At 39.2% G+C, this 144,179-nt stretch overlaps 3 protein-coding genes across 9 annotated transcripts; 1 reads left to right on the top strand and 2 right to left on the bottom strand.

The window, feature by feature from the left end:
* Positions 1 to 17,210: 17,210 nt before the first annotated feature.
* Positions 17,211 to 71,829, bottom strand: SH3YL1 (SH3 and SYLF domain containing 1). 3 transcript variants are annotated; one of them, XM_080387827.1, is made up of 10 exons: positions 71,695 to 71,829; positions 59,625 to 59,735; positions 58,509 to 58,622; positions 57,958 to 58,022; positions 55,160 to 55,272; positions 52,472 to 52,600; positions 50,545 to 50,689; positions 49,780 to 49,852; positions 49,003 to 49,059; positions 17,211 to 22,470 (listed from the first exon to the last, which is right to left on the bottom strand). In XM_080387827.1, coding segments are annotated over exons 1-10 (1,008 nt in total). In that variant the 5' UTR covers positions 71,696 to 71,829; the 3' UTR covers positions 17,211 to 22,270. The 3 variants fall into 3 exon arrangements, with proteins under 3 accessions (XP_080243953.1, XP_080243951.1, XP_080243952.1); XM_080387825.1 differs by having other exon boundaries at positions 50,527 to 50,689; XM_080387826.1 differs by lacking the exon at positions 71,695 to 71,829 and adding an exon at positions 71,214 to 71,317 and having other exon boundaries at positions 50,527 to 50,689.
* ACP1 (acid phosphatase 1) lies at positions 71,215 to 98,610 on the top strand. Of its 4 annotated transcripts, none has more exons than XM_080387831.1 (6): positions 71,215 to 71,603; positions 82,477 to 82,550; positions 82,662 to 82,775; positions 87,390 to 87,451; positions 89,708 to 89,813; positions 90,711 to 98,610. In XM_080387831.1, exons 1-6 carry the CDS (start codon positions 71,252 to 71,254, stop codon positions 90,786 to 90,788), a joined length of 786 nt encoding a protein of 261 aa, XP_080243957.1. In that variant the 5' UTR covers positions 71,215 to 71,251; the 3' UTR covers positions 90,789 to 98,610. The 4 variants fall into 4 exon arrangements, with proteins under 4 accessions (XP_080243957.1, XP_080243958.1, XP_080243960.1 ...); XM_080387832.1 differs by lacking the exon at positions 82,662 to 82,775 and adding an exon at positions 82,831 to 82,944; XM_080387834.1 differs by lacking the exons at positions 71,215 to 71,603; positions 82,662 to 82,775 and adding exons at positions 71,958 to 72,088; positions 82,831 to 82,944.
* On the bottom strand, positions 94,161 to 109,541 carry ALKAL2 (ALK and LTK ligand 2). 2 transcript variants are annotated; one of them, XM_080387841.1, is made up of 5 exons: positions 108,209 to 108,475; positions 105,711 to 105,764; positions 105,519 to 105,599; positions 103,102 to 103,168; positions 94,161 to 95,140 (listed from the first exon to the last, which is right to left on the bottom strand). In XM_080387841.1, the coding sequence occupies exons 1-4, from the start codon at positions 108,465 to 108,467 to the stop codon at positions 103,104 to 103,106; spliced, it is 459 nt and encodes a 152-aa protein (XP_080243967.1). In that variant the 5' UTR covers positions 108,468 to 108,475; the 3' UTR covers positions 94,161 to 95,140; positions 103,102 to 103,103. The 2 variants fall into 2 exon arrangements, with proteins under 2 accessions (XP_080243967.1, XP_080243966.1); XM_080387840.1 differs by lacking the exon at positions 94,161 to 95,140 and adding an exon at positions 109,424 to 109,541 and having other exon boundaries at positions 103,103 to 105,599; positions 108,209 to 108,533.
* Positions 109,542 to 144,179: the final 34,638 nt, after the last annotated feature.

Below are 144,179 nucleotides of genomic sequence, written 5' to 3' on the forward strand. Positions count from 1 at the left end.
CAAGGGGAAGATTTGGTAGAAAATGGGAAGGGCTGACTTATGGTTATGAACATTACTGTATAGAAGATGGCAGACAGTCTTAAATAGTTCACCACAGTTCAGCCAGAGGAATCAGATGATCCCAGAACACTGAGAGAACTGGCACACAGAGCTGGAAGTCTGGTAGAAACTGTTATAAATATACCCATCACACTGGCTGTGGTAGCTTTTGACTAGAGAATAATAAACTCACTAGCTATATTTAATGAAAGAAAAACATAAACCAGGCATCCACAGATCCATTTGTCAGTATTTGTAATTTCAGAACAATTTTGAAGAAAAACATAAGTAAAGATGTGGAAGAACTGCAACAATACTTACCAAATAAGGGTTATGCAAGGCTTATCTGGCAGCTTTTGTGATAAGCTATTCCTGGGTAAGGGTGATGAACCAGAGCCAAACTATCCAGACCTGTCTAAAACACTTGCTATAGCCTTTGATCATGTCCTACGTGAGAAATGAAATGAAATGAAGAAGATGAGGAAAACGGAAAGTGATCCTCAGGATGGAGATACTTAACAGGGAACAAGGGAGGTGTTTCTTCAAGCACATATATCCGGAGCTGAAAAGGGCGCTTTTTTGACAGAGATCGGTCATGAGATGGGGCTCATTTAATATTTTATTGATGGCCTTCCCACGCAAGTTCTTACAGACTTTGCTAAAAAGCAGAGCACTGAGAAGCATTACAAGCTCACAGGGGGGTCAAGATCTGGACAGTCTTGAGACCTGAATTTATAGAAATAGGGTGAGAGTTAACAGCACAGAGTAGAAGTTAGAGCACCGGGGGATTATGAATTAGCTTCAGAAGTAATGTCTTCTACAGATTAAGCAGTGGAAGGCCCCCAGTGTTCTGATGACAAAGTGTAAACTGACTTTAAAAAGTCCAAAGGCGTGTTTTCTTTCTTGCCCAAACTCTTCTCAAAAATGTGGTTTTGCTGAATGAGACTGCATTTCACGATGCATTTACCTGCTATCCTAATTTCCTTCTTCAGCAGTGGGTTGTTCTGTTTCTCAGCTTCTGAGTGTTTGCAAGCTATTCTCATGGCAATCACTGGGAAGGAAAATGAAACCCACAAAGAAATAAGAGGAAGAGCTTTTGTGTTTCAAGACAGCAGCAAAAATTAGTAACCTGCTCACTGAATTTTCCTTTGCCTTTTGGCAGGATTATGCAAAAGGAAGAAGAGAGGGATTTTTTTAAGAGGTAAGGCAGATGTTTGCTAGAAAAGGTATCTCCTACACGGGGTTTCAGACAGCTCAACAGGATTGTGCATTTTCTCTGATGCACCAAAAGAAAACCTCCACAGGTATCAGTAACAGAGTTACTGAAGGATGAGGGCGCCAGCGATCACTGCTGCATGCATTTGGCTTGCAGCTGGGCTTCAGCAGCAGCCTGTGCAGGGTGAGAGTGAGGAGGGGGGATGCTCTGGCCGCATTGTCCAGCTCTTGTGTAACACAGTTCCTGGACCTCACTTGTGGGAAAACTACTTTTTGGGGGTACCCACAGGCAGTCAGGAGGATTACACTAATCAGTGCAGGTGCAGGGGACAAGGTCTGAGTAGTTTATTGAAGAACAGGCTGGGGAAGAACCAAGGGGGTGTGTTTTCTTCTGGTGGAGATTTTTTAAGGGCAGCCTGCCAAGCATTTCAGCAGCTAATTATATCAGGAGTTTATTTTTTCAAGTGTTTATAAGTGATCCAAAAAGAGGGAGGTTTGATTCTTCCATTTGACATGTGCCAAATATAATTGGAATGATCACACACTGGTCAATCTGTGAACAAATTGGATTTGCAATTTTGGCAATCACCCGGCTTTTGAAAGGCCCTCTGGAAATCAGGATGGTTTGTTTCATACAACGCTGACAGTTTGTGCACAAAAAAAGAACAGAAAAATAAGCACTTTCCTGATAGGCAAATAAGACCTAGGATGAAATCTTACTCTTTTGAAGTTGATGGCAAAATTCCCATTGGCCATGATTTCACCTCAAACTTTTCAGCAGTGAACCTACTAGTTCCTAGTAGATCTGCTGAAAAAACACTATGAAAAGCGATCAGATAAAGTTATCTTTTCTTCTTGCAAACATTCCCAACTGTAAACACTGTGTATGATCAAGCTGACGTTATCCTACCTGTAAAAAACCCATCATTTATAGAAATTAGGAAGTGAGGGAAGTCATTATTTTCTTTAGGTCAATAATATAATGGCAGGGGAATTTCTAAAGATGCTTAAAACAAAGGCTGAGGACTTTTCCACTCCTATCTTCAATATCCTTTTCTTGTCCATCTGGTTCCTTGACCTTATCAGCCTGTTATTCTGAAAGACTGGCTCAAGGTCAGTTGCTTCTAGTAATTTGTTTGTATTTCTTATGTACTCTTCTAAATTGTTTTCATCTTTCCTGTTTTCAAAGTCTGTGGGACTTACTTTTTAAAAGCCTAGAAGGAGAAATGGAAAATAAGTAAGAATTTCTTGCTTTGAATTTTGCCATTTCATCTTTTCTCCCAATTTATCTCTTTTTTTTCTAATTATTAAATGTTAGAACTTTCCCAATATTTTAATTAGAGATGAAAAAACTAAAAGAGAACCTTTTTAAATTTAAATTTAAAACTGCTTCATTTAGGCCCTAATTCAGTAAAGAAACTTAATTCCCTGTTAAATTTAAGCATTTCCTGAAGTTCAGTGTGACTTAAGCATGTTAAATGTATTTCTCAAGAGAAACGGAATATATCTATATATATCTTTCACCTACACAGCATGAGACCGTGTATTTGAGATTGCCACTATCACTGTCCAGTAACCTTCACTTCAGGTTCTCCTACTACCAGCTCAGCTATTTTGACTCCTGTGGGAGCAAGATACATTTCTTTCGTTGTTTCTCGCTGTGTTGGGTGTTAGTTGTTAGAACTTGTAAACCTTTCTTATTGATACATATTCGTGTTTGAGACAAAGAGCAAAACCTCAACAATTACTTAGCCTTCCTAAAAAATATCATTTATACATGGTATGTTCAAAACCAAAGAAAAATTACAAGAGTTTGTTCACAGAAATAAAAGGATTCCAAACCAAAATGCACTGTTGTAGATGCTGTGTATGCGGATGCAAAATTCCTTTCTAAATCAGACTTTCAGTTTCAGTGATCGTAAGCTTTGGTCAATGTAACAATGGATAAAATAATGCTTTCCAAACTCTTTATTAACTCAACTGACTACCAAGAAGCTCTATCTATCAAAATCCAAGTTAGCTATTGCTCTGCTGGCTGCCACTGATGACAAAGTTTAGACTGCCTGAGAGCAAGACTCCCACTGAAACGAACTAAGTCATCAGAATTCTGCATTTTTGAAAGGCAGCCAAAATATACTTAAAATTTGCTTCTTTCATGAAGACTTTATCCATTCTATATACTATTTCCTTGGTAAATTTTATCCCATAATGTGAAGTACAAATACTCAATTAATGACCAGGTAAATGTAAAATTTTAAAAGCATATTAAAGTCTATGGAGCTCATACTAATGTTAGCATTTTAACATGACATAGATTTGCAAAAAGGACTATCAGGTCATGTAAATTAAAGCACTGTGTCAATTTTTTGTAGTTACAGAATCACCTGAAATGTCAAGCTATTCCTTGTGTTTCTCTTTCAAAAAAAAAAAAAATCTGGGTAGCTAGGTGTGGCCCATGTAATCACATTAGTGTATCTATGAAGAAAAGTAACAGTAACTGTGGTTTTCCCCCTCTCCCGTGCTAAATTTTGTATTGAGCTTAAAAGCATATTTTTCTTTGATTCTGCAAGGAACTGAGTTGATGTACCAAAAAGGGGGGTGGGGGTGGGAGTGGCAAATTCCAGGACAGTGAATGTGAAGGAATAATTTTTGTACTTAGTTTTGATGGGTTTTGGAAATCACACGCATTAGGGACAGATGCGCTAAGGCCAAAAGGAGAACTGCTTCATTGAGATTTGCACAGTCCATTGCTTACAGATCTGCTCACAGCTGAACGCTTTCTACTTACTGCTCATGCCATTGCCGCGGCAGGCTCAGCCTGACCAGCGCTTGGGGCGGCTATTAATAATCCGCAGGAGGGAAAGTTTTGCTAATAAAAATTACAAACAGCTTTGCTTGCAACATGATGTTTCTTGAGAGGGCTTCCAAGTTTTAGCTGTATTTCTGGCTTCACAGAACACAGATTTTTGTGTAATCCTTGGGTGGGGGCCTTGCTAATATTTGTGTTGTGCCAATTTTATGCTTTTGGCTTCATGGGAAGACGACAAGTAGAAATAAAAAGATATTTAATATCATTGGGAACTCGATAGAACAACAGGCATCTCTTCCATTTATCCTTAGTTTACAGGAGCAAATGGACTGTTCAGTTCCGCCTTCCTCCTCAGGCCTTAAAGAGGACTCTCAAAATAAAAGGGGGCTGACACACCAAACACAAAACATTTGGATTAATTAATTGGTGGTGGAAGTCTTCTGATACAATTCTTTTTCACTCTTTCTATTCTACAGCTTCTTCCCAAGTTCATGACTTCCCTTCTTATCTTGCCCAGCCTCTCATTTTCTCGCCAATTCCAGTGTTGACTGGCAGTCCTCTTTACACGGCAGCTCCTCTTTACTGAAGCAGACCGATAAGACCATGTTAGCTGGTTACTAGTTATTTATCCTCTCTGTTTATCCCCTCTGTTTATCTGGAATTACAAGATCTTCTTCCAGGAGTGACATATCCCTTGCTCCTTTCCCTTTGCTCCACATGACTTGGGCTTTGACTCTTCCTGCTCATTGTACATGAAGAAACTGATACCTGGGCAGTAGTGTCTTGTATGTCGCACAAACGCTTAGCAAGAAGCCTTGATCCGCTTCTCATGTTTTCCAAATTATAGTAATTTGATTTAGAACATTTAAAGGATTAGGAAAAATACCCCAGAAGATAAGAAAATGGTAAACATGGGTACTCTTGAGCTAATATAGAGCCCACCATTGTTCTTGCTGACATTGATCACAGAATCATAGAATCATGCAATGGACAGGGTTGGAAAGCACCTCTGAAGATCACCTAGTCCAACTCACCCTGCAGGTTCAACTACAGCAGGTTGCACAGGGTCACATCCAGGCACATTGTGAATGCCTCCAGAGAAGGAGACTCCACAGCCTCTCTGGGCAGCCTGTTCCAGGGCTCTGGCACCCTCAAAGGAAAGAAGTTCTTCCTCACATTCAGATGGAACTCCCTGTGTTGCAGTTTGTGCCCGTTGACCCTTGTCCTGTCACTGGGCACCACTGAAAAGAGCCCAGCCCCATCCTCTTGACACCTACTCTTAAGATATTTGTAGACATTTGTTATCTCCCCTCTTAGTCTTCTCTCCAGGCTAAACAGGCCCAGCTCTCTCAGCCTCCCCTCACAAGGGAGATGCTCCAGTACCATAATCATGTTCATAGCCCTCTGCTGGGTCCTCTCCAGTAGTTTCCAGTCTCTCTTGAACTGGGGAGCCCAGAACTGGACACAGCACCCCAGATGCAGCTTCACCAGGGCAGAGCAGAGGGGCAGGATCACCTCCCTCCATCTCCTGGCCACACTCCTCCTGATGCACCCCAGGGTCCTATTGATAGCATCTTTTAATCTGTGATCTGCCTGGGGCTATGTCCACTGTAATTCTATGGATGTTGACACACTAGCTAACAGCTCTATAAATTAAATGCCCTTTACCTCAGACTCTTCAAATATGTTCAGTGAGGCAGCTCATTTCTTAAAAGAATATCCTTAGGCATTCAATATAAAACTCTCTGAAGTTAATTCCTAATGATTTCAAAAGCAATTGGATCAAACCTTTTTAGCATATAAGCTATTTTGAACTAGTTTCCTGTGGGTTTGGTTTGGGTTGGGTTTTGGTTTTGTTTTTTGGGTTTTTTTGGTTGGTTGGTTGGGGTTTTTTTGCATTTCAGCATTTACTAAAGGACTTGGACCACAATGGGAAAGCAGTAAAAATGACCCTTTTCTTTCTTACATTCTTTTTAATTGCAGTGAGAACCTCCTATTGTGTATTCATCATTCATGCAATACTTCTACTTTTCACAGCTGTTTCAAGTCAGATAAGATATATATCCGTATACTCCCACCAGCAAACAGCCAGCACCCAAACTTGCCAAACTAGAAGGTGCGTTTTCTTGGCCTGGTCTCCTGTTGGCTTTGGACCTAGTGAGCACAAACTACGGCCACTTTTAGTGTCTCTGAGACAGACCCACTTGCTGTCTGTTTGCTTTAGGGTAAGCCAGGCAGGTGTTCAGGTGACAGTGCCTTTCTAAACAAAAAGGACATGTATGCAACAGAACCTTGCACAGACTTCCACCCTGCTGCGAAAGAGAGCTGCTGCCTTCACCACTCTTCCCCCACCGTGTTCCCACAGTACAGATGCTTATTTTAAACTTCTTTTTTTCCTTTTCCCACATTCTCAGTTCTTTTTGATAACATACATATAATTGTGAAAATATAAAGGGGCCAAAGGTTTGCTTTTGGAGCAATAGATGCCCAGGACAACCAGGGTTTACCCAAGATTGCAAGTCTTCTCTGGGATACAGCTTCAACTATTTTCTGGGTGCATAGCAACATTACAACTAATTTGCTTTCACTTTCTTTAACACCATGGAGACCACAGGGAGTTCAGCATATTACTGTGCTGTCTGCTATAAGTGACTAGTCCAAAACGACTGCACACAAGCAGTAAGTTGAACAGTGCTGCAAAGGTTTCAACATGGAGAATCTAACAGAAGTGGCTTAGAAATATACTTCCATCTTTCAAATGTACCTGTGTTCCATTCCTGCTGTATATTAGTCCTGGAAGTGTTTTAAACACAGGATATTCTTCACATTGCACATGGAAAAGAGAAGTGGGAAAGGCTGGCTCAACCAAGAGATTGCATCAAGCAAGTGGCAGATGAGTGAGCTGGATGGACACACACAACCAGCTTTGTCTCTGCCTGCTGCTTTGCCATTTTCCTGGCCTGGCAGTCGGGTCCTTGATCACCTCTGTTTCCAAAAAAAGTGTGACCAAAACTTTATCTTCTAGTTTAAAGAGATGACACTTTATCTTATGCCACTGTCTCTGATGTGAAAGCTGTCTATAACACCTAAATTCAGGAGTATAAAAGACAAAGTTATCAGACTTTGAGAACAAACTTACATACATTTGCCCAGAGAAGACATCATTTTAACAGGGGTTACTTACGTGTCTACGTTGACCTTAGGATATCACTTTATTCTTACTCAAAGGGAAAATTTTTCTGTGCCAGTTCACTCCTTGGCCTCCTTGCTGAGTGTGCTAACCTGGAAGTTTGTTTCATCTATGAGTACAAAATATACTTTTTTAATGATAGGAAGCAATATTATTTGGTTTGGTCCTGTTTTGGATTCATGGGGTAACATCGGTGAAGGAATCATACCCAGGCACTCAAATTAAAATCAGGCCTATATCGTATCTGCACCCCCCGAGTTATATTTGGCAGTGTACAAGTATTTTGAAAGTCATGGGAAGTGAGCAGACCTTGAAAAAATACGGATACTCCAAATGTTGATATCATTGCTGTAAACTGTTTCATGGCTTTGGTATTTGGAGTACTCTACACTGTTTAATTTGGGCTATTAACATTCCAAATGAAAGTAGCAAAAACTCTACCAGAAGTTTATCTTTCTTTGGCTAATCTTAACATGCACCCAAGTCTCTGTCTAGCTTTCCAAGAACCACATGGTATGGTTATATTTCAGAAGCACATTATCTATGCTGCCTGCCTTAGCTGTTTCGCTGATACTGCCTCAGTGCCCCCCCTGGAAGCACTCACCTCTCTCCAGTGACTATGTAGGGAGTCTGCTCTTCTAGTTTTTCTTCCCTGAAACTAAACAAAATTAGATCTTACAGTAGACTAAATCAAAGAATGCCTATAAGTCCACCAGTGTCAAGTTAGAGTTTTGATCCTTTAAATCTTATTCAGGCAAGTAAATCAGCAGTGCTGCTTGTGGAGTGGAAGAGAAGCAAAGCTATGTTATTAATGGTCACAGACCAGGGCTTCAGAACATCTACGGCTTTTGCTCCACTCAGCCTTAAAATTCCCATGCTCAGATCCCTCCCTCCATTGCTGTATTTCAGCCAATTTCTAAGTAATATTCCCAGCATAATATAATCCTGAACTTCAAAGCAGACTCGTAGTTTTTTACAGATATAGTAAAAGCATAGTTATGAAAATAAACATTAGCTAATAATGTAATGATGGAAGGAGCAAGACGCAATATAATCCAATCAAAGAGGTTCAGTCCAGCATTATTCCATCAAATACTACATATAGATATGCACACATGAAGAGGCACTCATAAAATCTGCTGCACAGGATCTACCTTTAGCTTACCCAGACCCTCCACTTTATTACCTACTGATGCAGTAAAGCCTATTGGAATTAACTTAATAAGCGCAATGAACAGATACCAAAGAACAGGATTTGTAAGAATCTTCTTTCTCTGCAGCCACAGTTTCAGCTGGCTTCAAGTGTATTTTCCTTTAACATTCGAATCTGACACATCAATAGGGGAAAGTCTGCATTTGCTTTACTACAGACAATTACTAGACTGTTGTACTGTTAGTGCAAGAAAAATAAGGCCAGGTGAAGAAAAAAGGAAGGAAAGGGTTATAATTATACACTGCATATTTAAGGTTTTCTCTCTCTGATGAACACATTCTATTGCAGAGATTCCAATCTCCTTTTCTTTCAGTAGTTTCTTTGCTCTGAAAGGCCATGAAATGCATAAACACAAATGTAAGGCAATATGTAGGAAAACTACTGAAACACTGTAGGATGACATAACTACTGGGAAAGTAGAAGAAAAGTCTCAGGGGGCTGGAACACCTGAAACACACTTGAAGAAAATTTTATTTTTTCCTGATTTTTATTGAAATTATCCTTCAACACCCCCCACCCCCCCCCCCTGTTTGGGATGAAAAAAATAAATCTAAACATTTTCTATTTCAAACAGTTTAAAAATTGGACAGTTCTTGTGAAAGGGAGTATTTCATAGATAATTCCATTCTACTGAAAGAATTAATTTTGTCAACACCCTCCCCCCCAGCTGTGATTCAAAGAATTAGAGAGACCACATACTAGGAGGAACACATTGCCCTTTCAGCACCAGAAACTGGGACAATGGCCTCCACACACTTCTCGATCCTGATGCAAGGATAGTCCCTTGCTGCCATCATTTCAGTTATGCAGGTCTGTACATGGCACGTGGATAGCTGTACGTGCTTAGGTGCTTAGGTAAAATGTAATGTAGGGAAATAAAATTCTTAGGAAAGCTGTGGTGCTTAGGTAAAATGTAATGTAGGGAAAGAAAATTCTGTGGATAGTTAGTGTAAGCGCTTATAGGATGATGGATTTGTAATTGTATAGTCTTTATTCTGAAGGAACTAAAATTTGTGAGCTGGAAAAAATAGATTTGAATAAACATTAACTAATGTATCCACCTTTCCCACATAAATAGAGGAAACTCATACTAACATACTTGTTTCATGAAGCATAGATACCATTGCCATCCTTATGTGTGCAATGCTTCACTTATGGTTATCTTGTTCCACTACCAAGTCCTGTAAGAGATTCTGCATAATCTTTTTATTTAAGTTTGGCATTGTTTGAGTGGTGCTTGGGCAAGTTTCATCCTGTTTCAATAAAGGCTAGTTGTTTTCTACCTCCTGAAGCACGTATAGGAAGAAGATACTTCCAGCTTCCTTGCATTCAAGAGTATCTGCTGACCTCCTCTGCTGCACTAAAGACCTATTTAAAATATATTGTCACTTGGATTAAAGGTAATTCTGACACAAAAGAAAATTATGCAATATCCCCATACTATTTTAGGTTTATCGAATTCATTGATCTTACTAGGAGCTGGCCATCAAATTCCTTTCAGCAGTAGAAAGCAGTGGGATGCCCACAGTGTTACTCTACACAGTAGGCAAATGCAAAGGTTTGTAGTGAGGAAAAGATAAAGCCAAGTATAGACAGTTTAAGAGAGTTAAGTGCATTTGGTAGATTTAAAAGGGCAGATGCTGTTTCAGAATGCCAGACATGTTATCCAGCTGTTTTTACAAGACAGGAATGCAACAGTCGAAAGGATGATACAAAATCCTCTGGGGAAAGCAAGGTGAAGTGAATGCTTGCCGGCTGCTTGGGAGCAAGCGGGAAGCACACTGAAAGAGCAGGGGGAAGGAAAAACCGCGGCCAGGCAGCCTGCCAGGCACAGAGGCAACACTACACAGACTCTGCAGAACATACAAGCACAGAACAGAGATATAGTTGAGAGGCGAATAATGATTTCTTGACTTTTTAACCCTTTCCTGCATGTATTTCTGAATAATAAGAGACTGAAGAAAGCCAATTCCGCATCACTGTTGACAGCTTTCTTAGATGAAGAGATTATTCTTGTGGTGTCAAATACAGTTGAGTTTATCTTGTTGTGCTGTCTGGAAGCAAAGAAGTGCAACCATGAAATTCAGTTTAAGATTAAAAGAACTGGGATGATATTGCTGGCTACAAAAGGATGACAGTGCAGACCCATTGTGGAGCCCTGACAATTTTCAAAAGCTTTCCACCATTTTCATTTATCACATTAAAAGGTTCATTGTTTCCTTAGACTTTCAGGTTTCAGGTCATGCTCCAGAAGAAGAATTCCCTTTTCCTTCCTTATTCCAAAAATTACTAAGGGACGTTATATATATTCAGAAGCCAAGGCACCAGGAGAGACTAACCACATTGTTAATACTTTCGGTTGATTCTACTCACCTTTCACTGCACCATGTAAGCAAATATAAATACAGGTTGCAAAGGATGGACTCTATGATGGAAGGCAGACCCTATAGGCAGTTCCTCAGCCTCAAAGAAAACAGCTGCATAGGAAGAAGATATCTTTGTGGTTCAGTAAAACATCAAGTTCTCAAATTTTTGAGCAGTGCACAGAACAACTACAGAAAGGACATATAGACCTCTGACAACCCATTTCCAGGAGGAAAGGTCTTGAGAAGAACCTGAAAATTTTATTTTCTTCCAGGAAATCAGTTGGAAATGTCTTCAACAATTTTTGAAATAAACTTTGATGTGTTCCACTGCCCCAAATCACATTTCCACTGAAGCCAATGGCAATATTCCTGCAGATTTCAGTGGCTATAAAATCAAGACGTGGCTGTTGATACAGAAAATAGTGCCTCATAATTCATTTCATGCTTAGAGATGTCAGAACAGATTTGTTAAGATGTTTTAATTCCTCAGCTGTCATTGAACTAAGTAGAGGCAGGCACTATAGTAATATTCTTCTATAATATTTGAATCAGAGGACTTAAAGCTATTGCATAAATCCATACAATCAACTAATACTTCAGATCACTTAAACTGATCATGTTCATATTTTTAATTCAAGCAGTAGCCTCAAATGTACAAAGATTTTTTTTCATCTTAAGTTATTATGTTTGCTATCAATTGGTATCTGGTTTCTTGGTTTAGCTTTTGCTACCTGCAGAAAACTCTGAAAAGGAAACACAGCAAATCTGTGGAAATTATGCGTTTATTTAGACATGTCAGAATTTTAAGGCTTATTACTCTGCTAACTCCATTACCCTTTACTTATCTCCTAGTCTACATTGTTCAGACACCTATTCTGGTTTTCACAGCAGCTTGTAAGACACTTTCACTAGAACTGAGAAAGGAACTCTCCATCTATCATGGAGGTGTACGGCTTGCTTTAAAAACAACAGCCCAGGCTTTTCTAGGGCAGAATGACTTTTTATCTGTGTGACAGAAATCCCAGCTGACAGCCCTGTTTATGCTACAGAAAATAATGACTGCTGACAGTCTCAAGGACCACCCGGTGCGTTATTTACATTTGAAACATTTGAAATCAGCTCTGTTTAGATAATGTTTCAGTTTTGCATCTGGCTTGCCTGCACATGTTGCTTGTATGCTGTTTTAAAGTTAGTACATCTCATTTGAACGGTAATCAATAATGTCCAAGTTTCATACTGTCAGCCAGGATCTTTTAACGTGAAACTGCTGAGTTTCATGTTAAACACTTTATTCATTTGGATTTTGGAGCCCAGCTGTTAACAGAAGACTGTCCATGTTTAAGAAAACTGGCATTTTAAAAATGTGGTGATTAATGTTTAGGCTTTTTATTCTGACATCACCAGCAGGAGAAGTACATTAATATAATTATTTAATATTATAACATGTAAAAGATAGATATTCCAGGCTACCTGAGGTTCTTAGGCTTGGTATGTACACTGTTTTTAGATATAATCAACAATTAATGTTGTTACATTAAGAGCCCTAGATTAAGATGTATGATTTGAACAGTTTTAAAAAATAACAGCCTTTCATAAGATCTGTGTTTTCTTCAGTTCAGGAAGTTCTCTTTTCAGCTCACTATTTTTCATCTCTGTTTTGCCGAGAATATTTCTAAACTGATCAAAAGAAGAATAACTCGAAGGGTGTTCTGTTAATCTAAAACAATTCTCTGAATATGAAGTTGAATAGATATATATTTTTGTCCAGCATTTGTCTTAGTACCAAAAAAGGCAATGATGAAATAAGCAGATAGCTTGAGTGTGTCAAAAATAGCAGCTAAGATTAATGTCCCTTATTAATTCCTACTACCGAAGTAAACATGAACTTATATTGCTGCTAACTGTATCTTTCCCTTGCTTAGATTTTCCATTCTTCATTCACAGTGTCAGTGATCCATAGTTTCAGTTCATGTTCCAGTTTGGAAACTTTTGTTAATAGGATCTGAAATTGTGTCTTCTTGCTTAATTTAGTAGGTCATAGAGAAATAATCATACTTATTTCTGAAATGCAAGAATAAAGAATTTATATACAAAGAGCATCCTGAAGGATTGCCAACAAAATGACATCAGGATGACAGTTTCAAGGAACAAGCTTATCTTCTCTACTACAGACTCTAGCAAGTACCCTGGAAGGCATCTCATGCAAGCTACCTTTCTTGACTGCTTTGGAAAATGCAGACATCTAGCTTGGGAGGATTCCTAAACTTACCTGAACAGGTACATGAAAGTAGATGGCACAAATCTAGGTATATTTTAAAAACTAAAAAAGCTCTTTGGATGATGTGTCGTTGATGCTGAATATCCTTCCCCTCCACTTTTGGTTGTTTTTTAGCATTTATCAGCAGCGTGGTAATGGGTGCTACTCTACAGAAGGGGACTTCTGTGTATCACAAGAAAGAGCCTTGCTACAAAAGGAAAGTTCTTGACATCATGAAATACCCTAACTTAAGCTAAGGTGATGTTCCAAACCTTGATAAAGCAAAACAAGGAAATAGCTAGAGGATTTTACCTTTTCTATAGCAAATTGTTCTTTATGCTATCCAAAGAGCAATTGTGATCTGGGATCTTCAGAAAGACAGGCTGTTTCCTTTGGCTGCCATGTGCATGACCAGACTCCAAGGCATCTACAGGAAAAGATGCTGGCAACCCACACAGGAATCTGCAAAGAAGGTCAGGGCTGCTTCAGAGCTTCACTTGTAATTGGCTTAAAACACATGAGATGTATGCGGTGGCTGTTTAAATACAGAAGTAACTGACCAGAAGAACACACAGATGGTAATATAGGAAAAAAAATACTTAGCATGGACTGATGCAAAGTCAGTATCCTTTCTGCTAGGAATGTGAGCTACTGGAAAACTACACTAAGAGTATGTATTGCTTGAGTGTGATGCCCATGAAGAAAATACTGACTGAATTGTTTTCAGAGGCATATAAATACATCCATAATCTCTGTCTTAACACTGTAATGTAAGCTCAGCCTGGCTCCTAGTCAAGTCAGCAGAGTAACGCAGTTTTTAAGTAAATGTAGCACCATTTAACATTTAAAGTCTACCTCAAGCTACCAAAAGAATCCCACTGATGTAAAATCAGCTGGAACAGGCCCAAGCATTTTCAGCATTGCCAGAAGGGAACAAGGGGTTAGTCTGAAAAGCATGAAATCAGATATGCAAAAGAAGTGATCCAAAACACATCAAATACAATCTTCGGCTGTGAAATCTTAAAGCAGCTTGTCCTGGCTCATGTTTGTAAGAATCTGATGGCTGACAAGAAACCAATTACAATAAAAGACTGCTGTTTTGAGTTTCTGGCTTAACTGTGGCCTTAACTTTGACATCAAATATGACAGAAGAAAACCGGGAACATTAAAATACAAGACACGTTAAAGAGAATAGCAGGTTGAGAGCAAGTAATAGCCTGAGGCAGGTTTTAAAAGGTAATGGGCGGATCTAGTTTCCAGAAAAAAAGACCACCACATAATGTATAATTGAAATTAAACCCGTTATTTTAACAGACATCACCTCTGCTTAAAAAAATGTTCATTTTGTCCCAAATTTCTGCAGTTGATAAAATATTACAGAACAGCACCTATTTAAGTGGCTTGATGCTGTAGTAATCAAAACGGTCTCACAAGCAGCTGGGACTGCTGATCAGCAACAACACTTTTGCATCCAGTTGCTTTATTCATTTCCCTCAACAGCATTCTCTAAATTTACTGCTAGGCATAACTCACATTTAATTGTGTGAGTATAAAATGATTTAAAACCCTTGGAGAAAAAGGATTTGACTAGCATTTGCATTTGGAAAATAAAATTAATATGTCTGAAAGCATAAAAGGCACTGCAAATACGGTGAAAACAGAGGTTCAGAAACCCAGAATTCTAATGAAGTTTGTTGTGACACCATGTATCTGATCTGACAGAATAACAACTTTCATTTACAGGAGTGACATGAGAATTTAGGCTGCAAAGCCAGTTACCTAGTCTCTTCTCTTTTTTTGCACATAAATCCCCCTGCCTCCCCCCCGGCCCCAACTCACTCTTTGGAACAGTAGTTAGCATTACTCAGATGTTTAAAGGCAGGCCACAGGAAGGTTAGGTTTAATTGCTCTGGATGCTGTCAAATACAGTCCTCGAGCATTGCGTTTACCAAGTCAGATACTTAAAGGCTGTGCATAGCACAGGAATAGTGCAAGACTTGAGAGGGATACACAGGTGGAAAAGAAGAAGAGCAGAGTGGAAATTATTTGCTTCAAAAATTCTTGAGCAATAAAATCACTTTGACTATGATTATTGCTTTTGTGAATGGAATCAGTTGTATTCAGGTAGCTTATAGAAACACTTCACATACTTAAAATGACCTTCAGGCTCATTATTACCACTACAGACAGTGTTCCCAGGTTCAACAAGCAAGCAGCTCCTAGACAGCTACGTTTAGCTCCTCTAGCCACTGCCCAGCCTGTTTCTCTGCCTCTCATATAGATTTTTATATAAAACAAATTCTCAAGCTGAAGGCTAGGAATACACATGCTAGGAGTATTTGCCTTTTCCATGTTAAATGGATTTGAAGTTTTCCAGGTAAAAGGTTTGAAAAATGTTGAAGAGAACTCCAAAGCTGGTACTACCTATAAGCTTTATAAAGGCAGATGCAAAGACTCATCTGAACGATGTAGATGGTAGAATTCCTCTGTAGTCTACAGTTACCGGATTTTTTATTTCTACTGTTAAAAAAACAGATGTAGGTAAAGAATTACAGGATGGATTGCAGATATAGAAGAACACATGGATATCAATCTAGTGTTAAGAGTTAGCATGCATTACTTCATACGCTCCTGACATTTAAGGAACTATTTGCACTTAATTTTAGATGAAGTTAACTAAAAACTTTTCCAAAGAATGAAGCTTGCTATTTCTTTTTATTTATTTTTCTTACATTAGTTATGGCATGGGAAAGACCCAAAAGGTTTTCTTTGCAGTATTTCTAATTCAATTAAGAGCAAGAACCAATTAAAAACTTACAAATGGTTTCCCATGAACTTTTAGACTGAAGTGTTGGATATATTTAGATTCTCAATACAACATAATACAACCATCTGATTTCAAAATATTCTGGCCAAATTTTTAGAAATAGATGCCTATAGGTAGGATGCTGTGTTTATATTTAGGTAACACAGAAGAAAGGTCTGCATTTCAAAAGGTCTATGCATCTAAATACCCACAATAAATCAACATAAATAGTTGCAGGTCAGCTTGCTTTAGATCAAACGATTCTTTTAAAGATCTACTGCAAAGGCTATGTAAACGACTTTTTGTCTTCCTTATGATCCTATAGGCATAAACTACGCACAGAATTAGTAGAAATACATGCAATGTGGATTTGAGAATGTAAAGTTTGACACAATTTGTAAAAATCTGGTTTCAAAATTTGTGCAAGCAATGATTAAAGCTACTCTAGAAATTTATTGAGCTTTTCAAGGGGAAACTCAGTCATTTTTCAAGGAGATGCCAGTACTCAATCCTAAGGAATTTCTGCCTGCCATCCTACTCCCACTTTATTAAGGCAAATAGAACAAAACATCACTGAGGAAGACATTCAGTCAGACTGTGCTGGTCTTTATCCAAACATGGATCCAAAATAACCACTACCGCGTGCGTGCGTGCACACACCATAAGAGCGAAACATAACAGTTAATCAGGAAATATCAGCCTGAAACATTTTGGTGGAAGGTTCAATAAATGGGAATGTTTGGCCTGATAGAAGGGACAGTGGGATTACATGTTTACTTGTTGCTGAAAAGCTGGAGATACTAGCCACTATGGAAATTTACATCTACACCTACCAGAAATATTTTTTTGGTCAGCAATGGCCTGCAAGGAAAAAAAAAGAATGAAGGAAAATGTCAGATCAAAAGTTTTGCAGTTATATTTATTAAAACAGTTATTCCTAAAATTATGAGATTAAGTTAAACTACTAGTAAATTAAAAGATTTTTTGCAAACCAGATATTACAAAGAACAGAATCCGAACACACTCTAATTGTGGTTTTGGTCATGTACTTAAAAATATTGCAAACATACATAAATGGAAAAAATTATGTAAGCTGTCAAAGAGATGCTAGGAATAAACTGAATAAGGTTTACAAAACTTTTAAATTTCTGAAAGCATAGATACCGTTTTAAATAGTTAATTAAAGTGGAGACATTAATTAAAATGGATGTGGAAGAAAGATTTGCTAATTACAGTTGCACACTGTCTCTGTCTTAACAACTAGCTGATAAAACAGCTGTAAGAAAGCAAAAACCTTCCCCACCCCCCCCCCCACCCCCCCCCGGCATTTGGTATCTTTGGCTGGAATCAGGTTAAAATGAGTACTTTGGTTTTAAGTTTATCTTAATGGTTTAAAGATAAACTTTAAAATGTACCATTATCAAAAGCTGAACACTTTTCTTATTTATATAACTTGTTGACAGATGATTGCCTAAATATTCTGAATATTCAAAATTGTGGAGCGTGGAACTGTCATATAGTATCGTTCCACCATTAAAAACATTGTGTAAAACTTGCTGTATTGAATAATTATGGTTTTTTTTTTCCTGCATTTTTTTAAATGGATCCTCCTTGCAAAACTAAAAGATCCTGTAGTCAACTAATGTAAATTTTGATAAATACCACTATAAAACAGGTAGCGAGCCTTTTGAAGAAACTAAACTGTCACGTGACTTTTAACCACATAAAACACAGGAGGAAAGAGAGTCTCGATCCAAAAGCTGATGAGGAGATTCCTGTGGAATTCCACTAGGATCTTCCTGTGAGTTGAACTCCTGCTGGATAGATTTGGTAGATCATCTTGTTACCACCAATATATATTCTCCAGTAAGCTTTTATTGTGGAAAAACAGAATTAACTAGATGACAGTGGATTGGGCAGTGACCAGCCTCATGAGGAAAAGCTTGCATGCACTGAACAAACTGAGGCCACTGGAGAAGCTACATCACCTTAACATGCCTAAGGCTCCCGAATTACCTGCCTACAGGTGATGGACAGAGCTTAGGAACTAATTCAAAATCAGGTTTGAAAATAAGGGTAGAGGAAAATACAGCTTAGAGAGACTATGGAAACTGTTAAACGAGGAACAAGACTAACTTCTTCCCTTTATCTTTCTCCAGTTTTAAGCAATGAAAGCTATCATAAATGGATATAGATAGTAAGGCTTTAACCATCTTGGCATTACCTTGAAAAAACTTTAGTCCTCTAAACTGTTATGAGGAGTATCTTTGAGTCAACTAGAAACTAAGCAAGACCCAAACTCACACTGAGGGTGAGAAAAAAGTAAGATTTAGTTCTTTTTGTCTTTCAACTCTGACATTTATGCAAGCATCTCAGTTTCTGAAAGGGTGAATAGACACTGACAGCATGGAAGATGCATTCAAATGCTTGCAACTAATAAATCTTTTGATATTTTATAAAAGGCCAGAGACGTGGGGTTTTCTTGAAAGAAAACTCTCTTGCAAACCTGCCATCAGTATGTGTACATGTTAGTGAATGCACACCAGCTCAACAGGTCAGAAGGAACATTCTTTATAGGGCACCTTGCAATATTGATCTGCCACTCCAGTGACCCATCACGAATCATATCCTGAGAAAAATGCTTGGGCATACAACAGAAAAAACTATTTCTGGGCACCATGAAATTCAAAATTTGAAGCCTATAATACAGTAAGACATATTTCCTCCAAAACATAATTCTACCTTGACTATTCAGGATGGTGAAACATTTAATGTGAAGATGAATTATGATTATGTTACCTGATGATGTTGAACACAGAGCACACAGTCCTAACTATTACCCTTCGGGAATTACTTCACTCAAAACAGAGCTTATGAAGACTTCCAGGAAATTGGGCTGCCATATATAAAATATAGTAATGAAATAAATACAGAAAGTACCTGTGTTATATATATCAAAATCACCGTTGTCTGATTAACTATGCTTCAGCAATAAAAAATAGTTCTTTTATATGCTGAAGATAACTGCTTGTAAGAGCAAGATGATGAACAGAACCTGCTCAACACCGCAGCAGAAGTCCTTTGCCCATAATCTGTACCTTTTACTAAGTACCCCCTTGAGGGAACCCTATGGCTCTATACCTCATTTTTCTCTCTTGCAGTATAGATACCCAGTGATTTGGCCCTACAGACATCTATTCTTGCAACCCCACACTAAAACCTGGATGCCAGGCACATCATAACTGGTCTACAAACACATTTAATACTTTCTGCTAAAGGCACCATCTTCAATATCTTCGCTTTCTTCTGGATCTGGGTCAGGCACCCTGTAGCAAAGGAACATGTACATGGACTTTCACGAAAACCTCCCTTACCAGAACATAAGCATCTCTTGGGTGGGCTCTGTGTATCTCTAGGTTTTTTTGCTTGTAGACACACTGCAGAGAACTTGCTGTATAACTGCCTGTTGCTTACAGACCTCTTCGTTTACAGATTTGTGCAGACTGCCTTACACTGTAAGGCAGTAATAAGTTTGGAATTAGCCTAAGCCCACTGACATGAGTTGATTCAGCCTGCATCAAAGGGATGTAGAATCAGGCAGCAGAGTTCTGCAGGGCTTCAGGAAGGTTTGTTTTTGACAGCCAATGGCTTTTCTTGCACTAGGCTAATCCACTGAATATTTTCATGAAGAAAGAAATGTTCCAGGTACGAGATATACTTCCCATTTAATATTTCTCCCTCAAAATGCAGCTTGGATTTAGTAATTAATCAGCGCTATCCTGCAGAGTCTAAAGACTATCATGAACATTTAGATTAGACAACTCTCATTTTGCCCCAAACTTAACTAAGACAATCCAAGAAATTTACATAAACACTAAAAAGATTTTACTGTACAAGTTCATAAATACTGACGTTTTCATGGAAGAAGACACTTGAGATGAGTTAAGAAGCTTTAACAACCGTACATAAAGCCAAGTACACCAGCAGAAAAAGCAGCGAGCATTCTGAGAATGACTAATGAAGTACTACAGCACAATTCTGCCAGTGGACGCTTCAGCTTGCACTGCGTAACTGCTGTGGTTTAACCCCAGCTGGCAACTAAGTACCACGCAGCTGCTCACTTACTCCTCACCCCACCAGTGGGATGGGGAGGAGAATCAGGGGAAAAAGGTAAAACTCTTGAGTTAAGAAAAATATAATAATTGAAATAAAATAATAATAATAGCAATAACAACAACAACAACAGTAATGGAAAGGAGGGAGAGGGAGAGAAGAATAAAATCCAAAAGAGAAAAAAAACCCAACAAGTGATGCACAATACAAATGCTCACCACCTGCTGACTAATGCCCAGCCAGCCCCCGAGCAGTGGCTGACAGGTCTCAGTCAACATCCCCCACCTTCCCCCAGTTTATATACGGAACATGATGCTATGGTATGGAATATCCCTTTGGCTAGTTCAGATCAGCTGTCCTGGCTGTGTCCCCTCTCGATTTCCCGTGCCCCTCAGGCCCTCCCACTGGCAAGGTCTCAGAAACTGCTAAGTCCTTGGCTTAGTATAAACATTACCCAGTAACAACTAAAACCAGCCATGTGCTACCAACGTTATTCTTGTACCAAATCCGAAACACAGCACTGTACCAGCTTCTAAGAAGAAAATTAACTCTATCCCAGCTGAAACCAGGACAGTAACTAAAGTGCAGCAGCAGGGTGTAATAAATGCAGGAGTGACTCTTTGTGAATATGTGGCATATCTAGCTTCTGGGTGTATTATTATTAATCCTGTTCACTGAGTCTTGATATTGGATGATTAAGTGTTTTCTTGCTTAATAAGTTATAGCTGCAGTTTATGAAAGATAGGTAAATGCAGGTTTTGCTTTCTCATTTCAAACTGGCAGATGCTACAACAGTCCATAGGCATATATTAACACTTCCACTGCAGCTACATAAGGTTATACAAGTCTTTCCAACTTGCGGGAAAATACCTTCTAAAAAAAGGTAACTCCGCTATACTAGGCTTAACCTTGCCATTCAGATGTGATAACTTAAACAGCATCTGGCAGACTAGTAGATCATAACAGCAGATGAACTGCAACTTGGTTGCTGGAAAGATCATCCATACTGATTTTCCATCTGATACTCAAGGCACTGTTGTAAGAAACAAGGACTTAACAACATACATTTTCAAGTGTGGAAAAGCTGAAACTGAAGAAGCATAATTATCACCTTGGCATTAACTCCATGTTAAGAGGCAAATTCAGCACATCCAGCAACGAGAAGGAAGCTAAACTGGTTCTCAAGAATGCCAAGTGTCATTCTCACCTCTGCTCTGATTTTTCACATCAACTTTCATAGCATAAGCATATGTATCATAAGCATCTGTAAAATTAAGTTGATTTACAAAACACTCAAAAATTAAGTTGAAATCTGAGAATTCTAGTACTATACATTATTACTACATATATCCCACAAGTATCTTCCCTATCTTACCATTAATAATTTACTCTAAATTTACTCTACATTGCTCTTTTCTTAAAGAGTAAACATTAAAAAAATCTTACATGGGAAGAAGCATGAAGATTTGTGCAAGCTCACTTGTGAACCAGGCAGAGATTTCTCTATATTGCTTTCCATCTATGGAACAAGTTCCTACAGGAGCATCATAAGCCTACATATTTTCTGGGAGGGACTATTCATGCATTTTATTAAATATTAAATATTAAACTTCCACAAATGCCCTCAAAGATGAGGGCAATATAAGACAAGCTATCAGAGAAGCTGAACTGCTTAACTATTAAACAGTTGTTTATGAAAAGGTCTTTGTACACCTAAACAAGGACAAACATCGGGGACCAGACCTAAAGTAGTTACTAAGAAAAACTGCAATGCCTAAAGTGATTTTTAAAACCAAGTATAAAAGTAATTTCTTCTGCCATACCTGCAAAAAAAATCTATATTTAGTAAAAGTAAAGAACTCCAACTCAGAGATGGTTTGAAGCAATTCTGAGAGCATTTATTATAGAAAGAGACCATAATTTATAATTTAATAGAAAACAGTATTTTTTCAGTACATCTAGTTTTAAATTGTTTGTAATCTGTCCCTCATGTAAAAAATAAACCCATATAAGCAAGACAGAAGTGAAACTAGATACAAATTGGAGTACTTTTTATATGGGAACTTGCTCAGAAATAAAACCTCACCATAAACTATCACCTACTGTTTATTTAAGAAATAAGTTTAAGGGAAACTTAAAGTCATTTAATGCATTTTAATTTTGTGTTACAATAGTCTTGATCAAGAATCTCATCTTAAAATCTGAAAAGTTAAAATATATTTTTCAATGTAAATATATTACTGCTTCAACATCTATACAAATTTAGTTGTTACTTATGGCAACGTAATTGGCTGGAAAGATGCCAGTTTGTCCTCCTATTCTTCCTTCCCACCAATCAAACTGGCAATCTGTTTTGCTTGTGACTGTGATTTTGTCTCCAGCTTTGAAAGTCAAGTCACCTGGCTGTTGTCCTTCAAATGAATAAAGTGCTGTGACTTCTACTGGATTACTCCAAGAGTTACCTGAAGTGAAAGAAATTAAAGAAAAGGGAAGTTATTAAACTGCATATACAGTAAATCCTTAAATACAATATTCTTAAATGACAGCAGAAAACAGTAACAAAGACACCAAAATAATATATCTGAGCATATAAAATGCTGATGAAAAAAACCTTCCATTTCCACTATATTCTTAAGAAAGTGAAATATGAATTCTAGCCTATCAGCAGAGCCTATGTAATAAAATAGTAGTGTATACAAAACCAAAGATCAGCATTTTTTTCTGGATGCATCACATGGTCACAGACAGTGGGAACAAAAGCAGTGTGTTGAGGAAAGCGCAAGTGCTCCCTAAAAGACTGCTTAACAGAACCACTTTAGGGTTTTAGTTTTGGTATGTGTTCTCTGTGACAGTTTCTTTATAGAAACTGCAAAACTTAAAGCAGGGGTTGAATTTTTTTATCAATACTCAGGATATAGGATGGTAAAATACATAATATCCACAGCACTTCAGTTTCCATAGGGTTTGCAGCATGCAGGATTTTGCTGTTTCTTGCGTTTTAAACAAAGCACACAAAACATGCTAGTGGAAAGAACTGATTATGCTTTGATGTAGTGGAAGTGACTTGGCTTGTGCAGTTTATTTCAGACCACATAGACAAATGGCTTTTATTCTTTTTCTGCCAGTCTCTTACATAACTCTTTCAGTCCTTAGCTGAGGTTGGAATCATGCCGTGAATCTTCTGATCTAGTTTCAAAACCATCTGAAGTCTGAGGTACCATTATCCAGTCTCCATTCCTGTTGACACTTTCTTAGCCAATGTTTATTACTACTGAACTTTTAATCCAAGTGAGTATTTTCAATTTGCTAACAACTATGTTTGCTCTCAGTTTCTTTAACTGAACTATGCGAGGTAGTTGCATTTGTTTAATGTTGATTTACAAAACAAATCTATTGCATGAATGAATCTAAAAGCGAGAAATGGAAGGTGCAATGGAAGACTGCTTAAAAGGAAATAATGAAGATGCTTACACAGTCAGGTGGAGAAATTTCAGCATGTATGGCTCATATGGACATGATGGCTGCACAAATGTTCAAGCATGTAAGATTAAAGGCTTTTAGCATTAGCTGTGCCTGCTTGCTGCCAAAACTGTGTTGCAAAAGGGGAAACCCAAGCTCTTGTTAGTCTACATGTTGCAAGTACGGAGCTAGAAAGGATGGTGAGACAAGCATTGATAGAACCCGCAGACTTTTCTTCTAGTTGCTTTTATCACTTTAAAAGAAAGAGGAAATGATCCTTGTCCCTCAAGCCTCTCAAATACAAATTGTAGCCAAAACAGGACAGACAGAGAATAATGGACTACAAAAGTATGCATAAACAGCACAGATTTTTTCCCCAGCATCTGTCAATATATATGTTCATTCCATAGGCCTCTTCGTTCCCTTCATGATCTGCATTTGTAGCAATCATCAAAGATTAATACAAAATTATTTGGCCACGTGCTGGGAGCGTGCTGGTTGCAAAGTCAAATGCTGTCTTCCTTGATCACACAGTTTCTATCTACTGATATCTATATTCATGATCTAAAGTCACACACCACTATTTCTTTGATGTGAAAAAAAAAACCCAGACAAGAATACCCATGTTTATCAGGTCTTATCTCCACCAGTTACTCCTACCAAAAAAAGGTAGCAATACAGCTTTTCAAAATATCTTTTTTACTTTGACACCTGACAGAGTATTCAGCAATTACATGATCTTCCCCCAAGAGTTCAAGCATTTGATGCAGTTTGGGTGATACAATGAGTGCCTATGGAAAGTGTGGGTTGAAGCTAGATATTTTGATTGAGGAAATCATAGCAAAAACCACAAAAGTAAAAGATGCTTTGACTTTTTACTCCTAGTATTAATTGAAGAACAGTAAGAAAACACCGTGGCTCAGGACTCTTTCCGTGCTGAGGCGTGAAAACATGACTCAGCTGCATATAAAAAGGACGAGGGAGTGTGTTTTATTCCTGTACCACATTCAGGCAGCATGTATGGTTAAAAGTGCATTTTTTAAGTTACGATGAATGCTACAAATTCTTATACCTTGAGTTCTTAACTATATGTGTTTCCATCACCTAAATGTTCAAATGGATAATCAACCAAGGAGAATTAGTTACCATATATATATATATTACTGCCCAAACTATGTTAATATACTTGAAAAATTAGATAATTGACAGCACAAAAGAAGAGACTGGAAGTGCTAAAAGTGACGGTGAGAGCTTCTTTTCATTACATTCATGTCACCGTCACTTTAATATGCTGGACTCATAGTAATGGCAGCAAGTAATAGTTACCTCCTCCATGGCTGAACATGGATTAAGAGTAAGACTTAATTCCTCTTACACACACTCACTGGGTCAGTAAAAGTAGGAAAAAAAATGAAGGGAAACTAGATACAAATTAAAGCAGGAAAAGATGGAACAAAAGAAGTGCACAAGAGATAATAAAGTGTAGGAGTGCATTTGATGCATGTCAATCAAGCCTGCAATTTTTTGCTGTCATATGAACAAGACTGTTTTATGCATTTCCCTTCCTACTTTTTGGCCCTGTGCATGTGTATCTTTCCAAACATACAGAAACCTCAAAGTAAAACTGATTGTGAACATCGAGTTCTGTGTCCTTGCCCCATTTGCTACCTGCTATCATTTAAAAGCGTTTTCCAGTTTTATTCCTGCCAGCTATTTCATAACAATTCCTACTTAATTTTCCCTAGCAGCACTTTCCCATACTACAGTTTCATTTTATTTCTTACAAAGATTCTAATCTCTGTACTTTAATTCTGTATTTTTGTAGCATAAACCAGATAAAATGTGTATTTATTGCCTCCAGATTGCAGCATCCCATGTCTCATATTTATACAGATCATCCTCACAAATACATATCTTAAATTAATGCAGTTATGAAATCTACCACATATATTATAAGGGGGAGCTATTTCATCTTCTTGTTTCCTGATTTCAGTTTTAAATAAAAGGGTTTTAAATAAAATTGTTAGTCAACGTGAAGATTGCTGAATGCATATACTGAAACTACATTTGCAGCTCACACAAGATGGTGCTACAGTGCTACATACAGCATAGGATACTGAAATCATTGAGATTTATGAGTATGCACACTGGAATAAAAACAAATTACATTGTGGAAAATCCTTAATTATTGGTATCTGAATACACACAGCACACTTCTACAAACACAGTGGTCAAAGCAGAAATACAGAAATTTTGGCTGAAGATCAATTAGTGCATCAGCCAGCATACATATTCAACGTTTTAGAATACCTGGGTATGGCGTATGCTTGATAACAAACTGCTCTGACCACAATATTCTTTCATTTTTATTCATCTTTACGTACCATAATGATACGAACAACTTTTTGCTAAGGACTACTGCTATGGATTAAGGACTTGATGAGGTGTAAACTAGAATGAATTTATGGCCTCTTGGGCGTGCTGAAGTACCAGCCAGAGAGTGAATGGAAGAGTGATAAAACCATCTTTAATTACAGCACATTTACCATAGAATGAAAGCATGCTGTAGAAAGTTGCTACAGAACAGATACACAAGCTACATTTCTATTAATCAATTGAAGAGTGTCAAGGCCTTTCCTTGCCTTTGAGGCCAACTGGCATAGACTGGCCACATACATACTAGTAAACACCATCCAGAGAGGAGAGCACATCCAAACTACCTACTGGTTTCTATACTGGAGTAACTCCTAAACCACATCTATGAAATATCTGGGAAAGTGCTAGGCAAGAATGACACCAAGGAGCTTTCTAACAACACAACCACATAGGTAACTGAGTTCTAGTGCTTGGGCCCATACCTTCACACCGTTTGATTTACTAGTAGATATAGCCACTAGTTTCACAGTTTTATGTGAACCTATACAATAAAAGTAAACTCATAGGCTGATTCTAAGACTGGTTTTTAGAGAACAGGCATTTTACATCATTTTGCGTTCAGCTTTTGACGGAATAGTAGAGTCCAGCTGTGGGTCCCAAATTTAATTTTACTGGCATAGATAACTCTCTCCCTCACTAGCCCCTAGCCACTGAGCGTCTGATGCCGAGAAGCTTGCAGAAGAATTCTATAAAAATGGTAACATGCTGCTTTTGGCCTTTGACACAGCAGTAAACCTGAAATAAGTTTCATGTGCTTGAGGTTAGTGGTGAGACTGCTAAACATCCACTTTGCAGAATTTGCTGTCTGTGATTAGAGAGCTAGCATGATTTTGTGGGACACGTGCACCTATGTCATAGTTTAAGCCCAGACGACAACAGAGAATCACACTATAGAAATAAAAAAAAATCTCTTGCCACCAGTTGACCGATGCCCAGCCTGTACCTGAGGAATGGACTCCCAGTCAGCTTTTCCCCTAAGTTTATATGCTGAACATGGCATCATATGGTATGGAATATCCCTTTGGCTGGTTTGGGTCAGCTGTCCTGGATGTGTCCCCTCCCAGCTTCTTGTGCATCCCCAGCCCACTAGCTGGCAGGGCAGCATGAGAAGCTGAAAAGTCATTGCTCAGCAACAACTAAAACTTCAGTGTGTTCTCAACACTGCTCTCATCCTAAATCCAAAACACAGGACTATACTAGCTACTAGGAAGAAAAACTCTATCCCAGCCAAAATCCGGATGATGCACGATAGAAACTGTAAGTGAACTAACACAAACTATACTGCTGGTTTGGGGTTCATCTAAACCGTGTTAAAGTTTGAAAAAATGAGCCCTGTGACTCAACTGTCACCACCAATGAGCCATCTGATCAAGGGTACTGATGACTGACAGGGTAATCCTGTTTTTCACTGTCCATACATTATGCACTTTCTGCTAAATCTTTCCTTTGGTAAACGGGCTGTGGGTCTGGTTTCTTTTGAAGTTGAAAGGTTATAACATTGCTTCTACTGGGACACAGCATACCATATGAAAATGTGATTGTCTACGTAGATATATTTTTCCTTGAAACCAAATAGTCTATCTTACTCAAATTTTTGTGCAACCTTTAGAATGCATGCTACAGGGTTTTTTTATTTAAAAATCAATCTGAATGATCAGCACATTCAATGTAACATTACGAAAGTAACTTCTACTTTCTCTGTATTCTGTAAAGAAACAGAGAGAAGTGACTAAACTGCCACACAAAGTGTTAAAAGTCATATGATTTTCCAGCATTAGAGATGACAGAAGTTGTATAATGCTGGCATAAAAGCTCCACAAAAAGTGTAAGCTTACATGAAAGCTGTAATAGAATTCTCACTGGTTAAATAAAAACCTAGAAAACTAAGCAACAACAGGAACCCTGTTTGTGCAGCAGAAGTAAGAGAAAACCGATAAACAGACCAAATGATGGAAAACTACTAATGAATCTAGGCAGATGCAAACATCTATGCTTTTAAAAACAAATATATCAAGTATCAAAAAGGTTTACTAGTACATTGTGCAGAGGCATTGAAAGCCTCAGGTATTGCTCATAGGTTTAGGATGAGAGCTGTAATTACCAGTGAACAGACAGAAATCTTAGTTATTTAGCCATTACAGGACACTAGGCTTTTGTTTGGAATGGATTAGTATTGAGTTTATAATTAAAGTTCACAAAACAATCTAAAGTAGGTTAAAGAACTAGGTTAATTGCTGGGTCCTGCAAATCTCTGAGTGAAAAATTATAGTTGGTGTCAGCAACAATAAAGAGTTTATAGGAGATTTTAAAGGCCACCCTTAGCAAATGGTCTGGACAACACCACCTGCTAAGATATGATTGTGAGTGTAAATACCATATGTGGATACATATATTTATATATTATTTATATTTATGTACATAAACTGCCTGAAGGATGTTTGCCCCAAATTATCATATTAAAAAGGAAGACTATTGAGGAAGACAACCATTAGCTTGATTCAACAGCTTTACGTGAGCCAGCAACATGCCATGCAGCAAGAGAAGGCAAACAGTATCCTGGGATGTGTTAGGAAAAGTACTGCCAAGCTCAAGGGGGGTGATCCTTCCCCTTTAGTCAGCACTGGTGAGGCCACACCTGGAGTGCTGGGTCCTGTTCTGAGCTCTTCAGTACAAGAGAGACACAGACATGCTGGAGAGAGTCCATGAAAGGGCCATGGGGATGATGAAGGGATTAGTGCATCTCTCCTATGAGCTGTCCTAAGAGCTGGGACTGTTCGAGTCTAGGGAAAAAAGGCTCATCAGCGTCTACAAATACTTGAAGGGAGGGAGGGAAGAGGACAGAGCCGGGTACTTTTCAGTGGCGCCCAGTGGCAGCAGCATAGGCAATTGGCACAAACACAGGCAGTTACCTCTGAACATCAGGAAACTTCTTTACCATGAAGGTGCCTGAGCACTGGAACAGCTTGCCCGGAGAGGCAGTGGAGTCCCCATCCTTAGAGGTATTCAAAAGTCATCTGGACATGGACCTGGGCAACTGGCTCTCTGTAGCCCTGCCTGAGCCTGAGGATTGAACCAGGTGATGTCTACAGGCCCTTTCTAACCTCAATCACTTTGTGATTCGGTGGAAAACTTCGAAGAGACTTTTGAAACAAAGTTACCTTGAATCATAAAAGCACCACCGAAATTTGTAACTGGGAGCTGCAGTGTGGACCGGAAGAGCAGTCATCAAAACCCAATTTGATACAAATGGAAGTCACCTTGCCAGCCTCACCTCCTGTCTAGGCTAGGCAGAGCAGCCTCCCTGTCAGACACTGGGGACTGCCAGCACTGGGTGCACCTAACAGGGTGTCATGGTTTAACCCTGGCTGGTAACTAAGTGCCATGCAGCTGCCTGCCCGCTCCCCCCTCACCCAGAGGGATGGGGAGGAGACTCGGAAAGGAATGTAAAACTCAAGGTTTGAGATAAGAACAATTTAATAACTGAAATAAAATAAAATGAACAACAATAAGTTATAGTGAAAAAGAGGGAGAAAGGGAGAGGAACAAAATCCAAAGGGAAGGGAGAAAAGAAAACAAGTGATACACAATACAACTGCTCACTGCCTGCTAACCAATGCCCAGCCAGTCCCCAAGCAGGCCCTGGCCAACACCCCCTCCCCCAGTTTACATACGGAACATGATGCCCCATGGTATGGGATACCTCTTTGGCCAGTTTGGGTCAGCTGTCCTGGCTGTGTCCCCTTCCCATTCCCTGTGCCTCTCCAGCCCTCTCGCTGGCAGGGCCCGAGAAACTGAAAAGTTCTTGACTTAGTATGAACATCGCCCAGCAACAACCAAAACCATCTGTGTGCTGTCAACACTGTTCTCACACCAAACCCAAAACACAGCACTGCACCAGCTACTACGAAGAAAATTCTGTCCAGCTGAAACCGGGACAAGGGACCCACATCTCTGTGCATATGCGACTTTGTGGTGGGGCTTTAAACATACGGACTAGTGTGTTGTATGTGTGCTTGTGCAGCTCCCTAGCGCTGCAGTACCCACATCTCCTAACAAAAGGTTTGTGCAAGCAGGAGAACCTGCACTGCCAGAATAGACAGCATGTGCTCATAACCCATACTACCCACGAGAGGGGACTGGCATGAATGTTAAGCTTTGTCCACACAACACTTTATGTGCATGCATGCCTAGAAGTGCAATTGAAACTTTGGAGGTTGCATTTAGAAACTTCAGGTGTTTATTAACTTTTTGTAATTGTCATATAGTGAATTATTTGCTGTAATGCTGATACTGAAACTGAACGTATACTTCATAGATTCCTAGCTAACTATCTGTCACTAATGATTTAATAAAGCACTTAGATCTGATTTTGGTCTAAGCTACATGAACTGAGCAGTCCTTCCCTGTGACAGTTCTTGCAAAAGTGTCTTCTCCCACAGGAAAGATCTGGGTTCAGGCTGAATGGCTCATGGCCATTGATGAGCTTTAACCAATAATTATAATGAAAGAACTTCTTTAACTTCTGGTCTAGTAAGGAGGACAACTATGTGTTGTGATGACAAAGCTAGGCTGAGAGCAGGATTTCAGATATGTAATAAAAAGTTATGCTCACTAGCAGTCCCATGAGAAGCTAGGATGACTGTTCATTTTTTTGCAAAAATGAATCAGTTTAGTCTATGACTGGCAGAGCAATTAGGTTACTGTTAGGGTTCAGACTAGGATCAGAGTTTAGTAAGGGGCTGAAGAGAAAGATTCATTGGTGCAAAAGCAGTATTAGTAATGAGATGGGGCATTAAATGGGAAGAGTAAATATCTTGCTGTGCTCATCAACTGATAGAGCTAGATCTGGAAACTAAAAGATAACACTAGATTCTTGCAGGACATGTGAAGGATAGAATAAGAGCAACAAATGACTTATGGTTCATTCTGAGGTGGATACCAGTTACCGCACCACAAAGTCAGCTTTAAGGGTAGAACCAGAATTTGAGCACAGATCCAGTCAGCAACAGTTGACTTCTACATTCACTGTTAATAGGAGTTTGAACTGGTCCAGTTCCTACAGTGATAACTGCTGCCCCTCCTCCTTCATATTTTCAGACTCGAGGCTTATTGAGCTATATTTTGGGTAGGAACTGCAAACAGCAGAGACACCTTTTCTGCTGGATCCACCACACTGCATCAGAATGTGGAAGGCAAGGAGTGGGCAAAGGAAATAGCACATAGTAAATTCTGAGGGCATCAGGGTAACTATATCTATATATATGATGCCCATATATATGTATATGAGAGCATCAGGGTAACTATATATGACAGGGATATCTTCTGAATTAGTGCTAGGGCTCACAATAGTAGGAACTAAAGATGTAAAATTTTGACTCGAGGAATGCGGCAGCACCTGGCCATGATGATGCCTAAAGGCAGGCAGAGAAATGGCTTAAGCTTAACTTTGAAGTAGGTAGGTGAACCACTGAATCCAATCTGTAGTACTCATGAGAACAGGATGAAAGCTGGATCTGGCAGGGAGGCTTTTGGTTCTGTTTGAGCTCAAAAGATGTATTTAACCTGAGAGTCAGTGGAGGAATGTAAAAGATGGGCAAAGTGATAGGTCAGGAAATTAAATCTGAAGCAAGAACTAAATCTAGATGAGAAGAAAGGAATATTGAATTTGCAAAGGTCAGAGAAGGATGCTGCAACAATTGAATCAAATCAAGAAAAAAGCCTGGACAGAAGTAGAGACAGAAAGAAAAGGCTGCATCTGTGAAATGGTATTCAGAGAACAATCTATAGGACTTATTTCTCAGAAAGTGAGAACTTTCAGATGTTGAGAATCACAGGTGTTCAACACTCATCAGCAGCAAACAGTTCCATATTCCATTTGATCATTTTTAGCTTGAATTCATGATTAGTTAACGCAGGACTACAAGAGTAAGGGAGGAAGAGATGGATCTGGAACAACGTAGCTGTGAGTTGCCTGTAGAAAACATTACCTAGCAAATGAAAAGGGACAAACAATAGCTAGCTGGGAAATCTGAACAGAAAAATAAGAGGGCTTCTTATAAGAATGCCATCTGAGTGACACACTGCAAATACAGAACTAAAGGCAACTACAGACAGCCCAGCAAAGGAATTCAGGGAGCACAAACATTATCAAAGAAAACAGATGACAATTAATCTGTCGTGTTAAGGGATGATGGAATACAATTCCTAATATGTGCTTATAAAAAGGTCACTAGAAACTTGGAAGTAACATTTACACCAGTGAATGAAGCAGTACCAAGACCAGCTGCCAGTCTGGCCCTGTCCAGTTAGCACACGCTAACCTCCAAACTGCTGAGGACATCCCACTAACTTTCCCAGATCAAAATCATACCAGGAATCCAGTAACAATTTAATGGAATAAATGATAAAGTTTCAGTGCTCAAGCACATTCCCTGGCAATGTTTAATTTATCAGCATAGACAGAGCCAATGGCTTGAACTGGGTGCAAGAGAAACTGCTTTGGAGAGGGTCCAGCATAGTACTGAAGAACTCCAAAATAACAAGATAAAAGAAGACTGGGTAACAGCAATATGATCAGCTATGGTCTTTATAAGATGAAAGAGGATGAGATGCTAACAGTGGGAAGAGACGTTGCTGGATGAGACTGAGGGTCAAAAAGAAGTGACAAGATAGAATGAATACCTGGGAGAAACAGAGACAGACAATAAAACAATGAGAAACTTCTGCAACTGTGAAAGCTATAAATTTTACAGAAGATATGAGCTGAGGGCAAGCAGAACCATGATATCTGTATTAGGATCCTCCTGAAAGGTACCCGATATGGACTGATAAAAGGGGACCGACACTGGCTAGGATCTGAAGAATGGTCTAGTAATGCAAGACCTCCATACAGGTGAGACTGGGAGCATGTAACTAAATAAAGCACATTCTCTGAGACTTGGGTGGGTATTTGGTGTGTTGCCAGACATTAAACCATCTTCTTGGCCACTCCTCTTTTTTCCCCCCATTAGTCATCTGGGGAGACTATTTCAGGGCTGCACTACCCCAGCTGGTAAGATGGTTTTCTTAATGTCCACCTTCAAGTAATTCACTACTAGTTTACATTTATATTTTTGTTTGTTGATATTGGGCTTTGGCTGAAACCTTTCTTGCTTGGCATTTACCTTCCCTTATGCTTTTTATAATCAAAAAACCATTTTTTTTAAACCTTCAGACTTACACTAAAAATAACTTAGCTACCTCATATCAGTGGCTCCTTCCTCAGCTTATTGTACTTATTCTTCTCCACATCTATTCAATTTAACCTAATTTCTCTTGAAAAAGAGTAAACAGAATATTACCATTAGGTAAGAGGTCTGTAGATAACTGACTTCTCACACTCTACCATTAAGCATAGAGCTGTTTAAATAGAAGGATGACAGAACTGAAGGAACAGAGAATTAATTTTGTGGAAATCATGGATTTATTTCTGAATGTGAAAATAAAAAAGAAAAATATTTGGGATGAATCACCACAGGAAACTATCAGAACATATTTTTTTGATGAGGAGATAGCCATGAATGAAGAAATTAGCAAAGAAAAAATGGAAGGGGAAGGAGAACTGAGAACACTGGAGGAACTGGAAGCCACAGAAAGTTGAGGTACAGGAACAGGAGAGGTATTACTGACATAACAGAGTCACTCTTTTAGCTGAAGCCTGAGCTGAACCAAAGCTGCAGAACTGGTGATAAAGTTAGACAACACGGAGCTAAGGGGTCAAATGCATTTAGAAGGATGATAATGAAATTACAAAAACTAGAAAAGAAGATTAAGAGAAATAAAAAAAAAGGGGATGTATACATAAAAAAACTTGAATATAGAAAGATACAGATTTTGAATATGAATGGGTGTATTCCAAATCCCAGAAATTTAAACTCACAGCCATATTAGAATTCAACATAACACAATATTGAACACACGTTAATTATTAGTCTGACAAACATCAATCTAACAAAAAGTCATTACATCTATAAACTGTTTAAATATTACTAGCTTTTGAAAGGATAGAAATCTCTGTGTTACAACACCACCACCACAACCTTTGGAATAGGTTCCCAAAGACAAAAAAAGGAAGCTAGCAAACAGAAGATGAGAGGATGCAAAGTTAGGAAGGAAAATAAAGATTTGTGATTAGTGTCTTTATCTGTTTCATGACCATAAGAAGAAATACCAGCATGTGAATTAAATGGTGCAGCTATTTCAAAGAGACTGAAGAAACATGCCTAAAATTGACGTGTTGATATTAATTTAGAAAACAGTTAAGAACAGCATTAATCAGGTTCAAGGCAAAGCACTGTGTGCTGGACTACCAATATGGAGAAAGAAACTGCATGGTGTGTCCAATATAATACTAATTCTTCAGTTCTTTTTTTTCTCCAAAGCATTATGAAGCTGAAACTAATAGTCTCAGTGACACAGCACCTTTTTCAAGAAAGAGGCAAACCCTATGTCTTGGTTATGTATGATCAGTTGTACTGGGGAACATCTACCTTTTACTACATCTAAACTTACGCTCTTGGTTTCAAGTACATTTTACATCTACTTTTGAACTATTATGTAAAACAGCAGCTATGAAGATAACTGATGAACATGAAGTTATGCCCCACAGAGATTTGATTTTTAGGTGAATTGTGTCAGGGATAGTCAAAACAGCATTGGAAGGGAACTGAGAGGGAGTGTGTGGAAAACGTAAGGCTTAGTTCTGGATTTTTGAGGAAATCACAAATTATTCCTACATACCCTTTCCTACAAGCTGTTCAGTCCTTTAAAATTAAGCATCTTATGTCTTATGTCATTACTACATTTTAAACTTTTAAACAAGAGTTTTAAACCAAGAATGGCTAGCTTTAAATTCAAGATATGTGAATTAACAGTGGGTTTGATCATAATAATTCTAAGGGGTTAGAAAAAAGAAACAACTGAAGACACACTTTGTTGATATTCTAAAACACAATCTTAGAAATAGTTCAGTTGTCTGAAAGCACGTGTGCGTGTGACTAAACTTGTCTCCTTAGAAACAAAACAATGGAAACTATTACATCTATGTTATGATAACAGTAAAAAATGCACAGAATACCTCTGAAAACACAGAAAAACACATACTCTAAGATGTAAAAAAATAAAGCTACAAAAGTACATAATTTTATGATTATTAACTACATGCACACATACAACAAAAAAATATCTTTTGTTACCATTAATTTTTCCACTTGGAGTTTAGAAAGCAATCAAAAATATTGAAAACTGCAACAGAAATTAGCATTCTGTTATTGAAATAGAAAATCTGCGGCTTGCAATGGATATGACTACCAGTTTGAATATTTCTTCAAGTTTAAAAACCTCTTGCATGTATTACATAATTCCTTTATTAAAAAATGACTGGATCATTTACTTGCTAGAATGCAAACAAAGAAAAAAAATTTTCCACGGTGATGTTACAAAATATTGCCTCAAAATACCCACTTTATGGCCACATGCAATAATAAAAACATGACAGATACAGTGTCTTATTCCATGTGACTTTTGGAAAACTGGTATAAAAATTGGAGGTTAAGACTTCATTAGGTATAGTTCACTGGATACTGAATACTTATCTTTGTAATGCTTCATGGATATAAAAGTTTAATGCAATTAACAGTCCATGCTTTGATGACATTTGAAGTCTGAGGCTTTACTATTTGTAAGTACTTTTTAACGAATATTGTTTGGCTCAAAGTTGGGACTCAGACCCACAAAGGTGATGTTGAGTTCATGTTCATGGCTAGGTTGCAAAAAAATTAAGTCAGATCACTGAATTTCCTAGGTTACATCATCATGATAAGGAGAAACAAAAAACTTCATAATGTTAAGATTCACTTACTGGGCACTTATTGGGCAATGTCCATTCTCAGGTTTTATCATTCCCTATGCCTGTCAAAAGGCCTAAAGCAGCAGCATTTTTAGAAAGTGGCAACTGGTCTGTGTTTAAAGACTTAAGATGGAAGTGAAGTAAGGAGAGTCAGGATGAAAGGAAGTGCCATATGAGTTATTAAACAAAGAAGGCGGCAGTATACTAAAGATGTCATGTCTGTCTTCTCTCAAGAGAACACGAAACATCAGCCAGTGGGGGTGAGGAAAAGGGGAATAAAGCAGCAGTGTATCGTACTATGTTACACACTAAGACTCTCTGAAGATACTAACTTTTCAGGTCCTGTATGACAACAAGATACTACATGTGTTAATGCCCACTTAGGAAAAATGTCTCCATGCAACTCTCATTCAGAAAGAAAAATAGTAGACCAAGTGTATCCTAAATACTACTACAAGCCATGAAAATAATTTCAGTTCTTGAGTCACACCACTATACGTATCAGTTCTTTTTTCAAACTAACGTGCTTCACCTTCCATATTCTTAGATCACACCTCTCAGCCTTTAACCTAAGAAGAAAGGATTTTATCTCAGCTTCTAGAGGGGAACAGCTACTTACAAATTTTATTTTAGTTGTTTCTGGACAAATTACAAACCAAGTGTTTCTTCAGTCTTACAAGTGAAATCTCAAATGTCCCATCCACGTTAAACTACTAATTTCCTTAATGACCTTTTAGATTCTGTTTATCAAAAGTAGACTCACCTCAGAAAACCCTCAGTATACACAAAACAACAATCTCAGATCTCACTAACAGATGTCTGGGGAGGCCTACATATGCACACTAGATTTGACATTTTATATCTACAGGTATTAATCTGCTATAACCAGATATAAGCAAAAATCTTTCTGTACAGATACTTGAAGTATGTCATATGCCACTGCTGATCCAATTAATCTCCAATAATGCTAATCTGATCAAAGGCCAGGAGACACGATATTGAGCAAACCATGCTCAGAACAAATAATCTCTTGCTTTAGCTGTTGTTTTGCCTCTAACTATGGCTTGTTTTCGGTAGGTAAACAAAACCACTTGTCTTTCTCTACTTTATGAAAAAAAGTTTCTTAAAATTTTCAAAGTATTTAAATTCAACATTGAAATCTGAAGACAATTCCTTCTTCATAATTAAGAAAATGAGGATGGACTTTTTGGGGTAACTGAGCTCCACTGACACTGCAGTAAAGCAGTGCTCATTAAATGCCCCCACAAATGCTGCTTTGTGCAATCAGTTACACAAACCTGCTCTGAACAGGGAGGGCAGGCACCAGTTGCTTTGCTCTATTCTACGATCACTTACAGGCAAAGTAGTGTCCCGTATTGAGAAGATCTGATGTCTATTTTGTTAGAGCAGCTGTAGATTTAAGGCAATTTCAAAATGTTCAAGGTACCTTGGATAACATCAAGGAACACCTGTATCATTCCAGGAACTACACTCTTCAATACCTCTCAGTATTACACATACACCCCAGTCCTAGAAAGGAGTGCAAACCCAAATGTTAAGCCCTCTTCCACTTCCACGGGAACCATCTCAGCAAAGCCCATTTTCTGAATTAGTTGCAGAGCTAGACATTATGTATTAGTTTAACTAGGTACATTGTCCAGGTTTCCAGAGTTACAAAGCCCTCTGGCTGATTTCCGCAATAACTTAATAACTAAGTTCTCCATTAACAAAAAATGGTGGGTGGAAAAAAACTATTACATGTTTAATACTTGTTGTTAAACGACAGTACAAAGCACAGTCAGCTACAGACATTCCGTACAACATATGCTACCCTTAATTTTGCTCCAGAGCTCCAACAGACAATAATAATCTGCTACAAATGTGTGTGCATGGAACGAAGGTGGTATACACACATCTAGAATAGACTCACAAAACCCAGAAAAAGGCTCAAGTATTTTTGACCTCTTCCACATTTCAGAGCATTTCAGACAGCTTCCATGTCACCAACTTGTGTCACTACTGAACAGTGTCATGTCTAGCAAATAAAACTGGTGGGTTTATTGGTGGTTGAAACAGAGAAGACTATATTTAAAGTTTAAGTTACTATGCAAATTAAGCTCATTCAGTATGAAATGTATTTCACTGGTTTTGAGTTTCTGGCCTACTAGGGAACATGCTGGCTCATCATCTTCATCTGCTGATGGAATGCTTTCTATCTTTGTTTCAGCACACTCAGCTTTTGCATTAAAGAAGTGCCTTTTTAGTCAAGCATCTGTGGATGTATTTGATATTTAGGATATAAAAAACCCACCTCCTGCTTGCAAGACTCAATTCCATAACAGTACTTTTGCTGATTACTTTTTGCATTTTTCTGCCTTTAAAAAAAATATTTAAATTTTCATTCAAACTGAAATGGTCCAATAAACTGTATCAATGTCAAGGGCTTTATTATGTTCAAGACTGCATCAATGCAAATAATGCCAGTGCTGAAATCATACTGCAAAAGCTGAGATGCAATGCCAAGCATAACTTTCATACTCTGAAAAATACAGTACAGTAATGAGAACCAAGCACTGCTTTATTTAGGTAAAACTGACGATTTGCGGACTTTTTATTATGTTGATAAGCTTCTCTGTGTTTCTTCTACACATACTGCGTTAACACCTCAACCTGAAAATGCCGTCTCTGCCTTTCGCTTCTCAAATCTCTGTACTGTGACATTCAAAAGTTCTACTAATGTGTTACTGGCACATGAGCTAGTTCACTTGATAGAAGTCTTAGCTTTTACCCCAGTCTGGAAAACAATCTACAGCCTCAAAAAAAAAAAAAAAAAAAAGAAAAAAAAGAAAAAAAAAAAAGCAGTAAACCCAACTTAATTCTATAAAGTTTCTGCCAGGTTCTTAGCATAATGTTTTGTGAAATACTAATTGAAAATTTATTTCAGCCTTGCAAGGAGAAAAACTTCTCTGCACTGTTTAGAAAAAACAGTTTAAAAGAAAAAAACCTATAGGAGACAAAGAGGTATCTCATATGGAAACATACAAAATAACATTAGGCACAAGGCCTCATTTGAAGTGTTGCTGGCAAGTCTCGTCACTGATGTTTAAAACTGGATGACCAGGAATAGAAAGCCTTTTTTCAAGGGGAAATGAAAATGAGTTTCACAGAATAAAACTCAGGTGAAAGAGGTTACTACTACCAGACAAAGGAGTAAGACAGAAAAGTATTTTAGCTAAAGAATAGGAAAGCATGAGACAAAACCAATTTAATCTTGCTAAGAATAAATTCAGATGAAAATAAGAAAGAAGTTTCAAGTCACTAAGAAAGATTCAGAAACTGCTTTCTGTTAAAAAAACCTGGTATCTCCTAAATATTTTAATACAAAGTCTAGCACTTTCATGATAACATATTTATACTATGTGAACATCTGCAACATATAGAAAATTCTTGTTAACTTTAGCTGGATTAAAGGGCTCAGGGGCTGCTGAAATCTATGCTAGGATTTATTCTTGCCACAATTACTTATTCTCATTGCCGTTATGTTGCTCTGCTACCCATACAGCCACTATTAGCTCTACCTATACCACAGGCTCCATCAGCTTGTAACTTCAAAAGGTTTTCAGCAGATGTTCCTTTCCTCTGCCAAATGGTGACCCAAGCAATTGCACTTTCACTTACAGTATCACAGGGCACACTCCTGTGTCATCTGATCACAGTGTAAACTGGTAGGAGAAAGGTAGATACCCCTAATTCATCACTGAACAGTTTCAGTAAGAGCTAGAAACAGCACAGATCCACGAACTAGAGCCTAAACTGGTCAGTGAAAATCTGCAACTTGCAACAACTGCCCTCATGAGGATGAAGTAATTTAGACTGCCACCATCACCACACCATATTCATGTTATGCTTCCCAGGCTAGCACAGCCAGCCTTCACTGAATACTCATTACAGCACCCCGGCCAAAAAGTAGACAGTTATGATAAAGTCCATGAAATGAAACAGTAAACATTCTGTAACTCTCAGTTACAATTTAAGAACAGTATTGACAGTAATCTTCATAATTTTATGAACATGATGCAAATGCTATGTATGCTTTTAGGTCAAGTGAAATACTGGATGTGTAGATGCTCCTTCACAATAAAAAGCTTATAGTAACTACATTTGTGACAAAAAATATCCCTTAGTTCCAGTTATGAGGAAATTCTGGCTTGCAGATGGGATTTGGCCACTAACTCTAATTTGTCCAATGTGCAACAAACATGACGGCGGATATTTTCCCCCCGACAACAGTACCTCCAGACTCTCTCTGCTGCCCCAAACTCAGCTGTACCACTGATCTCAAATCCTTCCTCATCCTTCAGTAGTAGTTGACAAATGGCAGAACTGGTGGAAGAAGTAGCAAAGAGACAGTCTGAATCTCATGACAGGGACCAAACCATGAAATTGTGTAATAGAACAACCTCTTCCCTTCTATTTTTTCCTTACAGAAGAGTTTTCTTTTTTCTTATTTTTTTAATCTTTTTTTGACACCTTACTTGCTAAATACTGAAGAATTTGCTAAGAACACAGACATGTATCACTGACAGGAAAGGGAGAAGAGGGGTGCAACTCTCACAGTGTATGAACAATTAATAATACCTCACTTCCAGAAGAGTAGAGTTGAGATTCTTAGAGAAACAAACAACTGGAAAAAAAGAGGGTGTGAAGGTTGCCTAATATATAATAAAATTGTTAATGAGAAAGAGAGACCCAATGGAATATAACCAGAGATGGCTCAATGGAATCCTTGCCAGACCTTCCCATGAACAGGTAAGAAGTTTCTTGAAACCATATATTTTCATAAAAGTAAGCATTATTACACCATTTCTAGAACAGCTATTTGTCATACTAATTCAGTTTATATTGGCATTTGCTTTGTTGATTTATTTTTGCAAGGCCTCGTCTTTCTTATTCAGGAACTAACAGTTTTTCCACAAAATGCGAATGACCTTGGTTCAAATCAACAATATCCAGCTGGCTGATCTGCACGATGTAAAACCGAACTAGCAGAGCCAAGATACATGCAGGTCCCCAGGTCCCTCCATGACAGAGAAGACATTGCTTTTTGGGGAAACCATAGCACTTAATTTTACTGCTCGTGGAAAATGTGGTTGTTCCATCAGGGTAAAAAAATAAATAAATATGTATCCCAAGAAAGGAAAGTATTATCGGTCTTCTTTTAGCACATAGTATAAAGTAGATGTTCAGTATCTTTCCAGGAACAGACATGCAGCATTTCTTCCCATCTCTTTCCTGCCCCTCACCAGAGATAAGGGGAATGTTGGGGACAGGATGTAGTGAAGTTTCTAGTCCCTAACTATCAAGACAGATATGTAAAGCACCAGCAAAACAATTTCAATTTCTTAGACCAGTGTTAACTTTCATCTCAAGTCAATCAAGCACAGGGTATTTTGCCGCAGTCTGGATAGAAATCCTGTGTATCTATCACTTCCTTGAGGTACTTCAATGTTCTGTTTGGCTTCTATTAGTATTAATGAAGCAGAATCTCCCATACTCCCAAAGGCTTTTCTAGATAAAAGATAGGAAAGCAATTTAAACTTGCCTTTGTCCTACTATTTAAACAATACAGAAAGAAAATACTATCTCAAGCAGTTCACAGCTTTGAAACAACTTTTGAAGCATATATTTCATACATATGCTAAAACATTGAGCTGCATGCTTTACAAGGGCCTCAGAGAAAAGACTTTTAACCTACACTATTTAACAATTTTATATTTACATGAACAATTTCACATTTTTACTGATGCCAATCAGAATTATCATCTTAATAGTGCTTTACACTTAAAAAATTAAGTAGAGATTGCATGGAGATTTTTCCTATGATTTAGCTTTAATTTCCTAATTTTTATTCTAAGCCATTAAAAAATGCCAAGAAAAAAAATATTGTTCCCTGCATCAGTATATTTGGTTCATACTTAGAATAACAGCTCTCTGCCACTGCACGCAACACATCAGAAAGACCCCAATTTCATTCTAGCACGTCTGACCTCAATCTCTCTGTGCTGCGTTGTATTTTGAGTTAGCTGATTATATGCAGTAAGTTATTTGTTTCAGTGTGACCAGTGAAGTCCTGCATGCTACATATTTTCCTCTCAGCTTGCCACAACATAAGCCATAAGCAGCTTGATTATCTGACTTATTACATTCACAATAGTAACAGTACGATCCTAGTAAAAGTGAATCATGGATAAAAACAGTCTCAAAAATAATTTCCTGGGATTTCCTGGGTTTGGTTAGTATTAAGAAAGAGCTCATAATAGCAAGAAAATTAATACTGTGGGGGACCACCAGATGGATGTTTTATTTTTCTGGTAACTAAATATAAACATGTCACAAGCCTTGCCACGAAAAACACAAAAATAGACCAAGCTTAGATAAAACTCTTAAAAAAAAAAAAAAAAAAACCAAACAAAAAGGCACTTTACTTTCCAGGGGGTTAACTTCTTCACGTTTACTGAAGTAGTAGACAATGTAATGAAGGATTATGACAGATACATCATATATCTCACTTTGTAAAAATTTTCTAAAACAAATATCTATTAGTCACACTGAGCTGTCTTACTGATTCTACAGTTCATAATCTGCTGGAGTTCCTCCTCAAATTATAGTATAGAAGGAACAGATTACTGCACAGCTTGACAAGGCTTCTTGCTTACAATGTGAAATAGTTCTACTTGATCCTATAGCAAATCTTTGCCTTTCTTGGAAAGGATTCATGAACTTAAGAATGAAAGGTGGCTTTTTTCAGTTCCAAATACATGGCACAGCACATCCACAGCACCTAAAGGAATATGCACACATGTGATTTTATTGGAGTTTGTTATTTTAACTATTTTATCCAGTTTTCAGTTATTTATTGAAATCAGTATTTTTTATTCACCATAAAAAATGTCTACTCCACTTCCCCATGAAGGCACACAATGGGAAAACAATTTCATTAACCAGGTAACTTTCTTACCTACAAGGAGTAACACCTCAGAAATATCACAGAAAAATACAGGAAATTCAATTGAAAGAAGGGCTTCCTTTATCAGCACTCCATCAGGTGGAGCAGACTATTCCATTTATCTCCAAGTTCTCATATTCCCATTAACGAACACACTTTTAAAAGTGTACACTCTACTGTCTATGAAAATGACTCATGGCCAATATTTCTGAAATATCAGCTAGTCTCAGTGACAGAAATAAATCATGTTTCCATGGATGCTTTCATTTGCAGTTCAAAAGCAAAACACATTTTCCCCCTCATTGTTAAACACGGAGTCTTCCTCCGCTCTTAAAAACAACAGGTTTTGGATCCCTTCTCCCTTCCAGGTCTATGCATATAGTGTGGTACAAAAAACATTTTATAATCTTATGGAACTAAAAGTTAAAAGCTTTTAATTAATTTTTGCTACAATTCAAGCTGCCAAATAAATCTTCAGAATGATGACACCATTTAAAGTCATCTTGATCCAGAACAGACAGAAGCAACAACTGCAATATTGACAGTATTCTAGGAAGGCAGACATTACACATATGTTTTCTGACAACAAAGAAAAAGCAAAAATTCAGGTATTACACTGGGGAAAAAGTTAGCCTGAGACCACAGAGATACCTGAATTTTATTGGCTCCAAAACTGATGAAGTACTTTTACTCTACTATTGTGGCTTTTAGTCTTAATTACAATAAAAATGCCCAATTCAAAAGACACTTATCAAAAGGAGATCTGGGCACACTTACATTTCTTTTACTGTGCAGTTCTTAGTATTTATTTTTGCCAAGGGTATTTCTCAATGTGGAACTGCATAGCTGATATAAATACCTGTATGTTAGATTTCTAGTTAATTTTCAGTTGTTCCAAGTAATACTAGTTTGTTAAAATTAAGTCGAGAAGCATATCAGAAAAATAAAGTGATTGTTGCAATACACATTTAGCCAAGCAAGCCTATTTAAATTTGCATGCACATAGGGTAATGCTCTCTTTCAGCAGCTCTATCTAAAATTTCTATTGTTTCACTACATTGTGTTTAAACAAGTTCAGCTGTACACTTAGAGGTACAGAGGTATTAATTAATGCACAGACAGCTAGAATCATGTTCACGTTCCAGGTTATATTTTGTCTTTTCCCTGAAATTGATCAATATCTTACAGGGTAGCAGCTCTATAAATAACAAGATCATAAGTCAGATGGAAACTGAGCTGCAGAACAGGCATGCAAGTAAAATAAGTGAAACAGGAGGTGGAGTCACAAGTAAGATTATGCTATTGCCCTCAGAGAGCTGCAAGATACATTTTTATTTTTTTAAAGCTTTTTACTTCAGAAGCATTCTATGAATTCTTAGTTCATGTAATTGTGTTGGCTTAGTTAACATGTTTGTAACTGGCCACAAAAAAACCCAAACCCAGCCACGCACACCATACTGTACTAACAAAAAGACATTCACACACAGACCCTCAAGTTTCCTTGACAAAAATATACTTAGGGAGGCATGAAAACCTGTCTTGAAATTCTCACTGCAAACATATTTTCATAGATCTACTGAACCATCTGGCATTCATAGGTTACCGAAAGAAACATTGAAATCATCTCTGAAATTATAGAGAATTGGGCAAGACCTGATCCCTGGAGAACTGTAACCATGAAAGGCAGCAGCTCTGAGAGGGATTTAGTCAACACAATTAAGTCTACCACAACCTCATGGTACCACCTAATCAAAAAGGGTTGACAGTATCTCAGCTGTTTTAACATAGAGCAGCAATATGTAAGATTAATAAATGAATAAATAAATAATATAAATGGTAAGGACTGGAGTTTAGTCCAAATTCATTATAGCTTTTAGGAGCCCAAACCTTATTGATCTCAGTGAGCTCACATCTCAGTATTCACTATTTGTAGCGCTACTTAAAATCTGGGAGGAAAGAGAAAATGACTTATGACAAAGAGCTCATCAATCTGTTTAGCAATCAAAAGAAAGATCAAGGAAGATCAAAAGGTGATTTGATTACAGCACAAGTGTCTCAAAGGGAACAAGAGGTGAACAAAAAAAAACCCTCTGGGTAGGAAAGGGCTCTTTAATACAGTGAAGAAAGCCACAAACATCACTGTCTGAAAGCTGCAGACAAATTCATATGGGAAGGCATGAATTTTTAATAACGAGTTGACAAATCACTCAAACCATCGTTGAAGGAAGGAGGGGTTTTTTGGCTTCTTAAAAACAGTGACAAATTTCTCATCTGCCTCCGTCTTCATCAGTAGGCTTGACATAGCACTTCTTTCAGTATGTAAGAATACAAATATATGCCTAATGGGGCAGTAACAATCTGTTAATATTTTAATATAATTTCAAAGTGAAAAGTTTCTGCTGAAAAAAATAGTTACAATTCATATTTCATTTGGTTTTTTGATAAACGTTTACTGCAATCAAGTTTGGGTGTGATTATTTTATGCACAATAGTCCTAAGAGTTCAATGTCTGCAGACAGATAATTTATTCAGTTCAAAAAGTCAAAAGAAAAGGGCTCACATTTTCCCCCAAGATAAAATTTAAAAATATTTGCTTTGAGTACTTGTGGAAGGTAAGAAAACCAGTGTTTCTGAGAGAAATACAAAAATCTCCATTCCTGCCTCAATCTGTTTCCTGATTGTTTCAGCATCTTAGCACTTTTAAGTGATTCTTTTCCAAACACGTGAACCAGTCCTTTTCTGATTAGCTGAGCTGAAGAAAAAGTGAAAACAATATCTGACTTCTGATTCTGAACAAATTGCCTGTTAATGATTCAGTTCCCGCCACTCTACCTCAGCTCCTACATTTACCAGCAGATCGCTACTCCTGCTACCAGTTCAACTGGCAAATTGCATCACTGCAACGTTTCCAGAATTGTACAGTATTCAGCAGTTAGGAGGACAGACAGGTAAGTCAAGTAACAATTTATCGACATTTTTGATTACTTGCTGCTCCATGGCAGAATCCCAAGCAGAAATAACTAGAAATCATGACACTAATGAAAACCTAAGTATTTAGGTTTAGATATTCTAGTGTGACAAACTGTCAACCTCATGTATCTAAAAAAATTGTCCTAATAAACTTCTTGTGACTCTACAGTGCCCAAGTAGTCCACTAAAGAACCACAAGTCATTGATGTTACCAAAGTAGTACAGAACTCCACAGAAACCTTCTATCCTGATAAAGTGAAGCTAGATTGTGGTAATAAAGTTTGGAAGGACATTTTACTAGCTTGTACAACATGGAGGGGACAAGTAGAAAAATTAAGCCAAAAGTCCCTAATTCTAGTAAGGGAGGAGGCATGAACTTTCATACTCATAAGCAAATTTAATTTCTTTGTCTGAACAGTCTCCAGAAAAATCTCAACTACTGTAGAAACTTCATACTTCACTGAATCACAATAACTGTATCAGCTATTAGTTATTGTTGTTGGGTTTTTTTTAATTGTAAAAAGTGTCTACATATTATTTTTTTTAATTTTTTTACAATTATTTGTGGTATTTCCAAGGTTCTGGAAACATTTTAAAGCATTACTGAACCTGATTTTACAACTAAGTGAATTACCTTAAGTATTATTCAGTTACATGAAAAAAATCTACTTGCATTTGAGTTCAAGTATCATACTATCAATTTAGAAAAACATGTTTTTCATTTAACATCCTTCTTGCATTTGACATAGGTTATATTACATTACCTATCTAGATAATTCAGGTCCACATAAAATAATTAAAAATGTTTCATCCACAAGTCTAGCTCTTCCAACTAATGAGAAGAATTAATTATTTCAACCTTTCTACTTTTGTTACTGTTGCAAAAGCAAAGCCTCATAACACAATGCCAAACAGCCCCCTCTCTGCTCAAAAGCAAGTCCTTACTACTGGCAACCCAGACAGGCTTGTTACTCAACATCAAGATCTACTCCTGCAGCAGCCACTACACACCAAATGTAGCTTCCTAAAGATTAGTTCCAAGCACTTTTTTATTAGTTATCTAAAAACTTTTTTTAAAAACTAGAAAGACACAAAAAATGTTGAACTTTTTTTTTTTTTTCAAATTACTGCAGAACATCCGTTGCAGCAACTAATCCTGCAATAAAGATTGGCTAGTACGAGTAACAGCTTCTGTTGAAATCATCTGGACTATAAGCAGGCAGGAAGAGATTATTGACAGGAGGTATGGCCTTAAGGCTCCTTGTAGTCTATCACCCAGCATTAATACACCCTTTGTTACTGATGTGAGAGGGACTGCAACCCTCTTCCAGCCCCCCCACCAACATGCATGTAGGCTACAGTATTGAGACACTCAGGGGAACTGACTTCAACTTTGATTTTTTCCCCTCTGATAGACCAATTCCTCAGCCTTCAGAAACATATACCACTTCTGTGGATTCAGACAGCATTTGAACTGTTACCTATGGAAATAGAGTCTGCCACAGAAAGCAAAATATACCATGCCAAGCTTGTAAGATCAACAGAAATTTACAAAACAAGATTTCTTGCAGAAAGTGTCATTTACACAAGATCCTACTGCCTCTTACACTGCTGAAAGATAAACTTGTGTATTTCTAGAAATCATTAGGAATCCTCAGTAGCAGACTGATTGAGTCTACATTTTGACTTCAATGAATCTTGAAAGCCATCAACAAATGACACTAGAAGATTTTTACCTTTTTACTTGCACCTGAATGGAAGAACACTCTTTTTAGTATAGCAAATGTGTGTGCAAGTTTTTCCTGCTGCTTTAGAAACAACTTCTCAGTTGGTCAGGTTTTTTTTAAGACTGGGAAAATTTAGTTTTAATGACCAGAAGACCAATTTTTCTTTGGTTTTGGATGACAGCTACTGAGTACAGATCACTAGAATCATCACACTTTTCATGGTAAAAGTGCTACAGCACAACAGCAAACTTTGATTCTCAGGAAGTCTCTGATCTGCAGAAGTCACATCAACAGCTCAGCTTAAGATCCTCCTATGCTGGTGCCCTCAACAGACACACACATCAATGCCACACATAGAGAGAAGATATGAAGGAGAATATAAAGACAATGACACATATAACATCTTAATTTTTAGTGAAAATCTCTATTTACATGAACCAAGAAATAAAAACTGCGTTCATGATTTTGGCCTTCAGACAACAGTGTTTAAATACTGTGTTAAATCACAGTACTCTGCCTGAAATACTCTTCACTGTGATCTATTATCAAGCTTGATTTTAGCTACATTTTCAACAGTAAAAAAAGAGAGGTTTTATTTAATTTTATTTCCAAGTAGTGCATGCAATGTATGAAAATGTGTGTACATATTCACATACATATAAACATATATATAAGTGTAAAATATGGAAGGCCTTGGTCATAGTAGAGACCACTTAGAAGAGACCACTAAAGCATTTATTTATCAAATTGAGAATATATTTCATGGGCGAATAATTTATTTCACCAAATTTAAAACAGCTAACAGTCTTTTACCTGTGAAAGATGAGACTCCTGGTAGGAGAGAACACTACAGCAGCCAAATGAACATAACCACTTTTGTTATAAAATTTTCCCTAACAGGTCACAAGTTTGCAGATGATGGGTCTCACAGTTCAAGAGTTACATTACAAATACTACAGAGTAAGATTCTCCTATTAGAGCTGAAACTGCTTTAAGCTTAAGAGAATCAGAACTGAACAATGAACAAGTAGTATCTTTGTAGTATAATGCAGTTACCTCAACTCAATACAAAAACTTCAAGGAGTGTAACTGCAATGGAAATCTATGTTTATGCCAGCATAATCAGATATGACCTGTGGAAGCACTTTTAATTAGAAGAGGAGTCATAGTACCTTGCATAAGGACTTGGACACAAGCTTGTTACATCAGCTTTCTTTTTCACTTCAATTAGGTGGTAACATAAACCAGCATTTTTCAAGCTCACCGAATCAAGCAAAAGAGCTTTGCTGTTCAGAAAAAGAACATGGTTGTTGGAATATAAAGCCTGGGAGTAAGATTCACAGTTACGAATATTTTCAGGAACGCATACAAGGCATGCATCTTATTTTAACACATGGACAATAAAGAAAAACACACATGGCCAGCTACTGTTAGATGTCTTCTACAGTACTTCTACGTCTTCTCAGATTCCACACTGCATTAATAAAGTACGTGTATGCTTAGTACTCACTCAGAGAGGCATAATCATTTGGAAGTTCAGGATACAGTTTGTTTGTATTCTTTTTAGCTGAAAAAGAAAATAAAGTAGCAAGTTATATGATATACTAACATATTGCTTATTTCATATACTACTTTTCTAATACATGTTCAATAGTTACAAAATTATTGCAGTTATCTAAGGAGCAGTACAGAAGAAACAAATAAGGGCCTTGCCTTATATCCTTGTCCACAGAAATAAATCAAGTTAACAACAAAAGCTGCACAGTAAAGCCTCACTTTCAATGAGAGCACTTAGGTAGACAAGTAACAAACTGTTACAGAGCCAAAACTCTGCCGCCTCTGCTCTACTGGAAGACCTCTACCTATTGAAAGGTAACGACAACCTAAAAGAGAAACTAAGTTTCCCAGAAGCCAGAAGTTTCTAGAAATAAGACTAGCAGTTTCTAGTAGGACTACTGTTTTTACTAAGAACCATTTTCATTGAACCATGGGGCTTTTACATATTCAATAAACATGAATACTTCCTTTGAACTATTACATGCTTCTGTAACTATACATACGCTGTATCTATAGCAAATCTGTCAGTGAGAAAGTTTGTTAATATGAAACAAACAAAACCTTTACCCTTTATCATTCATGGCACTATTCCAACATGCTTCCCAAGGAAGAGTATTAGCAAAATATTTTTAGAGTCAGATACTACTATAATAATTGTGTAACATTCCTTATCTTTAATGCTTTATTTTTATATAGGGAATAAATTAATTATTATCAAAATGTTTTTAACCTGGTGGTGTTGGTCTCACAGCAGGTTTAGGTGGCTCTGGTCTTGATGATGGCCTAGCAGGTGGGTCATTTACCTAAAATATACAAATTTTTTTACAAAAAGTCGTATCAGACCTGGAAGTAGATTGCAACTTCAGAGACTAGAGGTATGTCAAGTTACACTGAAAAAAACAAAATAAAATCACTTTCTCTACTGAAACTGTACGAACTTGAGAAACATACTAAAGAACTAGCGACATATGCATGACTGTGAAGTAACTCACTACAGGTTTAACAAAGATAAAGGTAAATGACTGCCTGTAAGTAACATCAGCATCTACAAGAAAACATGTTCTACAGTCTTAGTATTGTATTGTAAATGTGATTGAGTGAAAGACAGAAAAAGCAGGAAAATTATAATATCCACGCCAAACCTAGTATGCTTATTATTTGCAGATTATCTTGATTAGGAATAGTCAAACAAACTTTTCTGATCATCACCTCAGATTTTATTATGCACTATTATAAAAACAAGGGTATACTTTGTTATTCTGGAGGATGCAAAGCAAAATCAGTATCATTCATGTCCAAAAGAGCCTACAAGGGCAATACTTGAACGAATGTATTACTCCCATGCAGCATTTGCAATGTGTTCTGCCTTTAAGCATCCAATAGAGATTTTAAGAATGCCACATGAACATCAACATTACTCCTAGCAAGGAACAGTTCAGTAATAGAAAAAGCCTATGTGAAAAAGAGGTGCACAAACCCGTCTTTGTTCCCTTACAGCTTTTCCTGGATTATTTTTTTGCTCTTCATTTTCATATACTTCAGTGAAGGATGCCAGAGTTTCATAAAGATCTTCTGCTTGAGCAGGAAAAGGCACATCACCAAGTAAGATTGCACTAGCACGAATATCCTGTCCATAAAACCTGATACAAAAGAAAAGTATTTGATTATCATTACATTTCAATGTCTAGGTAAATTCATCTCGTGCCAATGTTTCCCCCAGGTCCCTGGCCCTGCATTTTCCTACTGATCTTCTATTGAAAAAAGACAGAACTAGTTCAATGCTGTACATTTGTAATAATAATTAATTGTAGCAAACTTGAATGCCTACCTACCACCTTATTTCAAAATGTTCTTTACGAGTAGTATTTTGCTCCTGGTCATGCAAGTATGCATCAACTAGACCATTTGAAAGCCAATCACAAAGCAAACTGAAGAAACACAGACCACTTTTCAAAACACTGTAATATATTCCTTAATGACATAGCAAAATGCCTTAATGGAAACACTGGAGCCTTAATTTTATGAATGGAGATAGCTAAAAGTTATTAACATGCTGTCACGAAGATCAGTGTTAGTCTTTGCTGTTATTAGCAGAATCAAAGTTTTCATAAACACAGAACACCGAGTGCCAGATGCTCAGAGACTCCTTATATTTTAAACTTAACAGGCTGCACCAAGGAAGCAGCATTCCATAAGCTGGCTATTTCCTCCAGTTCAGTGGCACTCTACACCAATTCTTTTTTTGTTGTTTGTTTGAAAACAGTATTTCTTATTATGCAGTGCATACCTCAATACATGTCTTCTACAGTACTGTGTTGGGTTTAGATGGCACAGTTTTAGTAAGGGGTAGGAACTGGTAGGGATGAGTAAGAATATGTGAGTGAGACAACTCTGTCAGTGCAAAAGGAGGGGGAGGAGGCACTCCAGGTGCTGGAGCAGAGATTCCCCTGCAGCCCATGGTGAAGACCATGGTGAGGCAGGCTGTCCCCTGCAGCCCATTGAGGTTAACGGTGGAGCAGTTATCCACCTGCAGCCCATGGAGCACCCCATGTCAGAGCAGGTGGATGACCAAAGGAGGCTGTGACCCCATGGGAAGCCTATACTGGAGCAGGCTCCTGGCAGGACCTGTGGAGAGGAGCCCACACAACAGCAGGTTTTCTGTGAGGACCTGTAACACTGTGGGAGACCCATGCTGGAGCAGTCTGTTCCTGGAGGACTGTACCCTGTGGAAAGGATCCACACTGGAACAGTTCATGAAGAACTGCAGGCTATGGAAAGGACCCATGCTGGAGAATTTCACAAAGGACTTTCTCCCGTGAAAGGGATGCCATGCTGGAGCAGGGAAAGAGCATGAGGAGGAAGGAGCAGCAGAGACGTATGATGAACTGATCGCAACCCCTATTCCCAGTCCCCCTGTGCTGCTCAGTGGGAGGAAACAGAAGCTGGGAGTGAAGTTGAGCCCAGGAAGATGAGAAGGGTGAGGAGAAGGTGGTGGGGTTTTTTTTTTGTTTGTTCTTATTTCTCATTATCCTACTCTCATATTAACTGGCAATAAATTAAATCAATTTCCCCAAGTTGAAGTTTTTTTTGCTCAAGTAATCAGTAAGTGATCTCCCTGCCTTTACTTCAACCCATTGTCATCCTATTTTGTTTCCTCCCATCCTGTTTGGAGGAGTGACAGAGCAGTTTGTTTGGTATCTGCTGAGTAGCCAAGGTCAACCCACCAACATACAATGTCTAAACATTCAGTGTCATCTCAATACCCACTGCAAGATGTCTAAATTGAAGAAAACTTTGTCCCTCAAGAAACTCTAAACTCAGCACAGTATGTTCTGACATCAAACTTTTTCCAAAGTGAATGTGTCCTAGTTAATTTTGCCATTGTGCCTTCAATGAATGTTGTAGATTTGAAGAGAACTTACTTGCGATTTGTTTCTTTCCTTTCAATTAAACATGTTCCTTCCAGAGATACACCTGCAAACAGTCCTCGAGATTTGCAGTATGTATAGACAGCAGCAGAGCTTCTCAGGGCAACATCCCCTTCTAGGTTTCTAAAAGGAAAAACATTTTGATTGACATTCTTCAATATGGCTTTGCAACATGAACAGCAATTATCTTTTTATTTTAATCCACCAAAAGTCAGCAAGAGCTTTACTTCCCTCTGTTCTTACAAACTCTACAGAACATATTCAAGTGGGCCAGACCTGAAATCTATTTTCAGTTCTTGTTTCAGACAGGACCCAGTTCAAGGTAATTTAAATTGTTTGGTAAGGTTTCCTCTGAAGCACAAAACAATGTTGCCTCATGTGAACACTTCACGTTAGAATTTCTCTTGCATTCAGAAGTCTAAAAATGGTTAACCTATGTTTTAATAATTTTTTAAAATGTTCTGATTATGTTTGTGGTGACTTGGAACTCTACTCAATATATCCAAATCCTCCTTGAGTTTATGGTGCCCAAACCAGCAAGTAAGGCCTTATCAGACCCCAACAGAATTGGAAGGTTACAAGTTTTGTCCTACATATGATCAGAAGATGTTTTCGGTCTGAAAATACCTCAGGCAGGCAGCCAGTCCAGCCTCCTGCTCAAAATGGATACATCAAACTGATATCAGGTTGCTCTGGCCAGTTTTTGAAGACTTCCAACGACATAGATTTCAGACATTCTGAGCAACCTGTGTCAGTGCTCAATTATACTAATGTTGAATTTTTTTTTCTCTCATATACAGTCAGAACCTTCCTTGTTCCAGTTTATGACTACCATCTCTCACTGTCTTGCCCTGAACGTCAGTAAAGAATCGGTGTCTATCTTCTTGGTGATCCCCTGTTGGGAATGCAGTTCTCTTAGAAGACCTCAAGGTCTTCTCTCCTCCCAGGTTAAATAAGTCTCATTGTTCATGTGCTCTGTGTCGCTGGCCACCTTGATAGCCATTCACTGCATGCAATCAAATTTATAAACATCTTTCTTGTACTGCAGGGCCAGGACTGAGCACAATATTCTAGGCACAGTCTATGAAGTGTCAAGCAGAGGAAAAATCACTTGCCTTATCTCCTGGTTACAGCTCTGTTGATGCAGTTCCTTACACTGTTCACTGCCTTTCCTGTCAGGATGCACTGCTGGCTCAGCTTACTGTCACCAGGACCCCAGCAACTTCCCAACAGGGCAGCCACCCAGCCTGGCAGGCTCTGCCTATGTAACTGCAGAGGGTTCATCCAACCAAGGGTGCAGAACTCTGCATTTGTCCTTGTTTAGTTTCATGAGGTTTCCTGTTAGATCTCTCTTCTACGCTCTCTAGATCCATAGCTCTGAAGGATGGCCATACCCTGCAGTGTATTAGCTGCAACCCCCTGATTCAGTGTCATCCACAAACTTAGAGAGGATATTTTGCATCTGCTCCTCCAGATCACCGATAAAAATATCAAGCAGAGAGGTACAACATGAATCATTTACCACTACTCTTCAGGCCTGATGGTCTGGTTTTTCACCTGTTCGCTAGTCTGCCCCACCCTGACACCGCGGCCACAACGTCCCAGCTTGGACTCAGAGATGTTGCAGAACAGCATACTGAACGCCTTTGAAAGGCAGATGACATTCACTGCTCTCCCATTCACTGCTCTCCCTGATCCACAGCTCGCTCTCTCATCTGTGGAATAGGTATCACCTTATCCTTTTATTTTGTCAGGAGAGGTGAAAAACTGCCAGTAAAAACTTAATCATTAAAAAAATAAAAGGCATAAGGAAGCACATGTCCCATGAGCACAGCCTGAGGCAACTGGGCTTGGTCAGCCTGGAGAAGAAAACACTTAGGGGGAATCTAACAGCAGCCTTCAAGTATCTATGAAGAGGCAACCAAGAATATAAAGCCAGGCTCTGTACAGCAGTGTACAGTAGAAAGATAAAAAGCTATGGACATGAATTGAAATGAGAAATGTTTTGACTGGATTTAAGGCAAAACTTTTCACCATGAGGACAGCTGAACAGTAGAGCAGGTTGCCCAGAGAGCCTAAGCAGTCTCCATCTCTGGAGGTTTTCAAGACTCACTGAAATAAAGGCCTGAGCAACTTGATCTTAAGTCGCAAGAGACCTTACTTTGAGCAGGAGGCTGGAGTAGAAATCTAATAAGGTCCCTTCCAACTTAAATTATCCTATGACTATATCATCTCATCCAACAAAGCAAGCTAACTTTACCACTTAAGGTTTAAAAGTAATTATTTGGTGTATTTTATTTACTATCAGGCAGACCTGCACAGACCCATAGGTTAATGGGAATAATAGGTTAGTCAGGCACAGTAGCACCCGTGCTCTTTATTGAGCCTGACCAAGCAGTCTCCTGAAAAAAAAAAAAGACTAAACCTCAGAACACTTTCCTTCTTCTAATAAATGCCTTTATCAGGAAAGTGGAAAAAACCAAAACAAAAGGCAACAAGTGACTGAAAAGGTGTAAACTACAGAAACAATATGGTCCAGTCAACATACAGGTTGCCCAGGTTGTTTTGTAACATATCCAAAAAAGCCACATCAATACCTATGTATAGCTTTAAAAGCTATCTTCCATATTTAATTCTACCACATATATATATCTACCCTATATTAGGAAGCATTTTACTCACCTCCCCAGAGGTCCAATTGCCACAGTAAGATTTCCTCCAAGTGTAAGATTCCCTCCTTTGGCAAAAGCTTCTACTGCTCTTTCATGATTCAATATTATCACTAAGTCTGAAACCTATAAAACATCAAATAAAAATACTACGCTTTTTAAAGACGACCGTTAGAATGGCACAGGATTTTGCAGGAAAACAGGTGGGAGTATCGAAGGTATTCCTTTCAGCAGATGAAAACTAGCTCCAGATTTATCAAGGGTTTAGTTCAAAGAGAATCTCTCATTCTCTCAGACAATTACTTCATTTCTTGTAAAAGTTTCTTTTGAAACAGTTTGATTCTTTTTCTGCAAGGTATTTTGAAACATTTTAAATCAAATTTGACTGAATTTTTTTTCAAGTGCTGATATGGTCAGTATGTGATAAACAACAGCTGCAACAGAAACCCTATTTTAATTCAAAATATCCTAATTAATCGATTTTTATATTCGACACCTTTTTCAAACAGTTATGAAGGCATTTTCAGATGTGAAGAGGGATCACAGAAAATAATTTTGATCCTTCCATAATTGAATTAATAACAGCAAGACAAAACTTAGTAAACAGAAATTATTAATAGTAATAAAACTCTCCTAATACTCTTTTCCCAAACTAGGAAGCATTTCAAAGACTGAAAAAGTCTTTCAAACACAGGCATGATCCTCTAAAGATCACTCTGTCTTACCTCAAAGCTCAGTAAACACACTACACGTATTAAACAAAATAAAAATACTGCATCAGTACCAGCCTGTTCGACAGAGTAGATTACACTTCTGTAGCTTACTGTGATAGATTATCTTTTCGACAAAATCTTGACTACCCAAGGACTATTGTGCTTATCTTTCATCTGAAGGACTTGAACGGAAAGCCAGGTTCAGAAAAAACTTTCAACTTACCCCAAATTCCAAACAGTGATAGCAGGGAAAAGAAGAGGAAATACCAGATTATTTGCAAATTAAGGCTGGCCCAAAAGTATTACACATAGTGTAAGAGAGGCCGTTGTTATCATCCCCCTGGTAACCTCCACCCCATCCCAAACAAAACATGGTTGACGAGCACTTTCTAAATCATCCAGGGATGGAGAGAAAATTTCATTCAGGATGCTGCTACCTCCCCTTACCCACAGCTAAAGCTAAATAAATCCATAGTAGGAAAACCTTCAAGGAAAGCATTTAGATAAAATTAGAGACCAATTTTAAAATTCAATTACCAAGTTGTTTACTATGACTTCTGAAATCTGTGATTTCCTTCTTGTTGTGTAAAACTGCCCATAAGTACTGCTACAACTATGCCAACTATAACCTCTCCTACAGGAATAAAATTCAGCCTGTTTCTAGAAGGTTTAAGTTTATATATGACTAAAAGAATGCTGATATTGGACTCTTGGCTCCCAAGCCACTTAGTTATTTCTGAACAGCATCTCTTGTCTAGAACTAAGTAAGATTGTATTATAATAGTGCCAGCAAGGAAACAGTATTTTGTAAGCTGACTAAAATTTCCAGTGAAGGGCACAACATTGCTCAGAAAAAACCACCCTCTCAGCAATAGCTTCTGTACTGAAATTATTGAAGTATCAATAGTAAGTGCTTATATTATCTAAAATATCAGATAGAGATGACTAAAGTTTAATAATCAGAGCATGTGAAGAGTCTGTTTCATTGTCATAAAAGCAAAAGAAACCCAAACAAACCCTGGGCCTCAAACTCAATGTTTTGTAATGCATTCAGATCCTGTAGTCAGGAAAACCAAAGAAAAACCCTTACAAAAATTAATATTTTTGCATTCACAGCATCCTTCAAAAAGCGCATAGCAATAATGCCTGAGCTCACACAGTGAGCAATAAGAAGACAATAAAATACTGATCCGTTGCTCATTATGTGAGTGCCACCTGACTGGCTGTCAGGACAGGGATAGCTGGTTAGTGGTAGAAGACACACTGGGGGCTGGTGTGGACCACCTCGACCAGCTATGCATGGATTCTGCTGAAGAGCTGAACACCCACAGCAAGAGAACTTGATGGCAGCATACTGTTACTTTGATTTTCTCTGGGAATCAGAACAGAAGCTGAACAGAAAGAAAAAAGGACAGGACTGAAGGCTAGGTGGGAAACAGGAGAAGCAAACAAGGGTGAAGGAGCTGTGAGGAAGAAGAGACGAGAAACAGAGGAAAAACACTGTCAGGGCTCAGATCAATAGTATTTCTCCGAACAGGCTGAGAATCCCATACTTAAACCATTTCTGCTGGCTGAAGAATGGCTTATTTTCTGTAGCATTCCTTCAGAGGAGGCACCATCAGTTTTGGTGCTTCCAGACAGAAGGGTGAACTCACAAGTTTGAGTGGGAAATGCAAGGGGTACAATAACATTAGCTAGGCTTCATTTTACTCCACCTTCAATTCTTTCACTGTTTTTTTGCAAGATGGAGTCCTCTTTAACAAAGCATTCGATACAGTATGAAGCACAGGATATTTTTAATTAGCTCCAGTTGGATTTTATGTGAACAACTACAGGAAGCTTTCCATCAGGGAAAAACTCAGTCTGCTAGAAGTGAGAAATTGAGGAAATAGTTGTTATGTCACTTCATTTAAATCTTTCCAAGCAATTAGACTGATAGTATCAAACCCCTTATTTTGTTTGTCTTGTATAAATGATTTCTATAATAGCTTTTTTTACACAAATATTCTGCTACTTCCCCAACTTCTAGATCTTTGTCAATGCATTTTAAATTCTTGCAAAAAAGTTACCAACAAGTATTTCAAACGCAAAATTGTACCTCGATTCCAATTTCAAATCCACCACCAAGGCCAGCAATTCCTATTGCAGAAGGAGCAGACCAGGCTGTCAGGCAAAACAAGACAAAAATCACATATTTTCTATCATGTTACAAGAAATACTAATTTTATTATTACAGTAGAAAAGTGCTAACAAATTCTCTATTTAAAACTATGTTCAAACCCACTACAATGGAATCACGTAACTATACTGGTTTATCCCACAAGAAGGAATTAAGGAATACAAGCTTTCATGATCTAAACAAGTCTTTGTTACAAATAATTTATCATAGTTGTCCACATTGGATATAATTCATTCTTCTAATGAGTTTTAAACTATATGCTTTTAGATTTTGTCTTTTTCTGCAAAGATACTGAAAGCATTTATATCTGGTCAAAAGTAGGTATAAAATTTTGAAAACAGCTTTCAAGCCAAACATTGTCATCTACTGGCTTGATTCCTGACACAACTCGTTTTATGCTATGAAAATAAACTATAAAGAGATTTTCTTTTCATTCTCCCATGAAGTACAAAAGGAAAACATCCACTTACTTCCATTAGGAAGACGAGCTAATACAATTCCACTTCCACCTCGAGCTGTCACCAAAAATCCAGCTTTGATAACGGACAAAACTGCAAGGCCTTTGGCTTTTGCTATCACGTGAGCTGAAACAGCAAAAGCATTTATTCAAGATCTTGCAAGAGAAGTTCTAAGAGAAGGGAAAATAAAACTCTACATTTAACAATCTTGAACATACGAGTCAAATAACTGAAGCAAAAGCTTAAAGAAAACTGCAAAAAACCTGAACTGATTATGATGACTACTCCACAGTCAATCACAAAGCTAATCACAAGGCACATCAGCCTGCACTGATCTCCACATCATCACAACTGCTTCACCTATTCCGGTTAGCTCATACTGAATTAGTTTGCTTATTGCCACGAACACTGTATATGAGTACCTTTAACAAGATAAACAGGCAGTGAATAGTTGACATCCACGTCTCTACAGTTTTTTGCAGGAGGGGAGTCTGAATTTAAATCACAGTGACACACAGCAGCCTAATCAGCTTATACCATTAGACAATGTTTGTGGCAAATAGTGTCATCATCCTGCAAGTCTCATTAGAAACCTTCTGGTACATAATAGTTATAAATTCCAAGCCACAAACAGCAACACCAGATGAAGGAAGATACTAGTAGAAACACAGTATAACAATTGCAAAAATAAAGATGACAGCAGCAAATGAGAGTACTTAATTACTATCATAGGAGAAATATACCCTCATCTCTTTCTTTCAACTTATTTTCATCTAGCTAATTCTAATAAACACAGATATTCAAGAATTAGAGCTACTATTCCAGGTTTTCTCTTAAGAACAGATATTCACAGGGTGAGCATGTCCATCCACCACTCAGGGAAGCCTTTCTGTGCAGATACCCTGTGGCTGTTAACATGCAAAAGATCTCTCCCAGTAAGTAATGTCTGCCTAGAGCACAGCAAACTGAACCCCTTCCAAAATGTTTTCACAAGTTATGGCACCCCAGATCTTCATTCCTCTCTATGTTATGGTCAGTGAAAACAGAGGGAATTGGTAGAGAGACCATGAGTGCAACACAGGGGAGTGCCGCAGGTTTTAGCTGAATAAAAACATTTTCTTTACTCACGAGGTATGATTTTATCAGGTCCATTTCTGGAAGTTATTTCTGTAAATTCTCGTAATATTTTGGCTGCCTTTTTAGCTTCTGACTTCAGGTTGGAAGGTATAGGGTTATTCACTGTAAAACACAAAAGAAATAAGAAATTGTATCTATGGTCAGTTCAGGATAGCTTACATAAAAATAAAACAGTGTAATTTAGATGGGAAAAGTGATTTTTTACAAATAAAGAGTAACCCAAACAAACGGCAAAACAGCAAATGTAAGTAATGATCTTCTGCATCAGATCCACATTTTGTCTCTGATTGCTGTAACAGAAGACACCACTAAGGAAGAGCACACAAGCCCGGTTCTGTTCTGCAGTCTGTTCCTGTTGTACTTCCTAAGAATCCACACTGGTTAACAGCAAGGATATTGGAGATACATCCTCAGTTGTTCCTGTCACTATTTATTTATTGGCTTATTGCATATGAATTTGTCTAATAACTTCTCAAACCTGCTGATACTCTTTGCCTCCAGAATTCCTGCAGCAGTGGTTCACTACCTGCTACTTAAAGAATACTTGATCTACTCAAAATTAATCTAGTAGTTACAGCGAATGCCTGCTTGTTCAAATCTCATGAATTCTGGTGAACAGCTACTGCATTCAACTTATCCACTACCTTCATGCTCTTACAAATAGCCACAGCCCTGCACAGCCTTATCCAGTTCTTCAGGAGTCCCAGCTTTCTTATCTCAAGGTAGGCTCCATCACTCTGATCACCCTAATTGCTCTTCTCTGTACCACCACAAACTCTGCTGTCCTTCAAAATAGTAACTCTTGACCAATGAACACCAAAAGGCTACCATCTCTTCAGACTTCTCTTACAGAGCTAAACTTGCAGCATGTTCTAAAAGTGAATAAAATTCTGTTTCAGACCAAGAAGTTTCCTTTAGAAATCTGCTTCCTGCTGAAGGGCTTATAATTTTTTTCTCTCCACTGTGATGCAGCATAATCACCTCTGTAGATTTGACTGAAGAAAAAGCAGGTATTAGGGACAGATTATATTTGCTTTATAAAGTTGTAAACTACAGTAGAAAACACAAAAAAAAAAAATCCTGAAATTTACCCTCCAAATCCACAAGATCATAAATTCTACAGAAGACTGCTGTCACTAATCAACTACTGAACAGAATATAAGATATTCATGTTCTGCAACAGTATAAGTATCACTTTATGTATGTATAGTAATGTTTCACCTCTAGATTTGCAAAAAGAGGCCTTAGTGTAGATAAAAAGATATGAGTTAGCCTTAATTTCTACATCTACTAAACCCCCTCAAAGCTATCACTTAAATTATTCTTGTTTTCCTGTCTGGACATATCAACACCCACCATTTCCAAGTTTATCAGCAACAAATCGTCCCAGTAACACATGAATATATTGTGAGACCAAAGAGGCATCTAGCCTCATGCCGTGTCCCTTAAAAGAATTAGCAACAGCATATCCATAAAATTCCACTGTTCTTAAAATCACAAAAAAACATAGAAAAGACCATGCAATGAGAAAAAACTCAGTTAAAAGTGGCCTCATTTTTAAAATTGGTGTTCCCTGAATATTCATTCACCTCTTCACTCTGGGCAACATTCCCACCCATAACCAAGAAGGTGCAATTAAATCAATGAAGCTTGGACAGCAATTCAGCTCAGAGTAAGTGAAATGTTCAGCGGCAAGTCAGCCAAGTTTCTGTCCAGGCTCCACTGACTAGAATAAGAATTACACCTCTACTTTTCACAGTGAAGTATATTCTTTTAGTATGTTCTCCAAGAAAGAAGGAAGATTCCCAGAATATGAGATTTTGACAGCTGAGTCTCTGAACTAATTTCCCTGTGAAAGCTTCCAGCAACATTCGGCTTTGGTGAAAATGCAGCAGGTTTAACATTGGAGAGTTTGAAGTGACAGCAGGCATCACAAGGTTGTGCAGAAATACCAGTCTCTCTGGGAACAGGAGAAAACAGACGCAAAACGCAAAAAGAAAAAAATGCAAGAGTCTAAACTCTATTGCAGGAACAGAGAGACGACACACTAATTCTATCTCTTAATTATCCCTTCTGTTTTCAGAAAGCTAAGATGACGGCCAAGTCCCTATGTGTGAAAGCGCAGGGGAAGGTGAAGCTCTAAGACCTCAGGACCTTCTGAAAAAGCTATTGGCATGTGCATTGTCTCTGACTGTTATGGCACTAAAACTGTAAGCCAGCTTGCAGGAGTTTTGAATGTGTGTTTCTTCCTTGGTTGGTCAGGCTGGAACCTGGCTACGCAGTCACAGCGAGATGAAGAGACCAATGTAACTCAAACAAAACATGAACAGACAATTGCTTTTGGTAGATCAACAAACCAGGCTGGAGTAAATGTCTCCATTACTTCTGTGGTTTGTACTTGACATTTCATTTTCAAGGTCAGAGGGGAAACATTACGAGCATGTTGTAAGAGAAAAACAGGAAGATTTTTGCTTTTGTGTGGAGATATATTGTGGTAGTCACAAAAAGCATGTTGCAACACCATTCTTCTCAAAAAGGCATGAATAGTATGCTTTTAGCATGTTATAACTTACAATTAACATTGTAACACACAGTGCATGCCCATTTGCATATCAAGTGAACACTTTTGTATGAAGGTTTTCACTTAAACTATTTTCTATGTCTAGAGGTCTTGATTTTGTGGAGGGTCACCTACCCAGTCTACCCAAGACACACATTTCTTGGTACTTAATTATTCTTATGGTTCAATATGATTTAAAGTGGAAGATAAGCTTCATTTTAACTGTGGTCATATAGACAGTTACATGCCTGACCTTGCAGGACTCCTGGCAAAGTGATCAAGACAATGAAAATAAGACGTGTACAGCAGAGATAAAAAACATTGAGAAGATAAAAACTTTACGTAGCAAAAGCAAGCATTATCCAGGTTCTAGATTAGAGAGAAATAAAAATCTTCTCCTCTCATTCTCTTCTTCCTTATCTTTGCATGCATTCCTTCCTCCCCTTTGCTTCTCTTTGGACAATCTCAGAATTTGAAGGAAAACCTCCAATTCATACTTCTTATTACTAAAAAGGGGGAAAAAACCACAAGCTATATTTCAAGCAGATAAGAAGATAAATCCCTTAGCAAAGTCCATTGAAAAATCATGGGATGCTTTCAGACCTAAAAGTCTGCAAACAAAAAGAGATGAGTAAAAACACTGGGAAAAAATAATTGCTTTACAGTTTTCATATGCATTTTCAGATTCAGAATTGCTTCAGAAAGATTTGATGGTTTACCAGAAGACAGTGTGTGCATGTTCATGTGCACGTAGGAGTTCCTGTTTCATTGAAGACAATTCAAAGCTGAACTTCATGAGCCAGTAAAAGTAATAGTTACCACCTCACTGTTCCTTCAACTCTCAATACATAACTGGTTTCAAAATCAGGTTTTGGTTGCAGCTTAGGGCAGGAGGAAGAATGTCAAAGTAACCCTTTTCAGTGTTTACTTCGAAAGTTTCACAAGATACCTAGGAAGACTCAATGACTTCCCTACCTCACTTATTTTTATCCTGTTGTTGCTATTTAGGATGAAATTAAGAAGTTTTTTTGGCTGGGTTGGGGTTTTTGGGGGGGGGTGGGGGGTGGGGGTGTTTGTTCGGTTGGTTTTTTTTGTTACAATGAGGATGGTGTTATTATGAACAGGTTGCCCAGGTAAACGGCACATGACCCATCCCTGGAAACATTCAAGGTCATGTTGGACAGGGCTCTGAACAACCTGATCTAGCTGAAGATGCTCCTGCTCATTGCAGGGGGGTTGGATTAGATGACCTTTAAAGGTCCCTTCCAACCGAAACTATTCTATGATTTATCTGCGCTAGAACTCAAAACATGGTATTCCCAAATGCAAATTTTGCACAGAAAAATGGTGTTACTCAAGCAAACTGAAAATTATGTATTTCCCCTCCAATCCCTCTAAAAGGGTATATTTTTTTGTGCCAAAGGGGGGTTCCTTTATCAGTATTGATTAGGAGAGATGGAGAGAGATCCCTCATCCAGCTGTACACTGCAACAGTACGCACAAGAATAACCTAACTTCCCGTCCTCAAAATCACGGCAGAAACTTCTTTTTCTCTCTGTATTATTTGTTTCCTACATCAATATTGTTTCTGCATTCCCTGGGTATCTACATGCATTCACACTTCCATTGTCCCTTGCTTCTTCCCTTCCTGCCACAGACTGAAGCAATGCAGGATTATTTTGCCGGACTAAAAGAGCGGGAGGGATTTGACAACATTCTGCCAGTTACTTTGCCTGGAGCCAGATTTGTGTGCTTTCAGAAGTGGGCTAAGAAATGGGTGGTATTTCTAAAGCACAGTAGAAATACATAGGGGAAAAGAGAGAAGGAAAAAGGGAAGAGGTTGAACACACTGCCACCTGAAGAGCTCAAAGCTACACCTCATAAAGAAGGGTTACAAAGTAAGATGACTTGCATCCAGACTTTAATTTAGACAGCAACAGGTATGAAAATTAAAGTGACCTTAATTGGCAAGCAAGCATGGCACAGAAAAAGTTTAGTAACAATGGACAGTATCAACAAGCCAACTGATTAACACTTCAGTTGCTGAAAACCACCACAGTTACTCAAAGTGGCTACCATATGATTCTTTCCAGAGTGGCTCATTTTGAGTTCCTTTACTTACTTCTATAATGTTACACAGTTACTAAGGAACTGGCAGGATGCCTACAGGGGTCTTGAGGAACTGATGACAAAACAAGTCCACACCCTAATCTTAATTATGTATAATATGATGCTTGGTGAAGCTCAGCTAGACTCCCATTTTGCTAATATTACTAGAGCCATAGCAAAAGAAATGTAGTATTTTTGTCATTAAGGAACGGGAGAGATTTGGCTCTCCCTCTTTGGCTATGCCACATGAGATTTTGTTGACAGAATTCAAGTTCAAATAAGGACACAGGCAATAATCAACACTAAAAATGCCAAGTTTAATGGTTAGCTATGTAGCATGGGTGAGGCCTCACTCTTACTATTAAATTTTATATTAATCTGCTCTGTAAAACTTTGTCCAAAGGCAAAGCACATAATGCTTTTTCAGTAAAAACCTAGTAAGTAGAAAATTGCATAAATATGCCAAAGAATTAATATCTAGCTATTTACATTTTTAAGGAGAAAAAAAAGGGAAGTACAGGGAGGTTTGCACTATGAAATGGTGGTATCTGTCTCAAAATACGATAGAAATAAAATTGCTAAAGATTATAGTTAAGGTTAGGGACAAAGTTGTGTTTGTATGTACTTTAATCAGACCAATTTTAAAACAGACAACCAGAAGTGGAATTTCTGTGACATCAAAAACGGTTTAAACTTCTCTTCACCTATCAAATTGTCCTCCCTCTCCCTCAAGCTTACTTTAGGATTTGAACTGTAAAATTATTTTCCTAAAAACCGATTTAATATTGCAAGTCTATTGAACAGATGTTGTAGAAATATCTGATTTTAATAAAAATACTGTTTGAAATCTTTAGAAATAAGCAGAAGTTCCATGTTCCATTTACCCCTTCAAGAACACAAGGAACAATCCTGTAGCACTGTCTTCACTATTAGCTTTTAAGTATGCATCTATAATTGTCTGTTTTGTATTCAAGTAATGCTCAGGAAAGAGGTAACCAGGAGCAATACGACAGTAGTATCTATCAGGAGGATACACTGACTGATGTATTTGGAATGCCATGACCAGCAAATGCCCAGCTGGGAGCAAGCTTCATTTGGACTCCTGCTTGTTGTTGAAAGAAGAAGATATTGAGCATATGTGAGTCAGCAAACACAAACCCATGGGGGAATATCACATGAAAATTGATTAACTGCTTAATTTGTAAGCTGATGAGGCAAGTGCGTCAGCCTCTAATTTACATTCTGACTAACAGTAATAATGTGTTGGCTGAACATTTGGTGAAATTATCTGAGCAAGGTGTAATAAAGAATAAATAAAGCCTTTTTACTTAAAAGCTCTAACTAATTCTGATATAATCAAAATGCTGCTGAATATGAACAGATGAAATAAAGCGTGGTGGCGTTATGAGAACCTGAACATCAAGAGTACAGTTTCAAAGAAGGTCGATGGTACAGTGGAGAAAAAGCCTCATATGTAGATTTCAGATATATATGTTGCACATGTATGTATGAGCTTTGAAGTATTTGGTGGAAGGCAGTTTGGGGCTTTTTTGGTTACAAAAGGAAGAAAAAACAATGGCAAATACCTTTTACAAGGCTCAGTAATTCAGCCTTCGCTTTCACTTCACTGAAAAGCACAGAAACAGCACAAGAATACATTAAAGCATCACTGATTTGCAAATACCCACGGTTAAAGCAGCAACATCAATACTGAAAAGCTTGTATGAACAGAGAACATTCAAAATTATGATTAAGAACATTCACAAACATGAGAACTAGCCCAGTCAAAGAAGAACATCTAATGAGAAAGAAAAACCTGAAAAGCAAGACATTGCAGTGTTGGAAAAGAGCCTAAACAAGATATTTCAATTCAGAATTACAGCTGAATGCAATTTTGGTTTCAGAAATGTGTAACATTGTGGTACTGTGGTAGCCAGCGTTAGCCTTGGGATCCATCTGGTACTTGGAATTCCTAGAACGACGTGTGAGACGTTGTTTCAAAAGTATTTTACCTAACTTAAGAAAAAAGTAGCGTTGAGTTATGCCAGGGTACAAGTAGGACAGCAGGAACTACACGGCCTTGCAGAGTTGGCAGCTGAGCTGTACTGGAAGACTAATGTGTGCTTTCACAACCTTAAAGATTTTTGTAAATTAGCGTAACTACTCTTTCCTCCTTCCCTACCCTGGATAACAAGAAGTTTACTGGATGGCACTGCATTAAGCTGCTGCTGGTAGGGAAGGGAGAAGAGAGCAGAAAAGTCCACAGAACCTGCAGACTTCAGCATACAGAAAACAAGGAGGTGGAAGTATTTTAAGGTTTACCCAAGACTAATGGAAATATAAGAACAAGGAGATTTTTCTTTGCAAACACTGCACTGAAACCAAAATGGTGCTTACAAATAAAGGTGAAAATTTAAAAAAACCAAAAACCAAACACTCTTACCCATGTTAAAACCAGCTTGTTTTTCCTTGTGTCACCTGCAATAACCTGCTAAAGTCAGCTGTTAATGACAGCCTGCGCACAGGGTAAACCTCATCAGCGTACTAAAGTTACAACTACATTCAGCCGTCAAGAACTCAAATATGAAAAAGGAATGCCACATAAAATAGCACCTTCTCTAAAAGGAAAATAGGCAGTTATATTTCTCAAAGACAAGAATCTCACAGACATTTCTATCACTACATGAAGCTATTTAGTGTTTTGAAGATTTATTTTTTTTTATTGAATTGGGGAGAGGGTTATAACAACAAACCATTCTTAAATTTATGAGGTTTGCATTTCCAAAATTACATATATATATATTTATATATTTAAATCACAGCAATTTGAGGAGGGAAAGAATTACAAATGCCATTTTAAAGATTAGTACTTCTGAAAACCTGTACGGAATCTTGCATTGCATCTGTATGTTTATTCCAAGACAGAAAACAAGTCAGACAACGATGATGGGAAACCCAGTCATCCAGATTTGGATTTTGGTATGCAAATACGCAGTATGAAGTCAACCCAAACCCTACAGAATCACACGTCTTTATTCAAAAAAGAACAACTTAAACACAGAAGCCTTTCCATTGATGGAAATGAAATAATGGAGACAGACAGTAGATTTCTTCCTTTGTTGTCATCTGTGGGTTTTGGATTTTGGTGGGTTTTGTTGTATGTTTTTTTTTTTTTTAAACCCGGTATTATTGTGAGTTATGGAAATCAAAATAGCTCTCAAGATAACCTGAAGGAAGACAGTATTATTACAAGCATGTAACTGTGATAACTCTGAACCTGGAGAGGGAAACTGCTTCACCCCCAACTTCCTGCACTTGTGCACTTGTACTGCTTTTATGATTAGCTAGTATTTCAAGGCCAATTGCTCTCTGCAGCCTTCACAAGCACCTCACTTTGACTTTGGGCTTTCTGCTATGACTGTTTTAAAGGAGAAAACTTCCTTTCTGGTCAAGTTTTTAGACTGTTTTCCTCTAAGCACAGGATGTTGTAAAGTCAAGCTTAGAGATATAAACTAAGATGTTAGCTGATGACCTTTCTGAAGGCAAAGCAAAATTTCTTTGAAATGCAGTAACTACACAAAATAACACATCCAAAAACAGCCTCTGCAGAGACTAAGCTTATCTAAATAAATCAAATTGTATGGAATATGATAAAAGTATTTATGCCTGTTACCTTTGTCAGTGTGAATATTGTCAGGCATAGTGTCCAAAAGCATACAGGTTTTTTGGTCAGCTGCTAGTGTTGGCAAGCTGCCTTTTCAGATTTTGCTACCTGTTACGTATGGCAGCTCAATATTTTTCATACGGAATACCCACGTCATTAAAGCTTAAAAACCCCCACAACGTGCAACCCCCCAAAAAACCCCCCAAACCCACAAACCAACCAACCAACAACCTCACAGTTTCATTGTGTGCGTATTTTTTATTTTAGTTTTCTGAACAAAGAGGAAAGGAATTAACTAATCCGAACACCAAGTGTATCACTTGGTAACTCAATGGATATCAGTCCTCAATCCCACAACTATTTCCTTGAGAAAAGTCAAGGAATTTGAAAATAAAAAAAAACAACAACCAAACCTGTAACACACAGAAACATCCATATTATCAAAAGCATTTGATGAGTTAGGTTCCCAGCAGTTTTTGTACTGAGGTCAGTTTGGAGGAAATTCTAATTTGAGATGATGAATTTCCTCTTATCTCCTAGAAGGATGAACTTTCTGATGAGAGCTGGAATACATGAGGGTAAAATCATACTGACATAGCTGAACAACGCATTTCAAAGAAAAAGGTATTCCCTTTGTATATGCAAGGTGTTTCAACTAGGTAATGCCTCTATTTCTAAAGGACCTGTTGCATGTGAAGACAGTCACTACCTGCCTGAGGTAACAGCTGAATCAGAGGATTTGTTCCAAAGAGCACATCAGACATCTGTTCAACTGCACAGGAGGCAGAGCAGGAGAAAACCTGTAGCTACAAGTCTTCAAAATCCTTGTAACTTTTAGCAGTTACATGACTGCTAAAATCCCAAGTCCACAGTTCTACAACTTGAGTTGTAGCGTTTGTACTATGACAGAGGATAAACCCAAGGGGCATGGGCAAGAAATCACTCAGTTTGTAGAAAGTCAGAAAACTACATGTTCAAGAATACAGAGACAGTGGTGTGCTCTACAATATACACCGAAGGCAGAGTTACCCTGGGGGCTGTCTGAGACTAACAAGCGAACTCTTACAAGAATTTGTACTATGAGAATTGCAGGCTTTTGCTCAAAACATGCCACCGCATCTATCCACCCTGCCACCCAAGCCCTGGAAAACTGTCGACCTAAAACACTTCTAGCAAGTCTTTCATATACACTTGTAGTATGTTTGATGTGCAAACAGTTGGTACCAAAGGGGCTGGGTGCTGCCCCCCAAGCAAGGCAAGTAGCATGACCGAAGCGAACTCAGAGCTAGGAATTCAGTTCTGCCTATTTCTCCTCATGTTACTACAAGAGCTGGTATGGTATGTGAAATTTAGACAGGGGGGTAAGGGGAAAATCCCAAGGGGAATCCCAGCTTTCGCTCTCTAACTCTATTTTAATCACAAAGAATACACTTCAAGACAATCCAAACAGGTAAACAAGTACATTAACTTTTGTACAAGAAAGCTTTAACTAAAACAAAGCTGTGTTTTTTATAAAACCCTAAAAGCCATCTTGTTCATGTTCTCACCAGGGACAGAAGCACAGAGAGAACAAAAGTGTTAGACTACAACTCCAACGTGCACTACAATAATAACTATGTGAAAAATATGTGGGTACCTTAAAACATTCCAGCTACTTCCTGCAGAATAAATATTTAAAACTTTATCAGTAAGACTGTCACTATCATTCAGACCCTCTTATTTCATCATTTCATAGATGTCCCACTTCCCTATGTGCATTCAAAGTAGTTACTAATTCCCAAAATGAATTAATTTCTACAATTAATCACACAGGAAGCATTTGTTCAAACTAAAAGGAATAAGCATTAAAAAAAGAGAAGTCTAAGTGCTTGGCATTTATTAGTCAAGAGTTTGAAGAGCCCTAGTTCTATCTAAACTCTTTGACTGTCTTGTTCACAATAACATTTCTCTCCCACAGAGTCACCCAGTGTATCTTAGCAGCCTCACATTACAGGCTCTTTTACAACAATGTAATGGATATTTTTTTTAAAAAACCCCATAATATAGACAGCTTAGCACATCAGAAACAGTAATTTTTAGTAGTGAGAAACTATGATACAAGACAAACAGTGAATTCTGTTAAAGTTCATTTCAAAGGTATGAAATTGATGTTAACTGAAGAAGGTACACTGACTCTTCCATTACTGAGGGCTGAGAATGCAGAACAATGCTTAAGATAATCCTGCACATGACACAGAAAAATGAAATACTTTGAGTCAAAGTTAAAGCTTGGCACATACCTACACACATACAAAAACCATTTTTCATATGAACTCTAGAACAGTCTTTCAAAGCACTCACTTCTATGCACAGCCATGCTTTCCCCTGACACACAAATACACAGAAAGGTGGTGGTAAATCTGCTTCCTATATTGACACCTCAAGGCGCTCCACTTGATAGAAAGCAGGAATAAAGGCACTCAGCATTGCTCAGGTTATACAACGTGGCAGAGCTACATGCAAGAATTTTACAAGCAACCCATCTTGCCATTCTCTCCTCCACCGAGGCAACATCTGATGCCATGGCACCCTTCTGACATCCCCTTGGCGCTCCTGGCACCCACAACCCGACCTGCACCATAGCAGGGTGCTGCAGTGCATATGGGGTACTCTGCATAACGAATCAAGGTTTCTGTTTACAGATTATTTCCACTGCAAAGTAAAATAAATATTTAAAAAATGCAGTTGCACAACTGTGCTTACAAAAAAAAAAAAAAAAAAAAAGCGATGTATGCAAAAAGCGATGTATGCATGCCAGCATATATAGTCATATGAAATGTGCTATTTGTTCAATTCCACAGAAAATACGTTATATACTGTTTTGGGGTTTTAACAGTTAGTTAGCCATCACTTTCATTTGAAAGTTAACAGATTTGACACAAAATTTAGAATGTGATGTTTTTATTTAATGTCCAAAGCGCTGCATCTTAACTGAAAAACCAGGCAAACCAGTCTTGGGAGCAGCAGAGGAATCCTGCCAGGCCCAGCCCCGCCCGCCCCAGGAACCCAGCCAGGCGCAGAATGGTCCAACAGCTGAAGCCAGATACAACAAATAAGCAAACAAACCAACCAACCCCCCTCCCCCCCCCAAAAAAAAAATCCAAAAAAACCCAAACCCCAAACCCCCCAAAAATCAACAGCCTGGAAACGCAAGCGACGAGCGCGTGTGCTCAGCTTCGCCAGCAGCCTGCTGAGGCCAACAACGTACTCGACGCTTCTTAGGTTTCTGCACGCAGGACGCGGCACATGCCCAGCACCGGACAAGACGCGGCATTAGCTGGGACACCAAGCGCTGCTCGCAGTAGGGGACCGCGTCTGCTTAACTGCGGGGAGAACCCGCCCGGCTCGGGGCGCCGGAGCCCCGGGGGCGGCAACGCCAGCGGCGCGGAAGGGGCCGGCCGGCCTCGCTCCGCCCTGCGCCCGTCCGGAGGCTGCCGCGGCGGGGACCCCCCCGCCATGCCCGCCCGGGGGCTGCCGCGGCGGGGACCCCCCCCGCCATGCCCGCCCGGGGGCTCGCGGGACAGGCGGCCGGCCGCCCGGGTGGCCAACGATGAGACGGCGGCGGCGGGCAGGACGGAGCGGGCAACCGCCTCAGCGGGTAAAGCCCCGGCGGCAGCCGAGGAGGGCGGGAGCCCTTCGCCGCGGTTCCCCCGTTGAGGAGCCCACCTGCCCCCCGCGAGGATACTCACTCCTGCCCGGGCCGGGGCACCCCCGCTGCGCTGCGCTTCCACCACCCGCCGCCGCCGCACTGGGCCGCGCCGCGGCGCGCACCTGCCGCAGGTGAGGCGGGCGGGGCCGCGGCGGCTGCCAACCGCGCCTGCCTGCGGGCCGCCCCCGCCCCCACGAGCGGCCCCGGCCCGGCCCGGCCCCGGAGCGCACACGCTTGTGCTTGGCAGAGTGCCACAGTTCGCCCCTTTTTTTCCCTCAAATCAGGCAAAAAACGTAGCCGGCTGTAACGGCCGGTGCCGTAAAGCGAGGCACAGGCGGTGCGACAGCCGGAAAGGCCCCTTCCCTGGGTGGCTGCCCGGCCGCGAGCGAAGATGGCGGCGGGGGAGGTGAAGTCGGTGCTCTTCGTGTGCCTGGGTGAGCGGGGCGAGGGGAGAGGCGGGCCTGCTCCTGCCCTCCTCCCGCCGCGCTTCGGTCAGGGGCGCCGGGCGGGGGTGCAGGGAGCGCGGCGAGGCCAGGGCCTCCGCGGGGCAGCGGCGGGGCCCGGCGGGGCTGCGGGTAGGCCCAGCCCGGTGCGGCGGGCGGGCCGGAGCAGTGTGTGAGGAGGGAGGCAGAGAGCTGCATCCTTCTTTTTCCCGTTTGTCTTTGTGATCGGTCGGAGGAACCAGTGCGAATTAAGACGCGAAATCCAGTATTGGTAAACGCGAAAGTTACGGGTGGGGAAGAGCGGCACCTAAATGCGCATCAGCCGACGTGAGCTGTGAATGAAACACTGCTGCTGAAGAGCGGCACTGCATGGTGGTTGGGAACTGCTGTTGGGAACGGGCTGCACGGTGCTTAGCTTGTGAGGCGGCAGGGAGGGAGCGGAGATCCCGCCCGCAACCGCCCCGACCCTGCGTGCCTGCAGCGGTACCGCCTGGACGCGGTTCGCAGCTGTGAGCACCCGACCCTCAGAAGGGAGAGAAACGGTGACAGGGATGGCTTACGGTAATGGAGCAGTTACTGTAGGTAGAGGGAAAACACGTTAGGACTTTAAGTAAGAAAAAGATCTTGTTGGAGGGTGGAGGTGATTTTGATCTATGCAGTTATGGCCTTCATGAAAGGAGTAAAAAGAATTAAGACTTATTTTTGAAGGGTCACCCAAATGAAAAAGTAGGAAAAACTTAATTTTGTTTTCGAAAGATACTCGCTGTATTGTGTATCTCGTGTCATGAGAAGTCAGACAACAGAAGTGTAAATGGGATCAGAAAGGGTTTGGATGTTTTCCTGAAGTTTAAGACAATTGATTACGGATAAGCAAGATGATCTTCTCCACCTTCACAATGAACAAATTGCTAACCTGACTAGATGGATTACAGTGCCATGCCCCATTTTGTATATGGTTTCTTTACACGTCTGCTTTTGCTCCTTTTTGGAGATAACAAGTTAGATGGCTTTTTGCTCTGATCTGGGCTTCAAACATCATCTGCTTCCTAGCCCTTGTAATCTTACCTATGTGCTGAGAGTTGATCCCTGTGAATCCTTGGCATTTTTCCAGGTTTGTTACAAAACCATTAGTAAATACAGGGGGTTTTTGCTGTTTGCTTTCCTGTTGTAATAGGAGAAATGCAGATTAATTGAATAGCAAAACAAGAGCATAGTTTTTTGAAATATGTTCAGATGTTTACCCTGGAGTAAAATTAGCCCCTAATAATAATTAATGGAAAACATTAGTTATTAAGGGATTATCAGTTGCTGTATGTTTGGGAGCCAGGGGCCTAGACAAACATTTTTGTATAAAAATACTAATTCATATGCATCCTTCTTTCCAAACACTGTGCTCTAAAGGCCGTAATAATCGCCATCTCCATGTGCCAAAAGATGAGTCGGAAGGGAAGATGACCGGCTTGGCTGAATAGAGAGCTTTGGCTGGAACTCATTGGGAAAAGAGAGAGTTTATGACCTTCAGAAGAAGTGGCAGGCAACTCTGGAGGACTGCAAGGATGTGAGGTTTTACAGGGAGAAAATTAGAAGGGCCAACTTAATCTGACTATTGCCGTAAAAGATGATAAATATGTTTCTATAAATATGTTAGCAACAGAAGGAGGACTAAGGAGAGTCTCCATCCTTTAGTGGATGTGGGGGGAAACAGTGACAAAGGATGAGAAAAAGCCTGAGGTACTTAATGTTTTCTTTACCTCAGTCTCTTAATAGTAAGACCAGTTGTTCTCTGGTTACTTAGCCCCCTAAGCTGTAAGCTGGGGTCAGGGAGCAGAATGAAGCCCCCATAATCCAAGTGGAAATGGTCAGCGACCTGCTACACTACTTAAACACGCACAATTCTATGGGTCTGGATGGGATCCACCCAGGACTACTGAGGGAGCTGCCAGAACTGCTCACCAAGCCACTTCCAGTCATTTATCAGCAGTCTTGGCTATACTGGGGAGGTCCCAGAAGACTGGAGGTTAGCAAATGTGATGCTCATTTTGAAGAATTGCTGGAAGGAGGATCCAGGGCACTATGGGCCTGTCAGCCTGACCTCCATGACAGGGAGGGTTATGGAGCAGATCATCTTGAGTGCCATCATGTGGCATGTACAGGACAATCAGGTGATGAGGCCCAGCCAGCATGGGTTTATGAAAGGCAGGTCCTGCTTGACTGACCTGATCTTGTATGGCAAGGTGACCCGCTTAGTGGATGAGGGAAGGGCTGTCGATGTTGTGTGCCTAGGCTTTGGTAAAGCCTTTGACACCATTTCCCACATCATTTTCCTGGAGAAACTGAATGCTCGTGGTTTGCATGGGTGTACCGATTGCTGGGTAGAAAACTGGCTGGATGGCTGAGCTGAAAGAGTGGTGGTGAATGGTGTAACATCCAGCTGGCGGCTCATCACAAGTGGTGTTCCCCAGGGCTCTCAGTATTGGGGTCAGTTCTGTTTAGTGTCTTCATCAATGATTTGGACAAGGGAATTCAATGCACCCTCAGTAAGTTTGCAGATGACGCCACGTTGTGGGAGGAGTGTTGATCTGCTTGAGGGTAGGAAGGCTCTGCTGAGGGATCTGGGCAGGCTGTACAGATGGGCCAAGGCCAACTGTACAAGGGTCAACAAGGAGGAGTGCCAGGTCCTGCACTTGGGTCACAACAACCCCGTGTAATGCTACTGGCTTAGGGAAGAATGGCTGGAAAGCTGTGCAGCAGGAAAGGACTTGGGGGTGCTGGTCATCAGCTGGGTGAACATGAGCCAGCAGTGTGCCCAGGTGGCCAGAAGGCTAATAGCATCCTGGCTAGTGTCTGAAATAGTGTGGCCAGCAGGACTAGGGAAGTGATTGTCCCCCTGTACTTGGCACTGGTAATACTGGGTCTTGAGTACTGTATTTGGGTTTGGGCCGCTCACTACAGGACATTGATGTGCTGGAATGTGTCCAGAGAAGGGCAGCAAAGCTGCTGAAGGGTCTGGAGCACAAGTCTGATGAGGAGTGGCTGAGGGAACTGGGGTTGTTTGGTCTGGAGAAAAGGAGGCTCAGGGGAGACCTTATCACTACAACTACCTGAAAGGAGGTGGTAGTGAGATGAGTGTCAGTCTCTTCTCCTAAGAAACAAGCGACAGGACATGAGTAAACAGCTTCAAGTTGTGCCAGGGGAGGTTTAGATTGGGTATTAGGAGAAATTTCTTGCTGAAAGGGTTATCGAGCGTTGGAATAGGCTACCCAGGGAAGTGGTTGCGTTAATGTTGTTAATTACCTTTTAAATTTCCTCTTCTGTGTTACTGGGTTATAAAAAGATAACCATAATGGTATGTGGCATGTGACATAGAACCTAATTAACATGACAAGCACTTCTTTTTCCATACAAATATGTACTCTTTTCCATTAGGCTTTGAAAGCAACTTGTTTCTTCTCCCTGCTTTAAGTTTGCCTAATTTTTATTTTTTTTTTGCTAGTCATGAAGAGTGATACTTTTGCTTTAATAGAATTTTTTTCCTTCCTGAATTTTATTAGAAATACCTATGGTTATTGCTAAAAAGAGTAGTAAACAGATTTCTTGAACTGCATTTATCTGTAGTACTCTGTGCTGGTTGTCGAAACACATTAATTCTGAAGTTTGCCACATTCAGTGAGAGCTGATCCCCAAAAGTACCAGCCTTCATGAAAAAGTACATCTTCTTTCTGCATTATTTTGAAAGAAACTTATTACTGAAATATCTAGTGACTGTGTTCTTTGTAATAGGATAAGCAGGTATTCATTACACAGCAAAATACAATCTAGTTAATGTGCATAACTGTGTTAATGATAAGGGTTCCTCATCACTGAGAAATAAATAAACCCAGCAACATATGTAATTACAGTATATGAAAAGGCACTGGGAAAGGGTTTTTTTTTTCTTTTAAGGCAAAGAAATAATTAAAACTGGAGGTGAACCAAAATGCAGTTTGCTCTTTTTACACTTAATGTAGCTCATCTAATTAATGGTTGAGCTCCAGAATGAGCTTAATATGATGCTGAGTTACATAAGTCAGCCTTTTTCTCTCTGATGACTCGTTCCCTATAACATAACAAGCTGATAGGCATCTTAGACCAGGCACTGGCTTACAGATCTCCTTTGGAGGAACAGTTGTGAGATGGGTGAACAGTGAGCAAAATGGTTTTGGCTGGGTCCTCAGAAAACTGATGCTCATTGTGAACCACTGAGTAGGAGTATTGCCTTCAGAGATCTAGACTGCATTCTAAAATGGCAATTCATTTTGTGTGAGGATATTAGGTTGCAGTTACAGAGAGATTTGAGTTTCCTAGTTCACTTGTCACATTCCATTATATGTGTTTATATATTGTCAAATAAAAGATTTTGTGGGATAAAATGCCGTTTATAGCTGCAGAATGGGAAAGCAGTAGGTTGGATAAGACATTGAAGAAGTCATGGAAAACAGCTGCTATAATGAGGGTTCTTAGCAAGCTGACAGAAAGAAGTAATGCCATTTTTTGGATAAAGAAGACAGTGTTAGATAAATGTAAGGAAAATTCCTTTCTTCTGCACAGAACTGGGAAGATATTGGTAAGAATATAATACCTTATTTAATCTGTGTTTCAGAATGATGCAGAAGTACTAGAGGATTGAAAGCATGGTTGTAAAAGCAATCTTGGAATTGGAAAATACTTTTAAGATGTATAAAAAATGTTAAGAATCTGATTATTGTGAGTAGGTGCTTATGTGTTGAAAACTTTTATTTTTGTTGGGGAACCTTTCGGTTGCTCTCAGAAAAGCGTAACGTTCCAGTAGTTGGCAACTCAATATAATTAACCTTGCTGCAAGGCAAGATTTTTAAAATGTGAACATTCAGCTAATTAGCTGATGATTTGACTACCATGAATCTTGGCAAGTCATATAGTTATTGACATTGATCACATCGACTAAGCCTTGATTGGCTAGGAACTTTGAAACCTAGTGCTCCTGTAGACATCTGTATTTAGATACCTTGAGCTAAAATTGAGTTCTGCTTAGATTTATATATATATATATGCACACACAAACACACCCTAATACTCAAGAGAGAAATCCCACTGTATATTGATAGTGGGGAGGATGTATGGAAGTTGGATTATTTCTTTTAGGTAGCTATATGCTTAAGTGTTTCAGATAAAGAGTGTAAGTATTCAGTGAAATTGATCGTGAATGGAAGAGCCAGGGAATCTGGAGTAAAATTAGAGCCTTGAATAGTTCCTTACAAAGCTAATTGAATGCTGAGTGTGACAAGATAGAATTAACTAAGAAGAACTAGGACTTACAATGAAGTTCAGACAGGAATTTGCATACAGTATGGAATAGAATAGTAAGTTTTAAACACTTAAGATGACCTGATGATGGTGCAAATGATACTGGGAGGTTTTATTACAGTTACTCAGATGAACTGACCACGCATAGAAAGATAAGTAGAGTTAAAAGCAGATTTTTAAATGTGATAGGATGAAAGCTAGTGCAACATCTGTTACAAACAGCAGACAGAAAAACAAGGGAAGAAGAGGAAAACATGTTTGCATTTGGGGAAGTGCTGAATAAGGAACAATGAAGATACAAACCCGACTGAGAGAATAGAGGATTAGATCAATAGTACCTAAAGATGAGCTGTAGACCTGAGCATGAAATGGATTCAAGTTGTCTTTCCTGTCAGTAGAAGCAACGCTTCCATTTCTGTATGGAGATGGGTCAAAATTAATGCAGAGACTGGAGTAAGAACTCAAAAAATTAAGCATTGGCTTGGAAGGCTGTCAGTGAAGTCCTTGTTCCTAGAAAAATGAGTGAGAAAGCATGACTGTAAAAGTGATCAACAAATGGTTGCAGTACTGATTCTGAGATTGAAATTTAAGTTTCTTATCCTTGAATCATCATGTTTGGAAATGTTTGTAGGATTTCTTTCAATGGACAGGCTCTGTCTGGGTACCAGTTTTCTGTGATTGAAAATGTCAGTACAACTTAGAGAGTTTGAAATTAGAAAAATGAAGGGAGAAGATGGAGATTCAGAGAACTTAAATACTGTTATCTTCTGTACAAAAAGAGCATGATCAGATCAGTCACAGAAATACAACAAAGGAGAAAGAAACATCAGAGGATGATAGGCAGCAAAGATAAGGTATAGATAACATTTAAGGTAAATATGGTTCAAGTCAAAGGAGGAAGGTAGTATCTCCATGACTCTCTCTCTGAGATTTCCCCCCTTCGTTCCACAAGTATGGCTGTCAATCCATAGCTTAGGAAATACTGTGCATCTGTGAGGAACTTCAGCAAAGCCTGGAAAGACAAATGTGGGATGTAAAACTGGATATGAAATAGATTGAAATTATAGTGGGAAAGGGATGTTGACTGGAAATAAGGGTTGAAGTTTGCATGTGTCGGTGAGAGAAGATGGGGCTTTGCATTAATGATGAGGTGAATGATAACAGTCACAAGAAGTGGCGTGGGTAAACAGATTTGGTTAGGATGCAAATAATATTGCAGAGAAAAGAGCTTCTGTTAAGTCATTTCTGGGATTCTGTCCATAGTCCCCAAGAATAGATTTGAATGGTGATTGCAGTTCCATAATAGTGTTAATACCTCCGGTAATATCTGGAATGTGTCATCATGGAAGATGTTAAATTTTAAGTCACAAACTAGGTTATGTGTGTGTTCCAAAAATAATATAACTTCACTTTCTAGTTATTGCTAGAATTGGTAGTTAATATATTTTATCAGTCAGTGGTCATGGTGTCATGCATGATGATATTTGATACGATACTATCAAAGATGATATTTATGGCATTTAAGTCGTGAGCAGGTTACAGAAGAGTGAAAATTTGGAAGAAGTCATTCAGCCTAGGTAAAGCAGAAGGTTAAATAGAAAAAGCAATGAAGGGTTTATTTTAAAAGTACCATTTGGAAATTGGGGGAGTGAGTTATTGAATTAGTAGGACCGCAGTATTAATTATTGTTTATTACTGAAATTTTGACTGTATTAATGAAACTTAGTGTTCATGCACAGTTGTGGGGGATCATTCATACAGAGGAAAAATACTGTACAAGAAGTGGATGGCCTCAATAGCTGGTGTAATGGAAACAGAAAGAAGACTTAAAGGTCACCTGTTTGAAGCAAAAGAGAAAGAGAGGGAATGGACAACTAGGAATAGGGGATTATGGTCACACATTTGATACTTATGAAGGATTTTAAATGTGATTACAGAAGGTATCTCAGGTTATTTTCAAAAGAGCTAAGTAAATGTTTCAGACCTTTTTTCTTTTATAAAACAAATAGGTAAATTTTCTTTCCTGCAATGTGGTCTGTGGTTTTATTTGTTGGTATTCAAGAAACATAAATTCAAATCAGAACAAGTGCAGAGTTGGCCTAACTGTAGTGATTAGATAAGGGTCAGTGAACTTCATGAGGAGATGAGAGCTTGGTTTGGTTTAGTTTAGCACAGCTATGGTTGACAAGGATCTGTATCTGTTGAAGGAAAGAAAGGTTTTAAGATAGAGTGATGTTAACCATGATCAGATGAGCATAGACTTCCAAGAATAAATATTAAGTGGGAATTGGAAGGATTCAGACTACCACAGGAAATGAATATCTGGAATAACGTTTTTAAATAGATGATGCTTTTTAAAGAGAGCTTGATGTGTTTGTAAGAAGTGATGCTGTATATGCCTGCAGTATCGAAGGATCAGGCTTATTGATTATGAAGATTCTTTTCTGTCTTATGCTGTATGTTACCATGCTCCCTCTGTTTCCTAATAAAATTATATTGTTTAATTCTTAACTTACTCAATTGAAGAAGTAAAGTTTTTAATTTATTACCATATTCTTTTATAATTAGTAAGTACTAACCTGTTTTCTCTCTTTCTTTATAAATAAACACAGCTTTTTCCTGCTTTGTTTTTCTTTCAAGACTGATTTAGTTTCTTTGCTTGAAATAAGCTAGTTCAAACGAAGGAAATAGTATGCTTTTTCCTTGAAGACCATCTGCTGCCATCAGAATTCACTTAATGTTTCAGCAAAATCAGTTTCTCAGCCATTTCCTTTTGACCATGAAGTGATTCGATACTCTGTAAAACTTTCACAGCAAATTTGTATTACTTCAGTGGTTCACTTCCCACTTGTTTTTTTGTATAGTTGGCATGCCTGACAACAAGTTACTAAATGCCTGGGTAATAGTAGCTTCTTTCTCTTCAGCAGTGAAGTATCTACCTTGATATTTTGTTTGAAAATACAGGCATGAAAATGAGGCCAGGTGCCTGATGGGAAATTTTCTTTTGGCTGCTGGAAATTAAGCTTTGTTCATGGGCATTTCATTTTTTTACTGTTTGAGATTTGGAAAGAATTTAATCAGTAGTAGAAGAATGATTTATTTAAAAGTATAGAAATTAGTGTTGCCACTTGTGATATTTTATACTTACCTGCTCAGAAGTCAGAGATGAGCAAAGTCATATATTCTCTTTGGTGGGAAGTGAAGATTTGTTTGCATGATGTATTGTGCATCTGGGTGACATATCATATATTATGAATACCTATCTAGTTACTCAGAATTTCTGAAGGATGAAAAGGTAGAGTTAAATTAATAGTGGAATAGACTTTTTATTGTTATTGAGACATTTCATTCTTTTTCAAAAAATACGTATTTTTTTCATAAATGTTTGAGAGGTCTGTCTTAGATGGTTAACTTGGTTACAGCTTCACAGTGGAGCAAAAATGCTGTAGATCCATAATTTGTACTTTTTTATTGGAGCACTGTTTAATTGTTGAAATAGTTTCTTATTGAAATTAAGGTCAGATCAAGTGGCTAGTGCAAGTGGAGGCCATTGGAAGTGAAGGTTGATTACATATTTATATAATTAAATACCTTAGCTGTTTGTTGGCTGATGGACAGCACTTCAGTTTTGCCGTCAGTTATGTTTTATTGCTAACTCTACATATTTTGGACAAAAAAAAATCCTGGAAGATTTATTTTCCTAAGGTGTTTTTAGAGCTTGTGTAATTGATTTATTTTTTAGGGGGTTGGAATTTGTATGTGGAAGCTGCTTTTGATGAGGGTTCAGTTTGACCTGTAGTGACTTCATTTCAGTGATCAGGAGCATTTCTGCTACAGGTTGTTCAGCCATTTCACTACGTTGGTTCCACAGTGGTGGTGGCTGTGTTTTGGAATTGTCCAAAAGTTTTTGTTAACAGGTAGGTAGTAATGTAAATACTTCGGGCAAATACTCGTGGTTCTTTGGTAAAGCATTAGTTGAAATTTGTCAGTGTATAGGAAGATTTGAAGATAAAGATTATTTGCTGCTGTTTAAATTCAGTAATTTTGTCTGGTCCTCTGTGCCTGTGAATTCTTTGTGGAAGGAGAAAAGAGCAATGTGCTTACACAATATTCCTTCTGTTTATTTTAATAAGTTATATCTTTCCATATAATGATAGGCATTTCAAGAGACTGATGGATAATATAATAGTATGGTTTGGGTGGGAAGAGACCTTCCAAGATCATCTAGTCCAGCCCCGCTGCTATGAGCAGGGATACTTTCCACTAGGTCAGGTTGCTCAAAGCCCTATCCAGCTTGACCTCAAACACTTCCAATGGTGGGGCATCCACAGCTTCTCAGGGCAACCTGTTCCAGTGTTTCACCACCCTGATGGTAAAAAAAATTCCTTTCTTATGTCCGATATAAATCTACCTTCTTTCAGTTTAAAATTGTTGCCCCTTGTCCTGTCATTACAGCCCCCTTTATATATAGAAAGGCTGCAATAAGATCTCCCCAGTCCTTATCTTCTCCAGGCTGTACAGCCCCATTTCTCACTCAGAGGTGCTCCAGCCAGCCCTCTCACCATTTTTGTGGCCTTCCTCTGGACTTGCTCCAAGAGGTCCCTGTGTTCTTGTGCTCGGGACTCCGGAGCTGTATGCAGTACTCCAGGTGGGTCTCACCAGAGGGGAGTAGAGGGGTAGAATCACCTCCCTTGACCCGCTGGCCATGCATCTTCTGATGCAGCCCGGGATACAGTTGGCTTTCTGGACTTCAAGTGCACATTGCTGGCTCATATCCAATTTTTCACCAACCAGTATCACCTACTTCTCTGCAGGGCTTCTCTCAGTCCCTCTGTCCTGCAGTCTGTATTGATACTGGAGATTGCCCCAACCCAGGTGCAGAACTGGGTTTCCACCCTTGCAGAATGTTTTGGGTTATAATAACATAAACAATTGGCATTCAACCTAAGTAAATAAAAATCTTTAATCTGATCTGTGCTGACAAATCCACAAAATTAATTTATTTTTTTGTTGTTTTTCATTGTCTGAAATTGCTCTCAAATCTCTTGTTTCTGTAGGAAACATTTGTCGCTCTCCAATAGCTGAAGCAGTTTTTAGAAAACTTGTAACTGATGAAAAAGTTGAAAATAAGGTAAGTTATTTATATCTGTTCCTGCCTAAGAAATAACTGTCTCCTAGCCAGTTAGTAGAAATGTAAGCAATGAGAAAGAAAATATAAAAATACAAATTTGTTTTTCTGTAGTGGAGGATAGACAGTGCAGCGACATCTGCCTATGAAATAGGAAGCCCTCCAGACTATCGAGGACAGACTTGCATGAAGAAGCATGGCATTACCATGAATCATATTGCCAGGCAGGTACTGTACTTTAATTTTCTTTAAATATGTGTGTGTATTTGTTTTGTTGTTACAGTGGATGACAGACAGTGCTGCTGTTTCAGACTGGAACGTGGGGCGCTCCCCAGATGCAAGGGCTTTAAGCTGTCTAAGAAATCATGGCATTGAGACAGCACATAAAGCACGGCAGGTAGAAGAGAGCATATTTTCTTTCTTATTCATACCCATGCTTTGTCTAGTCCTAACCATTACAGTCACAGAAGTTATTTGACTAATGCATGGTTAAGCATCAAATAATAATACAGTTTTTCAGAATACTCCAAAGTGGTCTAACTTTTCTAGTTGAGGTTAGAGTTTCTTAAGCTTCATTGGAATTATAACCAGGAAGCGTTGGAGCAGTTTCTGCATTATAGGGAAATCCTGCCTTCAAATGTTTAGTATTTTGGGTATTTTTCTGAAACATTTTTGTAATACTTCTTAAAAATGGATGTACTCTAGTAATCTGTGATGCTTCTTTCAGGAAGGGATTATATTTTTATTTAGCAGGTCCAAAAAAGTAGAATACTTGTTCACCCATCACAAAAAGCTTCTGCTATCGCATGAAGATATTTTAAAAACATTTAGTGTGCTGAATTAGTATGAAGGCACTCAAACCCAAGATTAGTAGCATGCTTGGTGGTAACTTCAGAGGAAAACGAACCCTTGAAGCATTTTTAATTCAAAGCCAGGTTTGTCACTTAGTGAAATCCTCTAAATTCTACCAAAACTCCTCTCAGTTTTTTCATTAACAAAAGAACCTGTATTTCCATGCTGCATTCTAGAGAGACTGGAAATAAATGGATCTGCATCTAAATCATTCAGACACTCGACTAAATGCACATAACTTCCTGCAGTTAACTATTCTCTGGATATAAGATAGTCCTTTAGGGCTTGACCTTTACTTAGCTTGCATTTATGCCACTAGTTCTTATACTGACAAAGAGATCAGGTAGTCTTGTTATTGTCTTACATTTCTGTTCCCTTCAGAATTTTGCTAGAACTTACAGAGGTCATGTTTACTTTCTTCACTTTCAAAGACTACATGTTTAGTTTTTTAAGTTTTTAAAATAAATTCCCTCAGTTAGTCAATTGCCCTCTGCTGAATTCTCTTGATGCTAATCTCCATTATATAAGACAAACAGGATTGAGCACAACATTGTTTCAGATTTTCAATGTTTTAGTATTAGAATCATTATTAGAAGTCTGTTGTGTTCTTTTCCTGTTGCAAGTTCTGGATTTAGTATTTACCAATGCTTACAAACAGCATTATTTATCATTATACAAGCTAAATGGCATTGAAACTATTTAGTCAGTGTTTCAGTCACAGAAGTGTAACATATTTGTGTTCTTAAAAGATGAGCCTTGGAAACTTGAGAACTGTTCTTGGGTATTACTAGAGTGGTTTATGAGCAGTTAAACTAGAGCGAAACATCCCAAACCAACTGATTTTCTGCCTTGAAACAAATCCATATATCCTGCTTTGGCAGAGGGGGAATGAAAACACTGTAATGAAGACATTTGCTTATACGTTCTGACAAATGAAGAGAATTTTAAAGCACGAGAGCCTAAAATGTTACATATACAGGGAGAGAAAATTAACAAGAATAAGACAATAAAAGGAAAGATCAACAGGATGAAAATTTGTCTAAAGCATCCCAGTACAAGCAGTTTCTTGTATATATTTTATACATATATATTTTATATAAAGAAAAATTTCAAATCCCTAAACTGCAGGAAGCTGTTCATTTTGCACTGATGTTATCTATGTAACTCAAATATTTTCTTTCAGCTTTTGTCAAATGGTCTCTGCTGATTAAACTGTGGACCTGATATGGTCTTGTAGTACTTCTGGAAAGAGAGAGACTCAGCAGTGTTGGACAGGACTTTTTACAGTGGTCAGGTTATTACAAGTGGAAGTGCATTTGTTTCATTATTGGAAACAAACTCAACAGTAGAATTTTGTGGGTGACTTGTTTTAGAACAGATTAAGAAAGATTTAATACAGAAGCTCTAGAAATAGAAGGGATTTATCTTCTGTTGCCTTCAAAATACTGTCATAAGATGAGTAACTCATGCAATTACGCTCTTCACTCCTGTGGAAAACAGTTACCTACCCAGTGAAAGGCACTTTCTTTCATGTAATTTTGTGCGTAATTAACAATAATAATGCATTGAGTAATTTTTATTCAAAACTGACATAAATGCTACAAGAATAATTTATGTAAGGGAGAATGTTAAATTGGTTACATTCTACCATTGTATACAGTGATCATTTAGGTGAATTTTAAGTGAACAGTGAAGTATAAAAATAAATGCATATATTTATATATAAAATAAAAATTTGTTAACTTTTTAGTTGATGGTAGGTTTTTGTATATTTATGCACCCATTGAAAATTTCTAAGCTCTTAAGTCTTCGTGCACAAACCAGATAGATACTAACCAGTTTCACTTTTATTCACGCTGAGCCAAAAATTGATTTTTGTATGACTCATACCGTGCACTTGCCTTAAATATGAAATTGAGATTAGAGGAAGTTTGTATTAAACACTGTTTTACAACAGGACACATTTGAGGACTACTGCTTCTCTTTGGTTTTTAGACAAAAGTTTTTTTTTGGTTTTTGGTTTTTTCTTCTGTAAACAGAGGGAAATGTTTAACAAATAAATTGGAATGATGATGTGTTTCTACATTGATAGTCTTTAGTAATGGTTATATGCATTTTTTTAATGTTATTGTTGTTCGTGTAGTGCCATCCAAAGTGAACTACTTGAGCTCCTCACTACCATTCTCAAAATGTACATAAATTTTTATGTCTGCAATTTATTCCCCCAAAATACTAATTTTCGTAGTTTTGAGGAGTATCTTCGGTTCACTGGGGTTTGCTCAATTAAGCTTTTTGTGGCTGATATGACTGTAGGGCTTAAGAGCAAAAGCTAACGAGTAATATTTTTTTTAGGGATGCATTTGCCACTGAGTTACTGCTGCTTCGTAAGATACTAACTTTAAAGTATACTGAGAGTGTGGGAAGGATGGGAGGTGTGTTTTCCCTTTTCACTGTTTTTTATTTTATTCTTACATATCTGTACTGCAGAGAAATCTATGCCCAGGTATTTTCATAGGGGCCAGTGTTCAGCTATGTAGAGCAATCAGAAGTTTGTAGAGGTATTGCTTAGAGTTGCCAGGAAAACAGAACTATTTCCACTGCAAAAATATTTTCATAGGTCAAAGGCACTGCACGAATACAGCAAATATTTTTATAGTGCAAATAAACAAGTCTGCATTAGTTTCCACCATTAACCATTTCTTTTCCAATGCTCCCCTCCCACACCTCACCCCTTCGATCCTCCTTGTATGGAGTATTTCATTTACGGCTTTAATCTAGTGATAATTTCTGTATGCCTTTTCTAACTTCCTGTTATGGGAGCTTAATCAGTGTCTGTTTGCTGTTTGCACATAAAATAAGTGGGTGTTCTGCCATCTAAACCTTTTTTTTAATATATAGATTATTTTTACAAGTTGAAACTGACTTATGGGATAATGTGTTTTGCCTTTTTGTTTGTTCACTTGCTTACTCACTTCTCTAGCCCATCCTTCTCAGACGCCTGCCAGAGAAACCTGTACTGAGCAGACTCCAAGTTTCTTGGTTATGGTGCTACACATAGGACTATATGTGAAATGCAGTCTTAATGTGAACTCATTATAGATTTTATTCATCCTCATTATGGACACTTTTTCAGATATACTAGTATATTGTGGCCGTGATCTGGGAAGATTTTACCCTAAGCTAAGGCTTAAATGTAAACTAAGATAGAATTATACTTGTAAAAATCTGCAGCCATCCTTATTCCAATGCAGATAACATTAGTACATAAGTTAGTGGTTTATCTGCAATGTATGCCTATCTGACTCTGAACTCAGATCTCTGAATTTAGTTAATATTCATGTTTAGGAGTCAGTAAGCTACAGGAAAGAAAAAGAACAGATGGTATGGTGATAGGAAGATGTACAATAGATGACAGATTTTTTCACATCATACAATAAATTCTGTGAACCTATGTGGCCTAAAATACTGTGAATGCATTATTATTTTTTTTAAGAGATTGTAACTCATACATCATACTTCAGCTTTGAATTTCACTTGGTATCTTTTTCTGTGTAGTGACAAATTTCCAGATTGGAAGAATTGCAACTGATTGCAAGTTACCTATATTTTTGTTTTCCTATGAAGAAAATAATTTTTCTATATTTTTATTGCATGATTTCCACATCTGGCAATGAGCTTTAGTTTTAGTAATTAGAAAGCATTAGAAATAACACTTGTAACAATGTTCTAAGTTGATGCATAAGGTGTTTTTTAATAAAAAAGTATAGCTGACTTTTTTTTTTCTGGAAAGCTTGCCGAAATGGATAAATAATCATGGCAGAGTATATTTAAAGTACCTTAAGTTATTGTAAAAGTTGATGAAGGTACACAGTTTTATTCTTTCCACCTGTGTCTCAGTAAGTAAATAATGCAAAATCTGAAAATACTTCTTTTCCTGTTTTTATAAATCAAACACAGTTTGTAGGCTAAAGCACGTATTTTTATTTCTAGATTACTAAAGACGATTTCCAGACCTTTGATTATATACTTTGTATGGATGAGAGCAATCTAAGGTAATGTATGAAGAAATTGAACAAATTCCTGTGGATTACTTGTAGTGATGTGTCATGAGTCACCTTGAAGACAAATGTCTTAGCTTGTCTTGGAGTGGGTTTTGTTGTTTTGGGTTTTTTTAATATGTCTGTATATATGAGATTCTAATAGATGTATTCTTCACTTCTAACAAGTTTAATGAGCTAGAACTCAATGGTTTATTTACATGATACGTGCCACTCGGGGAGTAAGGACATGGAAATTTAGTATACTTTGTGCAGCAGATGCCTGTATAGTTAAGAATGAGGACATACTGTTTTCATCAGAGATCTGTTTTCCTAATTGCATAGGATCTAAAAGACACTGTGGAAACTTGGAAGGGATTAAATATGGTGTGGGTTTTTTTTCCTTTTTTAATAGAAATAGAGTGAGCTCTGAAATAAGTAAAGTTGCTGGCTGGAGGAAATATTGTTCATTGCTGTTAGCCATGATCTAATTAAGTGCTTCTTTTGATGCTTTAGAAAGATTTGATGAAGTAGCTGCCTAGTGTGAGAATTTAGATATCATTAGAAAAATTCTACTTAATTACATACATATTTACAATTGGGATTAAGCAGCTGAGCTTTAATAAACTACAGGTGTCATAATTCTTGTAAGGACTATTACTTGTAGAGTTATTTTTAAAAAAACAGACAAAAACCCACCACTACCAACAACAAAACACAACCCAAATAAAACCCTATGAGTAACATAATTTTTATTATAGAATTTAAAAATTTTAGAAGCATCACCACTTAACTGAAGTAAGTATCATTTTGTTGAACTTTCTAGAATGTGTTGAATGACCTCTCTTACACAGCATGCATGAATGAAGCTATATAACACTTGGCTTGATTGCAGTGTGTGAGGCAAAGACGTGGCTAGTTTTACTTCTATTTTCACTTGATTTGTTAAACAGAAATTTCTGTATTAACAGTTTATATGATATAAACTGGAGAGCAGAAGAAATGTCACAACTGTAATAGGGATAGTGCTACCGCTACACTTAAGTTCCACCTTAAACTTGCACCCAGTTCAACTGTTTTCCCTGGCTAGTTCCCTCATAGCCCTAGGAGGACAAGCTGATTCCAGGTGTTGATGGGGTGCCTGTCGTATCAGAAACGGAGGACTTGGGGCATTGCTTTACCTTAGTACCAGAGCCACCTGGCCCTCTCCTGTACATTCAGTGGTATGCTAAAAGCCTTGAAGGAAATAGTTACACATTTCTTTAACAATGAAAGGGTGGAGAATTTATTGAAAATCTGTAAATTCAAGCAATAACTTCGTAGCTGATAGAGGAGTCCTGGTTTTTCTTAAAGGAAAAATGGTATTGTGGTCTCACTGCTGAAGTTAATTTTTTAATCAGACAATAATTGGAATTTAATTTCTTAAAACTGATTATGCTTGTGACTAAGTATTTACAAAGTTTTCTTTGCCTTTTTTAATGCTGGGTAAGTGAAATGATGATTTGGTAATATAGATGTGTAATATTGAAAGAATTTAATAAGTTCTGTCTGTTCAGCATTGTGAAAATCACAGTACTGAGCTGCTTTTAATCTGAAGATGATGAGAGGTACATTTTAACTGCGTTTGGGATAATGGATGGCCATTTGTAAGTAGATGGAGAAAATACCATCTCACAACTAGTATGTTTTATCAACGGGAGGCAATGTACAAGAAAGAGGATATGACAACTGATGGAATGTTATAGTATGTCAAAGAAGGTCTTGCTCACAGATTTACCGTTTTCTGTTAACTGAATGCGGTATGACTTCACGTGAGTTAGAGGTAGTACTGAGAGAAATTTCAACATAACAAATTAAAACACTGGTTTTGAACAGGAGGCAGAAGCTTTCTTGTGCTTCTAGATAATTTCTATTATTTTTGTTCAATACAAGCTAAACGTGGATATTGAAAGTACTAATGATTGATTTGAGGAAGAAGTTGATGAACTTCCTGTTACAGAATTCTGTTAAGCCATAGGTCAGGTACCTGACTGCTTGTTTATGCTCTGAATTAAGTTTATGTATATGTCCTACATACTTAATTAAAAAGAAAAAACAACACACAAGAAACAAATGAAAACAAGGAGCAGCATAGAGCATTCACAGAACGGATTGAGTCCAGAGGCACATTATTTTCCTGTCTTCTCTAGAAAGAGTCATGAGCATCTCATGCTGATGCCACAAAAGATCTGAAGAAAAATTAATGGGAAAACGTTATTTTCTCTTTTTCAGAGATCTGAAAAGGAAAAGCAACCAAGTTAAAGACTGCAAGGCCAAAATTGAATTACTTGGAACTTATGATCCACAGAAACAACTTATCATTGAAGATCCGTACTATGTATGTATAAGAAATTCTTTGGGTGGCTTGATTAAAAATTGTGTATGTATAGTATATAATCTTTCCAGATCCCACAGTTGACATGTGACATATAATCTGATGTTATACAAAGCCAAGTGTAAACATGTTTTTTAAAACAACTTAATATAAATTATTGGGATAGGAAAGGAAAACATGTCTTTATGCTTATAACAATTATTTGACTTTAAATTACGCATTCCACCTATATGTTCAATATTGGGTGAAGCCCTAGTTGGTCAGCCTCCTTGTGAAGAGGAGAGATGTAATCAGGAAAGATAGAGACAAAGGCATGGACAGAAATGGTTAAAGTTGAACAATACCAGCCAAGAGCAATCAGTTAGATTAAGATTATTCAGTTTAAGAAAGGTAAGTGGATGAAGATGCAGTAGGATTCTATAAAATCTTGATATCATGGGGAAAATGTGAATAAGGAATTGCTGTTCATTATCCAAGAAGTAGAGAATATCAAATGGCATTAGTAGGAACCATGTTCAAAACAAGAGTTCTAGTTGTTTTTTTTGTCCACACCGTGCTTCATTAAACCATGAGATGCAACATGACAGGTTACTGTGAATGTAAAAGAAAAAAAGAAAAGGCTTATAAGGGCTCAAAGAGTGAATGGAAGAAAAGTGTGAAGGAAAGTTCACCTGGGACTGTTGAGTACAAAGTCACAGTGTTTGGCTGTGGAAATTCCTAGCTGCAGGTGGTTCAAATTAGGGAGAAATACGCAAAAGCTATCCCCAAGTATTTATGCTTTTCTTACTGTTCCCTAATGTGTTACTGCCCATTACTGACAGTGGGAAACCAGTTTGTAAATTTTTTTTGTTTGAGCCAGTATTGCTATTCTTACTTTCTCTTTCCTCTGTTCTTTTCTAGGGGAATGAAAAGGACTTTGAAACTGTTTACGAGCAGTGTGTTAGATGCTGTAAAGCATTTTTGGAGAAGTCTCATTAATGTTTCATCATCTTATTTCTAAAAGAAAATACTAGCTTCTCCTGAAATATGTAAGGTTTATTTCATTGATGTATTTAAATTGTAAAATTATGCCTCAGTGTTCAAAAAATTTTCAGTTTAATTTTATATTTTAGGTGTCATCTAATTAAAAATATAGAAGAGTTTTAATTGAATTAGGTGATCAACCATTTTGTCACACATCAACATAGTAATAAAAGTATATAATTCAGAATAAATTTATCTGTAAACACTTCCAGTGTTTTCTCACAAGCACTGCGAAAGTAATGTCTTGTTTCTTTATATGCTGTACTAACTAAACTGAGGTCTTTTCATTGTGCCCTTGATGAGTTAATTTAAATGAACTTTCAATGGGAGTCTGTGAGTTAATAGTTCATGTATGATAACTTAGGTGTGTCATGCTAGTATCATGAGACAGCCTTTGGATTGAAGCTGTTTCATATTAAGCCTGCTAGACTGAAAGAACTGCTTGCCCCCAGACGGACATTGCTGTTAGCACTATTTCAATGCTTAAGCAAGCAAAACCTCTGTGTGTGTCATCAGGATTGTGTGGAAATGTTTTTTTTTTAATCAGTTTAAATGCTCAGTTATTCAAAGAAGAAATAATTTTTGTTCTAGTACATTTCTACACTAATTGAGATGAACTTAGTTCAGAAATAGTGATTGTTCTTAATAGGCTTTTTCTGGCTAGTCTTCCTTTGGTCCTGTAGTCAATCTAACATAGCATTTATTTGAGGACAAAACAGGTCACTGTCAAAGCCTGAACATGAAACATACATTTTGTATCTCATAGTAGTAAAATACTCAAAACCATGCAGTATAATCAATGAGAAATTTGCTATAATCCCAGTTCCTATGTGGGTGTCAGACACTATTTTCAGATCTACTCAGGAGAATGGATAGCCTGTCAAAAGTGTTTTCTGACACTGTAGTTCAACCTGAAGACAGTCCACTGGTAGTGTAATACAAAGTTAACAGGCAGCCGGGAAGTAGAAAGCTCTGCTCTTGGACAAATATTGAATACTTTGTAAAAGTCCACACCTGTTTGTCTGAACACCACCTTTCATTTCTGCCTTAGAAACATAAATGTACCAAGGTCAGTAACGTAACTGATACCATAATAATCTCCCTATTTTGAATAATACCAGCATTGGTATGAACTAGCATTACCATATGATCTGTAAAACTTGCTTTCCTATTTACTTAGCCTTGGTTTTGCTCCTGTCTGCCTTCCAAACTAGTAGAGTAGCCTCTGTATTTGTCATGGGCTCTCCTTTCTGGGAGAGGGATGCATTTCAATAGAGGGCCTTGTTATTCCTGGGGAGGGAGGAATCCTGGTGTCACTTTGTGTGTGCTGCAGCCTGCACAATGGGACTCTTGCTGTAGAACAGCTGTGTTTGTGTTAGTGAGGTTTGTTTTGTGCTAAAATTTCAATCAGACATAAAACTTAAGAACCTGCTTATAAAAAGGCAATTGGTAGATGAAACAAATATCTTTGTGCATTATTGCATTACCAGTAGTTTTGACTTTTAAAGAACAAGCTAGAAACTTGCAAGTTAATAGCTGATTCACTTCAGGGACAAAGTAATAATATTTTAGGTCAGATCAAGCACTGACTCAGGAGTCTTTATGAATGATTTGACAAAATAAGAGAAAATGATGGGCAGTTAGGTTCAAACCACCTTAAATGTGGTTTTATGCACTAACCTCAGAAAGGAACTATTTAGGTGTAATTTAATGTTATTCTCTGCCAGAATGACCATTTAAAATATTCCAGTGAAAGCAGAGTAACTCAGAAAGTTAAGAACATGGTGGTTTGTGCTTTCCCATTCGTGGCTGACTAAGAACTGAACCTATAGTTTCTTACATGTTAAAGTTAAGATTTAAAGGTCTTTCATCTTTGAGCTGTTGGGTTAACAGGAAGGACGTGAAAGGGTATGGTTGTTTACCTTCACTAGGCTTAGGAATCTTCCTGTAAAGTGATACTAAGTCAAAACTATTTGTGTTAAATTCAGTGCAGATTTTAAGTTTCAGCCTTAAGGTGTATTTTCAGCAAGTAATCTATTGGCTAAATAATTCACTAGCTCCACTAGGAAGAAAAAGCCGATTGATTGATTTTTATCCTTAGTGGGTTTCTTTCGGAGGAGGGGAAGGAGAGCACCATGGTATTTTAGAAGCATTTGTATAATACAAGAATACAGAACAAGAATTGTCTTTGGGAAGGACAGTTGCATAGTACCATTATTTGGGTTCTAAGAGAAACAGTGAACATAGGATTAATGTACAAATCATGTATCGTATGGATGACTGCGCTCTTGCAGATTTAAAATACCACTCGTGAAAAATGTAATGTTGAATGAAATAATACAGAACTGAGGAGTCCTTATCTCTGTCCCCCACCATGGCTTATTTTAGTTTAGGTAGTATGGTTATACTTAAAACTAAATAAAACCAATCTGCTACAGTATAGCCGTATCTTCTGTCAAAGCATGCTGACTTCTGCTAAACCTAGAGAAAACTTCCATGGGATTAACTTATTTATATTCATTTATTAAATCATTAGATAAATTGCTGTTTTCTTTTTACTAGGAAATTTTCTATGAAGTTTTTATTTAACAAAATTTCAGGTGTCCTACTATAGAAAGAAGGATTTTATACTAATTCAAACTCTCATGTTAAATAACATGCTGTGATCTGATTTCAGTCAGTGCAAGCACAGAGCATAGAGTTCCACCCACACGTTCACTGCAGAGAAGCAGCTAAGTGAATCCTGTAGCAGTAGATTCCTTTACCAGGTTTTTGGTTGCATGTATTACTTCCATTGAGAAATGAAACTTTAGCATTTAGTGGTCACTGAAAGCAAATAAAAACATTTACTTTGCCCTTACTAAATACAGCCATATTCTAGGATGGAGCTTTGTACTTCTGCCATTTTTTTTTCTTTTTTTTCTTCTGAAGAGCTAGATGCTGAAGGTTCTTAAGTGTGAATTTCAAGAATCCCAGCTCCTAGCTATTTCTCAGGATGGGGAGGGGTGTGTTTGGTTTTGGTTTTATATTGTGGTCTGAATTGATTATAGAATGGAAGCTAATGGCAGTATTAAGATAAAAGTACCTGAGGTTCATCTACAGATCACACGTAAAAATTTTCTTCCGGTTTGAGCCATTTTATTACAAGTAGTTTCAACATCTGATTTAAGGAAGAAAGGGAAATGCGTATCAGGGCTTCTTGAGTAAGTGTTCACTGACTCCTTAAAAATTTTACGATACTAGAATGATTTGTTGGACATTTACTGATTATATTCCCTTGCAGTATCATGAATAGATTACAGATACCTTTTTTTTTTTTTTTGGTAAAAAAAAAAAAAAACAACCAAACAAAAGACCTAAACCAACCATTTGTCATAAAGAAGATTCAAATTTATAATGCTCTAGAGAACTGCAGTAGCCTTGTGGTCTGGGCGTTTTGTGGGACTGGAACACACAGATCTGCCGTCCTCACAAATACATAGTCCGAATTACTGGTCTCTGAGGGTGGTACCTTTCTTTCTTACTCAAGTGAACTCTTACTGGAAAGAGGTTTAAGTGTATATAGGTGATAGTAGCTATTGGAAGATAGCTTGTTTATCTGGAGTCAGTGAACAGAAAGCAAATGTAGAACAACTTAATACCAAACACTTTATTACTTATGCTTGTTATTTACAGTATTTACATATTGCACGTTCGCTGGAATGTTTTATACATTTGTTATATAAAGTAAATTAATGGCAGCTTGTGTTTGTGTACAAAATCCATGCTCCACTGTCCCAAAAATACGTCTACTTGAATTACGTTCCTTTGTCATGCAATTTGTACTCCTAGGGTACAATGTGACCCCAATGCAAGTCTGTTTTAACCAGACTTTTAGAAAATTGCATAAGCATGAAGGGTATCAAGTGACCACAACTACTGTGGAGCAGATCTTTAGTAGTTCTAGATATACAAACAAACATTCCTTAAAATTGTAGAATTAAGCAATAGAACATCAATTTTCTTGGTGAAATACTTGTGTTTACATAATTTTTGGCAGCATTACACATCAGTTGTAAAGTGTGTTTTTAAGTATGGAGCATTGAGTACTACTGGCAGTTATGCTACTGTAAAGAATGTCAATCTGCAAACTGTTGATGACATACAAAATGCATGTTAAAAGAATTATGGGAAGTAGTCTGTCCATCTGCAAAAATAAATCTCTTGTTCACAATGGAATATGTTATAAAGGTAGTAAGTTCTATTTCCCTGTTGGTTTCCAAGGCACTTCTCTTGGTTCTTGGTGTTTCTTTTCATGGCAATAACATCTGGTGGATTAAAAGAAAGAAGAAAATAGCCTTTCATCATTTTTATACTCACATGCATGTGTTTAAGAATGTCTTCCTCATACTGAAAATAGTAAATAAAACTGGAGAATTCATTATAAACTTTGGAAAGATCCAGTAGTGCATTTCTGATCTAGCTCAGTTAGTTCATAGAAGCCTGACTGCTAAATTACCATTTTGCTTGTTTAATCAAGGCTGAAATTTTGGAAAGCATCCCTAAATTTGGAAGATACAGTTCTACCTATTTATAATGTGCTTATAGTTACATGTAGCCTGTTCCTAGGAGCGCTGTGAAGTCAAAAAGTGAATAAACCTCAAGGACGGTACTAACAGATTGCAAATTTTGGTCTTAATGTCTTGGAGTCAGGAAGCTATTGATATGATGTCCAGTAATATAAATCTGTCAAGGTAAGGTTTGAAGGATCCAGGAAGGGTCTGATGTTTCATTGGGCCCATTACTGAAGAAATTTGGACTTGTATAAACAAGAAACAAAAGTAACTTTCTGAGAGTAGTCGTATAAATAGCCCCTGCAACATGCAAACACTGAGGCAACACAAACGTGAGTCGGAGCTGCAGTGGTTCCGTTTGCTGCCTGTTTTCTTCCCAGAGTAGCTTCTTGGAATGAAATCAAAACTATTTCTGTGACAGTGGTATCAAAATCACTGATACGAAATTATAGGTTTCCACATTGTTTATGTTACATATATTGTCTATACTCTAGAAATGTTAATTCAAAGGCTGAGCAGTGAAGGTTTCCATGACCCTCTTCCCCCACACCTTCTGAGAAAATGTAGCGTCACCATCTCTGCGTATACGTATCTAGAAATGTAACTTCTCCAGTAACTTTGGAGTTGGTTTTCTGCTACCAGATTTTCTAGACAGGTGACCATTGGATGCTACAAGTTTGTCTACCCACTTCCATGTGTTTTGAAGACAACCTGTTAATGCCCTTATTTTGAAGTAAAAAATGCACTGTCTTATTAGTTAATACGAACTGCAGGGGGTGAAAGACATGCAAACATTCAGCTGAAGCTTGTGTGTCTCATAGATGCCAAAAGTCCACGTGAGAGAAAAAAACCTGGTCCTTTGACACTATAGAGTTCTGCTGATTGAATTTTTCAGAGTTAAAACTTTCTTGGTCTGTCTGAACATATGTAACTCTCTTTCCTGTGATCACTGTGAATTCTCTGATATTTTGAGTTTCTCTGCAAATTATACTTAAGCAGTAGAAAAAGTAATAAATCATTTGAATGCAAAGTCAGTCAGACTTGACATAATCCATTGGAAATCAAGCTATTGGTGCATACAGAAATACTTGTTAGTAGTATTTAAACATATTTAGTTTTGCAATTTTTTTAAAGCTATTAGGAAATGTAATAATGTTACAGAGAAGCTTAATGTAATTTAGTTTTATTTCTGGCTTTGCAGATAGGACAAATACCTTTTGTTTCATTTTTTTTTTATTATTATTCTTCCTTAAAGGGAAACTCTTGTAAATTTTCCTTGTCTTGCATTTTCATCTAGCCTATTTTCTGTATGTGTGCCCATACTGTACTCTATTTAAGCTGTGGTGTTTAAAAGTTATGTTTAAAACCAAATTAACATGCTTTTGGTTTGATTGGTCTGTGGTACAACTGACACAAAAAACTGTGAGAATTTAATAAACAGTTTTTTCATTGCTAATACTAATGGGAATATGCAACTCACTGAGGGTGAAAAACTGGATATGGATAGGATGCTCATTTGTCATCTCAACTGTATGTGCTTTTGTATGGATATCTGATCAAAAGCTATGGGTCTTAGATTTCCAGCGCTTAGCTAAACTGCATTTCTAAATGTCTGGCATTTTCAGAAAACCTTGAAAGGGCTCCAGATTTTTAGTACTGATTGGTCTGTTGTTCTTTTTTATGTCACATAGTCTATGTTATATGCATCAGTCTAGGAAAATTATACTGGAATTTAACTGAAGGATGGCAGGTGGTCTTAGTGGAGATCTTCAGTGCTATTTGTCTGCAGTCTGTTGAAAACATAGGTAGCTATGTAACTCCTTTCTCCTCTTCTATTCAATTCTTAGTTCTCCTTTGCTAATGCAATTTTTTTAAAAAAAAAGCAAACCCCAAAAACCACAGACCCAACCAGCAATATTAGCTGAAACCAACCAAACAATACAATTGTTCCAATTTTAAAAAGCACAAATGAAAGCTATTTTAAAGGCATATTGCAGCTTTCCAAACATGGTTCTAGTCATTATCTGTGCATGATGATAGATATAAACTCTCTAAGAGAAGGCTAATCTGTATAAGAGTTTAGTGTTTTAAATATAAATACAAACTTTAAAATATGGTGCCAGTAGGATCTAGTAGCAGAACTTCCTTGTGCTAACATCAAAAACTTCCTTCCCCAAGCGTGAACACCTGGGTGGAGTCTGCTCTAGTGTCAGCATCAGATCACGGAGATCCATGCATTGAAGAAGCTCTTAATGTTACATCTGGTGCTTGCCAGAGATCCCATAATAAGAAAACTCAGAATTGCCTCTTAACAGAGTTGGACTATGCCACACTAGTAACCATGTACACTGGCTGCCTATTTAACTCAAAGCAATAGTTCTGGTAAGTCTTAAATTAGTTACCTTGGAACTACTTCCTCTCTCCAAGTAGAAGAGATTGAACGTGTCATGGGAAGTTGTATATAATGGATCAAGCTATATTTTCTAGAAAAAAAGGGTCTGCTTTCACAAATGTGCAAACCCCACATCTTAATTCCACCTTTTGTGAAATTAAAGCGTCTGACGTTTCTTGAGTGCGCTCAACGTTAGTCTGAATAAGAAGCTGTGTAAGAGAAAGCGACTAAGGGCAGTTGTTTCCATTATTACAGACCACTTGAAACAAAACTTAAGAGCCCAAATATTATTTTGGTTTAAGAATAGTTTGAAATAATGGATATATAATATGGTGTACAGGAATGGGATATTTCATGTGGTATTTTAATTTTCTCTTTATATATTTAAAGTTTCCAAGTTTATCTTGTACTTTAAGCTTTTGTAACGTATATTACTGGTATGGTCAATGTATCTTGGGGAGTTTACACAGGTTTTTCTGAGTTCCAGAGGAAATCTCAGTTATTGGTGTGTTTAGGCTTATTAGGAAACTTACAAAGAAACTTTGACCTTTGTATGTATACATATTTATTCTTGCCCTATCATTAAGCAAGAAATACTCTATTGCCTTTAAATATTGTTAATTATATCTGCTTCTCTAGGAGACAAGCAACTGGTAATTTGTTCATACACTCTTTATAGTATATAAAGCTCATTTTTTCTGCTTAGCCTGAGATTCCTACTACTTGCGCTAGTCTTGTATTTATTAGTGCAAGACTGTTTGTTGCCTCTAGTTTTATTTTGTTCATTTGAAATAGCTGTGGAAACTTAATAAAAAAGTTTAAAATATGTAAATGCTTGTAAGTACAGTAATTAGAAGAAATCTTCAAAATGGAAGTACATAATCACGCGTGATAATGCAGTCCTTAGTCCTTGAACTACTTATGGTACAAGGAGGTTTGAAGCATACATTATGAGATCAGTGTTGGTCTCTAGCAAATACTTAGAGGATGGGTAACGGGAAGGGAAGGCACCAACAGTAGCACCTGCAGTTTTCAAACAAAAGCAGGAAAATCCGTATGACTGTAGCCAAAATTATCATGACAAATGCTGTCCAAGAGGCCAGATACTCTTTCTTAGATTCATCACCACGTGTTACAGGAAACCCACAAGATCTGAATTGGGAACCTTAGATGAAGACTGCAGGAATTTGTTCCTGACTTTTCTTATCTACTGCAGATACAGACAATGTAATGATCGTTGGATGTATCTGCATGGGGTGGAGCAAAGCAAGCACGGAGTATGGGAACCATTATGAAACTTGGAGAAAAATGAGGCTGAAGAACAGAACAAAAAAGAGCATCAAGGATAGGACTCCAAGTACCTGTGCTGAACATGAGAAGGTGTTACAGAATAAAACTAGTCAGAGATGGTGCTGGTGGCGACCAGGGAACATGGCTTAGGTTGCTGATTTGGAAAGAAGAAAAAAAAAGGGGGAGCTACTGAGTTATGTGGTAATACAAACATGCTGCTCCGGCTTCACGCATGCAATCTCAATAAGTAAAAGGGTTGTTGCTGGGTCCCTGCATTGCTTCTGTCTGTGGGACAGGCAAAGTATGAACATATGCTCAAAAAGAGACAATGGAGCCCAGTTACAGAGGTGTAGGATAAATGAGAAAAAGTGAAGGCTCGATAAGATGCATTGTGTCATACACCCCCCCCAACCTCGTCAGGTATGTATTGTGACAGTAATAGATGCCCAGCTCCTGTTTTCTCATCTTACTTTCTTGTTTGATCTTAGCACTGAGTTTCAATGTCACGTGCTTTAAAGCCATGATAGTCCAAAATGCATTTTAAGTACAAATAAAAACCAAATCTGTTCCCTTTTTCTTCCCCACCAAATTGATTTCTAAACATGGACAGATGCCCATGGATCTGAAAAATGCACCAAAACTACCAGTTTTCCAAAGTATCAAAAAGTAATAATTCATCTATAGCCCAGCCCACTCATAAGCCTCCAATGAAATGAAAATCAGATACTGAGCAAAACAGGAAATCTAATTTGTTGGGGAAAAAAATGTAGGTGTGGCTAATTAAAAATGTTATTTTAGCCGTTTATAATACAGGAGTTACAAAAGAACTTTCTAAAATGTATTTGTCATAACAATTAATATAAATTTTCAAATTCTGTTGGTGAATTTAGACCTTTTTGGAGTAGTATCACTTAAGAAATTTTTGTTACCTGATATTCAGGAGTTAGCCTGAGCTTTAGAACTGATATTAACTGGTAGCTTTATGGCAGAAACCAAAAGTCTTTACCTATTGCCAGACTGTAAATAAACTTTTTGTACACTAGAGAGCTATCTTAAGTAAGAAATGGCTTTGAAATCTTGTTTTGCTATGTATAATCATTACTATATTCACAGCTTTGCAACTTCTTGAAAACACCTTGGACTAATGATAACTATACACTTTGTAGAGAAAAAGGATGGCTTGATAAGTGGAAAAATACAAAACTCCCTTTTTTCTACAGCTTAGTCCATGAAATGGTGAAAACAAATAAATCCTGTATTATACTTTTCTATGAGAGGGGGTATCTTACCCACACAAATTGAACTGATGCAGTGGAAAAGCTTTGAGGAGGAAGGAATTTTATGGAGACACCTGTGATCTCATGGCATATGTGGCAGAGAATAGCCTTCCTTTCTGCTAATAGAGGTTGCTTAAGAGTGCTGATACTATTAATGATTTGTCTGTGGAGAGCAGCACTGGAGGCTTGTTACCCGCCTTGAAACATGCTGCTAGCTGAGCAAAGGAGTTGTTTGGCAAAGTGAGATGGACATTTTTAAAATAGACTTCCATCTTGAGATGGTAACTGCTGTAGTTATTGTTCCTTCATATTATGAGTTTGTGTTTACGTGACAGGATGTAAAGATAACAGATCAATGTTTGGAAGGAGATTCCAATGTAATGAAAGGGAGAAAATAATTCTGTACTCTGATGTATCTGCTTGGTATCGGTAGTAACGTTATTCACCTGTCTTTTGCAGGTAAGTATCATTATATACTCACATATATCTCATCACGTGTTTCATATATAATAGCTAATTTCTTACGTGCTTTCTAGATTTTACAATTGAAAGGTTGAATCCCTTACATTTCTCTGAGTCAGATCAAAGGATTTACCTATTTGCTGACTTATATTTGCCCTAATGCTATATGCAAGTGTTTCCATAATTCCTCAACATGTGATGTATGAATAGAGATTCTTCTCCATGGCTGCATGTTCCAAATTAAGACAAGAATCATAGAATCGTTTAAGTTAGAAAAAAAATCTTTAAGATCATCAAGTCCAGCCATTAACCTAGCACTGCCAAGTCCACCACTAAACCATGTCCCTAAGTGCCACATCTACAGGTCTTTTAAATGCCTCCAAGGACGGTGACTCAGCCACTTCCCTGGGCAGTTATTGGACGTTAAAAACATTCTGCATTGAAGCTGGGCTAGTTTAGGTTTATTTTAGGAAGCCAAGACAGAAAATACTTAAAAGACATTTTGAGGAGTTTAGCGTAAAGTTAGGATGCTGAATTACATCTAATGATGTAATATATTACCTCTGCCTTTGCCACTAGAGAAGTCTTCTCTTAACGTGTAGCTGGAATCCTCTCTTGTTGCAAAGTTAAACTATGTCTTTATTTATCCAACCTGGATAGAGGGAATGGCTTCTGGTTGCTTTTTATGAAATTGAATAGCTCCATCATGGTTTCCTGCAGTCGTCTTTTCTTTAAATTAAATAATCCAAATTCCTTTTAGCTGTTCTTGTAAACCAAGTTTTCCAGGTCTTTGGTTATCCGTGTTGCTCTTCTTTGGACTTTTACAAGAAGCACCTGTATGTTTTCCAGTATTGTGTCCTTAATTAAGTACAGTGTTCCAGCAACAGTGAGTATTTCAGGTGCTTTATAAATAATCATTCTATTTATAAATTCCAGTGTGTTTCTTTTTTGTCAAGTGTGACATTGTTGACATGCTTAGTTTGTGATCCACTACACCCCCTACGTTTTCTACAGAACTGTCTGTCTAGCTGTTCACAACATGCTCTGTATTTCTGCAGCTGATTACTCCTGCATGACTTCATAATTCTGCTCTTTCCTTTAGATTTTATCCTGGTTTTAGACTATTCAGCTAATTTTCCAATATTATTTTCAAGATTGTACTCTGTCATGGATGTTTCTCTTACACTACTGTCATCCATAAATATACTGTCTTCTATCACCCAAGTCGTTAATGAAAATACTGCAAAACACTATACCCGTAGTGATGCTGTGTGACTCTGCTCAATACGTATTTCAGTTTGACAGTGAAGCACTAGTAACTATATTTTCCTAGCCATTTTTACGTTTATCTTGATCACATTTCCCTAGCTTGCTTTTGAGAATGCTGTGCAAAACAGTGTCAATACTCTAAAAAAACCCCACAAAACAACTAAGGTGCTTAACATTTATTGCTTTTTCTCACTGAGTCTCTCTGCAAGATATGTATTGTCCCAGAGCTAAAATATCTTGGTTTGACAGCATCTGTTACTGACAAATCCATTTGGGTTATTATTTATCCCTTTGTCAGAGATGACATTTTTGTCTCGGGTAAAGGTTGAAGACAGGGTGTAAATCAGCCCTTTTGTATTCCTATGTATCAGTTTTCTAGAAATACAGATAGTTTGTAAGTAGTTGGTTGGTTGGTCGGGTTTTGTTTTTATTTTGGTGCATGGAAATTCCCCAAGTAATTGTGGGAATTAGAGGTACCTCTAGGTTAAAAGGGAGGGATTCAACCCGAAGACATGAGAGGTGAGCACAGTGAAAATCCCAAGAAACTTGAGTAGCTTGAAGTTAGTTTAAAAAGTTAAAAGCACCTGCAACCTATCTGCATTTATAAAGCTTTCATGTGTATGGCTATGTATATATTAACTCTTACTAAAACGTACACCACAGTCTACAGCTGCACACATAAAAGGGCTGCTGCTGCCAATACAGGCAATTGTGTACTGAGTCAACTCTTGAAAAAGCAGCTACAGCTGTTGCGTTTTGTTCTGTGTATTTGCTAACTGTATGCGGCTATGAATAATGCACAGCTGATGCATGTGGACTTTTATATAATGACTTCCAGTAGGGGGTACCCTTCGTTTATTGCCAGTAGTTGCCAGATTAAGCCAGTTACTTCAGGTACTTTGAAAGGGGAATACCTTAGCCAAAGGACGATTGTTACTACACTCCTATGAATTTTCATGTATAAAACACAATATCCACTGCTTTGCTATGTGTTAGAATGTCATTACTGCTATGAAAAAGCTTACCTTTATCCTTCCATGCACATTGGGCTTACTGCCAACCGAGTAAGAAGCCTGGCACATCTTTTATAGTCTGTCATGGAAAAAAAAGCATAAACAGATTACTAAAGTAACCAATTTTGACTTTTAAAAATAAAAATTGGTAATGGTGTGCAAATTATTGTTGTAATAAAGTTTAGTGAACACTTTGCAGCAGTACAGAAATTGGATCCTTAGACTTCAAAATGAGAGTGTGTAAAAATTGCATAACTGAAAGCCATGTCTAATGGCACATGCAACTATGCAGCTGACTTCTGTATATGTAGTATCTATAAACCAACAGCATGAATGTACTTGGAGGCTCTCCAAGTGTGTGTATATATTTATGAAAACCTATACATTTGTGCCCATGCTTAAATGTGGGATCTAAACATGTGACTAGTATTTCCATACTAGAGGAACAGTAAGTAGTACGTATCCATCTTTGAAATCCAGCCCTCAGTGAGCAAGTCTATCAACATTAAGTAATGCAACTCTCCAATAAATTTTTCTTGCTGGAAAAACTGTTACATTAGACAAATAACATCTAGTCATAGGAGTAAGTCCAGCCCAAGTAGGTGACCTCATCATACAAATTCATTTATAACTGTATCGAGTTTAATCTTGGAACTAGTGAAATTGCTTTTTCCACGGTAGTCCTATTAGTAGTTCTTACTTTAGGTACCTTCTGCTTTTTGATGCATTCACTATAAGGGGTAGAACCAATGCAAAACTAAAAAAATAATCAAGATTTTTTTTCTTTAACATGGCAAACTGAAAGCAAATATTGTGAAAGTTTAATATGGACAGACAGCAGAGTAAGTTACTTTTTAGGTGCCAATGCTACCATGCTGTACAAAATACTAGAAGGTCTGGCAACAAAATGCATTTGTACTGGCTACTACAGTGTTGCAGCATCATAGATTCTTTTAATGTCTTTGTTGTTTGGCCTTTGAAAATCAGAGTATTATCAAAAAGTAATGTCACATTGTGCATAAGGAATTCAAGCAGGTGGTTAAGCTCATTTTCCTAGAAGAAAGTGACTTTAAGGAGATGCTAGTCAGTCCAGTCCCGTGACTGATGCTGATTTTTGTTAGGCATTATTAATGAGTAACTACATACAATGTTTCCTAGAGATGCAATGTTAACAGTCTCTAGCTCACAGCACAGGTACGCTGTAATTGCCATTCATACAAATGATCCTCCATTATCCAGACATTATGTTGGTGGGTATGTCACCTGTCAGGAGGAAAAGGCTAATTCAGGGTTTAAGACCAACTAGTTTTTAGTTTAACAGCTTGGAGCACTCATCAGTGCTGAGTCAAATTATATTTGTGTTGTGTTCCTTATGAAAAAGGTAACATGACTACTTGCTTGTTCAAAACAAGACTAGTTAGGAACACCTGCCATCTCCATCAATGTCAACAGACTGCGATCTGGTTAGCTCTTTTCCAGAAATCCTTATCTTTCCAGGATATTCCTAATCTGAAGCCTACAAATGGGGAAAAAAGTCTGCAATTCCTACCAAATAAGCCTTTAAAATACATTGGACTGAAATATTTAGTACTTGAACCTTGGAATCTGTAACTCCTGTTTCTATTCCCAGCTCTGCTACTGACCCAACTGGTTGACCTCAGACAAGTAAAATAAAGTGTGCTTCTATTCTGAAAAGGCTGTACTAAAATAGCATCTACTTACTCAACAGATCCACCTCAATATGAATCTGGAGTCACATCTACTGACTGATAAATGTCTATGTTTGATATTTTTTAATTTGCTGTGCTGCCAACAGTGATGAGATATCATAAGCTGCATTTCCTTATTTGTGTCCATCTGCACCTTTTTTTTTTTTTTTTAATCTAGGCCTTAGGAGGTTATACTTTTATAATTCAGTGAGGACAGTTGCAAAGATTCACTGTCGACATCATTGGTAGACTGGCAGCTGAACAGTCAAAATATAAAATTTCTGTAAAATATGTTCTACATCAATAATCAATGAAAAGGAAATAGCTCCACCTGGGTTTCTGATCCTATCTTGAATTTTAAGCACTGTAAATTTCATGATTACAAACAGGTTTGTGAGAGGAGTCATGTGTTCCTATGAAAAGCAAACGCCTTTGATTTGGAACTAAAAAGGCATATACATCAGTACCTATGGAAGCGGTGTTTACAGCCATTCTATACAGTCTATTTGCAGTGAAAAAGTTATTTTTCAGTTTTTCTCACTGTAATACTGACACTGTTCTATCAACACTGTAAAGTGTACTTAGTATGTTTTGGAGCACTCCAAATTCTTCATTGCGAGGCAAGTATTCTAATGTCGTTTCACTACTGGTACCTCACAGGGCTATTAAATTTTAGAGTTGTTTGTTGTTTTATGAAAGTCTCTGGGTTTTGGCACTTACATGCTGGGATGGTGCAGTCCCTTGTATTGTGATAAAGCCGATGAAAGTGTTTACTACATTTTGGGCTGAAGTAGAGTGGACCTGAAATATAAAGAAAAGAAAAGTTATGAATTATGACAGCTCACAGGAAGAGTAATGCAGCTTATGCTATATATGTGAAATGATGGATACCAATGCAGGATTAAAATATACCTGTTAAATGCTTTAAGAACTTGTCTTTCATCCGCAGATCTCTGGGAACTATTTCTGTTGGACAGAAAAAAGAATAGTCACTGTGCTGCACTGGAATTGCATTTGCCAAATACTGTATGAGATGCACACAGGTCAAAAGTCCTTTGCATACAGCAGGCCAAGCTGCAAGTATTTGTTTTACATTAGAAGCTACTGTAAAATGCACTATGAAACACACTGCAATGATTAACTATTAGGTGTGTGGTCATTAATGATGATGACAATTAACTAAGAGATTGTAGCTCTCTATGAATTACATTACCATGTTTACCTAGATTTAAATTCATCCAGAAATTTTAGTTTCATGGTTGCTCAAAAATAGCATATTCCACTAGTGGTAAAGACCCAGAGATACAGCCAAGTTTGGATTTGTGGCTTCCAATTCTCTTATGCAAGTGTATCCACTCTTTTGTCACAGGTATATTTGTACAAACACTGTCCTGCTGTAATCATGAAACTGGATTGATCTACTTACAGGAATCTTCCCCTCTGCCTTGAGCAGCAAGTAAAAATTCACAGGAAATGATCCCAAGCAAATTGCTCTCTTCTGGCTCCCTACGTTTGTGGTTTACCGCCTGGCGTTTTGTGTTCAGCAGATGGCAAAATGAAACTGGTTTACTGAAATCCATTTTAGCCCTAACCCTTGCTTGTGTCTTCCTGATTTACAGCTATCCTTGATTGCTTTCTGTTACGAAGTCTATGCTGATAGCTTAGTGCTGATTGTGTACGATACACTACATGGTGCTTTATTTATTTGATGATAAATGCCTGAGCAGCCTTTTTCATTCCCCTGGCACCTCTTACCAGATATAAAGCAGAGAGCATTTCCATCCAGATCTGATTCACTTGTGAGGATAGACACTTCTCGAAAGTCATTCTTCATTTACTTCTAACTTTAGTCAGTGTAAGTAAAATTGACCTTATCATATTTGACCTAATTATGTCATGTAGAGCATTAAAAACACACATGCTTCACTCAGAAATTTCCCATGGGACAGGCTCACTGGGAAAGTGTTGCCAAAACTGAAATGGAAGATTCTAAGCAGTAGTTCCTTTTTCAAGAGTTGCTAGGAATAACTCCATTGTAATAACAGAATGAAAAATCCTGCTCAGGAGCCAGGAACACTACTACTAACCAATCTGCTCTGAAGTAAGTTTATTATTTACATAGATAACTGCTGAGCACGAGCCAGATGTTTTGCACCAATATGCTGATGTAGGGTGGCCAAAACCTATGCCCATGTTCCAAGCTGAGATTTAGAGTTGTGCAGATGAGAGTTCCCTGCTTAGTCTGGCCTCTTTAACTTTTCAACATAATTGTTTTATAAAACAATGTTCTCACTGTGCTGATCTTAAGTGGAACAGAATTGTCTTCCTTTGTATATTCATTAATCATCCAAATAGAGAAGTAATATTTTCATGACAGCCACCAAAAAATGCAAATTGTGAAGGTATTTGAATATGAATGAGAACGAAGAAAAGGTATGATGAAGCTTTATGAGATCAATAAAGGCAAAATAAATAGCATACTAGCAAAATGAAAGCCAGTTTTGAAAAAGTAGTGATGAGTAGACATCAGCTGGAAAATATTCAGAAAGTCACTTTCAGTGGGAGGGGTAAGATGAGCAGCAGTAGTGCTGTAGGGGTTTGGGAGTGACAGTTAACAGTAAATTAGACATGGCAGCAGGAGAAGCCAAATCAACTTTCAACTGGATGCACATCACGAAACAGCAGTAACTATCCATCACTATGTGGCTTGGTACGACCACTTCCAGACTGCTGTACACAACGCCAAACATCTTATGAACAAGCCTGGGCTTTCACTGCAGGTTAGAGAGGAGCCATTCAAACAAGTAGAAGGATGACAGCAAGAGCATCCCAGAGGGGTCATAGCTTGTACAGTGACAGAAGAGTACTCTGTTTCAGTTCCTTAGTATTTCAAAGGTGCTACCTCCAGAGTACAAAAGGGACTAGTAAGCAGGGCGAAAAGTTTAGTGAAGCTGAGTTGCAGGAAAGGCTTCTAGATGGGAGATCTATAAGAACATATATAGTCTTGCAGGGGAAAATCTTGCTAGGGTCATTTCCATGCAACACTTAAACCAAACACGTTTTAAAATGTGGTACACTTCCAGGAAAAAGAGTGTTTTCATCCCTTATTTCTTTGAACTCATCCCATTTCAGTCATTTCCCTTATTAACAGGTTTCATGCAAAGCCAATACACAGGAAGCCGGACTTTCAGTTGAGTACATTATCCAGAGAGTAAGAGACTCTGAGATGTGAATGGAGTTTTTCTATTCCAGATTTGCTGTCTGTGTCTGTTTCTGATATCAATGGGAATCTGCAGGTATTTTGAGCGGTGAATTCTTGATACAGTAACCTGATATGATGTCTCATTCACCAAGGCACCCCAGAGGAAAACAAAAAAAAAGGATCTCCTAAGTCATGGACTGTGACTTACCAACTCTCTGCTCATCCTGGTATCCTCCATAGTCAGCCACTTCCCTTCGATCCAAGTTATAGTCGTGCTTGGAGAAGTACTGCACCCCACTGTCCTTCTCCAGGTGGTACCTTTTCAGTTCCTGAATGATCTCCATGATCAGATTTAAGAGACTTTGCCTCTCCTTCAAATCTGTGGAGTCAGTTTTCTCTTTGCAATACCCTGCTGAGAGCATTAAGAGCACCAGCCCCAGCAGCCCTGGAGACCTCAGTCCACTCATTGCAGTCTGACCCGAGGGGTGCAAGAGCAGATGAAGGATCCGGTGCAGTGGGAGGCCGCCTATTCACTGGAAGAGAAAAACGGGCTCATGGGGGTGAAATCGAAACGCTACAGTAGGACAGCGCGGAGACCGCTCCGCAGGTCGCACACGGCGGGAGCGCGGCCGGCCCCGGCAGCCCCACCGCCGCCCGCAGCGCCCCGCCGGGGGAGCGGCCCCAGCGCCGGCAGCGCCCGCCCAGCAGCCTGCGCCCACGGGGGCCCCGCGGAGGGCGGGCGAAGCAGCCGCGCAGCGGGGTGCGGCGAGGGATGCCGCGACGGGACCCGCCTCTCCCCGCGGCCCGACGGAGCAGATCCGCGATGGCCACGGGCTAGCGGCGCGCCCCGCCCCGCCTCGCCTGGCCCGCGGCCGCGGAGCGGAGGGGCGCGGACGAGGGGCGCCAACTTTTTCCCCGAAGTTTCTTGCCGGGGAGCCGCGGCAGCCGCGCACCGAGCGAGGCCCCCACCCTGGCTGCGGGGCTCCGCGCCGGGGCCGCGGGCAGGAGCGGCGGGACGGACGGTGCGCGGCTGGGGGGCGGCCGTCCCGGGGCAGGGAGCGGCAGCGCCAGCCTCCCCTTCCACAGTCCTTCCCTCCCAGCTCGGGGACGGGGCGCGGGCGGCCGCGGCCACCTCCACGGGGAGCAGCAGTGGGCGGCAGCCCGCCACGGCGGGGGACACCGCCTCCTCGCCGGAGCCGCTCACCTCCGGACGGCTGGCTGCCCGCTCCGCCGGCGCGAGGGGCGGCCGGTCCCCGCCCGCCGCGGCTCCCCCCGCCGGGGCTCCCCCCGCCGGCTCCGTGCGGGCTGTCAGCGGCGCGGCCCCGCCGCACGCCGCGCTCCGGCTCGGCGGGGCGGGAGGGGTGGGGTCGTGGGGAGGGAGACGGGGGGAAGGAGGGCTGCTGGCCCTTCCCGGCTGCTTTACCTGTCTCTCCGTCTCAGGAGCCGAGGCGTCTTCCCCCCGGGAGCCGCTCCCCGGCTCTCCCCGGACGGCAGCAGCCCGCGAGCGGCGGGGACTCCAAGTTTTCCGCGGCTGGCCCGCCCGCCCCCCTCCCGTCCCTGCGCTCCCGCCGTGTCCGCGAACTACTCCATCGCCGGCAGCCCCAGCGCAGCCGCTTATATAGGCTATAGGATGGACATGAGACGGCAGATAGTATCGACTTGGAAGTGGGTGGAAAACAATAAAAGTCCACTTGGCAACCTCGGGAGCGTCGCTGCTCGCACAAGCCCCCCCCTTCCCGCCCTCCCTTCCCTCCCGCCCCGGCCCCCCCCGTCCCTCCCCCTCGCTCGGCTCTCCCGGGCAGGGCTCAGTCACCCCTTCGCCTCTCTCCGACGTAAGGAGACGGTCCCAAGCGTGCGTGTGTGTGCGTGTGTGTGTGTGGAGCGGGAGGGGGCGGCGGTGGGAAGATGGGGACGGGGGGTGGCGCGCCTCGCCCGAGCCTTTAATTAGAAACGCGCTGAGGAGCCTCTGAAATATTCATGGCCTCGGCGCGGCTCCCCGCCAGGCGGGTCCCCGGCCCCGCGGCCGCAGCCGCCGCGCTCCCCGCAGTCCCCCGCGGGGGGCCGCGTGGCGGGGGCGGGCGGGGAAGCCGCCTGTTTACCGGGAACTCCGGGCCGGGCTGCGGCGGGGAAAGGGAGGTGTTGGGGCGGGGGCGAGCTGCCGGGGAAGGGGCCGGCGATTTCCTGCGCCCGGCGGCCGGGAAGGCCGCGGAGGGGTGGCAGGAGCGGGTGCGGCTGGGAGACGCGGGCGCGCCGCCCTTCTCGCCGCTGCTTGGCACGGGCGGTCCCGGGGGGCCAGGCGGCTTCCTGGGCTCGCGGCGCGGCGCTGCCTGGAACCGCTCCCGGCGGGGCCCGGCGGGGCGAGGGCGGAGGGCGCGGGCAGTGCTGCCGGCGGGAGAGCCCGGCCGGCTCCCTCAGCCGCCGGCTCCCTCGGAAGACTGACGGCCCGAGGAAGGGGAGCCAGCGGCGGAGGGTGAGGGGGCCGACGGCCTCCCGGAGGCGGTGCGCTCCCCTGCGGACGCGGTAGCCGCCTCCCCGACATACGCCCGCCCGGCCCCGTGCCCTGCGCTGCCCTCCCCGCGGAGCCCCTCGGAACGTGTGGAGCGGGGCGGGTGAAACACGATCCGGCTGAACTTTTCTGTTTACTTTGATTGTGTGGATAAACCTCTCCCTTGGCAGCCGGAACGGGCAAACAGGGAGCTGCATCGCGTGGCGGCCGTACTTCCCAGACACCGAGCGACGACGCGGTGGCAGCGGGAGGCGCTGGGGACCCGCCTCCCGCGGCGGCGCCCGGACCCGCGGGGGGGATGGCGGCCGGGAGCGCCGGGCAGTGCCGCCCGCCCCGCCGTGCCCCGCCGCCCGCCGCGGCGGACAGGTAGCGCGCGCCGCCGGCCCCCCCTCAGGCAGCGGCAACAGCGACCCCCGGCGGCCGCCGCCGCGCCTCAGTCCCGCGCCGCCGCCGCCTGCCGCCAGGCGGCGCTGAGGGGCGCGGCCTCCGCGCGGGCCCGCCACCCGCGCGTGAGGGGCCGGCGGGCGGGCGTTAGCGGACAGAGCGCGGGCAGGGCGAGCCGCGGCGCAGGGGCCGGCTGAGGCGGGCTGAGGGGAGAAAATGACCGTTTCCCTCTCACAGCGCTCCCTGCACCTCTCTTCTTTTCCGCGGTAGTATTCCCTAACTACTACTGTGTTATTTTCATCTGTATTAGCGGATTTATCTTGCCTTTCACACCGACATACAAACGGCATGTGTGTCTGTTGCTACAAAAATCTTAGTCCATGCTGTCACAATGAAGTTACTAAAAAAAAAACACCAAAAAGGGAAAAAATGCACCACGTGATGAAGACAGGCACCCAAAGACAAAACTGAGCAAGAACACCTTGTCAGGAGTCCAGAATCCTTCCTCCCTGGTGGCTTCATGGCCTCTTTCCAGTCACCTTAAGACTCTAGGAAAAAGGTAAATTGAACGAGCAGTTCAACAGTGAGAGAGAGTGACCCTCTGCATGATATAACTTGGTATGGCTATGTTTACAAGTTAGTCATACCAAATATTGACACATTAGGGTCACCTGGTGAAGATAAGGAAGATGGAAAACGAGCCAGGTAATATACAGCCTGCTGTTCTGTTTCTACAATTACATTTCAAGTAGTCTTTCACCCGAAGTAATTTCTTTGGAATAAAGTAGATACAGCTGCAGAACTGATAGATGTGTTCAGGAAGTCAACTAAACACCTGGCTGGATTCTCCTCTGGCTTACAACTACCGTTTCCCTGTCATTTTTGGTCGCTGCCCTGTAAGGAAACAGCAGCCTGTGTTTCGAGTACACACAAGTTCACCTCAGGGAATGTCAGGCTGCCTCTTTCCTCGTAAGTTAGATGTACCCAGACATGTTTGTCATGTCTGGCACAGAGACCAGCTGTCATGGAACAACATGCGACTTGTCGAATAACATGGTTTATGTAGCTTTCTTCCTTTTGAAGAGACAGTGGACATTATCAGAAATGGTGTTAATCCCTCTTACGAGCTAACTCCACCATGAAACTGGGAATGGGATGACTGGCATGGGCAAAAAACACGGCAAGGACAAATTAACATCATAGACAATTTCATCCCAATGCTCGAGAGTATTCCCTTTAAATTTACTAATGTAGACTTAAACTCAAAGTACAGTGGAGATACTGACTGAGATACAAGGTAGATAAATAAACAGCCTGTTGCTTTTTTATGCATGCAGAAACTGAGAAAAAGATCTATTCTGATTTCGTTACGCTGAGTTATACGAAGATATGTAATAGCTCCCATGACTTCAGTGGAGTTAAATTCACACTGATAGATTCAGGATGATAATTTAAAGTGCCATCGGGTTGCATTTGCTTCAGTATATTTTCTCAGGGCTTCATCTAGACGATAACCACCTGAATGCTACCAAGCTCCTCCTCTGCACATATATTGCCAAAACCATGATTACTGAGACTTCCACCCACCCTCAGCCTGACTCCTGAGGCTTCCAAAGTGAGTAGGTGCACTGCTTGCCACGACCACTCACAGGTTCTTGGACTTCTTCCTGGGTATGGGGAAGTGCCTGATTCTTGTCAACAGTAAGGAGCCAGGATGATGAAGAAATCGTTCTTCCTGGATTTACAACATGTAAGTTTTAATCCCTTCAGGTAGAGATGAAAAAAGATGAACAAACCTTCCTAGCCAGGACAAAAACCTGCTTGCTTTCCTTGAAAGAGGGCAGAGAGGGAGATATGAGACCCAGTCTCAAAAAGCAACATCAACCTGGGAGAGCAGGTCATTGAAGGTAATGCTACACGGTGAGTGTTTTGGCTTGTCCCAGAGGGGTAGATTTCATTTAAAAACACCTGGTGTGATTTTTTTGTCTTATTTTTAGAGGACATAGAGTTAGTGAACTCTTCTGCAATCAAAATCTATGAATAGCTCAATGTACAATGTTATTAATAATGCCCTATATTTAAATATGGTGATCCTCAGGATATTGGCCTTGCGAAGTAAGCATACATGAAGGAGATCAAATGCAGTATTTGGTGGGCAGTTTTAACCAGTGTACTGTTCCGTGTTCCATTGGTGGTTATGAAACAGAGGCACTACATTCAGAATTCAGAATAAATGCCAGGCAGAATTTCTCGCTTTGTTAAATAACTCACATTAGTCACTGTTTTCACCAATTCCATTCTATTATGCCATGCTAAGACAGTAAAGGAAAGAGATCTTGACTTCTTTTACTTACGTGTACATGAAAACAAGAAAATGTGTTCTCTTTGGTTCTGTCTTCTAAGACTGGTGAAATTTTCATGCTAAGAGCTCTACAGTTTCAAGCATGCTCTTGTTTCAGCTGATTATAACAGACATAAGGGTTCCTATCTATATTTAATAAAAGCAAGTGCAACATTTTCTGAAGTGATTGCAGAGCAGAGCTTATTGTCTAAATCAGGCTCATAACCAATACATGAACTGAGTGTATGCTTAGGAGAAAATTCCAATGGACACTCATATGACTAGGCTACAAAAATGCCTCTTGCACGGCTCTTTATTGACCTCAGAACTTCAAAACAATATTTTGAAATATGTTTTCTCCTTAGACATCACAAAAACTTGCAAAAATCTTAAGAAGTCAAGTTGCACTGTTGGTTTAGAAAACGGACTTTTCGCTCTTCACAAGAAAAGCAGTATTTAATCTTCAGGTTACACGTCAATCCCACTAGAGATAAATATGATAGAATGCGATGGGGCTGGTAATTCTGTTGGGTTAATTGAGTGGGTATCAGTTTGTTGACATGGCAACCGGACTTCCAAATTATTGACTACACACATGGAATCTACATGCATGGTAGTTACTTTTAAAATCTGTACAGAAAAATACATACATTGCATCCAACAGATGATGCTTTCCAAAATATCTAGTCTAAGTGAGGAAAATGCAGAATATGTTTTCAATATAATGTATTGTACATAAGTATAAAATAATATTTATACACCTGGCTCAGTCATCTCTGTGAGCCTCCAACTCTCAGAGGCAATGCCCAATGACAGCTGCTGGGGAGTAAAGATGAGGCATTAAGGATTCCTGTAGCACTGAAATCAGCCAGAGAACATATATAACTAGAACAAAAACTTCAACAGATGTTAGGGGTATTAAAGCCAGTTGAGCATTTTAAGGGCTTTCCCCACTTCCTACCTGATGTGAATGTCAACATGATTAAAATTCTATCAATCATTGCTGCAGCCAAAACTAAGGAAATTTCATACAGTTCCCAAATGTTTCATCAGTATTATGGCCGTGGCCAGCTTGATGTTTGGTAGAAAGTTTTTTAAAAAAACAAAAAAACAACCCACAAAAAACCAAACCACAACAAAAACCTCAAACCATATTTCTGGCGAGAACTTTTATTTGCATGTAAATTCCATACGGCTCTGAGTTGGCCAATGCAACCGTTATTGAGCTAGTTTCAAAATCATCTTCAATCAGCTTTGTAGTGCTGCACCAATGCAACAGTACTGCACCAGTGCAGAGCCACTGCAGAAATCCTACTGAACCAGCAGGAGGAAATTTAAGTCTTATGAGATGAACTGTCAATTTTTTTAGTTGCCTTTCATGGTCTGCAAAGTATCCCCTGAAGTCTCCAGAGACCATTTCTCTGAATTATTCCATATTTGGGTTTTCAGAGATTATTTATTTTGCACAGTAAATGTAAATGCCCCAGTGAAGCAATTCAAACCTCTCTTGACTGTAGAATGTTGCCTCAGGAGAACACTAACATCTCACTTCTGGGCAGCTAAGGAGGCTGGGGGATTAATTCCATTCTAAGAAACTATCTTTCAGGGCCATTGGCAGTTCTGTAGCTGGTGTGCAGCAGTGAGCCTACTGTATGTGTGTTCACTGTGCACTCCTATCTGTTCAGACTTACATAGCTGCAGCTGCAGAAACTGCCTTTCCACATCAAATTAAGATTATGAGTAAAAGCCCTAGCTGATGTCTCATTAGCTGAGAGAGTGCGGTACATTTTCTGGCCTGCTCTGATCCCCCTGTGCCAAAGGAAAGAAGATGGCTTCAGCGTACTTAAGAACTCGGTAGTTTTAGAGGCAGAGTAGCTTCCTCTTTCATTCTCAACTATGATTCTTAGCTCGAGGAGAGAGGAAGTGGATCACATGTGTTTTTTAGAGCCATTGCTGATAATGATAACATGTTTTGGTAGTGTAGCCTAGATTTGAGAATGTTATCTTACAGCTTGTTTGCACCACTTTAAAAAAAAATGTGTTGAAAAACAAATGCCATATCAGGCAACATAAGGATATCCCGTATGACTCACTATCAGCATCTGATTGCTAAGAACAAACATGAAGAACTTTAAAAAGTAAAGGTACTCTTTTTCCTTCTGCAGGTCATCAATAGGCAGGTGTGCTGTTCGTTTAGTGCGCAGGCCCCATGACTATCTGGTGGACATCTGGATGACTTTTTACAGGTCAGATTCAAAGCAGGCCTATCAGCAAGGTCATGGTCTAGAAACTGCTTGTAGGCAAGCAGACTTTTTGGAAGATCATGTGCCTACAAAAGCAGCTAAGGGAGGGTGGGAGGTTAATTCCAATCTAAGAAACTATCTTTCAGGTCAAAAGCAGTTCTATAGCTAGTGTAGCCATGAGCCTACTATATGTGTTCTCACTGTTGACCAATGGTTCTCTCCCAGAAACCAGCACTGCAGTCCAAACTACCCAGGCCAACTTCGTAATGAAATAAGCTGCCTTCCAGGGTAAAGGCAGAAGGTTTATTCAATAGCAGCAGAAGACTATAAAGAACAGTCTATAGATCTAAGATTTCAACTCCTAGCCTTTCTTGATTCTGCACTTGATGTGGTATAAACGTATGAAAATGCAGAATATGTTTTCAGTATAATGTATCATACATCCATGAGCTCAGGGTTGTGAATGTTGTCTCTTATATTGGAAGTCTGCTGTCCTTTACAGAAAATTTAACATCCTGAGTCAGCCAAACTGTGGGAAGTCCAGGACCTGGCATACACAGGCTACATCTGCAGGAGTAAATATAATGTGCTTAAGAGCGTTGATAAAGTCTGTGGCACTTAAGCCAGCTGGCACAGGATAGGCCACATCCATTCTGTCCATTCTTCTTACTGCCTGTGAGAGGATAGCCTTACGCAAACTACTCATTAGGAACACTTCCTGGGCTGCCTAGCTTCCCAACAGTACCGAGGAATCGATCAGGAGAATTGTCACAGACTAACCACATGCCAGGGACTGCTCTAACAATTTAACAATATCGATGCGTGGGTGCCAGTGTCAGGAACCCTCTCTGGCAGTGTTCAGTTTTGTCTTTTCGTATAGGCACAACCTGGAGGTTCCAGCCATGTTGCAAGGGATAGAGACAGCCGCAAATCGGCAATCCCTCTAAAGACTCTCTCCAGTTGATAGAACTGACAAGAGCTTTTTTGCATCATGGCCTACATTGGAATGAAATAATTATCAGAGTCTGGGAACTGGAGTGGCTTCAAAAAGCACCTTCACAACTTGAAATCAGCTTAAAACAAAATAGTTCCATGTCTTTATGGTTATGTAGCTGTACACAGCTTCCACTGGAGGCAGCCATGAATCAATATAAATTGTGCAGAATCGCAGTGAAATCAACTTAGTTACAGAACAGAATAAAAAGATTTTTTTTTCCTTCCCCCCCCCCCCCCTCCATGTGCATTGTCTGTATAAATGCAAGATCTTTTAGATCTTGTATGGCCATGGACAAAAACTGTCAATATCTTTATTTTTAGCCCAAAAGAAAATAAAAGGTTAAAAAATAAATTTATTTGACCTTTGCCTCACATTACATTATTTTAAATAAGCTGTATCATACTTACTGAATATTTTACTACTGTGATTGCTCTCTTCCGCCTCTTTCCTAACCTGATTTTCACCCCAAAATCACTAGTCTGTTTTTTAATGGAGCAATTTTCGCATGTAACAGAATAATACAATTTTGAGACCAATGAAAATGTTCTATTCATTTAAGAGATTGATTATTTTTATTACTGTTATTATTCACTTCTTTTGTCTTATCCTAAGCTGTCAGTTTTGTCCAAATTTGTCTCACATAACATTAATGCCAAAGGGTTCTGAGACTGAAAACTGACTTGGATTTGACATTCATGACAAAGTAGGATCAATCTTCAATTTTTATGGGTTGTTTTATTATTGGTGTTGAAGTGTCATATTAAAAAAATCACATTGTAGAAGTATTTTCTACAATTTTCCCTCTAAATTGTTTCTATTTAGCAAACACAGCTAAATGGAAAAAAAACCCCAACCCTGCAAAAAAACAACAAACAGGTATAGCTATGGGAGGACCCTAAGTTGCTGAATTAGTACCTGTTTGTTATCATAAAAGATAAAAATCTAATTGACGATCCACTGGTCATGTTATTCATTTAGAGTTTATATTGAACTAAACCTGAATAACAGAGGTAGTGCAATTGTTTTCACCTTTTCCAGCTGGCATAGTCATTGAGGAAGGCTTCATGCATTTTCGTAGCGAGTTAGTGACAAATGCCACAAGGGAAAGGTGTCTGTCTTAAAATGTTAATTTCTAGTTAAAATATTCAACTGAGAGGTTATTTCTCATGTATGCAAATTTTTAAAATGTTTTTCTGATATACCAGAGAATTTGTCTCTGTAATTAAAGGCATGCAGGTGGACTTCTGTCGCTGCCATCAGGTACTGCAGATAGATATGGCTATATATGCCCATCTTCTCACTTATTTTGTAGTGCTAGTTTAGTGGAAATATAACTTTGGTAATTTCAGTTAAGTCATTTATTGCAGTCAGATGTTTCTGTTAGAGGCTGTCATAGAGAGAGAATATTTCCTGGTCAGTGTTGCCCAATGCAGCTGAGAGCTCTGCAATTATTCTATTTGAAAACACAGGATTCAGAGTAAAAAAAACAAAAGCCCTTGTTTCAGACAGAGCTATTTTTCTCCTTTTCTTTGTCCATTCCTCATTTGTTAGAGGATCAAAAGGCCAATAGTCAAAGGAAAAGGACCATAGTAACACTAGTTAGGAGCTAGATGAAATCTGGAACTTCCATTCTCTGAAAAAGTCCAACATTTCAAAACATTTTGTGTTTGTTTTGAGACAATCTCACAAATAAATAAAAAGCCTTCAAAAATATTGGCAGTGGAAAATAAATGTGAAAAGAGGTTCGGGAAATCAGAATATCCTATGGTTTTTCCAAAATTAAATGGTGCACCCGGCTAATTCAAAAGTGGGAGCACACTTGGGAGTTCCCCAAATTTAGGACTAGCACAGGGAACATGTGGAACAGGATGTCTAACAAATCAAGTCTTGAAGGGCCTTCCAGGGTCTGTAAAGCTTGAATCTAACTAGATTTCCCAAGGCTGCTATGTTCTTGGCTCCATGATGTCCTGCAACTCCTGACTGTGCCAAGAAACTTGATCTTGAGATAGGCTGTTCAGTCTGTTAAGTTCCCAGTTGCCTGACTCTTAAGCAATCCGTTTGGTGCAACCTACTAGGGAACTGCATTTGTGATTTGTCAGAGGTTGATAGAAAGTCATATTTCTGCAGAACTTTTTAAAAAGCTTTTAACAAAGGAGTGCTCCTCTTATGAAATATTGCCATGTTTGAAAACGTCTTACTAGCTCTTTTCCTTTAGTAGGAAGTTCTCAGTCTGAGAAACTAGGTGAAGGGATAGAAATTAAAGGAGCATGATCCATTTGGAGTATTTATCAGTAGTAAACCACTAAATATTGCTGCCTTCCCGCCCCCCCCCCCCCCCCCCCCCAACAATGTAAAACTTGCTGTGTTCAGTAAGCAAGTCCTTGTGTAGGCAAGCAGTTACCTACTGAACAATGAGGCACAAATATCAGAAAAAGTTCTGGTTTTTATGTTTATGGCAAAAATAAGTATTTTCATCTTATTCATCTTAATCTATATTCAAGGTGAGATGGCCCTAATAGCAGTACAGTTATCTGTCAGCAGTGTATCCCAGAAGGATGGCAGATGGATCTGGCAGTTTTCTATAGCATACTTTAGAAAAGAAATGTTATTCTAATATTGATCACATATTTGTCCAGAGTTAGTGGATGCTGTGATCAGTTGCTCCAGATAATGTGGAAAACAGGTACATTTTTGTTGCCATGAAAGGGAAATTGTATGTTTTTTTCTTATCTTACCCAAAGGAATATGTACAGAAGATCAAACTGAAGTGATACTTAATTCAGTAGAACCACATTAACCTTGGTCCTAGTTCTCTCAGTTGATGAAATATCCATATACTTTATGTCACTAGAAAAGTGCTTAATGAAGGCAGCCCCAATTAACTATTCAGACATCAGTGGATTAATCATAGGTTAATGGAAGATAACAGTGATTAGTTACTTCACTTACTTGCTCATTGTAACAGATTTTCATGTTATTCAAGGCAAGAACAACGGACTCTCCTTCCAATTTATGTTGGAATGTTTCTTTTGACATGTTCTACAGTCCTTAAATTATTTTTATGCTCTTTTTTTTGTGATCCTTCCTCTTTTTTCCCCTACATCCTTTTGTAAAAGGAAACATCAAAAGAATTCGTAGCATGCCAGTAACAATCTCACCGCTGCTATATCTGGTTTTACAGTTGTGTATATCTTGTTATGAAACTCAAGTGCCAATTCATTATGTTATTTTGCTACGGAATAGTATTGAGTTATTATATTAGTAGCACGTATTTAACTGCTTAAAAATATATCTGTGTGGTTACATTTGTCAACAAAAATCTATTTTCTAAAAAAATAATTCATCTCTTCTTGTTTGACAAAATCCATTTTTTGTAAAATCTGTGTTGACTGAGATTAACTAGAATCCCATCTTTTAATTTTTTATTTATTTATTTTTAAATATTTTTCTCTTAATTTACCCCTGACTGGAATCAGACTAATCAATTATCATCCATATCACTCCATTTCCTCATCCTGAATGGTGACAAAAAAAAAAATATCAGTGTTTTCAGTCTTCTACAGTTTCATTATCACTGTAATAAATAAATAAAATTAAAATCAGGAGGCCAGATATTTCCTCAGCAAACAATGAAGTGTTACTGGAAATATCTTACACCCCTGTAAGATGGTTATCTGTTTTTGATGTTGTCTAATAACTTTCTTGGTTACTAGTGAATTAAGAATCTTTCCTTTATTCCTATGTGATCCATGTATCTTATCTGGCTTTCTTCTAAAGACAGAACAAAAGTATTAATTGAATAAATGTTCCTTTTCAGCCCTATTAATAATTTAACAATTCATGTCTAGTTAAAAGGCCCGTTTCATTGCTATGATTCATTTCTTTTTCAGTGCATTAGAAATCCCTCACTCTTAGTTGTGCTGCAAATGGATCATTTTTTCTGTTGTTAGCTTTCCTATAGTTCAGGTGGTTTTAGCTACTTATCATTGTATTTCAATATTATTAACACAAGTTTTGTAAAGGAGAGTCATGACTTACATATGTATTGTGCTTTTTTGGAGGAATTAGCATGCATTAGGGAAATCTGGCTGATACTGTCAACAAACTCTCTCAAAAGGCTTCTACATAAATAAAGCATCCACAGAATAAGAACCAAAGTCATTACGTAGGTAAATAATTACCTAGAATACAGAAAAAGGAGATTGGAATAAGGAGTAAATTTTCACACTGCAAGAAGGTTATCAACAGAACCCTTTAGGGATCTGTGCTAAGATTTTTAATTTCCAGCACGTTCATGTATAAGGCATTCCTTGAAAAATGTGATAGTGTTTACTGATATGAAGTTATTCAGGAAAGCCTGACAATGAAAAATTGGAGAAGAGCCTTGTAAGACTGAATGGTCACTGTAATGGCAGATGAAACTCAATATTGATACACCCAATGTTAAGCAAAATATATGGGGAAAATAATCTAAGTTTTACACAGAAAGTAGATTGAGCTGGTTACTGTTCTTCTGGAAAGATGTCTTGGAATTAGAAAAGATAGTTCTGTCAAAAATATCATCCTAGAGCTCAGAATCAAGACCTTTTTATAAAAGAACAGAGAACACGGTAGAAACCACTCCTTTCCTTTCTATGGAGCACAGTGATCTGTCTTTTATCTGTGTTTATCCTCCCTCCTGACTGCAGAAATATGTACTAGTGCTGTAGGAGGTTCTGAAAAGTTTAACAAAGGTGATCAGGTGTGTGAAATAGCATCTGTACAGCGAACAGCTAAGTGAATTAGGACTTTCAACGTGGAAATTGTATGAGTGAAGAGGTATGTGTAGAGGTCTATGAAATCAGGAGTGCCACAGGTAGAGTAGTATAGGGAATGACTGTGCCTTCCAGTGCAAGATTTGGGGTATGTAGATTCAAAACAGATGATAGAAAGTGATCACAACGTGGTTTATCTGCAAAACACCCTTACACGGGATGCTCCACATGGTAAGCATTTAAATGTATTCAGAGGTGACTGGAAAAATCTATGGAAGCAAAAACTAAAATAATAGGCTACTAAATTATAAAAACTGACATCTTTGTTCTCTGAAGTTTGTGAATGAGCTCCTGGGGATTCCAAGAGTAATCTTTTCTGATGAATGTATCATTAAATGCATGCACTTCTATGCTATTTCCTATGTGCTCCCTTGTCAGACTCTGGATGCTCATCTACATGGAATCTTGGTTTCAACAGGTATGGCCACCCTTCAGAAATGTTATGGGAGACAGCAAATAATTTAGCATGAAGCATTAAGAAATTTTAAACACATTGCAGTCCAGATCTGTCAGAATCAACATTTGCAGTTGTGATTGTAGTTTGGTGCTACATTTTAAGCCTAGCCAGAGCCTGTTTGCCTTTAATTACCTTAAAATGATGGTCAATGGAATTACATCCAGTTGGCGACCGGTCACAAACGGTGTTCCCCAGGGCTTAGGATTGGAGCCAGGCCTCTTTAATATCTTTATCAATGATCTGGACAAGGGAATTCAGTGCACCCTCAATAAGTTTGGAAATGACACTAAGTTGCAGGGGGAGTGTTGATCTGCTTGAGGGCAGGAAAGCTCTGCAGAGGGATATGGAAAAACTGGACTGATGGGCCAAGGTCAGTTGTATGAGGTTCAACAAGGAAAAGTGCCGGGTCCTGCACTTGGGTCACAGCAACCCCATGACACGCTACAGGCTTGGGGAAGAGCGGCTGGAAAGCTGCTCTGTGGAAAAGGACCTAGAGGTGCTGGTCATCAGCCAGCTGAATATGAGCTGGCAGTGTGCCCAGGTGGCCAAGGTGGCCAACAGCATCCTGACTTGTGCCAGAAACAGTGTGGCTGGCAGAACTAGGGAATTGGTTGTCCTCCTGTACTCCACACTGGTGAGGCTGCACCTTAATTCTTGTGTTCAGTTTCTGGCCTGTCACTACAAGAAAAAGACTGATGCACTGGAGCGTGTCCAAAGAAGGACAATGAAGCTGGTGAAGGGTCTGGAGCACAAGTCTCATGTGGAGCAGCTGAGGGAACTGGGGTTGTTTATCCTGGAGAGGTGACAGCTCAGGAGTGACTTTATTGCTCTCTACAACTACCTGAAAGGAGGTTATAGCCAGGTGGGGTAAGTCTCTTCTCCCAGATAACAAGAGCTAGGACAAGAGGAAATGGCCTCAGGTTGCATTAGGGGAGGTTTAGATTGGGTATTAGGAAAAAATTCTTCACAAAAAGGCTTATCAAACATTGGAACATCTGCCCAGGGAAATGGTTGAGTCACCACCCTTGGAGGTATTTAAAAGATGTGGGGATGTGGCACTTAGGGACATGGTTTAGTGATGGACTTGGCAGTGCTAGGTTAACAGTTTGACTTGATGATCTTAAAGGCCTTTTCCAACCTAAGTGATTCTAGGATTCTATGAAAATCCACTAGAAACTGTGTCACTGGCTTTACTTTTTTCTCCTGGCTCTTAGGACACTATAAAACATAGCAATTATGTTTCAGTCCCTATTTTTATAACTATAATTTTATTTAAGACCCAACTATAATTTTTAACCAGTTTGGTTTATATCAACTGCAGAACTTAGTCAATTCACCCTTGCTGGTATACAACATCCTTTCTCTGCAAATTTCATAGAATCTAGTAATAGATCTGCTTTCTCTCATCATTTGTAAGATGACCTTAATCATAATATCATGCCCAGTGTTTCATTTAATAGAAGTCAGTGAACCAGCTTTTCTCTATGATTTTCAATAAATCAGTTGCCCATGTTGGGTTCAGTCCTCGTTTTAATCCTGCAGGTTTTGAGGGGTCCTGACATAACCTGAGATACCCGTTAGCAACCAAGCCATAACACAACAGCATGAAAACCTGCAGTCATAAACATTTTGGTTCTACCAGCACCAGCCCACTTCCTGTGTTGGGGTTTGGCTTCTCACTAGTGCTGCTCTAACCTGTATTCCTAATCCCTCTTCTCACCTAAATTTTAGTTACAAGCCTACAAAGCAATATGTCTGCCAAAGTGAAAGGACTTGAACAGAGGACAGTTGAGCAGTCAGCAATGCAAGTTAGATAGTTTGTCTGCCAACACATGAACCTTAATGGATACATTTGCTGCAAAATTCTAGGCAGTACTATGTAGCCTCCATTAACAAGTTCTGTACATGATCTATGGGACAGATTTTTTTTCAGAAACCCTGTGATACCTGAAGGAGAGATACTTCAGAGGTCTGTGCACATTCAGTTCCTTGAAGTTCAAAGTGTTCACCGGTTAAAGAACATATATTTTTTGTTCTTGTCACCTTTTTGAATTTTTTTCCATTTCTTTGACTGAGGCTGGTCTCCACTCTCACTGGTTGCTGTTTCTGCACTGATTGTAATATTCGTTTATTTCTCTTTCCAAGGACACTTCCTCAGACTTACCATATTTTATTCTGTTGTTGTGTCAAGAGTATTAAACTACATAATGGCAGCTACCCTACTCATTTATGAGGGGAGGGGAGAATAATGCAGTCACAGTTCGTTTATGCTGTTACTCATGACAGGAACAAGTTATTTTATATTTAGAAGTCAATTCAGAAAATGTTAACCATAAACTATGCCTGTTAACTCCAGCCTTCACCTTAATCAACCAAAGATTTGAATTGTACAGACTTTAGCACTTTTCCCAGTTCTTTTCAGTCCTAAACCCTAGCCCATCTCCAGAACGAAGCATTTGCTGAAGAGTAGTCCAGGATCCCATTACATCCACTATAACTTATTCTGAGTTGTTGAAAACCAGCGGTATTTCTTATATGATATGACGAACATACTTGCTTCAGAAATAAACATCAGTTTGATGGCTCCAGACCTCCAGCTATTTCGATCTTGTAAAATCTATCTTTTTAAAAAATAAATAATATTTTCAGCAGTTTCTGTTGAGAAACCTTAATTGGAAGCAGAATTATCTCTGCTGTAGGCCAAAGACCCATGGCAGTTACAATCTCTGACGCTCATTATAATCCTCTAAGTGACTATGTTACCCATGTTACCCTTATAAACCACCTTACTGTACTTGCTAGAAAATAAAATAAACCCCATTATATGCATGCTTGTTCTGGTTTTACCCTGGCTGTGTGAGCTTTGCAGGGTTCAATTTTAAAGCTAGTTAATCTATTCTTCCTGTTTGAATACTTTCACTTTACCAGCAATGCAGTGATGACTCACAAGAACTAATTTTGTTAGCTCTCTCAAATAGAGTTCATGTGTCTTTTTTTGAATCTAGAAAATTGACTGTTTGTGTTCCATAATGAAACAATGCACACATGCATGCAATAAGCCCAGGAGGTTAATTCCTGCCTCAGTGAATTAAGATACCTCAGGCTAGAAGGAGTAGGAGAGCTTGCATACCAATTTTTCAAGTATTTGTGGATTTTAAAAGAGTGGGGCTGCCATTGTGTGTGTCCTGATTCTTCTATAATAACTGAAAAATCTAATCTTCTTGTTTATTCAAGGAAGAAGGACTTTGTTGTTGTAGTTCCCTGGGTAAAATTGCTACATTCGCTTTGTGTTGAAGCAGTGGAGTGATACCAGCAGCCCTGCAATGACCATAGGCAAAGCCAGTCCAGAGCTGCAACCGTTGCAGCAAATGTACCTATAGCCACAGTTGCAAACGCAGAAGCAGCAGTCCTAATGGAAGCTTCAAGAAGAACCTGTGAGCAATTGCAAGAACTTAATGGCACAATAAGAGCTGCAGCTACCAGAGCAACATTGAAAACAAGACACTCCAGAACTAAGGAGAAGGATTAAAAGCTGTTGCTCTGATCATTAGACCATGATAGAAAGAAAACCAACACATACAGCAAGTATAATGATGAAACTCAGAGAGAATGGTTGACTTCCAATAAAATCAGCCTGAGGATAACCTAGAAGCATTGCTAGAGCTTTCAAGTGGCTTACTGAGATCCAGACACCCTTAGGTTGTCAAAGCATCCAGTTTGTGGAAGGCAGCTTAGGAAATCCCAGACTGCTGCAGGAATTCTTGCAGAAATGGAAGACCACAAGTCAAAATGTGGTAGATCTACTTACTTGATATAAACATGACATGAAAAACATTCTCAGGAGCTATTAGAGTATCCATGAACCAATACCGGGTTTTACCTCATTAAGAGAGAGGAAGTTGTTGATCTTTGTGGGCTTCTGTGGCAAGTTGTGAAGGATGACTGTAATATACAGGGCCTGGATATATTCTATTTAGCAAGACCTTGATGCTTTCAACTGGCTCCTCATTTTCAGGACTGAGGCATAGTAATAGACATCCTATGCATAATAGGAGATGTCTGGAAAGTTTTCAGAGATGTTTGTTTTGACATCAAGGACATGCATATATTTGGACATTTCTGTCCAGGTGATTGCACAACTTCCGAATATAGAAAGCCTGGAGCATACAGTAAAAGAATAGCAGAAAATGGGTGTTAACAACATTGAAAAGCTACTGGATGGGATAGCTCAACTGTATTAGTTACAAAGTCTGACAGAGATCTGACTGTGTTGACTATGATACATCCAGTGCTACAATTATCTTTTATGGATGCTGGAACCTTTTGATGTCTTTATGTCAGGTGAGGTGTCAGCGGGCCTGCTGTTTCTCTCTTGCATGGGCTGAAACAGTGTTAATTAGGAAATAGTACTGGAAGCATAACTGAGAAATGAGCTGAGAAGCTGATTTGCTTTCTTAGGTACCTCTTTCCTGTTGGCATACATTCATTCAGCTCTCATGGTAGGAGTTTATTTCTAAAACATTGGATGGGTGTTTCCCACCCACTCTTGCTACCAAGGGCCTGAATGCACCAACAAGAGCCCCTGCATTCTTTTCCCCTCTCCAAGGCGTTTGACCACCTGTGGTCAAGGCCAGATCTGATACAAAGCAGCCATGTAACCTGGGACCAGACTGCTGTGAAAGGAGTGTGAAAGAGCTCCGAGAAGCTGTGTTGGAGGTCTCAACTATCTCAAGAGCTGAATTTCAGTTCAGGCTCTTGTCCCTGGTCGTTATTGAACCCTTACATTCACTCCAAACCCATCTTTAGCATACCAAAGGATATGCGTAGTAGCTAGAGAAACTGCTATAAACATTCACCTGTATCACATTCAGCACCCATCTCATTTTGAATTTATGTCTGTTATGCTCCTAAGTGGAACTTTTACTAAACATCTAAACTTATAATTTTCAATAAATCAGTGATTCTGGTAATTCAATAGATGGCAATTATAGACTGGAAATAACTACACTGAACCCATCCACTTCCGTAAGTTCAAGTTTTGTTTTTGCTGGCCTTTGAGAACTCAGAAAAAGTTAAGTTTTTACTGTGTCTTATGTAAGAACCTGACACCTTTTCCAAAAGCCTAGGCACTTAACTGTGGCCAAGAGATTTCATTCCTCCTTAAGTCCTTAGGTAAGATAATAGTGCCCACCAGTTTCATAACATTACAAATTGTTATGAAGTGAGACCAAATAGCTGATAATACAGTATTGGAGTAAAGGCTCATACTATTGGAATAAAAGCTGGTGCCAACAGGAGTGGGGGAGTCATGGATCATGCTGTGGCAGTTATGACTAACAGATGCAAATTGATAGCAAAGATCAGGAACAGTGATGCAGTTAATGCTGGCAGGATAGTTGCTGAAGAACCTGATCTTGCAGGCATCTTGCAAGCCATGCAGAGCTAAGATGAGTGTTGAAACTACCAGGGCAAACACTTTATTTTTGTTTCTGGCTAAAGGTAGAGGTATGCTTTGATATCAGGTTCAGGTTAAGGCAAAAAAGGATACAGGCATTCCAGACCCAGCCTTCATCCAATTTCTGCATGTTTAGCAAGATCCAGAAATAACCTTAAGAAATCAATCACTCATGTGCTTAAATTTAATCTCAAAATTGGGGAAGGGTGGGGGACAGGCACACGAGAAGTGAAAGGAGGGGAGATAAAAGCACCATGCATAATATGGTTGTATTCTCAAATTTCTATACTCTCCTCTTTCCAATAGTACTACCAACACAAACCCAAATCTTATTTTCAAGCTTGTTATCAGCCTACAGTAACCTAGAAATTAAGAGTAAGATACTAGACCTTGCCAGGCCCAGCCCAAGTCCCAGTTTGCCAAGTAGCATGCCTCAACAATATAATGCAGTATACTTTTCATTTTGCCATAACCCCAACCTTTTCCTCTGTCTTAACTGCACACTAGCATGCTGGAATAGCCACAGAGTTATCTTCTAGATGATACTCAGTAGCGACTTCTTCCTATGGATCAGACTGCTGCTGACAATTTTAAAAATAAGAAGCAAGGTTATGATAATGGGGACTACAGAGTTGGGATAATGGCTTTATCTTTTCTGCAAGGTCTGTAGAACCAGAATTATAGCTAATTTTGGTTTGAATGAGAAGATAGTTCTGTGAGGGAAGGCATCATAGTTCTATGGAAAAGGTAAAGTCTGGGGTTAATTTTATGGTACAGAGTAGTATTAACAACAGCAGGGACTGAAGTCTTTTAAGATGTATTTTACAGAGGCAGAATGAGAATGAATGTCGTTAGAGAAAATTACTTCTTTTGTGTCTTTAGGTATGATGGTTGTGTTGGAGGATTTATTGTTTTAATGAGGTTTAGGAATAGAATTAAGTGTAAGATGAGAGAATCAGATGAAGAAATTGTTTATTGCTAGACCGAGCAGAGCATACAGGGCCAAGAAATTCTGTTAAGGAGTTTACAGACCCTTAAAGCACAGCTGAGGGAAGGGCTAGAATTGAGGCTAGGAAAGGGTCAAATGTGGGTTCTGTACAAGAGATGCTGAAAAGTTTTGACAATTTCGTGTTTTCTGATTCCTGCAGAATTAGGATGATCCCACATCTGGCCTGGGTAAATGGTTTTATTTCTGGTTCAGATATGCTTCACATAAATCTAGGATAGGTGCTGTAATGATTGTAAAGGAATGTAACAGTTCATCAGCGACTGAAAAAAGTTGGTTGTTGTAGCCCCTGTAGACTAAAACAAAGACTTGTGTTTAAAGGAAAACTGTGTTTGAGACTAAAGTATGGGCTGATGTCTCCATTAGGGCCTGCTACAGAAGATACTGAGAATCTATGTTTATACTGGAGCTGAAACCACAAGTCTCACAGAGCTTGGATAAGACTTTAGTATTAGAGGCAAGTGGGTTTTCCATAGGTTTGAGGCATATTTAGCTTGTGTATTTTATTTAAAGCTAAATTTATGCTTGTTTTAAAGATAGGTGCTGTAAAGCGAGGCCTCTAGAGGTAAGCTGGTTACAATCAATATAGTTCAGGATCTTCTGAGTCAAGGTGAGGGATGGTCTTGGAAAGCCTAATGTCTAATATTAATGTGTACATCGATTGTTCGTAAAAGGAGGTTATTTATTACAGTTAGGGTTATTTTAAAGATAGGAGATCAGCTATAAGAGATTTGTTTCTACAATTTCCAGATCTTGTTTTCTGCATTTTTGCAGCTTCCAGAAATAGTCTTATCATTTAACACTTTCTGTCCCTGACTCTGTGAGTCTTATGGGTTAGATCTAGCCCATATCTTCAGTACTTCTTAATCTTCAAACTGAAATGAAATATAAATCAAACTTTAACAGTAGGCTTGCTGGTCAGGTCCATCTCATTCTGAGCTATTTGACCCAGCTAATCATACCATCTTAAGCTCGCAAATCACAAAAAACAAACTGAAAAAATCAGTTCCTGCTTTGCAAAGTTAAACTGCCAACCAAAATAGAAATTTTATTTGTACTCTACAGTTGTGCCCTATACCATGCCATGTATGTGAACCACTTCAGGCCTCTGGTACTGGGTATTCTAGAGTGCAGGGCTACAGGAACCTGAAAAGAAATCTTGTTAATTGCTCCCTCGTATTCTTAAAGTTAAATCAAAGCTTTCTTCAGGTATGCTCCAATCCATACTTGCTGTAGGTGACATTGCTAGTAAACCCTTCAGGTGCTAGAGAATTCTCTATATTCTCACAACCAAACTTTACCCCTATTGATAACTATACCCAAAACCCCGTAGCATCTAGAAAACTAACCAGAACCACTTCACTCCTCCAGCACCAGGTCTTTCACAACCTTTTCTGCTTTTCAGATGCTACAGATAACGCTATGCCCCTTCATACCTCCAGGTCCTGATCTTACACCTTTTCTTAAACAAACAGTTCACATCTGTGTTCAAACTAAAGTAGAAGCCATTGTCCCTGCCACTTATATGCCCCTGTATTAGCTCTCTAGGCACTAAAGGATCCAGAAATTAATTTAGATCTTCATTCTTCTCTTTTCAGACACTAAATCCATTTCTAATCCAGCCTTAGCCTTACCGATAGGCTAAATTCCCTTCCCTAACTCATTTAATACCATTTTGTCATGTTCTCATGTACCTAAGTGTGTTCAGAATCCAAAAATAAAACTAGATATTCAGTCCAACTATAACTGTAACCCTAAATTTAGACAAATATTTCAAAAAGATAAGGAACTGGCTAGAATTATTGTTGGCTTCTGCTGTTGTACCAACTCTACATGCCTTGCAAATGCACATAAATTAACTTTTCAGATTCTTCTCCCTGCGACTTCTAAATGTGTGACAGTAAAGCTTTTCCATTTTTAAATGTTTTGGGTTATCATTATTGGTGGTAGCATAAATCTCTGATGGTGCCAAACCTGGCAGCAGTGTCAGGAATTTGCCAGTACTACTACAGGGAGTGCAGTGCTGGGCTAAGCCTCATTTCTTTTGTCAGCCACAATACTTGCATGAAGTGCATCAGAAGTTCCCTTACTCTCGGAGTCTGTTTAAGAAGAAGCTGTATGAAGCAGGGTTTATCTTATCTGTATATATATCCCTTGTTATTTTATGTATCTATGTATATACATAGATATATATCTATCTTCATTACAAAATACAGAAATATCTTTTTCCTAATAATATGATTAAGTTTTAAAATATTCCATGGTCTGAAAGAAACTTGGTCAAAACTTCTCACATGCACTGAACAATAGACTTTGCATGCTCAATTCACCATATAAACAAGGCTGCTGCCTACCTTGAGAGTAAAATTTAGTACCATTTGCCAAACTTAATTAAAATCTTATTATGTTTTCTGTATCAGAGTTAAGTTTTCATCTTTTCACAGATGATTGCTTGTGTTTTCTATTAATGAGTCCTTAAATTACATAACATGCCCAGAAGACTTTGTAATCCAGAACTTATGCTTACTAAAAATACTCACATTCCTTTGCTTGCTTGTAAAAAAAATCTGTTACACAAATCTCATAATCCATGGACAAAATCAAGGCGTGGGGGTGTGTTATTTTTTTTATTCTTATTTTTTTTCTATAGGAATTCCATTCAAAATTGTTACTGGATAAAATGTCAACATAAAGATTTAGCTTTCACTTCACTATGGTAAAGTATATACAAATATATCTTATGTGCTGTGATAAAATACCAAGTTTAAAAAGGCTTCCTTCATTTCCCTATATTGTGTAATTAAACCAATTTTGGATTTATTATCTGACTGTTCAAAAAACCCATTGATTTTAATAATTGAAAGCTAGAGCTTTAGATTCTGAGATGTTAATTTGTTACCAATATATGTTAGATTTAAAATGATGACTCACTGGTGGTTTGTCCTGGTTTTGACTGGGATAGAGTTTTTTTTTCTTCTCAGTAGCTGGTACAATGCTGTGTTTGGGATTTGGTATGAGAATAATTCTGATAACATATTGATGGTTTTAGTTGTTGTTAAGTAATGTTTATCCTAAGTCAAGGACTTCTCAGTTTCTCAGGGCCTGCCAGTGAGAGGGCTGGAAAGGCACAAGAAATTGGGAGGGGACACAGCCAGGACAGCTGACCTGAACTGGCCAAAGAGGTATCCCATACCACTAAATGTCATGTTCAGCATATGAACTGGGGGGAATTGGCTGGGGCCTGCCACTTGCTGCTCGGGAACTGGGTGGACATCAGTCAGTGGGTAGTGAGCAACTGTACTGTGCATCACTTGGGTTTTTTCCCTTACCTTTGGATTTTATTCCTCTCCAATAATAATATTAATTATAATAATAATGATAATAATAATGATAATAGCAACAACAATAATAGTAATAATTTATTTCAATTATTAAATTGTGCTTCTTTCAACCCTCGAGTTTTACCTTTTTTCCAATTCTCCCCATCCCACTGGGGCAGCAGCAGGGTGAGAATGCTTTATTAGCTTTTTTTTTTTTTTCTCCTGTTTTGGTTTACAATTACTTCAGTTATAGCGTTTCTCTACCTCTCTTCCCTAAAAATCCCAAACAGCAGAACATAGTTGTAGGAATGATTTATTTAATATATGAACTCAGTCCTAGACATGGATGAAGCATACTAACAGGTGCTGAAAAACAAAGTCATCCCAAGACTGTTATTCTACCCACAATTTCAGTGTCAAGAATCAAATAAAACACAGTTACTACAAATATCCATTGATTCTATACTTAATAATAGTTGAATATATCATTTCATGCTTTGTTCACAACTGAATAAATTTACAAAAACCACAAATGATAATGTAATAAACATAAAGATGTTAAACTGAGATAACACCAAAAACCTTCATGTAGATATTTCCAAATTTTTGATTATATTACTTTGAAACTAAAATAAGGTTATTTTTCTGTAGTTCTTTTTAGGTACCTGAAAGTAAATTATTAATTTATATTAGATCGCCCTGAATCTTTAAGTAGAGCCAGATTTTTATACAACAGGGGGATTAATCTTAGGGAGATCTAAGCACAGTTTTTACTTTTACCTTAGACCCCATAAGACACAGTGTGTGCATCTTCATGTCTTTTTGCCTCTGAGCATGAGGAAATTCAGTTATAGTTGGGATCTCTTTAACTGTCACTTACCTACAAACAGTCTCTGGTCTTGAGAGCATTTAGTAAAACACATAGCCCTCTTAAGCTAAATAAAAATGCTCTTTTCCTATCAACACCTATTAAAAAATTCTTCCAACCTTCAAAAACCCTTTAGATTTGAAGGTTCTTCTTTAAAAATAAAAACATGGAAACACATCTCTTTAATATTTACTCACACTTACTTCAGTAAATACTTGTGCTTTTGCAGTTGTATTCAAATAAGATGAAGTTATTAACACTATTAAAGTATAAATGTGCAAAGCCCTCTACTAAGAACAGTAACAACTACCATAGTTAGTATTCACTTGTAAAATAACTCTATTAGCTTTACTGACTGCCATACCTCTATATGGCCAATTTCACTCCCCACATTGACCCTATCAACTTTTTTGTATTTAAATTCAGTTGCCCCCAGTTTTGCAGTCAGTAGCATTGTGCCAAAACTGCTTTTTTTGTGTGAACTTTTTTCCCATATTATTGTATTTCTTCATTTAGGAAAGACAGAATTTAATGGCCTAAATGCTAAATTAACATGCATCCTCTCTTTTCCTGTACTTTGGCCATTTTGTACATCCTTAAAGTATTTATTCAAAGCATGGAGAAGAGCACAAATCTTTTACTTCTGTTCCACCATATGGCTGGGGTTGGTGCTGAGCTGCCACAAGGTGTCTTGTATAAACAGAAACCTGTGCAAACACAGCACACTTTTGTGCCAAGCTCAACCAAGCTGAGTCCAATCCTTCTTCCCCTCTGTGTAGTAGCACATAGTTACAGCCTCCATCAAGAAAGCAGAGAACCTGCATTGTATGCCATATGGAGCCTAAGAACAAAACCACGCACTCCACAAGAGTACATCTCCAAAGGAATATTGTTTTAAGGCTGCTTTGGGTAGTGTTGACCAGGTATTTTACATCTCTTCAGAAGCTGTGTTGCCATTCTGTATAGAGTTCAAGATTTAAGAGGAGACAGAAAGAGACCGAGCCCAGAGGATGGACTGACTTTGTAGCTTAGTGACTGAGTATCACTGATGAGACAATGGATCCATTTTAATCCTGCTCCTCTTCCACTTTCTACATTTTATACTAAACAGTCACTATTTTGATAAACAACCCTCCTCTTTTCCAGAAGATCGTCCTAGGCACCTGGGAGCAATGCTATGTCTTTACTTCTTTGATGAAATCTGTATTTTTTCATAGATTTGAAATCATGGATGATTCTTAAATCCTTCAATGTAGAAAAGGTCTACATTGATACTGAGTGCCCTTTCTTCTTGCAAAGCAATAACTCTTAAAGGACTATTTGAGTCACTCTAAGATGTGCGTGTCTGTGTGTGCATGTGAGGCCCCTTCAGACTGAAGAAGAAAGTGAAGTCTTCCCACACTTCACAAGGGGTGTTTGAGTGTGCATGTTTGTACTAATGAGAAAAAAATGGAAGGATCTCATTCTTAGTGTTTGTCTGGAATAAGACATGAAATCCACCTTAGCTCTTAGCACAAAAATAAGCATCATGGACAATTTAGGCAATAGAGATGTTCAAAGACACATTTCCCTCCTCATAGTTTTTCTAATAGCTGCTTTGATCTTGCTTCTTTTGTGTTATTTGTTTCGGGTCCTGTTCTGAGGTGCCCAGCATACACAAATATAATTGAGAGGCTAGATCTGAGTTTAAGTTTCAGGGATCTAAAAATTGGCTGCAACATGTAACTTTACTGGACCTAACCTAAGCTTGACTGTAAAAAATAGGCTTTTGTTTATCTAAATGTAAATAATCGACTTAAAGTTATGTTTTCAGATCAATGTGTTTTTTCAAGTTACTTCATCAGTATTACAAAGGTAACCTTAGTAACTGATACATTTACTTCCCTCAATATTTTACATCTTCTGAAATTATTTTTTTTCAGCTTTGTTTCCCTCATTCCTGTGTAAATTCTCACTAAAGTTCCATCATAAAAAAGGGACAGATAATCCTGGCAAAGTATCTGCATCCCTTATATGTCCATGTTTAAAGAAGTCTGACTAGACAGGACTTACACCCTACAGGCATTCTCTTTGTAATAGAAGACATCTGTTGAATGTGTTATAGGAGTAGGACTTCATAAGGCTAACAGGAGTTTTTCTTTATTTAGTATGAAAAAGAATGACAGAAGCCCCTTGGCAATTCAAAATGCTAGAATATATTTGGACTGTTTTCTCCAAATCCCTCACAGCATGGGATCTCATTTTCTTTGGGAAGTAAGGGTCTTTACTGCCTTTTATTTAAACAAACTCTTTTATTTGGCTTTACACTTTTTAATGGTAGGAAAGATACAAAATGAAGATGTGAGAATGATACTTTAACTCCTCAGGATTTCTGTATCTCCATTTAGGTTATCTGTGCTCCCAAAATATTCCAGTCACCTCTACTCTTCTGGGTTAGAATTAGTAGAGTAACCCTGTATCAATAGATGACTAGTTTCTTGCCAAACTCTCACATAATTGGCTATATTTTGGGTCATGCAGGGTGTTGATCCTCAGGGATGAGTATTGGGACCAATACAATTTAACATCTTTGTCAGTGACATGGACACTGGGACTGAGTGCACCCTCAGGACATTTGCCAATGACACCAAGCTGTGTGGTGCAGTTGACACTCTGGAGGGACGGGATACCATCCAGAGGGACCTTGACAAGCTTGAGAGGTGGGTCCATGCAAACCTTATGAAGTTCAACAAGGCCAGGTGCAAGGTTCTGCACCTGGTTGGAGGCAATCCCAAGCACAAGCACAGGCTGAGCAGAGAATGTATTGAGAGCAGCCCTGAGGAGAGAGACTTGAAGGTGTTGGTTGACAAAAAGCTCAACATGGCCCAAGAATGTGTGCTTGCAGCCCAGAAAGCCAACTGTATCCTGGGCTGCATCAAAAGAAGTGTGACCAGCAGGATGAGGGAGGTGTTTCTCCCCCTATACTTTACTCTCGTGAGACCCCACATACAGTACTGCATTCAGCTCTGGGGCTTCCATCACGAGAAGGACATGGACCTGCTGAGGTGAGTCCAGAGTAGGGCCATGAAGGTGATCAGAGGGCTGGAGCACCTCTCATGTGAAGACAGGCTGAGAGGGTTGAGGTTGTTCAGCCTGGAGAAGAGAAGGCGGCTCCGGGGACGCCTTATGGCAGCCTTTTGATACTTAAAGGGGGCGCATAAGAAAGATAGGGACAGATTTTTTAGTATCCCTGTAGTGATAGGACAAGGGGGAATGATTTTAAAATGACAGTAGATTTAGATTGCATATTAGGAAGAAATTCTTTACTGTGAAAGTGTTGAGACACTGGAACAGATTGCCCAGAGAAGCTGTGGCTGCCCCATCCCTGGAAGTGTTCAAGGCCAGGCTGGATGGGGCTTTGAGCAACTTGGTCTAGTGGAAGATGTCCCTGCCCATGGCAGGGGAGTGGAACTAGGTGATCTTTAAGGTCCCTTCAAACCCAAACTGTTCTGGGATTCTATGATTCCAAAAATCATCTCTGCAGTTTTATTTAACTACATTTAGAATGAAACAGATATTCATTAAAACAGAGCCATCAAAGAAGGTACCAGGGAAATCCTTCACTGTAAACTCAACTCCAGGACAAAGGGGAAGTGATGAGAACTCTTTAATATGGCTTTTGCTGTCTGTCTTTTGCACTCTAGTTGCACACCACAGGGGTGGTGTCTACTGCATTCTTTGTGAGCTGATGAAGGTACAGAATTCTGGAAAAATCACTCTTTTGAAAGCAATTTTCATCATAAAAAGATCATCAGTCTGTTATTAAGGGGTTAGATGTATAGCTAAGCTATACTGACTGTAGATAACCTATTCTTTTATATTTAATGAGAACTAATTTGATCAAGTGCAGCCTTTGTGGAAGAAGTTTCTCAAATTATCTTACTAACAATATCTATTTACCTGACTTAGAAAAAACTGTTCAACCAGACAACTTAAACATGTTCTGAAATACTCAGACTCAAGTTAATCTCTTATAAAAAGAGATTTTGACATTGGGTTTAGAGATGCTACTGCTTTCAGAAAACTCAGGGTGGGTGGAGAAGCCATACATATACCGTGAGTATCTGATTACAGCCATATACAGGGAGTATTTGATGTTGTGGTTTCATTAGGACTGTTACAATTAATGTCACTCTCTTGCAGTTAATGGAATGTGACTGGTATAAATTATGTGGTGACTAGGTAGACCTACTCTGGTTTGGAATACGGCAAGCTGCAAATATAGATGAAAGCAATGTTTAATCTTTTACCTTGCTGGAAGCGGTTTCACAGTACTGGTTTGAAACTGCCTACTCATAAAAATATTTGAATTTATTTTCACAATTTTATGTCATAATATAATGCTTTGAGCCTTTATTGAATATTAAGTTAATTTTAGCTCATTTTATATGGCACATGAAAATACATAACTATTATTGCCATATCTCGTTTTAGAACATACTAGTTCTTGCTCAATTTTTTCATTGGTTTTTATTGTTAAATGAGATGTTCAAAGTAATCAATGAAAAACCTCAGCTGTCAAATGTAAAAATAGCCTTGGTTGTGAAATACATGGCAGTATTTATAGAGAACTTGAAACACAGCATTTAAAAAGGCAAAGGACAGCTTTTAAAACTTCTGCTTTGTTTTAACATTCCAGAGTTTTCCTTCAGGCTATGTTTTGGAAACAGAATGTAACACTGAGGCACTGGGATTCATACTTTTGTGTGCAATATTGGATTAAAGTCTGGAAGCCAAGGTTCTAAGTGTGCAAAAACACAGAATGGAAGTCTAGGAGCTATCTGATTGGGGTGAATTGACCTTAGCTGGATGCCAGGTGCCTACCAAGCTGATCTGCCATTCCCCTCCTCATCAGGGATGGAGGAGAAAATAAGATGGAAAAAACTCGTTGGTCAAGATAAAGCCAGTTTAATAAAAACAAAAACAAAGGCTGTGCACAGAAGCAAAGGAAAACAAAAGATTTATTTACTTCCTATCATCAGGTGATGTCCAGTCACTTCCTGGGAAGTAGGGCTTCAATACAGGTAACAGTTGCTTTGGAGGGCGAACATCATAACAGCAAATGCCCCCTTCCTCATCATCTTTTCTCTTAGCATTTGTAGCTGAGCAGACATCATATGGTGTGGAATATCCTTTTGGTCAGTTTGGGTGAGTTTTCCTGACTATGTCCCCTCCCAAGATCTTGCCCACGCCCAGCTGAGTGGTGAGGGGGAAATGTTGGAGATGCAGCCTAGATGCTGTATGAGCACTGCTCAGCAGTAGCCAAAACACCGGAGTGTTAGCAACACCTTTCCAGCTACTAATACAATGCACAGCACTATGAGGGCTGCTATGGGGAAAATCAACTCCATCTCAGCCATACCCAATACACTGATAGAGAATTAACCTCATTATAAAAGTGTTGTCTCAGAACTTAGAACTAATCTGTGAAAATCCAGTTTTTTTTATGAATGTGATCTGTCTTTAAAACTGAACTTTGTGTATCTTTAGACATATTTGACACTGTAAATGGGATGAGGTTGTTTTGTTTAAGGATTCTGGTTTAAATCTGAAGAAAGGTTCTTGTGACTTAAATTTTTTTTTCAATTATATCAGGATTAGTCCTCTTAATTTTGAAAAGATTCTGTCTCTAAGGACATCTGTTCTTTTCCACTATCTCTTTTTTCTACTCGACTTAACAATACTCATACAGCTCATCCTTAGCAGTAGCTAAGTTACAAAAGAATGTATAAGAAACAAAGTAATTCAGAAAATCAGGGAACAAAAGAAGCTAGATCACAGTGCAAGAAGATGCAACTGTTCAGTTTAGCACCACTTCATCACTGATGTATCTTCAAAGAAACATCATCATGGATGAGTTATAAAGAACATCTGAATCATCAGAAGGAGTGTTTTCTTTTAATGGGTAGTGTAGAGGCCAAGATATAATGGTCTTGAAAAGAAGACGTGCTGGTCTTATGTAAGTAGAGAAAATAATGAGATTTAATCAGAATTAAGATTCATTAGTTTGTCTTTCTCAAGACTGCTTCTTGAATGCTGTCTTCTGAATAAAAGATCTCAACACTTGCTCAGGGTTAAGGCTTTGTTAAGATCATACACATTTGCCATTTATAAATTTGTTACAGTTTCCTTGATATCCTAGGCAAGATTAATCAAGCCTTAATTGACAGGATTTTCCCATAGCAAATTGAAATTATATCAATCTTTATTTTTCATTAGTGTGATACAGAAAACTTTGTGACAACTGGAGGTAGAAGCATAAATCCTTGCAGCAGATCAGTGGAAAGTACCTTGTTCTGCATGTGTCCTTTACTAATAATGTGTTGAAAACTCTCATGTATAACTTCTATTGTAAGTTAGGAAGATGCTAGCGTTACAGAATTGATAAAATTTATGAAACCTGAAGCTTTCTTAAGATTTGTGATTTTTGGAAGACTGTATTTCAATGTTAGGGATTTTCAGTTCTCAGATAAATGCACCAACAGTCAGCTTTTGTGATATACAAAGGACGTATGATGCAATTAAGGTTAGAAGGCACATGCTACTGGAAAAGCAGAACTGAGCTGTAAATTTATTAGTAAAATTTGTTAATCATACTTACAAAAGAATGTATAAGAAACAAAAGGACTAGAGAAGCCTGAGAAAGGTTATCAAGCCGGATTATCACCAGTTAGGTAAGTAAAGGGTTACAGAGAGAAAGAGTTTTTTGATTGTTTTTAGAGAAAGCAACTTGTAATGGTAATCTTCCATGGAAATAAAGGCCCAGTATGTCCATGTCTCTCTTGCACTGGGGATGCCAGAACTGAACACAGCACTCCAGATGTTGTCTCATCAGTGCTGAGTAGATGGGAAGGATCATCTCTGTCCTGGTTTCAACTGTGATAGAGTTAATTTTTTTCTTAGTAGCTGGTGCAGTGCTGTGCTTTGGGTTTGGTGTGAGAACAATGTTGACAGCACACTGATGGTTTTGGTTGTGCTAAGTAGTGTTTATATTAAGAACTGTGCAGTTTCATGGGCCCTGCCAGCAAGAGGGCTGGAGGGGCACAAGCAATTGGGAGAGGACACAGCCAGGTCAGCTGACCCAAACTAGCCAAAGGGATATTATATACCATATAACATGCTAAGTATAGAAGATGGGGGGAGAAGAAGGAAGGGGGTAATGTTTGGCATTATGGTGTTTGTCTTCCCAAGTAACCATTACACGTGATAGAGCCTTGTTTTCCTGGGAATGGCTGAACACCTGCCTGCTGGTAGAAAGTAGTAAATGAATTCCTTGTTTTGCTCTGCTTGAGTGTGCAGCTTTTGGTTTACCTATTGAACTGTCTTTATCTCAACCCATGGATTTTCTCACTTTTTTCTCTTCCAGTCCTCTCCCTCATCCCACTGTGGGGGAAGTGAGCACGTGGCTCTGCAGTGTTTAGTTGCCAGCGAAGGTTTAACTGCATCAGTCTCCCTCACTCCGCTGGCAACACTTTTTATGCAGCCTAGAATGCTGTTGGCCTTCTTTGCTGCAAGTGAGCATTGCTGCCTTGTGGACAACTTGCTGCAGCCAGAACCCCCAGGATGTTCTCTGCAAAGCTACTTTCTGGCCCCCAGTCTATACTGGTGCCTGGCATTATTCCTCCCCAAGTGCAGGATTTTTCATTTCCCTTTATACAACTTCATTACATTCCCATAGGCTAATTTCTTCAGCCTGCTGAGGTCCCTCTGAAGGGCAGCACAGGCACCTGGTGATCCAACCACTCTTCTTGGTTTTGTATTGTCGGCAAACTTGCTAAGCGTGCAGCTGCAGTCTGCTACACCACTTACATCATTAACGAAGATGTTTAATGGTAGTGGACCCAGTATCAGCCCATGGGATACACCACTAGTGACCAGCCTCCAGCCCAGCTTCATGTCACTGATCACAAGGCCTTTGAGCCCAGCAGTGCTGGCAGTTTCCAGTCCACCTCACTGTCCATTTATCTAGCACATGTCTCATTAGTTTGTCTATGAGGATGTGATGAAGACTGCCAGTAGCCTCACTCAAGTCAAGATAAGCAACACTCACTGCTCTCCCCTTACCTACTGAGCCACTCATCTCATTGTGGAAGGCAATGAGGTTGGACAGGTATCATTTCCCCCTTGCAAATCCATGCCGACTACTCCCAATGACTTTTCTGTCCTTCATGTGTCTGGAAATGGTTTCCAGGAGGGTTTTCTCCATCACCTTCTGATTGAAGTGAGACTGACTGTCCTGTAATTCTGTGGATCAACCCTCCTGCCCTTCTTGAGTGACGCTTTCTCTCCTTCAGTCCTCAGGAATGTACCCCAGTCATGATGGCCTTTATAAAGATAATTGAAAGTGGCCTCAGAAAAAACATTGGCCAGATTTAACTCCAGGTGGGCTTCAGCTTTCCTATCCCTATCACTGCATGCTCCAGCAGTGTCTGTATTCCTACTGTGATCTGCCCCTGCTTCCACCTCCTGTATGCCTCTGATTTATGTTGAAATTTAGTGAGGAGCTCATGCATCCATGGAGGCCTTCTGCTGCATTTGCTTCTTTTCCCACCTGCCAGGATTAAGCATTCTGGAGTTTGAGGAGACGACTCTTAAAAGTCAGCCATCTCTCTGGGACCATATCTCATGGGATTCTCCCAGACTGGTGCCTGAGCAGGCCAAAGTCTTCCTGAAGTTCTGGGCTGTGGTACTGCTTTTTGCCTTGTTCTTTCACCTCAAGATCCTATTCTCCACTATCTTAAGGTCACTGCAACCAAGAGTTGCCCCTGACTTCACACCCACAACTAATAATTCTTTGTATGAACAAGTCCAGAAGAGCATGTTGTGGACTCCTGGATCACCTCTGATAGGAAGTTATCAATGTGCTCCAGAAATCTCCTGGATTGCTTCTGCCCTGCTGTGTTGCTTTTCCTGCAGACACCGGGGTGATTAAAGTCCCCCACGAGGGCCAGGGCCCATGAATGTGAAACTTCTTCCAGTTGTCTAGAGAAGACTGTATATACTTCTTCCTGAGAAAGTGATTTGTAGCAGACACCCTCCACAATGTTGCCCAGATTGGTCTGTACTCTTAATCCCAATCAGTTAAGTCTTGGCTGGGTTATCATCTGTTTCCACGCAGAGCTCCCTGCATTCATTCTGCTCTCTAACATAAAGGGTGGCTCTCCGCTTACCACATTCTTTGGCTATCCTTAGTAAAGCATCTTTATCCATCCACGGCAATGTGAGCTACTCTACCATGTCTCCTTAATCCCAGTGAGACTGCACACAGACCTGTAATTCCTCCTGTTTGTTCCCCGTGCTACAGCCATTGGTATACAGCTCAGTTGTGCCGATTTCTCAGAAGTGTGGGAGCTTCTTTCATAGTGCTGCTCTCTTATCACTCCTTTATTTATGTCATATACTTCAGTCCCTCTTTAGCCTTGTTTTGATGATTACCACATCTCCCTTGTCCACATCATCCTGCACCCTTTGCTTACCACGCCAGTCTACCACTACCTCATTTGATTGTTCGTCATGTTCCTCCATCTTTCCTAGTTGAAAGCTCTCCTCATCAGGTTGACCAGCCAGTTGGCAAAGATGATTCTGCCCCACTTGCTCAGGTGGTCCTGTATCTTCCTAGCAGTCCTCAAATCCTCAAAAATAGTTGTAAAATTTTAATCTCTGTTGTTGATATCAGCTGTGCAACCAGTTGTTTACCCACAGGATCCATCCACCCTTCCTTGAGCTCTTTCCTCTCACCGGCAGGAATACAGAGACAGAACCCTGGGCTGTATTGCCCTTGATCATTGCCCCAGGAGCCATGTGGTCATGCTTGATACACTCCAGGTCTTCCTCGGTAATGTCATGACTGACCACTGTGGCCATATCATTGAAGCAATCAGGGGTAATAGTCTGAGGGCTGGGCAAGCCGTGATAGTCTCTTGACAACACTGTGGACCTTAGGCCACATAAAACAGCAGGCAATGTGGTTGAAAAAAATCATCCTAGTTTGTATTGCAGAACCTCACTTCTCTGGGCACCAGTGAGTTGTAGGCACAGAGTATCCATAGTGACAGGAAATCTTCAAGATGTCTAAAAGAAATGTGACCCTTGAAGGTATATTTAAAAGAAGCTCCACCAGCCAAGCAACTGGCTGTTGCCAGTCTGAAGAGGGTGCCTGTGTTACCAGCTGCTGGTTGTAGACTGAGTTCTGCAGAGATATTGTACGGGGAGCAGGTGCCCAGGCGCTGGCAGGGGCTGCAGGGCCCCTGTGAGGAGTGGCCAGGGCTGCCCCGGGCCGGGCACAGCCGGTTCCGACCGGTTCTCACTGGCTACAGCCACCCCCGCAGGGCACGGCCGGGCCCGCAGCCTTGTGAGGTGGTGGGGCCTCGGGGAGAGCCTGTGTAAGAAAGGGCAAAACCACCAGACAGGCAAAGGAGAAGGGGGAGAAAAAGAGCGAGAAGCAGCCCTGCAGACACCAAGGTCAGTGAAGGAGGAGGGGCAGGAGGTGCTGCGGGCTCTGAAGCAGAGATTCTCCTGCAGCACCTGGGGGAGCCCATGGTGATGCAGGTTGTTCCCCTGCAGCCCATGGAGACAACCATGCTTCTTGTGGAGGACACCACACCTGAGCAGGTAGATGTGCCCTGAAGGAAGCTGCAGCCCCTGGAGATACCATGCTAGAGCAGGCTTCTGGCAGGAACTGCATCCTGCAGAGGACCCATGCTGGAGCAGTTTTACCCTGAAAGACTGAGACAGGGGAAAAGGGTGAGAGGCAAGGAGCAACAGAAAGAAGCTGTTACAGACTGACCACAACCCCCATTCCCCATCCCCCTGTGCCACTTCAGGTTGGGGGAAGGAATAGAGGAGTGGGGAATAAAAGAATGAAATTTGACCTGGGAAAAGGGGAGTGGTGGTGGGAAGGTGCTTTGTTTTTATCTTTGTTTCTCACCATCCTATTGTATTTTTAATTGGCAATAAGTTAATTTTTCCTAAACTGAGCCTGTTTTGCCATGATGGTAATTGGTGAGTGATCTCCCTGTCTTGATTTTGACACATGAGCTCTCCATGCTATTTTCTCCCCTCATTCTGATAAGAAGAGGGAGTGAGAGAGCAGATGAGTGGGAGTCTGTCTTCCAGCAGAAGTCAAACCCACCACAGTCCTTTGTCTTCCTGCAAGATGCAGATGGAAGCAAAATTGCTTACATAGCAGTCACATCAGGAAGGAGCTTGTAGGCCAAATTGTTCCTTATACTTGACTTCCTATAAAATTCCCGAATAACTATTTAAGCAACAAGAACAGAACAGCTTATTTATATAACCTTTGTATTGATTGGACATTGCTGTTATGTCCTGTTCCTCAGGAAGAATTCCTGTCTTGAATTATGACAGGGTTTTGTGTCAGGTTTTACTATCTGTCATAGGTAGATGAACAGAAAGTCTGTGGCATGGAGGAGAGACAGTCCTATGATATGACTGCTCAAAGTAGAGTTTTGACTACTCATCTTCCAAATTCACGGCTAAGGAAAGTATATACTAACTTAGCTATCATTCATGGACAGGTGACCAACAGGTTGCAGCATTTGGCTGTTAAAGTAGAGCTGATGTGCAGTATATAATTTTGCTCCTGCTGTTCTGAACAGAATATGTAAACAAAGGACCACCAGAAACTCTGATTAGGTTTATTGGAATCATTAGACATGATTCAAAAGAGATGTTTGACTGGGTATAAATTATGTAAAGGACAATTTATTTTGGGACTTATGGGGAAATT

The sequence above is a fragment of the Falco punctatus genome, assembly GCF_963210335.1.
Source record: "Falco punctatus genome assembly, chromosome: 5".
Lineage (NCBI taxonomy): Eukaryota > Metazoa > Chordata > Aves > Falconiformes > Falconidae > Falco > Falco punctatus.

Excerpts from the sequence above, each read along its gene's own strand:
- ALKAL2 (XM_080387840.1), bottom strand. The coding sequence starts at position 108,467 with ATGAGTGGACTGAGGTCTCCAGGGCTGCTGGGGCTGGTGCTCTTAATG. Across the intron at positions 105,765-108,208 it reads CCAGGATGAGCAGAGAGTTG|AAATAGTTCCCAGAGATCTG; the intron begins GTAAGTCACAGT and ends TCTGTCCAACAG. Across the intron at positions 105,600-105,710 it reads GTTCTTAAAGCATTTAACAG|GTCCACTCTACTTCAGCCCA; the intron begins GTATATTTTAAT and ends TTTATATTTCAG.
- ACP1 (XM_080387831.1), top strand. The coding sequence starts at position 71,252 with ATGCCCAGCACCGGACAAGACGCGGCATTAGCTGGGACACCAAGCGCT. Across the intron at positions 71,604-82,476 it reads GCGGGCAACCGCCTCAGCGG|GAAACATTTGTCGCTCTCCA; the intron begins GTAAAGCCCCGG and ends TTGTTTCTGTAG. Across the intron at positions 82,776-87,389 it reads TGAATCATATTGCCAGGCAG|ATTACTAAAGACGATTTCCA; the intron begins GTACTGTACTTT and ends TTTTATTTCTAG.
- SH3YL1 (XM_080387825.1), bottom strand. Across the intron at positions 50,690-52,471 it reads AGGAAAGAAACAAATCGCAA|GTTTTATGGACAGGATATTC; the intron begins GTAAGTTCTCTT and ends CTTTTGTATCAG. Across the intron at positions 49,853-50,526 it reads CTGTAAGGGAACAAAGACGG|GTAAATGACCCACCTGCTAG; the intron begins GTTTGTGCACCT and ends TGTATATTTTAG.